General features: G+C 40.3%; 7 protein-coding genes and 1 long non-coding RNA gene across 22 annotated transcripts in view; 4 read left to right on the top strand and 4 right to left on the bottom strand.

Annotated features, from left to right (window-relative positions):
* Nucleotides 1–61618, bottom strand: part of camk1da (calcium/calmodulin-dependent protein kinase 1Da) — a 63226-nt gene extending 1608 nt beyond the window's left edge. The window contains exons 1-13 of one of the 5 annotated variants that reach the window (XM_042403179.1): nt 61308–61383; nt 36309–36380; nt 32925–33016; nt 31397–31528; nt 27466–27540; nt 15946–16084; nt 15377–15503; nt 9447–9522; nt 5788–5900; nt 5065–5143; nt 4858–4945; nt 3822–4071; nt 1–3019 (exon numbers count right to left, since the gene is read on the bottom strand). The exon at nt 1–3019 is cut by the window's left edge and continues 1608 nt beyond it. In XM_042403179.1, the coding sequence (XP_042259113.1) occupies nt 2895–3019; nt 3822–4071; nt 4858–4945; nt 5065–5143; nt 5788–5900; nt 9447–9522; nt 15377–15503; nt 15946–16084; nt 27466–27540; nt 31397–31479 (1155 nt within the window). In that variant the 5' untranslated portion in view covers nt 31480–31528; nt 32925–33016; nt 36309–36380; nt 61308–61383 and the 3' untranslated portion in view covers nt 1–2894. Of the gene's footprint in view, nt 3020–3821; nt 4072–4857; nt 4946–5064; nt 5144–5787; nt 5901–9446; nt 9523–15376; nt 15504–15945; nt 16085–27465; nt 27541–31396; nt 31529–32924; nt 33017–36308; nt 36381–36444; nt 36541–61307 lie in introns of those variants that run through there. The other 4 variants (XM_042403178.1, XM_042403180.1, XR_006093881.1 and 1 more) reach the window with 4 other exon arrangements.
* Nucleotides 61619–67201: 5583 nt separating this feature from the next.
* On the bottom strand, nt 67202–73665 carry cdc123 (cell division cycle 123 homolog (S. cerevisiae)). The gene is made up of 13 exons (XM_042403722.1): nt 73388–73665; nt 73051–73122; nt 72479–72542; nt 71747–71779; nt 71523–71618; nt 71160–71266; nt 70693–70744; nt 70503–70578; nt 69895–70017; nt 69679–69707; nt 69486–69590; nt 69175–69312; nt 67202–68046 (listed from the first exon to the last, which is right to left on the bottom strand). Exons 1-13 carry the CDS (start codon nt 73459–73461, stop codon nt 67987–67989), a joined length of 1029 nt encoding a protein of 342 aa, XP_042259656.1. The 5' UTR covers nt 73462–73665; the 3' UTR covers nt 67202–67986.
* A 394-nt stretch (nt 73666–74059) lies between these two features.
* Nucleotides 74060–77745, top strand: nudt5 (nudix (nucleoside diphosphate linked moiety X)-type motif 5). 2 transcript variants are annotated; one of them, XM_042403724.1, is made up of 10 exons: nt 74060–74159; nt 74493–74558; nt 74799–74866; nt 74956–75008; nt 75087–75194; nt 75393–75488; nt 75630–75731; nt 76481–76489; nt 76578–76631; nt 76721–77745. In XM_042403724.1, the coding sequence occupies exons 2-10, from the start codon at nt 74502–74504 to the stop codon at nt 76828–76830; spliced, it is 657 nt and encodes a 218-aa protein (XP_042259658.1). In that variant the 5' UTR covers nt 74060–74159; nt 74493–74501; the 3' UTR covers nt 76831–77745. The 2 variants fall into 2 exon arrangements, with proteins under 2 accessions (XP_042259658.1, XP_042259657.1); XM_042403723.1 differs by lacking the exon at nt 74060–74159 and adding an exon at nt 74181–74383.
* A 3467-nt stretch (nt 77746–81212) lies between these two features.
* fbxo18 (F-box DNA helicase 1) lies at nt 81213–96628 on the top strand. Of its 2 annotated transcripts, none has more exons than XM_042403261.1 (21): nt 81213–81408; nt 81676–81836; nt 83851–84372; nt 84519–84655; nt 84948–85095; nt 85291–85472; nt 85562–85633; nt 85873–85964; nt 86489–86657; nt 86966–87158; nt 87462–87549; nt 87645–87734; nt 87821–87957; nt 88443–88539; nt 88671–88837; nt 89318–89393; nt 89490–89684; nt 90235–90360; nt 90564–90670; nt 95694–95828; nt 96001–96628. In XM_042403261.1, the coding sequence occupies exons 1-21, from the start codon at nt 81270–81272 to the stop codon at nt 96184–96186; spliced, it is 3219 nt and encodes a 1072-aa protein (XP_042259195.1). In that variant the 5' UTR covers nt 81213–81269; the 3' UTR covers nt 96187–96628. The 2 variants fall into 2 exon arrangements, with proteins under 2 accessions (XP_042259195.1, XP_042259193.1); XM_042403259.1 differs by lacking the exons at nt 81213–81408; nt 81676–81836 and adding exons at nt 82142–82578; nt 83278–83445 and having other exon boundaries at nt 83720–84372; nt 96001–96626.
* A 4219-nt stretch (nt 96629–100847) lies between these two features.
* On the bottom strand, nt 100848–110767 carry il15ra (interleukin 15 receptor subunit alpha). 5 transcript variants are annotated; one of them, XM_042402498.1, is made up of 9 exons: nt 110578–110767; nt 109518–109715; nt 108385–108432; nt 108181–108249; nt 105495–105644; nt 104352–104456; nt 103363–103444; nt 102171–102301; nt 100857–102083 (listed from the first exon to the last, which is right to left on the bottom strand). In XM_042402498.1, the coding sequence occupies exons 1-8, from the start codon at nt 110654–110656 to the stop codon at nt 102172–102174; spliced, it is 861 nt and encodes a 286-aa protein (XP_042258432.1). In that variant the 5' UTR covers nt 110657–110767; the 3' UTR covers nt 100857–102083; nt 102171. The 5 variants fall into 5 exon arrangements, with proteins under 5 accessions (XP_042258436.1, XP_042258432.1, XP_042258431.1 ...); XM_042402497.1 differs by having other exon boundaries at nt 100857–102301; XM_042402499.1 differs by having other exon boundaries at nt 100857–102301; nt 108181–108231.
* Nucleotides 110768–111828: 1061 nt separating this feature from the next.
* On the top strand, nt 111829–123001 carry rbm17 (RNA binding motif protein 17). 2 transcript variants are annotated; one of them, XM_042403895.1, is made up of 13 exons: nt 111829–111963; nt 112871–113018; nt 114188–114304; nt 114537–114703; nt 115800–115912; nt 116332–116382; nt 117039–117177; nt 117325–117476; nt 117907–117957; nt 120126–120202; nt 120714–120812; nt 120902–120974; nt 122714–123001. In XM_042403895.1, exons 2-13 carry the CDS (start codon nt 112896–112898, stop codon nt 122815–122817), a joined length of 1266 nt encoding a protein of 421 aa, XP_042259829.1. In that variant the 5' UTR covers nt 111829–111963; nt 112871–112895; the 3' UTR covers nt 122818–123001. The 2 variants fall into 2 exon arrangements, with proteins under 2 accessions (XP_042259829.1, XP_042259830.1); XM_042403896.1 differs by lacking the exon at nt 117907–117957.
* A 3517-nt stretch (nt 123002–126518) lies between these two features.
* Nucleotides 126519–135683, top strand: pfkfb3 (6-phosphofructo-2-kinase/fructose-2,6-biphosphatase 3). Of its 4 annotated transcripts, none has more exons than XR_006094011.1 (15): nt 126519–127152; nt 129215–129343; nt 129548–129644; nt 129764–129830; nt 129946–130020; nt 130102–130158; nt 130284–130408; nt 130497–130704; nt 130792–130938; nt 131031–131135; nt 131245–131374; nt 131470–131597; nt 131835–132023; nt 132387–133040; nt 134090–135683. XR_006094011.1 is itself a non-coding variant. In XM_042403719.1 (15 exons), the coding sequence occupies exons 1-15, from the start codon at nt 127074–127076 to the stop codon at nt 134094–134096; spliced, it is 1566 nt and encodes a 521-aa protein (XP_042259653.1). In that variant the 5' UTR covers nt 126519–127073; the 3' UTR covers nt 134097–135683. The 4 variants fall into 4 exon arrangements, 3 of the variants coding, with proteins under 3 accessions (XP_042259653.1, XP_042259654.1, XP_042259652.1); XM_042403719.1 differs by having other exon boundaries at nt 132387–132409; XM_042403720.1 differs by lacking the exon at nt 134090–135683 and having other exon boundaries at nt 132387–132409; nt 132990–133044.
* On the bottom strand, nt 131921–133908 carry LOC121891014. The gene is made up of 3 exons (XR_006094012.1): nt 133463–133908; nt 132334–132527; nt 131921–132011 (listed from the first exon to the last, which is right to left on the bottom strand). It is a non-coding gene; the product is annotated as an uncharacterized LOC121891014 (long non-coding RNA).
* Nucleotides 135684–144179: the final 8496 nt, after the last annotated feature.

Genomic DNA, 144179 nt, shown 5'->3' with positions numbered 1-144179 from the left:
TAGAGAGACAGATTCACAAATGTCATCGTGGGTTGTTTAGTCAACTTTAGTCCCACATAGTTGGATCTTAATACATAGAGCAATGCGGTGAATTCTAATCTGACTTTTATCCAGATGTGGGCTCATAGCCACCTAGCATGCCATCAACACGCACTATGAAAAATTTGCAGATATTCTTCAGCAGCACTCTGGGAAGAAGAGATGAAAATATATATTTAAAAAAAAAGGCAGGTGGCAACTTACTAGGAAGGGATTGAAGATGAATAACTTTCTCTCCAGATGAATCTGCAGCTTGAGTTCAGCCCTTAGCTTTAGTTCACTTGTGTCTTGAACAGCTTCATAATTGACTAGTTCAGTTGTGACTAATTCACCGAGTTTTACCAAATGTTCTTCGTACCTAGCACTAGTCTTTGGCTACAATTCACAATAAAGGGATAGGTAAAATTGCATCTAATAAAGACATGACAATCTGATATGTGTGAGTGAGCACCCAACGTTGTACAGATCTGCTTTCTGATTTACTATAAAAGGCCTTTACAACCTAAGCTACTGTAGTCCTGTCTGAGACACTAGAAGGTCACATTGGAGTTAAGTCTGAGTTCCATCAAGAACAAATTAAACTTAGTGTATCAGTTGAAAAGGAGACTCCAAGCTGTGGACAGTCATTCCACTTGTTTTCATATGACAACCTCGGAAGCCCAGAAATTGACCGAAAGTGAACTTGTTTTTCCAAAGTTGGTTCAACTTATTCTCTCCCAAACTGGGGGCTTTGCCACTCATGATCACATAAATACTGTGGCCATTCACTATTATTGAACAATTTCATTATTCGTTAGAACCAAACTACGCAAACCTAGCCTTGCATTTTGGTCATGATAACTGTCAGCATTGGGGTTATAAAGGCAGGGTACAGCATGGACTAGGCGATCTGTGGTTCCATCCAATTTGGTCAAGCAACGAGCTCAGCTGCGCTGTTCCAGGGAGGGAGGGTGTCAACAGAAACTGTTGGCCAAATAATGTAACTAGTTGGGCATGTGACGCAGGATGATCGAGACCAAAACTCGGAGTGATGGTGGGATAATCTGAGCCCAAGTCTGAGTCTTCTATATTCAAGTCACTACAATACTGAAATAAGGACACAACATCTTCAGCCCTCAGTCATTAACTGTGATGCCATGACGCCTGGAACGGCGACACTGACAGAAAATCCTAAACCAGGAAAGTGGTATTCGCCAGCAAACAGTGCAGCTGCAGTTTTCCCTGAGCACTACTGAACTGGGTGCAGCTTGATGATGCAAGGTGAGATCATGGCTTCATTAGAGGGGGAAGGAACGGCAGCAGGCAACAGCTTTTCCATCTTGGATTTTGACTCAACAAAGGCCAAATGATCTGAAGAAAACCATGTGGCACATGGTTATATATCTCAAAGATGGTTTCTAACCAATACATTTCAGCCACTTAAAAGTTCATTGCGCTGCTTGCAGCTCCTTAGTTTAGGAAGTCAAATGGCAAGCTATTGTGTAATCACAAACATTCTCAACTGGAGGCAGTTTTCCATTAAACATGTACCTCTAACCTCCTATCCTATCCTAACCCAAACCTGCTGCATGTCCATAGTAACCTGTATGTGTCCCTTAAAGGGTGATTGTTATAAAAGTCTTATAAAGTAAGAAAATAATAAACTCAGACTCTTTCAGACAATAAAGAAGTTGTACAATGCTCTGACATCCACTCTTTATAAAGGTTTACAATCTCTACTCTCTGTCTGATAAATATAGGTGGATGGCGGTTAAATCTGTGTCTGAGAACATATCTGACCCTCTCTGTGCAAAATAGATAAAGCGCTAACTCATGTTTCCACATCTCAACAGTCGTATGGTACTTTTAAAGCACTTCTTAAAGCACAAACAAACAGAAAAACAAGCCCATATAAAAGGTCTTAAAGGTGCTATGGGTAGCTTTTTAACATGAATAAATCATTGTCACATTAGTTTGCAACATTGGTAAAATGAGTGTAAACAAATGAGTTCATCATGCCTCTTTGCATTTTACACAGCCACCAGGTCAGATTTGGAGGTAATTGTGATTGCTTTACAGCACATAACAGGAAGGGGGCGCTTTTCTTCCATACCAAACAGAGCTAAAGCAACAACAGGGTTATGGGAAATGGGGTCCCAGTTAAGAGAAATGCTTGCACAATCAATAGCTGTTAATTGGCATGAGGTAGAGGCGACCAATCGTCTTGACTATGGTCTAATTTATTTACAGTAATCATACCAATGTAGCACTATTAATTTGACAATGAGATGTTTTCTTTTTAAAAGTTATGCATATCACCTTTAAAATTAACAGTAACAATAAAAAATAAAACAATCCAGTTGCCAGTAGTCAAACCTAAGTTGGAAAAAAGCTAAATAAAGTGTTGCAGGAAAGACCAGATTCAAGAGGGAAGTTGATGTTGACTGACATTGAATAACATGATACAGTGCGACCGGCCCCACCATGAACCACTAATTACTGCTCAAAATTGGAGCAGCGAACGCCCATTTATCACTACAGTTAGTTGTAACCAATTACAGCTGGCTTCACAAACATCCTCAGTGAGAGTCAGGATTAGGAGTTAGGAATCCTACTCAGCGTCCTGGTGGGTGCGTGGTGGGTGTACAGTATGGCGCTGTGTGGCTTGAATCGGTGGGATAAAGGTTAAGTCCTCTGCTCTCTCGTGAGCAGGGCAGGGAACTGGCTGGAGGGCGCATCCAAGAAGAAGTGCAGTGAGGAGAGGGAAGGACGAAGAAGAGGGTGATCCTCTTCCTCTCCTGTCGTCCTCCATCTCTTTCCGTCTCTCTGCCTCACAGAGCTGTGGCCTCCCAGCTGGTTCCCCGCGGGACCTGGCGTCACTTGGTCTCCGTGAGCATCGGGGCGGGGACCGCTGAGGGATGTGGCCGGCTCAGCTCTGCCCCCGCAGCAGGAGAAGAGGCTGCAGATGCCAGGCTGCAGGGCGTAGCCGGCGTGGTTACACCTGAGAGGGAGGAGTCAGCAGCGGTTGGATTATCAGCGAGGCAGATTTTTTATTGTCCTGTAATTGACAGTTAGCTAAACCACAGCCCCCTTAGCTAAAGCTGCCACTCTTGTCAAGCTTTCAGATGTAGTTTATAGTGATGACAGTTGACAAATTCACCACCCGAAAAAAATCTTAAGTCATTTTTGAAATAATGGGTTCTTGTTTTCAGAGGAGGACAAAAGCAGTTTGTTATTTCTAGCTGGAAAAAGTTGCTTTTGGCAGCTTAAATGATAGCTTTTGCTAGCAGATTGTTGCTAGCTAATGAAGCTAACGTTAGCGTTGATTGAAAAGGCCTTCTTCAAAAATACTGGGAAAAATGCAATTACTATAATCACCTTGACTTGTAGTTATTTTTCTTTTTTATGTCTGAACCCTTTTAAATGCATTATGAACTGTGCCTGTGCTTTTTTATTTTATTGTGCTGTTTTGTCCCAGACCCCATCTGTTCTGTGGTAAGCTAGTTAGGTAGACATGCTAACATTTGCAACTTATGTTAAAACAGAAAAACAAAGTTTAATCCCTTTCTTACACATTTGCTCTTGTATTTTTGGTTTTGGAGAGGGTAAAAGAGACCAGAAACTACCTTCTAAACTCTATTAATGGATAATCACTCTTGAAAGGCTAATTACAGTTGCTAAGCTTTTTGGAAAACCATTGTTCGGGGAAGTGGTTTAGTGAACACTCAATTCTTTAACTTTTTGTAATGCACATATGTTCTCTTGTTTTTGTGGTGCCACTGACACCATTGACTCATACTCACATTCCTTGCGTGGAGCTGCTATGTTGTTGTCTATGGAAGAGGTTTTGCTGGCAGCTGAGTTGGTGCTTTGCGCTGCCTGGCCGGTGCTTTGGCTCTGAGCTGGCTGGTTCTGGCCTGGCTGGCTCTGGCCAGGCTTCTGCGCCTGGCTTGGCCTGGTCAGTGGGTTGGAGGAGTCCATACTGCTCCCCATGCTGCTGCCAAGCTGCAGCCGCCTCATGTGCCGAACCACAGCGGTGGCATTGAACGCTTGCTGGAGAGAGGAAGAGGAAGGAAAAAGACATCATGGAAGAGTGAGAGGAATATGAAACAGTGAGCTCTCAATTTGCCTTGATTTCTGAGTTCCTTAAATGCATTTAGAGAACCAGTGAAAAAGCACTTTATGGGCATCTTGTATCTTTTATGATGCGTCTCCTGTTTAAGTGAGATGTTTTTGTGGGACAAAAGAGCAAGGAACCATCCAAAAGTGCAAAAGAAACAAGGAAGGGCCAGAATTGTTCAAAAAAATAAGTGATGGTTTTATTAATTGTGTTTTTTATTTGTACTTGCTGGTACAGAATGAGGTTACTGCACTGGAAGGAAGGAGTAGGAGTGGGAAAATATAGAGAATTTTTTATGTCTGTGAAAAGATTAGAAAAAAAGTGATTCTTCACTTCATAGCTGCTTTGAAGTTTCAAACCAGAATCTGCTTTCAATGAACTGGCACCAGTATAAAAGTACCATGATACGGCCTTCTCTTGCTCTTCATCTTCCATTAAAAACATCTGAGGTTCAAATATTACACAAGCTGGATGTTTTATTAACAACCTGAGCTAAGACTTTTTAAAGAAATTTATCTCAAGTCTGCAGATTACTCTCACTTGTCCTGAAAGCATCAGTGGATGACTCCCGACCGTATGGCGGGCCAGGTTTTTACTACCAAGTGATTCATCTTTCAAAAAACACAGACAATAGTTGAAGGAGTTGCACTGGAGCGTACCGCAGTCTGCTGCAATAGAGCCAAAACCACAGATAATAAACTACTGTAAACAAAATTTACCCTCCATTTGCTCTTGGCGAAGTTCTTTCTGATCTGCCGACTGACGGACTCGTGGATGTTCTTGCAGAGAGCTGTATCCCCGGCGATCCTGACACACACAAACACACACACAAATTCTCTGTAACACTTATGACTGTACATGAAAATCTATATTGATTTTATGCCTTTTTGTCAGCCTTTGTTTTTAAATGTGTGTGTCTTTCTCACCAGGGGTGTCTGAGTGCCTGTTCACAGGTGAAACGCTTGGATGGATCTTTTTCCATCAGACTGCTGATGAAATCCTTGGCTGGAAGAAACATAAACAGATACCTTTAGACAAACAAACATCAACTTAAAACAGCATTCTACCCAATCTACTCACAAAAGAAAATAAGGACACAAATACACGGGTTATCTTTAAAATTTCAGTCAGGTTAGGATGTTTGTCTGCCTCACCACAGACCTCCATCTTCTGTTGAGGTGACAAAGAAAAAAAATAAATAATTGGAGTTATGAAGTTCTTACAAAACACCAGCAATCTGCAAACTTAGAATACTTTGGCTGTTGTTTGGTAAAACCCTTGTAACTCTGGTTTGGGTGATTTCCATTAGTTCTGAGCACCATCTGCTTTGTTTGCTTTAAGAGGAAGCCAGACTCTTCACCTGACAGCACACAAAGTGACATTTCATCCACACATGCCCATAAACTCACAAGGCTGGAGTCTCTAATTGGTTTGTCAGACAGGCTTTGCAAATGGCTGTGTTGGTGACTGATGACCCCACACATACATTTTCCCACATACATTCATTCCAAACAGATGACGTCAGAGGCCGTGATGGAGAGGTGGTATGTGGTCCATATGTGCCACGTGGTGGACGGAGGGGTAGGTAAGGAAGGGTGAGCGGCCAAGGAAGGTGAGGGAGAAGATAAAGGAGGATGAGGAAGGCTCACCTGAGTCTGATATGTCATCCCAATACGGCGCGTCAAACTCGTAGTCGGCTTTCAGGATCTGTTCGAACAGCTTGGAGTCGTTTTCATCGTAGAACGGAGGATAACCACACAGCCTGCAGACGAGAGGTTCACTCAGTCAAGTGAATAGGAAGGTGTAGCCAAACTTTTGACTGGTGTTGTATATTTATTCATTTACTAATTTATCCAATAACTTTCCTGTAGACTGTTTTGTCTACTTCAGTTTTTTTTTAATGTTATTTAGCATGTATCTGCCATTATGTGATACATATCAATATTAGAAAAATATGTGAATACTTTAATCCATATTGCCCAGCCTTACCCCGGATGTAAGGTGTTATATCCGTAGCTTGATGTCACCTCATGTAAACTGTTATGCCCTTATTCGTGACAGGTGACAAAGTGATTTTTGGTCACTGCAGTGGTTAATGTGACGGTCCCTTTACTTGCTGGAGCTGGCTGTATCACGTTTAATATGACATTACTGTGCTGGTGAACACAAATTAACTGAAGCTCCAGTCAGATTCTCCATAATGAGCCAACTGAACCAACAGCAGAGCTGCTGCTCAACCAAAAACATCATCTGTACCTCATTACTGGAGTCCTGGATGCACCAAGAGATTTTCATAAAAACTCATTAAAATGCCGTTCTCCATCGATACACACCAAAAAGACGAGAAAAACGCACCGGGAAGAGTGAAAAGAAGGTTGTGCCTGCTGTGAAGAAATAAAGGCTTTTCCATTTGTTTTTATTTATTTATTTTCTTTGCTTTCTCATTTGGTTTAAGACTCACCTGTCATTCAGCTCACCCTCCACTCTACTGAACACACCCACAACACACACACACACATACACACACATTCAAGCACACACACCAGGAAAAAAAGGAGGGTTCTGCCTGGTGTGAAGAGATACTTTTCTTTTGTTTTTTGGCTTTCACGTTTGGTTGGAGGCTCAGCCGTCACTCACCATCCATCCCAATGAACACACACACATATATACACACGCACACACACGCACACACTCTCAGAATCCCGAGTGATTATAATGGCTGATTACCTGATGTGATCTTTCCACCTGAGCAGCAGCTAAAAGCTAACAAGGTCTGAATCCCATCGCTAATTGGCCTAATTGCCAGCAGGAAGCTGCTCTTTCTCTCTCCGTACGTGTGTGCACACACACATACACACACACACTTGTTTCTCCACCAAGTTTGCGGTTGTACCAAAATCTTTTATGACTCACATTTACAAAAAAAGCTAAATTTCAAATGTGGTTTACCGGACCAAGGACACACACACACACACACTGTGACACACACAAACACACAGATGTATATGATAGTGCCATTTCCTCTGCCAGCTCACACGCTCTGCATCCCATTAACCTGCTGCTGACCTCTGACCCCTGATCAGACCTCACACTCAAGATAATAATGTCTCTGTCAGTTGGAGCACACACACAAAACTGGACACAGAGATGTAGACACACACACACTTTAAATGAATTAGTGTGTTTTGGCTTTGGGCGCCAACAGCATTGTACAGTACGCTAACACACACACACACACACACACACTGTCAAACACACAAACACAAAGATATATATGATAGTGCCATTTCCTCTGCATGCTCACACGCTCTGCATCCCATTAACCTGCTGCTGACCTCTGACCCCTGATCAGACCTCGCACTCAAGATAATAATGTCTGTCAGGTGGATCACACGCACAAAAATGGACACACACACCTTAAAGTGGTGTGTTTTGGCTTTGAGCGTCAACAGCATTGTACAGTACATTAACACACACACTCACACACACACACACACACACGAGCACAAGCAGACTCAAAAATGTACACACACACACACACGCAAAATGAAGCATAGCACACACACTCTAAATCTACCTCAGGCACATCACAATGAAAGAACATATTGTAGTTTTTACTGTTACATACACACAAGTGGATGTGTGTGTATGTGTGTTTTGGGGGTTTAAGGGGGGTGGGGGGTGGTAAGAGGTGGGGGTGACACAGCAGAAGAAAATAAAAAGCAGAGAAAAAGAAGTCTAGCCTGCAGCTCCATGTCCATACAAGGCCATTCAGCAGAGCTCCATCTGGCCCCGATGACGGCACACAGCAACATCACCATCATCATCATTGCACACACACACACACACACTGACACAGACAAACACTGGCAGGGTAAAATCAACAAATACACACATGCCCCCCCCCCCCCCCCCCCCCCCCCCCCCCCCCCCCCCACACACACACACACACACACACATACACACACACGTGACGAGGGTTTAAGTACAGCTACAGTGCAGGGTAGCAGTCTATGACCTTTAAGGGCATTAGACACCATGCACTCATTAGCATACACTAGCAGGGCTGCTGGTGTACTTTTTTAAAACTGTCCTTCGCAAGACCAACAATGTTACAGGAGTGCAATGCTAAACTGGTGGAACACTTTTTCAATGGAAAGAATGGAAACACTCTTTAATTTAATGTTGGGTGTTTTTGAGTGTATAATACATCACACCTCAGCTGGTGTTTAGATGGAGGTGAATCACACTGTCTCATACAGAATGTGTGTCTGACTCTTCTACTGAGGAGCTGTGGTGCACTTTCTAATTCCTACATGGAGAAGAAGAAGGGAGGTGTTTTTTATTTGTTATGTGGAGGACCATGTACTGTCTGTAAGTCTCAAATCTGTCACGGCAAGTCACAACACAAGTATGAATACACCAAAGGCCTTTTTCCACAGAAGACATTTTGACATTTCAGAGTAGCAAAAGCACAGGTATAAATAGTTAAATTAATGATGGCTGAAGTCTATTTATCTGCTTCAGTTTCAGGGTTCCGGTATGGTGCTGTATGGTTCACTGTCACACTGTTATGGCTTACTGGAACACTCAAAGAGAACGGAGCCATGGTTAATGTTATTAGTAATACCTGTGCTTTGTGACAAGACAAAAATTCTGCTCTGAAAAAGGCTTACTGTCACAGAGACTGATATTTCATCCTGTGCAGCATTCAGGTACTATGGAGGAGAAAGTCACAACTAGTCTGTTTTAGGACAGAGTAATGTATGCTAACATGTGCAAACTAACTAACTTTACCTCACACACAAATATGGCCATAAATGATGAAAAGTGTCTGGAAAACTTTCATCCTGATGGAAAGACTCAACACCTAAATATTGCAAGTTTCTGTTGCATTCAGCCAAGTGGTGCTGGCAGCAATTCCCACCTCACTTAAATGCAGCATCAAATCACACTTGTTCCCTTGTCTAATTCAAGTAATAAAACACTACTGCGCCAAACTGAATGTGCATGATAGTGTCATAAATGTAAAGGGATGTGTCACAGGAAATCTGCTCCTGGTGTAAATTTGACTCTGGCTTTTCTAACATTAGCCTCCAACTGTTCCACCGTGACAACAGTCCATATGAAGTGACATCAAAATGCTTGAAAAGGTAAAAATGTATTTATATGCACATCCAAAATACTGAATAATAATTGATCAAGATTGCTAGGGTGCCACACGTGCGCCCTCTATTAGTGATACCAGTTAGAAACCACTTGCTGTATAGTGAGATTTAATGCAGTGCAGATGAGATATGATACTCACAGGATATAGGCGATCACTCCAATGGACCAGCAGTCCACTGCCTTACTGTACGGCTTCTGGGCAAGAACCTCTGGAGCTGAGAGAGAAAGAGAGAGGGAGAGATTTGGTTAGCTTTGGTTAGTGATGCTTTTCATACTTCCGTCTTGCAGTGGCCTTGTGGTTATTTAACAAAACTTAAAATTTAGGTTGTGTTTTCAGTAGCGTTTGACTTTATTGTCAGCTTGAGGCCCAGTTAAAGCTGCAGTGGGATTTTTATGTGAAAATATAGCTGTTTTATAAGCCTGCAAACTGAGGAAAAGCTGCAGACTCTCCACGTCTGCTCAAATTAAAATCACATGTCCGTTTGGTTAATGGTGGGAAATTTTCTGCGGGAGGTACAGGTTCTCACAGCTCCGAAACCTGTGACTATCTAACCTAAAGTCGACATGTTCCGATCAGCGTTACAACCAACAGATCTGAAGGGAAAGGGACCTGCTAAATGTCTTGATTCAATGAACGTTTTCCTCTCTTTCAGTTTTGCTGTGCTTCACTCTGGCCTGACCTTCCTCTGCAGCTCATTATCCGGCCCCGGACAGAGCAAATTACCGATGACAGTAAGCTCACCAAAACATCACCTCACACATACACACACAAGGCCGGCTCGAAATAGATTTGGCAAACGCACATACACATAACCAGATATGAAGAAATACCAGTCATATCTTGGGCAAAATATAAACGTTGCACACATGCACTGAATCAGTACTTAGGTTTGTTTATAGGTCTACCCTGACTCATTGTGATGGTGTGTGTGTGTGTGTGTGTGAGTGTGTGTGTTCTTGTTTTGCTGGATTCAGAATGAGGACATTGTTAAACACTGAGGTCATTGTGTCTGGTTCTCAGTACTTCAAAAAGTTTGTTTAGGGTCAAAGATGTTACTTAGATTTAGAGCTGGTATAATACTGCTAAATCTGGTATCTGGTGAAGCACACTCATTTGAAATATGTTGTTTTCATTTCATTTTTGATTACAGTAACTACATTTCTGCTGATAAATGCTTATTTCTTCGGCGTTCCTGCACTGCACATCCTACAAATCACCTGTCAAACTCTGGATGAGACTTTATCTTTGGATTTTTTTTGTTGATGAAACTTGAGTTTTTGTTTTGGTTCGTTCTCGTTTCCAAACAAACTGTTGTTTCCTCCGATTGTGCCAAAATTTGCGCTTCGTTAAAATATGATTTCAGATGTTTGTCCAGCACTCTTGTGGAAGTAAAACAGCAAAATCATGCCAACTGTAGGTCTATCAATTGCCTTTTAAGCAGTCAAAATGGTTTTGACCATTAATTACAGAGAATAGAACGAGTAAATAAACAGCTCTTTGTTTTACCAGACTTCGCTAGAGCTGCACTGATGAAGTCCATTCACACTGTGCACTGTGGCAAATTTATATTGTGTGTGTTGTGCAGCTGCTTCACAGTTAAAGCCATCAAGCCAACAGGAATCTGAGAACAGACAACGGCAAGCTGACTACCATATGTTTTATGTATCTTTATTTATTATGTTGTATATATGAACTTCATAAGACATTCTCTTTTAGTGTCACTTTCTAACAATCGTGGCCTTCATCTTCTTCACCGTCATCAAACAACACAGTACAAAGAATATTTAAGTGAGTGTGACAGAAGGTATATACAAATGCAAACATACAAAATGTTTAAATGTTTTATAAAGTGTTTATAATGAGTTTTTGACCTCTTCTGACTATTTTCTGTCTCAGGAAGAAGTTGAAGTTGTGCCAGAAAATCCCCACTCACTTTTTAGGGGACATTTACTGTTCTGTTTTTCTCTGCCGATCAACAAGCACTGTCCCTGTCAAATAAACTAATAAAATAAAACAAAATAAAGGGGGTGTCACTGGAGATTTATACCTTGAAGCAGCTACAGGCGGCTTTGTAAACAGTTTCAGCCCCTATTCAACAGATACCACGGCAGGGCGCACACTTTAACATCCCGTTAAACTGCAGAACATCCTTAAAAAGGCACAAGTGTTAAAAAATGTGTGATGACTTCATTGATTGGAATGTAACACCTGATAGTGCAGCATGAGGTCACCACTGAAGATGCATTGTTTCCAGGAATTAATAGACCGAGTGCCTATTTGATGGGATCGTTAAATCTTTGTTTTATTGCATCTCATTTCATCATATCATCCAACTGCATACTTTCTCTTTCTCGTCTGGACCAACAGCTCACACTGTCGGTGTGTTATTGTGACGTGAAGGTCACCTTTGATTTAGCGTCATGCATAACGGTGAGCTGGTATCAGTTAAATTATAGCACATGTACGGGCATTTGCTTCAACAGATTCGACACACATTTGTGAACATGCTGAATTAGATATATTTTAAAGGACACTACGAGGCTGATGGAACTTTATCAATGGATGTTTTTTCAGTACAGTGAAACTAAATGCAAACTGTGTGTTTTTGCGCACTCGATCGCCCTTATCGTTCAGATCAGGTTTTCATTTGATGCGTTCCAGTGTTATTTGTGTTTGAGTTATATTTAGACACACTTTGTCTGGAGTGGAAATGCCCTGTAGACAAGCAAACCTCTGCAGGAGGGCGAGGAGGGTGGATATGAAGCACCGAATGAGATGGATGGGACAGACGGAGAGAAGGGGGAAAAGAGAGAGATTGACCATTTAAAGTGAAATCCTGGCTGGTGTGATTTTTTTTCCAACGTGTGTGAGTGCATGTCTGTATGTTTACGCATGAGCATATTTGAGTCACTAGTGTATGCCGTTTTATAAAAATTTCATAAGCTTTAAATCAAAATACAGATAAACATGTTTGAGAGTAGATAAAACATCCACTCATCTGGATTAAGTTGGTCTAAAGGGGATGCTATCATTTCAATTTCAAGAGGTCATCAACATTAAAGATGAAAACCGTGAATTATCAGTTTGTATTTGTATGACAGATTTGTTTATGTGGGGGGTTTGTACACTTTGTCAGAAACATGAGCAGAACAACCGGTCCGGTTATGTTCCAACATCCACTTGTGTGTGTGCTGTCAACACCGAACATCTGTCTCTTATAACAACACACATAGACAAGGACACATACGCACAGAAACGGGCACACACACACACAAGCAGCTGAACTCACATGCAAACAACGATTCACAGGCAAACATACACAAAAAAACAAAAATAAGTACATGTATACATACACATTTATGCTAACACACACACACACACACATACACCAGTGCTTTTCTGCTCCATGTTGACTCTGCAGGGGGAGGGTCGTCTGTGAGGGAGTGATAAGCACGACTGGCAAATGTGTGTGTGTGTGTGTGTGTGGTGCACACAGATTGAGGATCTGAACCACACACACACACACACACACACACACACACACAGCTCCAGATCACACAGAATGAACAAATGATGATGCAGGAAACACAAACGGACAGTGTCAGATGGAAACAACATGCGCTCATTGAATTTTTCATGTGTTTTGTTGGATTGATACTGAAATCTAAGTGAAGACAGCTCAGTCCATATTTACACTAACTTTAAGTGACAAAATGAGAAATACACAAGTATATAAACCGGGGCTGTCAAGCGATTCAAAATTGAATCGTGATTAATCGCATGACTTTGTGTGGTTAATTGCTTTTAATCACAAATGAATTGCACATTTTTTTATCTCTTCAAAATTTACCGTAAAGGGACATTTTTCAAGTGTTAATACTCTTATCAACATGGGAGTGGACAAGATATGCTTGCTTTATGCAAATGTCTGCATTTATTGTTAGAAGTCAATTAACAACACAAAACAATGACAAAGACATTTGTCAGAAACCCAGTACAGCATTTAGCTTTTTAACAATACGCTCAAATCATAATTTATGGCAAACTCAAGCCCTACAGGCAACAGATGGGCACATTGGCCAGCTAAATTTTCCATTACTTCAGTACTGATTAAAGATCACTTCCTGGATCCCTCACTTCAAAAGCAAATCACACAATGTAATTGTGTCCTCACATGGGAAAAATAAAGGCTCACAAAAAAATCCCTTTGTGCTATGAGACAAAAACAAGATAATAGAAAAGTGAGCAGGAAACAGTGGAAAGGGAGTGTTAGAAAGAAGATGACTTCAGCTCTTTGGTCATCATACAGATTGTGTATCTTCGATAAGTGCAGTTGTTGGACGCAATCCGAATTATTTTACACAGACCCTCGTCCTCCACAACTGGCCTGCAAGCTGTTGCCACACATTTAGCTATTGCTGTTGAAAGCTTGCTGCTCGTAGGTTTGTCCATGAGTTTCCCTCGCACATTATCAAGCGTGGTTTGCTGCAAGCGGGATGGTTCCGGGCTAACGAGGCTAACTGCCTTAGCATTAGCTGTGTTGTTTGCTAGCAAATGGTATTTAAGACTAGATGTACTCCAGTTGTAACTCAGTTTATATTGACAGTAACTGAAAAATAACTTTGGTCCTGTCAAAAGTCCCATCTGACAAGTCCCATCTGGCTTTGAAGCAGAACTTGCAATTCAAAATACTTTTTTCTTTATCCATTGTTCCTTGCTAGTTGCCATCCCACTTAATGCTAGAGGGTTAAACTACAGGTGAGGTAAGGGGGTGTTATTTTTTTGCCACCCACTTTCCACAAAGACCTGCCCTACTCTGCTGAAGGTTCAGTTTTTAGCCTTTCCAAAACCAAAAATACAAGAGCTCAAGTGTAAGGAATCATCCAGATAACTAGCTTACAACCTACAGTAGTAATCTAGTGTTACTTCCAAGGACAGTGGCATTTCATACTAAATTGTTTTGTGGGTTTACAGGTTACAAAAGTTCACAATAGCACATCCACTGTGTAGTATATCCCAGCTGCTGTAATCCTCATCCTAAAAGCCTTTTCTCTTGTAATGTTCAAAGCGAAAACTTACACTTTGAAAATATGAACAATAAAGCAAAAAATCGAACCTCTGTCTTAACTAGCTCAACACTGCAATAGAAGAATAATGCTGTAACTTTATGGCTGGAATTTGCAGCTTTAGTCTCAGTATTTTATATGATATTCATGTAGCCCTTTTACAGGGTTGTGGTTTTAAATGGAGTCAGCATGAAACATTAAAGAGGTGGTTTTCAACCAACCAACTCCTGGTGGTAATGTTAGCTGCATTAGCTAGCTAGCTACGGCTGATAAAATCTGCCAGTGACAGTTGTTCAGCCAACAAAATCCACGGTCACTGGCAATAAATTGGAATCAAGGACCCATCATTTCAAAAATTATTATGAATATTGGGTGGTAAATCTGTCACTGATATCACTGTAATTGTGTAAATGGCAAACAGTGAACCGTCAATTATCTCTTCAGAAAATTTTGTTTTCCTCTTTTCCAGGAAACCATGGTTCTTTTCTTCTTTGTTTCTATTTTATGGCGGGTGGCAACCAGCATTAAGGTGCATTATCACCACCTACATTGTTGGAGTGTGAACCAGAGTTATCTATCCCCTTAAACAAATCAACACAAGCAAATTAAAAATAAATAAACAAAACAAAAAAAATCTATATTTCACTGAACACTGAATTCTTTTGATCAGTCCAGTTTCTCTCAAATAACAGAACGACTCACTAATCCGATGGCAAATACATTTTTTAGACTCAGTTCTTCCACTTCAAGCTTCCTGATTTCCCTCTTTAACGATTCTCGTTCTCGAGAGTATTTTTGGCAGTGACAAACTATATGCTCCGCTGATTCCGCTATCTGACAGCGCTCACATAATCCTGAGGGATGTTTGTCTATTAAGTGCAGTGTTTTATTTAGTCTCGTGTGTCCTACCCTCACCCTTCGTAAGATGTTGGGAGTGAGAAATTTAAAGAAAAAGGAGAAGAAAGATTACTGTCGGTTGTGATGGAAGACTGACTAACTCACCAACATATCCCGGCGTGCCGCAGGCGGTGGACATGACGTCGCCACTGCCCTCCATCTTAGAAAGACCGAAGTCGCTGATCATGATCTTTGACTCGTCTTGAGGATTAAAATACAGCAGGTTCTCCGGCTGGAGGGAGGGGAAAGAAAGAAAGAAAGAAAGAAAGAAAGAAAAACAGAGAGAATTAAGTGTTTTCTTTTCATTATGGTTTTCACAGGTTTTGAGGTCATTTTAGCTTTTTTTTTTTGTCGTTTGTAATAGAAACGTCCAACTTTGAGTGAGACATATGAATGTAGCTCTAAAGTTTTTTTAAACTGTGCAAGTTTTCAGAGGTTGCTCTGACCAATCCCCTCTCTTCCAACAGCCGGCACGCGCCTAGATGACCCACAAAGCACTGCATGTGTCAAGCCACAAGCAGTCCTTATTGCTGCTGTAAATCATTGACTGTCAACCGCTCGTGTGGACTTGAAACGTGGGAGGAGAGGATGAGTGTGAACACGTATATGTAGTAAGGCCTAAGGAGAAGAAGTACAAGAGTGAATGTGTGTGTGTGTGTGTGTGTGTGTTTTACCTTCAGGTCTCGGTGTACGATGCCCATCCTGTGCAGATAGTTAACAGCATCCAGGACTTGCCGGATCAGCGTGCTGGCATCTTTCTCCGTATAGAAACCTTTTTCCACGATTCGGTCAAACAGCTCTCCGCCTGACACCCTTTAGAACAGGATGGAGTGTGTGTGTCAGTGCATGTGTGTTAAACACATCAGCATGCGTACACACACTCGCACAAACTCTGTCACACACATACACACATGGCAGTAACTGGTAACAGGCTAGGGGGGTGGTTTGCTTGGTCGTGATTTCTGGTAATTTATGAGCTGTAGACGCTTCCAGCCAAGAGTGAATGGAAGCTGTGAGCCATGTGCTACCTCACACAGACACACACACACACACACGCACACACACACACACACAACATACATATATATACCCTACAGCGGTTACCATACCTTGCAACATATTTGTGTAATTTTTGAGAGTGTGATAAAAGTTGGAAAACACTTTCTCCTGTGTTCCTTGAATGTAAATCCTTTACTGCAATCCTTCATACTGATTTCACAACAGGATTATCAGATTTGCTAAATTCTTCCTGCTTGGAATACAGCTCTCAAAATCCCTGGAATATTCCAGGAATATTTCTTAATATGAAATCAAATGTTTGGTTTTTGATTCAAGATATCTTCCAGAGCGGCAGCAGAAAAAGCTTTAGTTAAAGGATTGCAGTCTGCGTGTGAGAGCCGTAAAATTTAGATTATTTCAAGTTGTCAGTGCAGTTACAGATGATTCAAGATCCCCCAAGACATGAGTCCAGATCTTGCAAGCGACACTTCCTTTGTGTCTTGATCTTAAAACATGTTGATTGGAATGATTTATAAATAAATTACATTCCCTTATAATCAGAGCAGCACAATGTTGAAGACATTGTATGATGTAGATTGAAAGAAAACTTCTTTGCCAGTGGTTTTCCATCAAATCAAATTCAGTCTGTTTATTAACAGTGCAGCTCTGTGCAAGCAGACGGAATGAAACCAATGACTGATAGAAACTCATATGTGAACAAAGAAAAACACTGCAATGTCTCCCCTCAGGCAGATTCTTTTGATAGTTAGTTCAGTTAGTTAGTTTTATGACTCCAGACCACATGAAACGACTTGTTCAAGTATACAGTAAACAGAGCGTGTACAGATGAGAACTGGCTCACCATCTGCTGCACAGGTACATAGCTCCACCTGCTGGAGGATAAGTCCACAAAATAACATCTCATCTAACCTCTCTGTATTCTCTGACTTATTTTCCAAACGCAGAGCTGGTAGCAGTACAAGTTGTGGTAGAAGTATGTAGTATAAGTAGCTGTAGCAACACTGGTAGCAGTACAGTAGTGGTACTAGTAGTGATAATACAAGTAATAGTAATAGTAGTAAAAGTAATAGTAACCAAGCAACCTTGTAGGATTAAGCATTTTGAATGATACACACACAAGCACAAATCCAACACCACAGATACACAAGAATGCACAAGGGCAAACATGAACACACACACACACACACACACACTCAATTACGCTGTGTATCTGTGGGGCGTCGTCACAGCGACAGATCAGATTAGAGCTTGTGGAAGTTAAACTCTAATGAAGTTTCGGAAAAAAAAGAGATCAGAATTAATTGCTAATCCTCTCTCTCTCTGTCTCGCTTCAAAGGGGGCAGCGACTCGTTGAGTTTCAGAGGCAGTCATGTCTGGGACTGACAAGAAAGGGCTAAACACACACATACACACACACACACACACACACACACACACACACACACAGCAAAAAGGGAGATCAACCACCAGGCTGTATGGTTGCGTAAGCGTTTTTATAAGGAGACCATGGCAATCAGACAGGAAAACCTACACAAGTGCACACACACACACACACATATATGCATTTAATTAAAAGAAATGACACACACAAATGCACAAAGACAAGCATGAAAAAAACAGACACACACAATGCCACACACACACACACACACACACACACACACACACACAGTAAAGCAAGGCTGCAGGATTGTCAAATTACCTCTGTTAAGCTTTTCACATTTAAAACATCCAACAGTGAGGAGGTTTTAAGGTCGCAGCACTTTGACGACGTCAATAATGTTGCAAGATTGTGTCCAAAATCACTCTCACATTTAACACATAGTGCACTACATTTAACCTCTGGCTTTTATTTGAGTGTGAAATGTTTGCACTATGTTGAATGAGTGAAGGTGTCAGTGATTTCTGACACGGCTCTACATACAATCAAGGATGCACGTGCAGCCAGGGAGCAGGAAAACACATTGCTGGTAATTAGGGCTGCAACTAACGATTATTTTCACTATCGATTAATATGATTATTTTCTCGATTAACAGTCCACAACCCAAAGATATTCAGTTCACTGTTATAGAGGACCAAAGAAAACAAAAAATATTCACATTCACATTCGTTTAGTCAGCTAATCGTTGCAGCTCTACTGGTAATGGTCTTCCTGGAAAAAAAATCAAATTAAGTTTTAACGGTAATTCATGTGGGAACTCCTCTGTTGCTGTGGCCGTTAAAGCTCTTACACACTCATGACCTTATTACTTATTATGGCTGATTAGTTCTCTTCAGAGGACTGTGTGGGTGGGTGCATGCTGGGTTTGACTGACATCTCCCTCACCCTCTTATATGTTTATATATCATTCTTATTGGTTCATGATGTTCGGTGACCTCATGTAATTCTCCACCAACTGAAACTGGAGCACAAGTCTAATTATCCAGAAGAAATGGAAACATCTGTGAGGTTGTGGAAGCCTTTTAAATGATCACATATCTCATGAGAAAAATACATTCGAGGAGACATACAGTAAAGTGAGGAAGAGAGACTTTTTTTTGTTTTGGTTCAAGATTTAATTCTGTTAAAGTCAAGTCATTTTACATGAATTTAAAGGTACCCTGTGGAGTTTTGTTCTACTGGTTCGCATGTGCACGGGGATGTACGTGCATGAGCATGCAACTGATGTGATACACGTTCCTGCCAATAGTTTCACACTATTCCAGGTGGTGGTAATGTGACAAGAAACACAGCAAAGTGCCAGCAATTGCAGGGAAGAGGAGGACTGCTAGAAAGAGCATCTGGATATAAACAACGCAGGTTTCCAATTTTTCAAAAACCAGGCTTTGCAAATATTTTCTGAGGAAGAAAATGCATGAAGAAGTTTGTTAGAGGATCTACAAGGATATACACGTATTTGGGTGACAAACTTTTGTTTACAAAAAAACTCTGCATGGCACCTTTAACTTTGACTTCAGTGCAGAACATCTGATAAAAGTGCTTGTGATTGATGGCATAAATACAAGCTAGAATCAACCTATTTTGTGTTTTTAAAGATAAAAAACATAAAAGCTCAGCATTTCTAAATCATCTTCACATTCTTGGTGACAAGATAGAAATCTTTCTGAGGGTACAGTCATGTCTGTTACCCCAGTATTGATGGATGAATTTCAGGTATCAAAATCTTTCCAGAATATACTGCAACGCCCCTTTATTACATTCCTCCCCTCTTCCCGTTTTACAGCCCCTCCATCTATCTCTCCTCTGTCAGCTGATCCATTTAGTGGCATGCAGTCGTATCGCTCTCACGAGGCGATGGTCGTGCATCACGGCTGACAGCGAGCCCTTTTTTCAAGCGTGTTCGCTGTGGCAGAGATGAAGAGCCACTGCAGCCTTGGGACCTGTATAACTAATCACAGCAGAGTCAGAGATCTGACCGGAGCTATTGAGCTGCTGTGGTGATTAGTTGGCATTAAGGGAGGAAAAATCCCAGTTTCTTTTCTTCTGGTGTCTCTGATCCTACCCTTGTTTGTTCACATGAACAGTTAAGGCAGATTACAACAATATTCAGACTGGGGAAACTGTCATGTAAACACTATAATAACTCTAATCGTATTAAACTCCTAATCTATGTAAGCATAACCTGATTAACACAGCTAGACAGCGATTAAGCTATAGCTCTGATGTCATTTATTTTGAATATGTGCAAGCACCAGGTTATGTTAATGTCTGACATTAAGAAATATTAGAAAATAGCAACTAAAAACTAGAAAAATGAATTAAATAACATTAAATGGATGAACAATAAATCTAATTACCTTACGAAACAGTTAGCATCACAGCTAATGGTAAAAGCGCAGGAATATGATAAAACAATATTAGGAAGGGCCAGTATGGCTGAAATCAGTATCACAAAATGAGTGAGAATATAATTCCGATATCCATATACATTATAATATGATAAATGTCAAAAATAATTTCGGATAAAGGAATCAAACTGATGTTCAATGCAAAAATAAACTGTATTCCACTGTTATAAGTTAACTGAGAAAAAAACTCCAAGTGTTTTCAGTGCCTTTGGCTGATTAGACCACTAGTCAGATGTAAGCTGGGTGGAGCTACGATGTCACAAACCTCTGAGTTAAACCTCTAAGTTAAGTTAAAGTGTGGTATATAAGGCAGCAGGTATGACGTTGAACCTCTATCAGCTGATAAACAGCAGCAGGTGGTAGGGATGCTGAGATAAACTTTCATTACATCTTTTCTCAGCATTCACCGCAAGTGTTTGCAGAGACAGTACAGTCCCTTCTCTATTTAGATTCAGACACCACAACCTGTGTGAAACATGTTTTTATTAATCTCTGTTGTTTACCATGCTGTTGGTGCTAAGTGGTATGTGCCTGTTTGGGTACCGGCTTTAAAAGGAATGGAGCCCATCTGGCTCAAACCAGCACTGGTCTGTTTTTGGCGCACACCCAGTGATAAAAGGTCATTTGTCCCGCCTTAGCAGGTGCAACAGAATTAACTGGAGAGCAAGGGAGATGTCAATCAAGTCCACATAGTCCATAGAGGAGGTCTAATTATGAAAAATAGGTGAAAACGCCTGCACGGGTGCACCATGGGGCTTTATTAGCTAATTTTGTTAGATTCTACTTCTTATTTACAGATTTTGTAAAATGACACAACAATATGATAATTCTACCAAAAGTCTCCTGTACAATCTAACTGAATCGAATAAATAAAGCACTGCAGAATTCAGATAAACTACTGTCGATGATCACACCCTTACTGTCAAAGCACAAACCAGAGTAAACAAAGGTTAACAACTATGAACACCAACAAAGAAGCTGGCAGACTGTCATTGTGTTCTGCTGCTTACAGGCTTCCTATGAATCCAAGCAAAACCGAATGTAAATTCCAAAACGTTACGGAAAACTATATTTTAAGAATTAAAAAGATTTGACACCTCATTTATGTGCCGAATATCCAGTATACAGTTTGGCGGCAGCATCATTATAGTCAGATGCTGCTTCTCTACTTGAAACACTTTCTACTGGATAAGTCAATTTGTCTCTACGCTGCATGTGTTTTTATCCTTTACTAATATGCAATTCACAACACAAACAGCATCAATATAAAGGCCACGTTGCACTGGGTTGCATCGATTTTCAAAGCAGCACGGACTGATTGCTTCCCTGCGGTCGAGGTTACGTAAGACAAGCAGTGATGAACGGGAACGAAGGAAACGCTGTCAGACGGCATTGATCTGCCAAGCCGCAATTACACAGAAAATATTCAAAAATCCTTGTTCCTAAATGAGATTCCTGTCGTTTAAGAGAAAGAACTGACATCTCAATAAATGCACATAATTATAACTAATGAGGTTACTTATTACAGTAGTGATCGGTAGAAATGCAGCTATTACACAAGCTTCACTTTCTACTACATGTTTGCAAAAGCACTGCTGAAGTTTGTGCTTAGATCAAACACAGTTTGCTGTCACTAGTTACAGGAAATGATGGACTTTATGTTACAGCAGATCGGTTGTGATGATGGTACCGTGTAGCGCTTCAAGAAAAACAGCCTGCAGCACTCGGGTCACATGAAAAGAGAGTCTGAACTACTCTCTCTTCTGATGCTTTTATACAAAGTCTTCCACTGTATATTTCAACATTTTTCTCCACAGTCTGTCTGTGATTCTCTGTCTGTACATATAATGTGCAGAAGCTTAAAACAGCACTGTGATTTCCCTAAAAATCAGAAAGCTAGTAGGGCCTGTCTAAATAAAAAATATCACATAAATAATGAGTTACTGCTTGATTAAAGCTGCATTAATTTATTTCTTTGGCCACTTGGGAGTAATAAAGCAAGCTAAAAACACAATGTTACCATACTGACCCCTCATAGGGTTGCTAGCAAACACCTATTTACACATCCAGCAGACATAGAAATATGATATGAAAAATGATATGAAAACATTGATTAATGCAGCTTTAAGTTCAGTCATGAAACACAAAAATTGCGTTTTGAATGAGAATGTTTGATGTTGATGTTAATTGATTAAAAATGGATGCAATTACATTATGTTCATAGTAACAACTTATGTATGGCTCACATGCAATAAAAGCTTCCACACTGGTGATGTGACTATATTTATTTATTTGTAATGGATCATGTACAATATTAAACATAAATGTTACCATTTGATGTATTGCACCAGAGTTAGCTTCAGGCTAATTTTCATCTTTCTTAAATGTGTTTTATCTTCAGACAGTGTGAAATATGCCATAACATTTACAAATGAAATAAAAATAAACTGCAACCTTTTCTAGTATGACTTATTGTTTAGTTGTTGACACATTTATTGGATTGAGCCCAGTTGACACAAATGTCCCCCCGTAATTCACGATTTATCTTTCTGACATTTCAAGACACAACAAATCTCCTGCTGCAATCCTCAAGGTCACCCTGAAATGTTATAACCCAGATGTTACCTTTGACCCTGTAACTATGGCAACTGACATATATTGCATGAACAGATGGAACTGAAAGCCCTAGTGAAAGAAAAAAAAAACAAAAAAACACTGATCTAGGAAAAATACAAGCGAGCAGGAGGGAGGCGAGAGGTGACGGTGATGGAAATCAGGTGTAAGGGGAGAAAAAAGTAGGAAAAGGAGAGGAGGGCAGATGGTGTGATAGAGGTGAGAGAAAGAGATGCACTGATAGATGTAGGTGTGGAGAAGGATGATGGAGTAGAGGTGAGGTCTTTCCCGTTACTGTCTCTGTATGACTTCGCCAGAACTAAGACAAGTAAATCCTCTCACTTCAATTCAATGGAGCACAACTTTCCCACATAAAAAATCCTGTCAAAGCAGTAAAATAAAACAGCAAGCTGTACAGTCAAAGCCTCTTGAGATGATAAATTACTGAAATTGAAAATCTGTGCTGTAAAGCATAGCTATAAGTACATAACTGCAGGATGTATAATAAAGTAAATCACTGTCCATGCACAGATTAATGCAGCAGACATTAGCAGGCAATACTTTAATGCTGAGATCGTATTTCTCACATCTGGATAAAGTGAAAATGTACTTGCATCTGCAATTTTGAAAGTAATCGCCCTTATGTGTCAGTCTTGATTCCAACTTTAACTGTAACTGTTGGATAATGTGGTGTTATCTCCCTTTAATTAAGTCAAAGGAAAGCATTTCAAGCTCCAATTGGTAAAGTGTAACTTACATAAGTATAACTTCCCAGAAAGTCATGTTATTTAACAGTAAAACAGTACTGAACAGGGATGATCATTTCCTTCTCACATGTTAAATGTAACAAACAGGTGGAACCAGGAAACAGAAATACTCTGTTAACTGGTTTATTCATGACAACAGGGAACTCCATTATAAGGTTACCATTGTAGGTAAACAGCTTAATCAGAGTAAGACCTTTGACTGGATTCTGGCCAACAGGGATTTCAGGTAATGTATAAAGACTTCTCAGCAGACATGTTGGAGGAACTTCAGCTCTGTGAAGTTCCTAAAATCTGAAGGTAGAAATAACACATTCTTCCTCTTACAATAGAACATTTGAATTAATGAGCCATAAACTGCCTTTTTGCTAAGTTCAACACACTCATTGGTTTTGCTGATACAGAGTTACTTGGTCTGGTATGGCCAGTACCTTATGGTGTTGAATGTAAGCTAATGTTAGCCAACTTCAGATATTGTTGTACACTGAGTCAGTTCACTGAATTTATGACTCATCTCCATTTGTACCACTGTTACAAAACATTATAGCATTTAGCATTGTCTTGTAATTACCACTTGTGGCCACAGTGGCCACTGTTCATCAGAAGTTACATATAGCAGTCTCACTTTAAAACATGATGGGTTTGACATGATTTCTGGGCTTTTGGTTGACGACAGCTCTTTCAAATATAAAAATGTTCTTGCCTGAGGTAAATATAACATTACAATACACCTTAATCATACATTAACAGGTATATAATGTCCCTAATAATGCCTTTAAAGGATAGGTTCACATTTTTTCAAAACAATATTCACATGGCCTTATATACATTGAAAGAGTCATTCACCTCTCCATACTGTGATCAGGGACAAAAGTCACATCATCACTCTGTGTAAAAATGCCGTCTTAAGTTCAGCTGAAGCTAATATGAGGCTCCAGAAAACTGACTTGATTCAAATCAAGTGGGTATTTTCCAAATTTACAGTCTTTTTGATACAGAATTCCCTCTTTGTTTAACTGTCTTCTACAGCTCAGCAAGGAAATGCTTTCCAGAGAAATACAAACAGGGAATTTTGTACTGAGGAGACCCACTTGATTAGACTATCTCACTGTGTGTCTGGATTTTGTCCCCCATCACTTACTTTGTAAATACATTAGGAAGGGCCAGTACAGAGGCCAGTACAGAGAGGATAAATGATTTCAGTGACAAAAAGCTGTTACAATATACATGTGAATTATATATAGACATGTGAATATTACTTTAAAATAGAGTTGAAAAAATGTGAACCTACCCTTTAAGTATCACATTTACAGTAGACACATTCCAGTTTTCCTTCACAACACAGCCGCACTGGCATTTTCCCTGAAATGTTACTAGGTCTTGAGGTGGGAAATTGGTAGTGCAGATTTCCCTGAAAATCTCTCACTGCTCCCATTCACACATGACCCCAAGCAGGAAATGTTCCTGAACATTTCAAGGAGAGACTGCATATATGAAAGGGGATAAATGCACATGGCCTGGATGTAAAAGGTCACAATGTAGCCACTCTGCATGCTGCTGAACATAAATATCATTAAATATCAGTGATGTCAGTTCAAACTTTCATTATTAGATGAGGTCTGACTTAACTATTTCATAGTAACCTACTTAGGAAACAAATAGATCCTATCAGACTGTTATTTTTACAGATTGTACAGCCACACCACAGCAAGCAGTTTCAGCTAAAGTGGCTTTCTGTTTCTAACCTGCTGATAATAACAAACAGTTTCCCAGTTTTTAGTGCTATTAGGTTTGTGATATAAGCCTCTGCAACCAATGTCTATTCCAGAGTTACTTTGAATTGTTTGCCTTTTATTATATGCCATGATCTGTTGCTGTAAAACTTTGACAAGCTTGGAGTTTATGATCCAACAGTTTAAAAAATTAAAACTGAATGCAAACTTCATACATGCAGAGCACATAAAAACATGTAAATTGACTCTGTGTTTAAAAATCTGCAGCTTCAAACCATCCAAGTTACATTGTTATCTATTTTGACATACAGCTCCTACATGAAATACAGAACTAGATCGCAGAATAATACAAGGATTGTAGCCAAAATGGGTAGAGCAGTGCCTGTCATAAGGAGGTGTGTTTATTTCCTGACTGATCACTCAATCAGACCGGTTATACAATCGCTGCTTTTGTCTCATCTTGACTGTTGTTTGGTAGTTTGGTCAAGTACAACTGAAAAAGATTTGCACAAGCTTCAACTTGTGCAGAGCAAAGCTGCACGTCTAGCTCTTCATCTGTTCATCCAGAGGGAGTGTAGAGGGCATGCATGAAGCTCTCTCCTGGCTAAAAGTTGTGTTTGATTTTGCTTTCTATCACTAACAATGATTCAGTCGACAACCAGGTCACCAAGGCTTTATGATGAGTCTTTGCTGTGAAGACTCCACCTGCACATTTTTTGTTTATTTGGAACTAATAAAAGAGTGCAAACAATTATACATACCTGTTATCTACATTGAGTGTGCATTGAGTGCAAAATGACCAACCAATAATGGCCTATTACCACAAAACCTTGTGGATTAGCTGTTTGTCATTCAAAAATATTAGCTTTTAGCCAAGAGTTCTTTTCCTGAATCAAAAGTAAGAAGTTTTGGTTTACAGTATCAGAGAAAACATCTAGTTTCCCGTATTTTGAACAGAGTCGGCATCAAAATTGAAGGACCGATACGTGTGTGGTAGGCGAGCAGATAATCCGCGGACATGAGGTTGTAAACATAACCACAGTTGTGTAATCCACATCCATGACTTCCACCTGAACTTGACTGAAATATTTCCAGTACGAGTGCCAAGCTTCCAGACCAACTTCTCCTCTTATGTAAGCAGTGGTAACCTTGCAGAGGAGGTTAGTGGAGCACCTATGGGTGAACCACAGGCGATCCTGCTTCCCTCTACTGTTGACCGTCAAAGCAGAGATGTTATTGATGTAATAGAAGCCTTGTGGGTGCTTGGTGTTTGTGTGTGGGAGGACGGGTGGGCTTTTTGTGTGTTTGTTGCCGCTCTTGTCGTCATCTCAAAGTTGTCATTGAACTGAAAAGTGTGTGTGTGTGTGTTAGTGTGTGTTTGTGGTGATGGGTGGGTGGGCAGAAGAATGAGATTAAAAGTGTGAGAAAGAGTGAGATGGGGTATTATGAATTTTTGGCACATATATATGTGTTTTATGAATAAGTAATATGAAAAAAACAACTCAAATTGCAACAAATCCCTCTGTCACCAACTATTTCTATCAGACTTAAAGAATAAAGATGTATTTTGAATTTATTTAGTGAGAAATCACTCTTATATTCTCATTTTTATTAAATATGACCAAAAACAAGCCTCACAATAAACAGAGTTTGTCTTTTTGTCTATTTTCAACATGAAAAAATAAAAATCTGACAGGATTTGAGATTTTTTTCCTTTGTCACCAATGATCCTTTACCTCAGAAGCAAACACTCAATATAATCTGTCTTTTAAAACTATAGTGACAGCCTCTCACTCGTGTCGTGTTTGCTTCATTTAGAACTGAACTTCCATAAAGTCTCACAGGAGCAGGAATTTTTTTTAAAAAGAATGGTCAAAATTGAAGCAGCAGATGCTGAGATATCCTGACTTTTAGCCGCCAGAACGGAGATCCAGCTGGATCCTACATTTCCCATAATGCAACTGGATAGCATCTTTTGATTAGATGCTCCCTGCCTCCTACATGCCCACTTCTCTTAGCCCACACCTCTAGTTTGTAACAAGTTTTGTTAAAAATTAGTGGTCATGTCAATCTGAGATAACCCTGGTGACATCACAATGACATCATCTGGTTTACAAACCTCCTACAGAGCCACAGAAGACACCAACAGTTTTCGCAGGCTGAGTAGTCCTCAAAAACAAGTAAACTGAACTTGTGTGTAAAACTTTGACTCACAGCTGCATAATCAGGTAGAGGTGGTCAGGACTCTCATAGATGTCTTCCAGCGCCACAATGTTTTCATGCTTGATCCTGCAAAGCAAAGACAAACCATGGGTTAAGCTTTATATTTAAAAGTTTCAGGTCACACACAATAACCCATTAACAAAACCAAATGCCTCAAATTTAATCCTGATGACTGCTGTTGAGCTGCAGAAATGTTGGTTTCCCATTAAGTTTCTGCCACATAAATAAAAATAACTGATAATCCAGAGTAATACTCTGACAGTCTGTTACCCAAACTGACCTCATAATCCAGATTTTAAAAAATTTTAACCTTTAGTTCGAGGAAAAGTTGACTGCTTTGCTTTCTTTACGTCACCGTGGTCTTTAATCTCTCACACCACAAATCTTACGCCGAAATGAACCTGAAACTTTCTAATCACAAGGGTCCATTTTCCCCAAACCCATTTTCATCCTCTCTGCTCATTCCTGTCGCTTCTCTCCTGATTTCTCCATGGTTACGGCGCTGTGATGAGGGTGTTTCATGCTGCTGTGTGTGTGTGTGTATGTCTGTGTATGTGTGTGTAGGTGTGCGTTCGTTATTCTAATACCTCATACCTTGTAGAAACACGATTGATTTTGTGTGTGGGTGTATGGGTTAATCATCTTTTGCATTGTGAACAGAGGTAATTCCCCCTGGTCTATCCTTCCCACACACACACACACACACACACACACACACACACACACACACACACACACAGACATACAAATACACAGCAGGTGCGCAGGTGAGCATCTAACACTTATTATGAGCGTATGATCTCTGTGGCGGCAGGCAGACGATGAACTGCAGAGATGAGATGTGACTCATACACACACACGCACGCACACAGGCGTACAGGTTGAAAAGGGATAATGTGTGTGTATTTAAGCCCTGCCTGGGATAATGATGGGCTGGCAGCAAACAGCCTGAGTTTAATGGCAGAGAACAGTCAGGGTGCATTCAGAAAAACCCTCTCAAACATTACAGTCAGTGGTTCTCATTCATGGATTTCTCTGGCATGTTTCCTCTTCTCTTGAACTATATATCTTTTAAAATGGACTTTATAAAAAATTAGCTCAGTCAATTTAGTCAATTGATTTTTGAACAGCACAACAATTTTGGCAATTATGAAGTAATTTCTCATGCAAAATTGCCAAAAATTCTCAGATTTCAGCCTCGCAGTTGTGAGAATTTGCTTCTTTTCTTTGTTTTATATTATTGTAAATTACAGTAAAAGCCTTTGAGTTTTTGACTGTTGGCTGCAAACTTGTGTGTTACTTTTAATGGCACCTGATAGGACAAACAATGCATTGATTACTCAAAAAATAATCCAAAGATTCATCAATAATAATCTTTTATAGCCCTAGCTCTGACCATACAGTTGCTGATTCTGGATGTGTTTCTCACCATCTTGTGTTACCATTTTTCTTATATATCACATGATTCTCCCAGATAACGTAACAGTCACTTAGGTTTATGTATGGCCACCAGTTTCATTATTTCAAGTCTTGAGAAATCATGTGTTTTTTGTTTGCAATGTCGGATGGCTCAAAAAACTTCAATACCCATGAGCCTCAGAAGCCAGTTAAACACTTCACAACGCTATTGCGATTGCTTGAGTGGTGATTTATATTGATTTATAATCTTATAATCTGCTTTGTTTACATTTAATTTACAAAATTCCTCATTAGACATTTTGTGTAATGAACGCGTGTGTTTTCATTTTGATTACTTTGTTCCTAATATGACATCTGATGGTTGGAGTAGGAGTTGGATGGTCTCTAACGTGTTCAAATAAATGTTGAAAATAATACCTTGGTAAAATTTCTCTAAATTACCCACAATTCTACCACCAAAGTCTCACAGATTTTGCTCTGTTTTGCTGATGAAGAACAGCTCCAGCTTCCTGTTTTTGTGTCATAAAGTAATCCTGCAGATTTCCCTCCAAAGCCGACCTGGTGTCTCGCAGTGTGGTAGAGATTGCCCGTCTGCTCAGTGATGCTCTCATTTGTTTACAGTAATGACACCCATTAGTCTAAATGAATGTCTGCATCTCTCCCGCAATTCTCATTTTCTCTAATGTTACACAGTGCAGCCAAATTAGCAAATTTATTGTCAATGGCCTCATACATCAGTATTGTCAGAGCATACACAAGTCCAGCAGTAACCATGTGATGCTTCTGTGTAATTGTTTGTGTGTGTGTGTGTGTGTGTGTGTGTGTGTGTGTGTGTGTGATAGGGAGACAAAAGGGGGTCCTTGTTAATTAGCCTTGAGGATTGCAGCTTAAACTGGGAGGAGGTGCTGCAGTAAAAACACTAAACACCAAATAAATGTAATTTGAATTTCAATTAAGATGTTTTGTGTTGTGATATTGTGGATTCCTCCTCCCACTTCACAATTTTCCTTCACTTACTTACTAATTATGCTAATCTTAACCAAAGGTCCACTTACTTACTAGCTTCTTTCAGAGCTTTCAGCCTGATCTTAGTGTTCATTCAGCAGGAGTTTGCTCATTTGTTGATGACTGTGAGATGCAGTTGAAGCTCCAATTAACGCTATTAAGACCTCATGTTTAGATTATTTTGTCAAACTGCCACCTCCAAGGTCAAGAAGGAACATTAAGACACATGCTTTAACGTTCCCCTCCACTCAAAAATATGTTTTCTTCTTGTTGCTTCATTTGGATGTTTGAGCTTCACGGTGCAGAATGATGTACGTGCAGAGTTTGTTTGCACATTGATCTGCTGAAAGTGGAAAGTTTCTCTGTGCTCATTGAAAATCTGATTTTAATGGGCGGGTCTATGAGCTTGATTTATGAAATGACAAATAGTTTGGAAGCTAATCCTGGTCCAATATTCAACACAACTTTCACTTATAAGAGTGATGTGTAAACTTGAAGCCTCCAGTGCACAAACACTGAATGCACTTTACAGTGAAGTAGGAGACATTGTGTGTCCCACAGTTAAACTTTTGAAATCAAATATTCAATATTTTATTTCAAAATAGAACAGAATATTTGCATATTCATCGAATCTTGAATTTTCAATGAGGGAGAGGGATTAGATGTCATTTTTTGGGATGTTTTTTCTTGATTTTAAAATGGAAATGTGCTTGTTGTATTTCTTATGAATGATTTCCTTCATGCTAACTAGTTGCTTGTGTTAATATATGTGGAATATATTTAAAGCACTACATCGCCTGATTGTATGCATTACATCGATTTGTTTGAATTGTTAAGACTCAAATTGTCATTTTTGAAAGTGTTCAATGCTAAGGTATGTTTCCTCATAGTAAAATCAACCGCCGGCTGTAAATCCTACAAATATCCACAATCTGGAAGTAAGAAGTAAGAAATAGTTATCATGCAGTGTCTGCAGCTGTACTGTATCTTTAACTAGCATCCATGCACCGACCAGGCAGAACTGAGACCACAAAAATATAAGTAATCATATCAAAGAGCTGTTTAGCTAATCAGTAGTTTTTAAAATAAGGTGTTCCAGCTTCTTCTCATGGAAACAGAAGCACTAGAGGACACATGTCAGCACTGTCTCTGCTCTTGGACTCTATCATAATGATCAGCAACAGAGAGCAACAAACTTACTAGAGTAGCACACATTCACACTTACTTTAAACTCCAGAGAGAATCCAAAGACATCCAACACCTTGATTCAGTCGTGATGTGTGTGTGTGTGTGTGTGTGTGTGTGTGTACCTATGTGTGGTAGGTGAGCTGTGGATCGTGACCTGGGGGCGGGGGTTTGGGGAGGGGGGCGAGGGGGGTGGGAGGAGGGTCGTGATGCATGGAAAAGAGAGGAGATGCACAGTTGCCCCGGTAACCAGGAATTAGGAGGCTTATGAGTGTGTATGTGTGTGCGCTTGTGTTTGTGTCACAGCACTCACTTCCTCAGCACGGCGATCTCGTTCTCGATGCTGCTCTCCTTCCCCTTCAGAGCCTTTTTCGGGATGCACTTCACCGCAAACATCCGACCTGTCAGCTTCTCCTGAGCCAGGACCACCTCAGAAAATGCTCCTCTGCAAACACATAAATAAAAAGGTCACATGAGTCACAAGCAGCGTGTTTATTGGATGATGTGAAACTTCTGGTTTTCACATTAGGCAAGTTTTTGGGATACAAAATGCATTTTATAAACTGTCAGGAGAGTAGGACCCTGCAGCAACTAGTCTATAAAAAATACAGAAAGATAGAGAAAATCATCCTTCAATCCAGCGATCACCAATTTCACCTTTGAAGGCTCTGAAAACCTATTTTCACAATTAGCTTCTTACTATGAGCAATGGGGTTTCATGTGAACAATAAAAAAACAGTTTTAGTCATTTCACAAGTGATAAGAAGTATATTTATGTTTTCATCTGTGCGCTCCTCACTGGTTTGATGTGGGCGGGGTCTCAGTTGGGAAAAGGTGATGTCATATATTTCTCTGCGCCAATCAGGATTTAGCAACATCTGAATCTACAGTATATTGTAACTAGTTAGTTTCCCACTAAACTCTGCATTTTGTCTACTCGCACTTGAACTTCAATTTAAAAAGTCGACTGCTGAGGAGAGTTGTTGATTGATTTACTTATGTTGCCATGGCGACTGTCAATCACATCTGATAAAACCACATCCATACAGTCCTGGTGAAGCAGATTAGCTGAGTTTTGAGTGTTAAACTCTTAGTTAATTATGTCTAAGCGTGTTTTAAACTTTTAAGCTTTATGTTATGGAGAAATTCTTAAGATTATTCCTGCAAAAAAGCAATGAAATAAATGATCAAATGGTAAAACAAATATGTTCAAGTCAGTAGTCCAGACTTTCTATACATGACGCTTAAACACTTTGTAATTTTTGGTTATTTTCTGTAGTTGGTTGGTTGCATTCTACCTCTAAAAAAACAAACTGTGGTTCTCTTTAAAGGAGAAAGCGAAAAATTCCTTTTATCTTCAATAAGAAAACTGTCAGTGTAACCAATTCAGTTATTTTCCATTCTCAGATCCCATTAACAACATGTAAAGTCTTTATCAGACAATATTAATATGCAGAAAATTTCACTGCAATAATAGTAATGTGATGGGATCTGCCAGGTGTAACATTAGAACATTAGCAATTTTTTGATTTATTCACTTAGAACGACCGCTACGGTAGAAAATCATTTCAAATTTTTGTTTCTCGCATCATAAAAAAACTTATCATCCTCAATAACTGTCACCACACAAATATAAAGTGAAATAACTGGAAATTTAAATTCAGCCTTGTCTTTCAGTTCTTGTATGTGTGTGTATGTTTGTGTGTGTGTGTGTGTGTGTGTGTGTGTGTGTAGGCGTCAAGGAGGACAAGCAGGGTGATGAATGAAGATGAGCCTATTGCGAGTTAATCTGCCTGAACCGAGTGTTGACTCCTGTGTCAACACATTGCCTTCAGCCTCACCAATGTAGCATTAGAGTAAACACGTCTCTCTCTCTTTCGTCTCATTGTTCTCTCTGCCAGCTCCTCCTGTCCAACATTCAGGCTACCTGCAGCTGACACAAATCAATGTTTATAACTTTCTAAGACCCATAAAACGCACACTTAAACTGAATTTAAGACGACAAGTAAGGTTTTTTCAGCAATGGCTCTAAGGTGGCAATGTCTTTGCTCCAGACAAAAATATCTCAGTATCTACTACATGGATTGGTACAAATTTTGAACAGACATTCGTGGTTCCCAGACAATGAATCCCAATGACTTTGGTGATCTGCTGACTTTACAGCGCCACCATGAGGTTGACATTTGTGGTTTTGAGTGAAATATCATGAAAACTATTGGATGGATTACCATGACATTTGTTACACATTTCAAGTTCCCCCCTAAAATAAATAGCAATTACTTTGGTGATCCCTTAACTTTTGATCTAGCACCATCATCAGGTCAAATTTTAATTTGTCCGATACTTTGGTTTATGACCGAATACCTGCTAAACTAATTCCATCACCCTCTGCTATACTACATGCATGTACATCCTTGATTTTGGCCCCACAGCAATGACACTATAATTTGCTTTAGTGTGTATGGTGAACATGTTAGTAAATAGTTATCTACCTATTTTGTCCACCTTGTGAATGTATGTCTAACATTCACTCTTCTTTAGCTCTGCTTTAGTCTCTACAAACTCCTGGGCTCATTAATGGGCTCATTAGCAGGTAAATGCTATTTTCACCAGCTAGTCGCTAACTTTGTTGTCTGATGTTTGGAATTAGGTAATGTACAGTAGGTTTTGAATGAAAACGGAGTAAGTGAAAGCAGTGAGTTTTGGCTGGAAAACTAAAACAAGAAGCTGACAGATGCTAAAATGCTTCTTAGAGCAGAAATAATATGTTGTTGATTTGTCCTTTCATATTACTCATGTTCATTTGATTAGAGCAGTTTTAATGTTTTTATTTTTATCTTTTTTATTCTGGTCCACTTAATCATTAGTTTTTCATTTGCCTTTATTTTTGTTGATTTTGAATCTGTGGCCTTGTGTGAAACACTTTGTAAACTAGTGTATAAAAGATGCTTCACAAAGAAAAATAGTAATTATGCTCTGCTACAACAAAGTCCGGTTTATAAGGAAGAATCAGAAACTAAATAACCAACGTGAGAGATAAAAAGAAAGAAATGAACAGTTAATGACTATTTTTGAAGATTACTCTACTGACCGTGTTCTGTTAATGAAATATTTCATATCAATATCTGTCAAGGCCTTCTAGTTACATCAGCCAAGACTCATTCAGAGGTTTCAAGGAACCGACAGATTGATTCATTTTCATCTTCTTACACCTGCCTCCTTGGAAAATGAATTTCACATCAGGTTACCTTCACGACTCTCTGCTTTGTCTATTTTCTGAGGTTTTTCATTCATCCATCGAGTTAATTAGTGTGTATTTTAGTGTGTCTATTGGTGCTGTCAGTGTGTTACATGCTGCTCATTCAAGGGGAAAGAGGCTGTTGTGAGTGAATGAGCTCTCTATGGCATCGATATGTGCATGTGTGTGTGTGCCGCCGTCCACAAAGCCCTCCAGCCATTTAGGGCGAAGCGAGGTCGACAAACACCAGCGTGCCATTGCAGCGGTACAAACACGGAGAAAACGGTTTTTAACGCTCCTCGCTCTTGGTGTTTTTTCTCACGCCTCTCGGTAAGAATCTCGTTTTCTTCTCACCTTCGCGTCCTCCCCCCTCCTCTGCCTCCCTCTGTCATCCTCTCTCTTTATCTCTCACCTCACGCTCCACACATCTTTTACAGTGACAAGTGATCCTTAATGCTGGTTGCCCCTGGTAATGAAAGTAGACTGTCCGGCAGCCAATCAGATCACTTGAGTTGCTACATACACACACATAACAAACACCTGCTTGCACTGATAATGATTGTTGAGGGTTTCGGTGACGTCAAAGCCAGACAAAACAAATGGGCTGTGTTGTCTGTACTGCTGCTTCATACATACACATACACACACACACACACACACACACACACACACACACACACACACACACACACACACACACACACACGTGTAAGGTGTTTGATTCATTACCCTCTGAGAGAGAGAGAGAGAGATTGGTACATACATGAATGAGCATCCGCTGAAAAAGCCACATGGGGATACATATACACACAAGCTCTTCTATCACACACACACACTCTAGGCCTGTGTAGCTGTGTGTGTGTGCATGTGTTAGAGCGTGCTCGTGTAGGACAGTGTCTTCTACCCATCTACCCATCAGAGAGTACAGTCACTCTTAATCTGCACTAAACTCCCATCTCACATAATCCCAATAATCCCTCTATTATAACAGCAGGGAACACACACACACGTGTAGCTTGTCTGTTAGTAGCACAACTATGGTGCATAACTTTCATGATGTGATTCTGCTTCACTATAAAATGATTTGACTGCTATGTGGGTATAATTGCTGTATTCCTGTTCCATTAGAGACAACTGGTTAACTCTAATTGTATCTTACAGCAGTGGTGTTGGTAGTTATAGCACAGGTGCTGCTTTATTAATCATCACAGGTGAGACTGGTTGCATCTGCAGTTGCTTTTGTGCTTCATATAGGGATATATCTTAGTAAATTCAGGATTTGAACAGGAGGTGTAAAAATACTTTTTGGCATAATACATAATTAACCAGCGCTCCTGTTAAATGTCACTGTTTTCTGTATTCGTGCTGCAGTCATAGCAAAATTATCCATGCATACGTTTCAAAATACAGAGGAAACATCTGAATAAATGAAAATGAGGAGCATAACGAACGCAGCTAATTCTAGGTCACAAGGGGTCACTGAATAATTTGATGCGTATGAGTCATGTGCTATTGCCATGGGGTTGAATACAGAGAATTGAGATTATGGGATTTCCAGGGAAATTCTCCACAAAATCTGGTCCCATTTCCAGGGAAACGTACCACTAGATCCTGGGATTTTTGGCGTGTGTGTGTCGGTTTTACGCTTGTGAAAAATGCTGTTTTGTACTGAAACGAGAAAACCTCCAAACCTCATTAACGCTTTCACATTACAGTGGTAGACATCGTCCCACCTTGAATTACCATTATTACAATAATATAACTGGACTGACTTCACCTGTCTTTTTTTAACGATACCTTTTCAAGCTGAAACTTCAGATATTAGTTCGGTTTTGTGGCAAAATATTTTTTCGATTCACTCAAAAATATGTTTTTGTTCCTTCACTTGTCTGTTTGAGCTTCACTGTGCAGAATGATGTATGTGCAGAATTTGACACTAGAAGGCTGTTTTCACATTCATCTGCTGAAGGAGGAAAGTTTTTCTAACCTGACACGCCAGATGGTTTGTTACACCGAACCATCTGAGAAGCAGTCCCTGGAAACTGGAAAAGGGCAGGCACTGTCAAAAAAAAAAACAAACTTGGCAGGTGATTGGATGAACCATCTGTCTATCACTGTCTTACCTTGCAAGGCAGCTGGATTCGCGAGATCATAAGAGAATCCTCATTGGACACTGAATGCTCTGAACCACCGGTGGTTTGGACACAAGCGCATAACTTGAAGCCTGACAAGACGGATTCTCGTGTGATCTTGTGATGTTGTGATCTTGTGAATCTGAGTTGAAGGTGTGTACCTATGAGCATGATTTGTGACTAGTTCAGAGCCAATCGTAGTATTTACACAAGTGTGATGTAGAAACCTGAAGCCTTCAGTGCACAAACACTGAGAATGGACCTGACAGGTTTTCAAAGCTCTTTATATATCTTAAAGCGAGTCTGGAGGGGATCTTTCCATGAACGCAACACAGTGCAACATCTGCAAATGGAAAACGATTCAAACAGATCAACAAGTGGCTTCATCAGTCATGCAGACCTTCATCAGGAATTAAAGCAGTAGGGCCAATTGAATTCCTCAAACCACAGAAACAACTTGCTGAAATAGTTGCATGTGATGGATATCCCTTTCTTGCCACAGCGGCAGTATTGACCTCAAGTCTGCTCTATTACAGTAAGATGCTCCCATAAAACCACTCACATGTATAACTGAGGGTTGAACCATTCTGTATGGTTGGTATTGTGATGTTCCCACCTCAAATTTAGTGTACTTTCAAGAGGAATTGTTGCTCTACTAAACGATATCACCACATAATCTAACAAATACAAAATATTAACATCAGAAAATTAGGATAAATGTAATTTTATGACTAATTATAAGCAATGTTTTTAAAATGTAACTTCATTTTAGGCAAGAAATTCCGGAAATCCTTGGAAAGGTCTGATATATTCCTGGGAAGACATCATTTAAAATCACCTCACATCATCCTCACAGCCACAAGGTCTGACTGGATCAACATGTTAGACGGAGCTCTCCACCGCCATCATCAAAATGCTCATCCCTGTGGTTATAGTGAAACAAATGTTGATGTACGGGGATGTGACAGTCAATAACATGAGGATAAGCTCTGATCTCCAGTTAGAAATGATGATAATGCAGCTAATGGCAACAAAAATCGATTACTACATCAGCAAAGACAAGATTTGTACATTATTTGCATGCAGACACACGTTCATTCAAGCTGAATATATAACGTCAAGCTGAACTGTACTGATAGAAGGAAAAAGATCAGAAGAGAGAGAGAGAGAGAGAGAGGGAGCTGTGAATGGCGCTACACACATACACCTCCACCACTACCACAACAGCAGGAGAACAGCATGGTCCACTTCACATTTTGTCAACCCTAAATTCATTTGCTTACCACACACACACACACACACACACACACACATACACACACGCACAGGGTGAAAAGGACCTGTTTGTATAACATCTGGAAGCTGAGCTCATACACTGGCCTGTGTGTGTGTGTGTGTGTGTATGTGTGTGTGTGTGTCGGGGGTTGACTAGCTGGCAGTCCCTGCTGCCGTTACCCGCGGCAACAATGATTGCATTTCCTCCTGTATGAACCTGTGTAATTGTGTCAGTCGAGCTCCACTGCCTCTGTCAGTGCGCTGAGCAAGAAAAGTATTGGCAGCAACGGTGTGTGTGTGTTTCTCCATCAAGAGCATATCCAGCAGGGAAACAGTCTGTCTCACACACTTACACTTACACACACACACACACACACAGTATAGGGAGGGAGAGACTTGACTGGGCTGACAAGGTGACAGTGACACATTTAACATGATGACTGACAGCAGCCATCGGTGTTTCTCAATGTCTGGACCTGAAATTACATTCATCCTAAAGAGTCATTTAGTCATCAGATTCCCCCAAAAATCCACCTGAAACAAGGTAACATGGCCACAAACACACCACAGATTTGATTTGGTGCTTTGATGCTAACATTAGGTTTTGATGTAAACCCATCTGAGTCAAAAGCTTCTCTCTGAGGGCCACCGTGTAACAATCACACACAGAGAACTCCCCAATAGAAGAAGCTTCAAGGCCATAGTGGGAAAACAGACCAGAGTGCAATGCAGTAGTAGTTGGGATGTGATTAAAACAAAGGTTGCTGAATGATCACATTACTGTATTTCCAATTGTACTCCTGTATTTCTACTTTTGCTTCAAGTGCCTGCCCCTAATTAGTTTACTAGCCGGACTAATTAGCTCACCAGCTAATTATCTACTGGCTATGATGAGACTTAAAGCGGATATATAATCAAACAAGACCAGGGCCATATTTACTGATATTTGTGGCCATCTTTTTGGTGTTTACCAGCCACATTGACTGAACGCTGCGATGGAGGAAGCTGCATCTGAAATGTTAACGTTGGGAAAATCAGATGTAAAATCTGCTGCACTGTTTACCGGAACCCCACAGAAGGAGAGAGATTATAGACAAGACAAAAGAGCAGCAGTCTGTTATTTTTCACAGGACTTTACCTTTCTGTTTCCCTCGGGCCCCTCCTGCCGTTTCTTCCTGACTTTTAACGCCTTCCTGCAGCTCTGGTCCAGTCTGATATTACTGAGGCAGCCAGTTATTTATTAAGTAGATAGTTCTTATTTACAAAAAAACTCTTGTCAAAAACTGATTTTTCACAACTCATTCAATCACTGATCTTTTTGTTGAGCTGACATCAGGATATTTAACTCACATTTCCTCACATACAGCTTTCATCATTTACATTTGTAGTCTTAGTGAATACCCTTCATTAAAAAAAAAACTTTGGTGACCAACTGACCAACTACTACACCACTTGTAAGCACTTTTGTCAGAGCGTCTTCCATCGAACACAAAATGAGAATCTAGAGAGGCCGGCTCTGTCCAAGAATTCTCTCTGGACTCCATAGAGGAAGAGGAGGAAAAACAAATGGTGGCCAAACTCCTGGCAAGAATCGGCAACACCTTCCATCTCCTAAATAAAACCCTTAAAAGTGCTCTGGGCAGCTCCTTCAGCGACATGCTGCTCCGTCTGCAGTGTGTGAAGGAGCACTATTAGGTCTTTTGTCCCCACTGCTGTCTGACTACTAAATCACCACTCTTCTCTGCAGACCAAACGACTACAGGACTACAAATGAACTAGATTATTATAGATGCTGCTGCGAGTGTAATAATTGGATCTTGTGATGCAAAAACTGCTATTTTCAGGCAATCTTGTTTAATTATTTGATCTATAAAGTATCAGAAAATAGTAAAAAATGCCGACAACAATTTCCTAAATCACCAGGATGATGTAATCAGATTGTGTGTCGTGTCAGATAAGGCTGCAACTAACCATTATTTGCATTATCAATTACTCTGTCGATTATCGATTAGTTGTGGGGTCGGAAAATGAAAAATGTCGATCACTGTTGTCAAGGTAACGTCCTAAAATGTTTTTCTGTTGTCCCGACCAACGTAAGATATTTAGAATTTGAACATTTATTTAAAAAAAATGACTCAAAACAATTATCACAATAGTTAACAAATAAAATGGCATGGGGTTAATATAGTGTACTATTTAGTAAATAGAGAGTGATTAGGGTCTGTGTGTGAGCGTGCATGCGTGCACACACACACACACACACACACACACACCTGCATGCAGAGAGGAGTAATGTCAGCTCTGTAGGTCTGCTCCTGCCCGATCAATAATTAGCTGTTTAATCAAAGCCGAAGCGGTTGCCTCTGAATGGCCTTGGCTCTCTCTCTCTCTCTCTCTCACACACACATACACACACACACACGCACGCGCACACACACACACACACATCCACATGGCAGAGGGCCTGATAATGACATGGACAAGGACAATTATACAGCGCCGGGCTAACATCATCACTGAGCAAGCCATATACGCACATGAACACACGCGTGCTAATGTTTTCATGTGCTTTGAATACAAAGTAATCACAATGGTTGAATTGCGTGTCTTGATATGAGTGAAAAGATAGGACAGTTCCTGAAACATATGCAAACACACAAAGAGGGAGTGGACAGGCTGTGTGAATGAGGCAGAATAATCAGGGATAACCCAAAGCAGAGCAGAGAGGAAATGGAGAGATAAGAAGAAAGAATAACAGTGAAATGATGTGAGGGGTTGCGTGCAGCGGGGAGGGAGAACGACAATGACCAACACAGAGAGAGAGAGAGAGAGAGAGAGATGAAATGTAGTTGGCAGGTAGGTAATGTGGTTCGGTGGCAAACTTCCACTCCTGTTTTGGGGGCTTGAGAACATTTGGCTATCGGACAGAAATGTTTCATCTGAAGCATCTTCCAGTCCACCAGACCAGGAGGAAGAGGAGGAGGAAGGTGTGGGGAGAGGGTGTGATCACATCTTTTATCTGACGCAGTGAGAAAGTTGACTTTGTTGCATTTATTGTATAGTATTAGGTTCATTTGGGCTCAAATTGCCTCATTATAAAGCAGCTTGAAGACTTAATGAGTTTTTGAAACCCTGTTGTTTCCTGTAGCTTCTTCTTCTTTCTTTTCAGGGGACTAAACTGAAATCCACAGTGTAGTTTTGATGGAACTAAGGGGATTGTTTAATAAAATATTTCATTAAACTTTGATTTGGGGTCTACCTTATGTTAAATGGGTCCTCCGGCTCCAACAGTAGGTTTCAAACAGGATTCTTCCAAATATAAATAGTTGAGATCCAACCTCTGGGGAAGTAAGGGCTCTGAATAATACATTTCTTAAATAACCTGCACTCCCTTTTCATTATTTAAAATATAACCTACAAGAACATTTGAGCTGAGATACAATATTGAACATTAAGAGTCACACAATGTCATTAAACTTGACATTTCTTCATGATTTGAGAGGCCAAGAGTAAAAATTAAAGACAAATCAGCAACAACTGATGTGACTTCAACCTTACTGAGTAGGTTTTGGTGGGTTTCCGACCCACAGGTGGAAAACTTATCTGAATCACTATGGCAACAGGAGGCACAGCGTGATGGGTAAGGATTTTATTACAGCTGCAGTGTAAACGCAATGGAGCGGAAAAACAGGACAGGTGAAACACAAACACTTCCGCACACAGGAGCAGGAGCGCACTAACACACAAACCTCACCATCATAACTAGTCTCCATCCGTGAAAAGACATAAACATTTGGTGTGAAATGAGGGAAAGAGAGCTAAGAGCCTCCTTCCTTACGTGGCTTCCTTCCTCTCTTTTGTGTGTGCGTGTGTGTGAGTGTGCGCGCTATATTCCTTTGTTGCAGAGTGCGTAGGCTTAAATAGCACTGTTGCCACGGCAGCAATTAAGTGCCAATTATAGTCTGTATTCTCACTGTGGCTCTGACAGCAGGAGATGAAGACGAGAGAGAGAGAGCGCTGAAAGAAAATGCCTATACAGTCTTCTATGCAATTAACACAAAAATCCAAGAAACAGACACATCAACCAGACTTTGGTCTAAAAGCTCAAGACAGTGTAATCCAAGCCATTGTCCATATAGGCGTGAAGAATGGGCTCCGCTCCACCGGCAATACCCCAACAGATGGGACATGCATGCAGAGCTCTGTACTGTAGGACAAAATTAAACATTAACAGAAAAACATGAACCAGTGCATCCAAACGGATGAATCAATGTCAGAGAGATGCTGAGATTAAAGGTGTGTGAACTGATATACAGAGTTGAGAGGAAACGACAGAGACAAAAACCTGGAGACAAAAAAAAACTGTTATGTGGCCCAAAATTGTGAGGAATCAGATTCTCTCGTGCCACTTTTCCACAGAAAAGATGTCATATGGTCTAATCCTTATGTTTACGTGGGATTAGCATGTTAGGCTTACAGTCCGTCAGCTGTGTGATTTATATCCGCGCCGTGACGTACAAACACTGTAAACACATCTGTCACCTGTTCAGCACGGTGCTGTTAAACCAGAAACACAGTAGCTACACCTTATTTTATAAAGTCTATGCAGTACACACAGCACGGCATGGCTATGCTAACGATGCTAGCTATGCTAACTAGCCGCTAGCCGCCACACAGGCTGGTAAAACAGATCCGTAGCGTCCCTTTGTATCCGCGGGTTGTTGCTCTGTCAGTGTCGGAGCCTCCATGTGGGCAATTGGGTTGTGTTTTTAAAACTTATTTCTGGACTGCTCTCACTCTGCACTCGCCTGAGGACGTAATTGAAACTGTTTGCGCCGATTCATTTTTAAAGAGCAAAAGCCAATGGAGAAACTCCAACACTGGGTCAGCCAATAATGGTGTAACTTCATCACTCAGTGAGTCAGTCAATGAGTCAGTCAGTAAGTGACAGACAGACATTCAGGGTTATAGGGCTGGTCTGTGGCCGATCCAGCCAAAAAACACTAGTTCTCAAAGTCAACTTGATGAAAGCTCCTAAACCTGCTTGACTCAAACCAAGGAAAAAGTCATAAGAAATGGACGAAGGTGCTGCAAAACAAAGATCATCAACAGGTTTGAGAAACTTCCATCAAACTGCAGCAGATGTGGAGACTACAACACAATATTTTAAAGGTGTGAGATTAACTGATCTGACACATGGGTACTACTAAATGCTCAAACATATACAGTGTGTGTGATTTTGGTCTGTCCTGGGCAAAAGTTGACAGTTGTGGCAGAAAAAATCTTTGTTGAGCAATCCAAACGGTGGTTCAACAGATGACTTAAGAATTTTGGCCAAAGAAAATGGAGGGGGGGGGGGGGGGGGGGGGGGGGGGGGGGGGGGGTTGGGCAGTGCCAGCTTGTTTTTTGTTTTGCTGCATTTTCTTCTGATGACATGACTATACCTGCACATTTTTTAATCATCTACATTTATACTGGGACATGCTTCAGATCTGATATTGTCTGCAGTTTATCTGTCTATCTCTCTCTACAGTTTGCCCCAGATTGCAACCAAGATTTTCTCATAGCGTGACATGAAGGTGACCTGCAAAATTGCTGTTATTGCAGTGTGCTGTGTAGAGGTCTCAAGTGACTACCATGATTAAAGAGGAGGAACAAGACAGCTGGCAACATGCAGTGTGCATTTTTTCACTATGATGATGTTGTATTATCTTATCTTAATATTGCTTACAATACCTTCTTTGGCAGTTTTCTTTTAACTTTTCCCCGATTCATTTACCAACTTACAGCTGATTCTTCTCAGACATTTCGTTGGAGAATTTGGTTTTTAAGCATTCATACTACTACAGCCTGATGAAATGAATTCCCCTGAGACAAGAAAAACAGAGAGAAAAAGAATTCAGGAGTGGCATAAGGTGCGTGTGTGTGTGTGTATGCGTGTGTGTGTGTGTAACTCAGTGGAAAAAGGGAGTGACTTCACTGGAAAGAGAGAAAGATGATGCTTCCTGTCTGCTTTATGTGCTCACATCACAGGGACACACATGCACAGGCACACACAAACGCAGCAGCCACTGAGGTATGGATTTGCCATGGCAACAGCCCTGACCACTACTGGGATGTCAGGAGGCTTCCCTTATGTTTACATTAATCACCATAGCAACAGCTTCGACCTGTTTGTGAAAGCGTGCTCTGCCACTAACGTTAGCACGCTAACAGTCGCTAACAGATGGCAGTTGTCACACCATCGAGGGTCGGATCAATTAACACTGGGTGTTATAGAAATATTTGAGCATTTTACACAAGTCGGAACTTTGATGTTATTGATATTTAGTGTCTGAATTGACATATCATTCAATAATGGACTGTAATCCACTATAACAGCAGTGGAGCCTTCCTTAAATAAACTGCCATAGAGAGAGAGAGCTGTTCTGATGAAAGAGCAGTAGGTGACTCAGCAGTTTGTCTCTTCTGACCTTGGTGATTCCCTTCACCGCTCACACACACACACACACACACATACACGGATGCAAAGGCTGGCCCACAATAGCATCAAATGTGGCGAAAAGGTACAAGGCTGACTGCAGTGACAGAAACACACACACACACACCGCCAGCACAGCACCGGAGACTCAGTCAGTATAAAAAGGACCATGCTGAGTGAAAGAGACATACAGAGAGAGGGGGGGAGGGGGCAGTGAAAGAATTGGAATTAGCCAGAGCGAGACAATATTTCCTCACTGGAGATTAAAAAGGCATGACCTGAAGGCCACGTTGGAGGTTGTAGTAGTGATTAGAATAGTAATCTGGATTTGTCAGGGGAGGAGAATGTTGTGTTGAGCTCACATGTAGAGCAGAAGTGTATGGAAATGGTCTGTTTAGCTCTGTTGGCTAATTAATGACTAGTGTGATGGATTACAATTTATAGATAAATGCAGTAATTACATTAGCGCTACTAATCTAAGACACGATACTAGTAACAGCTGAAGACTAATATTCATACCGTCATTCCCTATAAAAAGAGCATAAAAACTACTGAGCAAGTCTTTGTTAAGCAGGATCCTAAAGACCAATTATCCTAATTGGTATAATTCCCATTTATCCAAATTGACATTGAGGGCTCTCATAGTAATTTCAGGGCTAGGCTCATCTGGCGCACTTGGATATGCGGTGGAATCATTAAGAGTGCATTATCAAACATTATAGGTTGGCGTGTTAGAATTTGCTTCTTACATGCCTTTTAAAGGCAGGGCTTTCCCCGTCATGACGTATTACAGTTTGGGAATGATGTGGAGAGTTTCCCTCAGAGGAAACTTGTTGTGCACAGTTTCATAATGAATGCAGCAGCTCAAATGTACCACCAAGAGCAGATGATGCCTTTTTTTTAAAGTTAATTTCATGCTGATGATCCAGCAGTCATCATGTTTTCTGTGCATAGTTGTGTGCAACTTCACTTGGCATCACTATAATCCATCTGCAGTTAAATCTCACTGTAGAGCAACTCACTGTAGTTGCTACATAAACTGGCAGTTTCATTGTAATGACCCTGTCTATGATCCACAAATGAATTAGGATTTTTTTAACTAACAATTTTTTTCTTGGAACACCACTATAAAATTTTACCTGGATAAAAAAGTCAAAAACAGTCATATCATGTTGGTCATCACTGCCACACATCAACAGTACCTGTACTGTAACTAGAAGTGCGGAGCTCCATGCGACACTTTGGCCAGACTCATTAAAAAGAAGACGATGCATTCAGTTGTTGCCCCTGGTTACCTAGTGCTTTTTCTATGAGGAACTAGATGGTTTTGAGGAAGTTATTATCGCAGAGAGAAGTTTTAATTGACCTACTATTTTTCATGGAACTGTGTGAACTGTCTCCAATATTGATTTACACTTCATAGGAAACTGCACAGAATAATTCATCATAAGTAGAGGTTTCTGTGGCTATTTTGCATCAGTCCGGTGCTGTTTGCACAAAATATAACCAGCAGATCCGGTATGCGTGATCGTGACTTGACAGTGCACAAATCACTTCTTTTTGAGACTGCAGATTAGAGCGAACAGGGTAAAGGAAAGGCTTTGAGTAAAGGCTTTTAGCTGTTATGGATGACAGATGGTGGTTAAGAATCACTATTTAAAAGAATGAAAGTGGAACAGATGTGCAAAACACAAATAAAGGAGGTTAATGTGGGTTTTATTCAAATAATATGATGAATAATTATGAAAACAGGTGTAATGTGCGTGCTGATGGAAACAGCTAATGGAAACAATTAGTCACATAGCAGGGAAAAAACAGAAATTAGACAACTGATTAAAAGTAAATTTTATACTTACCTACAAATTCAAGTATATACACAGAATTAACTGCATCATAACATAACATACAATCTCCTGTTGTGTAGAAATAACCCAAATCTAATCAGTAAATAAACTCTTTAAGAGACCAGAACCCATGTAAGTAAACAGTCTTATGAAAAACCTCACAAGAGTAGAAGGAAAAACACAGTCTAGTGTATTGCTTCTCTTTATTGTCCATTGTGTTCTAGGGATTTTATCTACACATATCACACTTTATGAGTAAACATCACTATACTTGCCTTATGCTCCCATTTCCTTTATCTTAATAGAGTGGAGTCTGGTTCACAGGCATCGAGTAGGATGCCAACAAACCTGCTTACTCCTGAGTCCTCTGTTGGCCAATATAGAGATAAGCACCTGCTCTATTAAAAGTTTAATGTACCCCAAATAAAAAAGACTGCGCAAAATTTACAGTGCCAGCAAAAGGGAGCCAGAAATTCAGCTTTTTTGCTTAACTTTATTGTAATTAGTCGCATTCGGAAACAAAACCTTAGCAGACTGTTCAAAGAGAAGGTGAATGAGTCTCACCACAACAAGCTGTTATACTGTATGAAGCTCTCTGTTCCCACTCCTGTTGTTAGACATGGAAATTAGTCATTATTAAGCAAATCTATGTGTCTGCTATAGAGATTTGTGAGAGAACTGCCTCTATTGTATCGGTTGTATCTGTATAAACAAGCTTATTGCAAATAAGAACCACTACAAAACAGTAATGCTGTTTTGTAGTATCGGCAAACAATGTCCATTACTAATACATTCACACATGTTCATACTTGTTTTTGTCTCTGATGAAATCACTTTCCATGCAGTCATGCTAAATCTCTTTCACACACATGCAAACCTAACCTAATATACCGCTGTCACACCCAGACGCGGTCACACACACACACACACACACAAGAGAACAGGTGTTAACAGAGCTGTGTTACAGTTGTTCTGTTAGCTTTATCTTGGCTCTGGCAATAGATTCCGTATTCATTTAATCACCGCTAACACTGTGATAGCATGAGTTAAACACACACAAGCATAACACGAGAGGTGTGTAAACAGGAGCAGACGGTTGTTCAGGGTGCGGCTGGCCTTGCAGTTTCATAGAGGGAGTGTCCTGTACCCAGCGGCAGCCATCACTTATCAGCAGTGTGGATAGGAGAGTCAGCGACGTGCCTGAGAGGAGAATGTAACATTATCACTGAAGTGAGGCTGGACGATATTACCTAAAAAATGATGTCAGCCCTATGAGTCGATCAGGAGCCAGTATCTTCCCGCTAAACCAGTTTACTCACAGAAATCAGGTTTCAGATCGGATCAGATTTCTCCCCTTTTCTCCAACATTTTGTAAGCATTACCTACCAGTGTTGGGCAGTAACGTAGAACTTTGTAATGTGTTACAATTTGAAATTCAGTAATTATAATGAAGTTACTAATCCCAGTAACGCTCCGTAACTTTAGGGGGTCGACATGCTTGCTGACGCTGTCTTATCACAATGCTTTTTAATACCTTTAAAAAGGCCTTTTTTTTGTTGAGGTTACATTGTGTGAGTTTGTTTTTTAGTCAGACTTTGCATGTTATTATTTTGAATATGAGGATGTATTGCTACTTGGGGTGTAAAGGTTTGTGTCGTAGAACGTTTTGGCAATGCACAACTTAGCTGTAGCATACAGGTAGCATGCTCATGGATGTATGCTTGCTGGCTTAGCCAAGTTACCCTGGTTACCCTGGTTACCCACGCTTATGTAGTCTCGCTGCCATCATTATTATTAAAATATGCACTATTATCTCTGTATGTAAACAATATCGCGTCTCCCGTGACCCCAAAACCGAGGTACATACTGAACCGTGAATTTTGTGCACTGTTACCCCCTTAATCGCTACCTCTAATGATCTGTCCTTTCATCCTTTTTTTTTTTTTTGCCTTTATTGGATAGTTACACTTGAGAGAAACAGGAGAAGCAGGGAGGGAGCATGCAGCAAACATCTCAGCTGGAATCAAACCAGGGATGTTGCGCACATGTAAAAAGCTGAACAGAAACCTGGCGACACAAATGAGATGATGAACATGAGGTACGAAAGGTTTTCCTCGCAACAGACAAAATGCGGACGTAACGTCGATCGACTGTCGCTTCGCAATGATGTCATCACATCGACACACAATGGAATGATGAAACACACATCTGTTAAGGAGCTTTGCCTACATGTACTCTGTGTGTGTGTGTGTGTGTGTGTATGCGTGTGACTGCAAAGCTAAAGTGGCATTCATCCAAATGAATGAAAGCTAGACAGCACTGCTGGAACACAGTGCTGCTCTGACTAGACTGGTGACGCATGCAACATTTTCTCTCACAAACACACACACACACATATGTACAAATCAACAAAAACAACTGGGTGTTACCAAAGGGTAAAGCAGATTTTTACAGATGACACATCGACTGTAACATTACCTCTGTGTCTTCTTAAAGCTGTTTTCACCCTGAGACATTTTAAAACTTAAACACTTTGAGATTCATGTGTGTGTATGTATGTGTGTGTGTGTGTGTGTGTTTGTATGTGTAGCATTGCGGTTTACTCAAGGACGACTTAAGTGTAACTGGGCCAAGCTGAGCCAGATAAACACACACACACATACACACACACACACACACACACACACACACACACACACACACACACACACAATGATCTAAGTACAGTAGTGGGACTCGGTGAAAGTAGGTCTGCTATAATACAGAAAAAGCCTCCGAGGTGCAGATGAGTGTGTGTGTGTGTGTATGTGTGTGTCACTCTGTGAAGTGGAATGCTTACCAGAGCAGAAAGTGTGTGTGTCATTTTACAGTAGCATTATGTGTGTGCATTACTTATGGTATGTTTTAAACCAAAAAAATGGATGAACATAAATGTTTTGTGCTTCTGCATGTTTGCAGGTGTCTATGTGTGTGTGTGATTCTCTGACATTTATTGTCACTGTGTGTGTCCGTTGGTTATGTTTTTGTGACTTTCAACTGTGTGTGTGCGCGCGAGCCTGCCTCCTTCTGTGTCTCCTTATGTCTGTGCTTTTCTGTGTGTGTGTGTGTGTGTGTGTGTGTGTGTGTGTGTGTGTGTGTGTGTGTGTGCAGTCTGCCCTAAATTACCTGTCCAGAAGACAGAGTGTGTGCTGACCAGCAGTGGAGCTGCTGCAGCGCTGCTTCCATTAACGGCAGCGATCACTCACAATCTGATGGGCAACAGCTGGCTGTTACCATGGCAACTTGCTGCATACCCACCAAATATTATTTGGGTATGTGTTGTTACACGATAACTAATCTCAGCAATCTGATTGTTATAAGATAAGGCCTCCGAAAGGTTATTATAGTGACATAAATGCTGCATGATGACAAAGAACAGCTGAGTTATTAACAAATAAAACGCTTTTGAAAAAGGAGCTCTGTTCACGAACAATGAGGCTTCATATAAAGCTCCAATATATAAAGTCGATTGGTGAAATCGGTTTAACTTTTCAGAAATGTTGATATTTCCATCTGTCATCAAAATTTTGTAACATTCCCTCAATGTGTTTATGTGTTAATATACAGCAACTGGCAACCAATTATAAGATAATGCAAAAAAAACAACTGAGCATAATTTAGCTGAGCAACACTCCTAACTGTGAGGGCAGCTGTGCCATCTTTGATTGAACATGGGTTGCACTGACTTTAATAGAGATCAGCTCTTTCCCATCAGAGAAAATTGTGTTTTCTGTTACTTTAAACTCACCTGACTTTGTATTTTTCTCCTGCTCAGTCGCCAAAAAGAAATACCTTTCCCAAGATGGATTTATTTTTATATCAATCTTCCTCTGACACATTTTAAAAATACCTAAGTGACAGAAATGTGTTGTTGTTTGGTCCATCTGATAGCCATCCAAGACCACGGCACATATGTACCACATTTACACCTGGCATTAAGATCGGTATCTGGATATATTATCTGGATAAGGAGAATCGCATATTAATGCAGGTGTAAATGAACTCAGAAAGCGTTGTGATCGTAATACAGATGAATCAGACAACTCAGACTTGCACTACGATCAGATCTCAGCAGGTGTAAATGCGATCAGCACAGCGTGTCCACATTCATTAGAAAAAAAATCATCCCAGTAAGTTGAAAGGTTACCTAGCTCCGCCTCTTCCTGCCAATTAAAGCAAGCCTAGCAGTGGCTAGAAGTCTTCCCTCATAAAAAGTGATTTAGAAATGAATGACATCCATTGATGGCAGCAGTTTCCTTTACCTGGAACGCTACATGTTTGTTGGCAAGTCCGCCAGTTTCGCTTAGCTAATTTGTTTATTGAGATCCGATCACCAGGTGTGCACATGAAACAATAACGCATTTTAATACCAGGTGAAAATGCAAAGACCCATGGATCAGATGTCATTATGATAGATAATGTATCCAGATATAGATCACGTGTTAATACCAGGTGTAAATGGGGCCTTAGTGTGACCATCCTAGAACATACAGTATTAATGTTCTTTATTGATGCCAAGCTATGTGTGAAAGTCTAGCTACTGTTTTAAAGAATGGCGGGAAAGCTAAGCAAACACTAAACTGAAGCACACTGACCAGGTTGAGGTCAACCTACAGCCTGTTTACTGATAGCAGGCAAGCAGTTTGAATCTCATCTACCAGACGTTCTTAAAATCAAAGTGATACGTGCTTTCTGGAACGTTCTCTCTTAATATACCTGAAGATTTGCTTTATTGTGATCGCCAGAAGTCAGACGTAACCCACATTTTCATTCACCACTGCATCACTGGACCGAGCAGAATGCAAAGTTTCCTCGTCTCGGCTCTGAAAATCAATCACGGCCGTGCAACCTGTTCCCTCTCTCTCTCTGTCGTCTCAACAGGAGACGAGCAGAAAGAAAGAGAAGCTTAGATCTCGGTGTTCCTGCTGCGGATAAAGCCTTACAGAGAGAGCGAGGAGGAAAGACGGACAGACCCAGACAGAGAAAGTCTGACTGATGATTCATTCTGTATTCTTAACAGCGTCCCTCATCCTCTGTGAACCAGGCAGTCATTTCCCAGGTGACTTTAACATTGCTACAGTTTACCGTCAATTATTCCTGTTTTCAATGTGTTTCAGAGCAAACACATGCCTATATTTTTTTATTTATGACTCTGCTTAGGGTTGTCTGTTTAGGGTTGTGCCTGCAGTCATTTTCCCACTAATAAGTGATGACTAACAGCTTATTTTAATACTCATTTGGCTAATAATGACTCATATACAAATGTATGTTCTGTGTTGTACTTTGAGACTAGAGACTTATGTTATTGTTATCCACACACAGTGGCCTACTTTATTCATGGTTGACTGCTGTACTGCTGTTGTTGCCTTAGTCAAAAATATATTTTCCTTTCTACCTAACCGTTCTTCAAATGAGTCAAATCAAAACATTAAAAAGTCATTAGAGTCCAGTCATTAGTCATTAAAATGAGTTTTCAACCAATTCATTGAGCCAACATTAGCTCAAAGAAATTGGCTGCTTCATTCTACTAACAAATATTGTGCGTGTATCCAATATTTCTCATTCCTCTCTGACATAGACTTCTGTTATTGTCCAAAAACTATTAAAAGCAATGAGCCACACTGCTGCACTGAGTGACATGTTCCATTGTCCATGAAAATGGTGGTTAACTTGTTTAGAAATGGCCCCAAAGAGTAAAAATAGCGGTATGCTAGTAACCCTCCACCGTGCATGCTAGCTTGTTTTGCTACATAACACAACCTCTTGACTTTTCACTGGAGTTCTTATGTTATGTGTTATGTAGCACAACAAGCTAGTGAAGGAACCACATTTCACACATGTGTGGTGGCGTCTGCCGTACTAGGAACTATGACTGTGCAATATATTGATATTATATTGATATTGTGATACGAGACTAGATATCTTAGATTTTGGATATCATAATATCATAATATGGCATAAGTGTTGTCTTCTCCTGGTTTTAAAGGCTGCATTACAGTAAAGTGACGTCATTTTCTGAATTTACCAGACTGTTCTAGCTGTTCTATTATTTGTCTTTACCCACTTTTATCTTTTTTATTTATCAAAAATCTCAATATGTTAATATTTTGTGTAAGCACCAATAGTCATCCCTACAATACTGTCACAACATCGATACAGAGGTATTTGGTCAAAAACATTGTGATATTAGATTTTATCCATATCGTCCAGCCTTACTAGGAACCTAACTAACTTATCGAGGGACAGCTGATAATATCTGCTAGCCACAGTTCTTCCAAAGCAAAAACAGCTACAGTGTTCAGCGTCTCTGATAAGAGCAGATGGTGAACAGAGTGAAACGCTGTTTGAAAAAAGTCACTTCCAACATATTTATCCTTTAGCTGTGGAACAAGACACCTATAGAGGCTTATATGCGCTTCTATTCCCCACCTTCTTTGCCTTTCATTACAATTCCTCATTTCCACTCTGTTATCTCTCCTTCTTCCTCCTCCTCCTCCTCCTCCTCCTCCTCCTCCTCCTCCTCTCTGGTATTGGTGTTATATTTTGCACTGGCTATGTCAGAAGCAGCAGCAGCCTCAAGGGAAAATATGCTAAGCTGCTTTCTGACTTGCTTTTCTCTTCAGGTAGACACATGCCACTGCACAAAAGCTGATACCACAGCCATCGAGGTTTCCCATTGAAGTTTCCTTTACAGTAAAAATATTGACCAGACTCATTTTCATATGAATAAATGTCTTAATAGTGATTCAGTAACCAGAGCAAGAAAGCTTTTTTTTTAATTTGCTGCTCTGACCACCTTTTTGAGGTAGGAATATGTAAAGGAAGCTACAGGATCTCAGCCTTCATGTGTGTGAATCATGAGTGAATTAAGCATCTAACAGGAGCCCAGAGGTGTTATGTAGTGTGACACATAACTTAATCACTGTTATGGTTTGAAGACTGGAGGCGTTTGGCTGCTCTGTAGTAGCGGTTGCTGGCTGTGGTTTTACGGATTTAACAGGATATCAGTGTATGAAAGCCTGAGGTAAAACTATGAGCAATATAATTCCAACGCACAACGCAGTCTGAAAGCATTTTCCTGACGTAAACCATAACACCTGCTGACAAATATCTGATCATGATTTATCCAGGGAACAGGGTCTGTTCTATCTCTGCGACATTCTGCATCATAGTCACTGCACAGGCTGACTTATCATTGTTTCAGTGGTCAAAATACAACATGGTGGTCTGAGTAACCAGCAGTGAGCAAGGCTGTGGTCAGAATTGAAGAGATATGAGTCCAAATTCTCCCAGTGCGAACCCACTCCCTGAAGAGATGCTCAACTGGTCACAGACAGCACATTTTTAACAGTATTATAGATGTTCTGGAGCTTTCAATCATATCGCATGATCTTAATCAGCTGATTGAATTTGCCAGTTGTCATTGAATTGCTATGGAATTTTTCTTTTAAGGACTTCTTGACCTCAGAGACAGCAGTTGACAAAGTTAGATTGTTTCGTCATGACTGGCAATTTTCACCTGCTGATGAAGATCATGTGATGTGACCGAAATTTCCACGACAGCTACTAAATGGACCTCGGGGTGAGATTGTTTTGTCAAGGATGAACTTTGAAACACAGTTTCTGCATGTTGTATTTCTGAGTATAGAGTAAAATTTACATTTGACTCATTCATTTCACTGTTTATTTATATTTTCTGCAAATGTCATCTCCCCACACAAAGCCTTCTCCACTCCAACGTCCTTAAATAGTAGCTACACTATTACATGTGCATTCACGATTACGTAACTGTAGCAAGCACGCAAACCTGATACGAGCCACAACACGTCTGCCATCGCGTCTGCTGTGTAAAGCTGTGACGATTAGTCGATTAATTGATTAGTCGATTGACAGAAAATGAATCAGCAGCTATTATGATAATCGAATAATTGTTTCATTGTCATTTTTAAGCAAATATGACAAAAATATTTGCTACTTTTAGCTTCTCATGTGATGATTTAATGCTTTTCTTTGTCATACATGATAGTAAACTGAATATCTTTGGGTTTTGGACTGTTGTTCAGACAAAATAAGTCATTCAAAGACGTCACCTTTGACTCTGGGAAATTATAACGGGCATTTTCACTATTATCTGACATTTTTTAGAAGCGATTAATCAAGAAAATAATGAGCAGATTAATCAGTGATGAAAATAATCGTTAGTTGCAACCCTGCTACTGCGTATAGATCCTAAATCACATAATATTAACATTATGCTTTTTTGTCTTGAGAGTGTGCACACAGCCATAGAGGAGACGGCATGAGAACAGATGCAAAGACCATCCTCAACCCTCAAATTATAAGATTCCTTTGCAATTTTATTTCTCAATAGCAAAAACCAAGAAACTGTTTCCAAACCAGAATTAACAATGTTTACATTTTTCCCTCTCTTGCCAAGCATTTTGTCACAAACTGATACACAAGCATGTGGCTCCTTTCTTATCTAATTCAAAGATGTTAGATAACCAAAGCACTTCTCACAGTGTAGCCCATATACTATGTCCTCTGTTGACTTCTAATGATGTTTTGAGAGGCCATTAGCCTGCAGGCAGACAGTCCCCCAACTATGCTGACCACCAAGCACCCTGTCATCCTTAATCACCAAAATATGGTCACCCCACCAACTGCTAACTCCATCATAACAAGCAACATTAACGTCCCAGCAGGCTGTGGCCCTGATTCCCCCTCGAACAGCAGATGTTGTTGTCGAGACCCTTTAGGATTGCACAACAGCACTGAAACCAAATCCTTCAGTCAAGGGGAAACAAACTGAAGCATTACCATCAAGTGTCCCATTTCCTCAGCTGCCCCACAGCACAAGTATCCATTTTGTCTCTCTCATACTGCATGTACTGTACCTTATCTGTGTCTGACCATGCAGAGGAAAGGATGGGAAATGTCTTTTGCGTAACATCTCTGACTTCAATTGCGTTTCTTAGAAGGGGGCAACAAAAAGGTCGTGAGAAAACAGCATTTTGTCTTGCTTCCATAACTGACAAAGATGGAGTCACAGCGGGATATCAGGACAAGCAGCCCCAGATGAAAATGGAAAGTGTGAATTCGCTTTTGATGCGTAATGCCGAGCTTAAGAAATATCTGACTCTTTTTTTGTACAACAAAAGGTACAGCACGAGGTAAATGCTAACAAAGTGAAGAAGCGAAAGGATACAAGAAAAAAAAATGTCTTAAATGTCAAATTTTTTTTGCCAGTTAGTGATAAACATGTGTGTGTTATAACACGACTGAAATATAACAACTTAACTCAGACTTTCTCTCAGGACGTGAACTTTCTCCCTAGCCTCTTCTTAAAGACGGCCACCGTGTTTGCACAGGTGAAGGTAGGGACACCAACGTGCTCACAGCTGTCGGACAGAGTGTGTCACAACAGCACAGAGACAACAGGCTCTCAGCCCGGGGCCATTATAAGCTGGATGTGGTCGTCAAGAGGCTTAAAATAGAGCGCTGATCCGATAATGGACTAAAGTTTATGATCATTAATACTCAGAGGTCTGGACACACGTGTCAGTCTGCGCAGAGATGATGATGATGTTACCCCTCCCCCCTCCACACACACACACACACACACACACACACACTAATAAATTTACACAAAGTGCATTTAGTGATGAGGAAAGTCCTGACAGCTGGCAAAAGCAACAGTTTTATTTGCTGCACGTACAAAGAGGAAAAAGTGACTTTTTTTCCCTTCTGCTGCTTTTAAATGTCCAACTTGGCGTGGGAGTGAGGGTATGTGTGTGTCAGGGATGTCAACGGTTAACCATTAATCAGTTAACCGCTGAGAATATTTCTGACTGGTTATGTATGTTGTAGCACTATGCTGTACCACATTAAGAACAAGCATCCGGCTGCTATGTCCGAGGATGATTCGCAGTCGCAGCCAAAGATCACGTAGCGGTAAGCCAGGGGGGGAGAAAATGTGACGCATGCCAATCTGAGGCCATCATCCAGTTGGTGTGCCAAACGATCGAGACCGATATGTAGCCAATCAGTGCGGTAGAGGAGGACAGATTGAAAGAGCTAGTTCAGTGCCCTGAGCCTGAGCTATCGAGAGCTACCGTGACTAAACACTTTGAAAAACACCTTGAGGAGAAGAAGGATGAGCTAAAAGTCAAGCTAACCAGGGCAGACATTGCAACATTTAAGTCCGATAGGGAGAGAAACATGAGGGGTCAGCAAACATACAGCTTTTAAATAATAGCTAAACTTATTTGGAAAAGAAGGATTTGGACAATCTGGCTAAACTGTTAGCTTGTATGCACACTGGCTAGTAATAGCAACTCTGCTGGTGAGAATAATAAAAATAAGACCCAAGTTGAACATGAAATTCTATTATTGAACTTGGAAATAGTAAGTTGACAAAATAATCTTAATTCAAGTTCCACTTACTAGTTTTTTTTTTCTAGAGCCTTCAACCGCATCTCACGGTCCTCATCGATGGATGGGGTTTACTCAGTTGTCAACAAAAGTTCCATACGTCACGTGATTACAGGTGACCACTCTCCATGACAACTGAGTAAACTCCATCCGTTGATGAGGACCATAAGATGCAGCTGAAAGCTCAAGAAGAAAAACCTGTAAGTGAACCTTGAGTTAAGAATGTTTTGTTTAAAGAGACTCAAACTATAATAAATCAGATTTTACTTTGACAGTATCACAAATAGTATCAACAGTATAAACAACATAAACATCAACATAACAAATTTATTAACGACTATATTATACAGCATCAATGCCAATAACAACACCAACAACTGTTTCATTAAAACAACACATGGTAATCATCCACAGTAACAACAAACAACGGCAACCAATCACAGCTCAGCTCAGCAGGCAGAGAGGAAGAATTCAACAGAAGAAAAAAAAAAAGAGAAGACAGAACAGATGGATAGATGAAGAGAGGGCAAGCCTGTCGACATGCTGTAAGTATTCAGATTTCTCTCCAATGTGTGTTTGTTAATGCAGGAATTCAGGAACACACACGCACACACACACACACACAAACACACACACACACACACACACACACACACACGCACACTGCTAACGACGTGGGCTAGCAGTCCACTCACAGATGAAGTTGTTTTTGTCACACAACAAACTCCCTTTTGTTCTAATAATAGGCTGATATTTATAACACGGATACAAAAAAGAAACTTCAAAATCTGCATCATGTCTTCGCCAACAGGGAGGGAGACGTACGACAGACATGAAGAGGAAGATGTACGGTAGAGAGACGTCAAGAGAGGAGAGGACGGGGCTCTGCAGTCCCAGAAACAGTGACGAGAACAGTGCCAGCAGCAGGGAAGTAGAGCATCAATTAAGGGCAGCGTGCCCTAGATGTCACAACGACATTCCCACAATGCATCACCATCACCGCCACCACTTTACTTTCTGTCTCTATCTCACACGCACACTTTGTCTTTCTAGAGGCCTACTTGCGGAAGACCTTCCGTGAAGTACACTCAGTCCCTGACCTCTAATCTCAACCTAGAGTCCGAGATATGAAGCTAACGCAAACTTTCACTGCTAAAATTCTCGCACAAGGACACACGTATATGCACACACACTAATACACACCCTAACTGGCTCTTTCTAACCTTTCTAAGCTCTTCTGTTGTCTGTCTCTAGCACTTGTTCTTACTGTGATCCCTCCTGCTGACACACACAGGGAACACACTCCTGTTGGTAGTGAATTATTGAGAAGTGAGTGACAGGGACACACACAGCATACACACCAGGGGAGGGTAATAAGACACCGAGGACGCGCACACACATACCTAACAGCATGAGCTAATACTGGTTAGATTCATCCAGTGTTACGGGACAGAAGACATGCTGGCCACTGTGCGCGAGGATGAGCGAGCACGAGGAGACCGAACATGTCGAGTCAGTGTTAGATCTGTGATGTCACATCCTGTCGGTACAGATACAGCTCAGAAACGCTGATGCAGCACTGCAGTAACAGCCGGAAACATCAGTTTTCCCACATGTGCTGCTGCACCTGAACACACCAGTGCTGCTGGTGACAGTGACTTGCCCCGTAATTTCTCATTGGCTGCCGCATTTCGGACAACAGCTCGTTTACGATTGGTTCGACGCGCGCGCTTTCATCCCTCTGCTTCATCATCAAACTCTCATCTGCTCCTGATTCATCCGCCGCCGCTGCCACCGCCACCACCTCCCCTCTCCCTCTTCTTCCTCCTCCTCTCCTTCATCCCCCATCCCACACACACAGACGCACACACACACCAAACGCAGACACACACACACACACACACACTCTCCCCTCCTTTCTTTCCCTTTTCTGCTGAGGCATCAAGTTCAAAGATCCGTCAGCAGCTCTGGTTAATGTGTGGCTGCAACATGGCCGACTCGGATCACTGAGTCCTGTGCCAGTCTGCATCCTACGTACAGTGTGTGTGTGTGTGTGTGTGTGTGTGTGTGTGTGTGTGTGTTTCATGTCGGGTCCAAATTTCAGGTGTTTTAAAGAAAAGGAAGCTAACCATCCATCCTTGTTATTACACAACCAGACTGAACTTCCTTCTACTCAGGGGAAGTTTTCCTAATCCCCGCGCCGTTAATCCCAATCTGGATCCGCCCCACACGTCCCCCCTCGGGCTGCCGTCCAACCGGCTCACTCCTCACAGCAGGAAGAACAGAGCGGGCAGAGCTGACAGACGCTTACAGGGGCTGGCTGTCAGAGATTTAGGGTGAGGGTGTCGGCCTGTATTCTGCCGCTGCTTGAATGAGACAGAGAGATGGAAGAGACGGAGGGGAGAGGATGCGGGGAAAGCAGAGGGAAAGAAGGAGCAAGGTAGAAGAAGAAGAAGAGGAAGAGATTTCCTAACATGGTGCAGGAGAGTAACATCTCCTTTATGACTCGAGGGAAGGAGAAAGATTGTGATTCCAAGTGGAAAAGATTGTAAGTGTAAAAGGGAAACTGTTGCTGCTGCTGAGAGACTGAAATTCCTGCAGTCTGTTAAAACCCTCCAGGAATATTATAAAATGTGCCCAAAAAGATTAACCATTATAACCACAGTCATACGTCACCACTGCACACGTCTGCATATCATGTAGAACAGACTACAGGAATATCACAGAACACTGTAGGAGTATTAGTCATGCCATAAGAGATCAAAAGAAAGAGGGTCACGATGAACCTGCCAGATATTCATTATGGATTACTGAACACATATAGGACACATATTAACACCTGACTGGAATACTACTGCATGATGTTTGCATGAAAACTGAAGTCATTTTGGTCATGTTTTATGTTACAAGTTCCTTAAAGTATTTAACAGTTAATTTTTAGGACGTTTTACAGACAGGGTGGTGCAGTTTGGTACAAATTATTAAAAAAAAAAAAGTGTAGGAGAAACACTGTTTTCAATAATTTCCTAATATAAGCTGTTGTGTAATTGTTAATTCGTTGGACATTTCTTTGAAGGGGTTATGTAATATGGTAGTATATGGGAAATGTTCTCATTGTAGAGTTTATAAGAAACAACTTGATATGCTAACATGTAGTTTGACACATCAAACTGCACACTGAAAAAAGTATTTTCAGTTAAAGAACTGTTAAGAGTCTAATTTATTAACATTTTTTGCAAATTAACAACTACATATGAACCCAAATATGATGAATCCGCACTCACCAACTAAACCAACTTGGCACTTTTTTGTTTTTTCTTATAGTTTGTACCACATTGCAGCACCTCTCTGTAAAAGCAACTGCAAATTATTGAAGAAATCAAAATTGAAGAACCTGTAAAATAAAGTGTTACTGTAATTCTGTAGGAACATGATGGAAATGTTGAAAGGATATTATAGGAAAATTCATAATGTTGCTACAATTAAACTGTGTTTAAAACTCAACATAAGTCCTACTGGAAACAAATAAAAACTATAAGCTACCATAGGCTATAATAAACTCATTATAGGCATTATAAACAGAAATATTACATACCTAGTGTAAGAACATATTCATATAATTATATGTTTTGTTTACATAAAGGAAGATAACTTTCACCATGAACTAATACTGCTAATTGCCACAGATGCATTTATGTAAGTGGCTATTACAGGAATAACTAGAGAAACACTGCAGGAATAATTTAACTAATGTTGTTATGAAGTCATTGTTGATTGCTATGAAGAACCATTAGGGGACTGTAAAATCTCTCAACACAACACACACCGTGCAGAGTGTGTTATTACAGAAACATTACACAGTATTGTGCAAATGGGCAATTAAAGTGGTGCCATTGCAGAAAAGAAACATTAGCCAGTGATGTGATTAAAAATCCCCTGCTGAGCACCCACAGACAACCAGCAAGCCTCCGCAGGAAAACTACAGTGATACTACAGGAGATGACACATGTGTCAAACAGTCAAAGCGTGTAAGAGGCACTGCTGATAAGTACAATAATGTCACAGTAAACTCACTGCAGAGCCCCACATGTACACTGAATGCCAGAGAGAATATTACTGTAGTATCCAGGGATGGACTTTACCACTAGGGAAAGGTAGGCAACTGCCTGGGGCCCCCAACTAAAAGGGCCCCAAACAGCTATAGATTTATTGTGATGTTTAGATATGAAAAATATTGAATTATATTACTATTCTAACTCATTATACACTGAGATAACTTACAAGAGGACCCCAAAACACTTTAAAATATATATATGCAACTGTATATTTCTACTTCAGAGGAAAACATTGCACCACTATATTTACCTGACAGATAAATGTTACTGGTTATGCTGCAGATTCAGATTTTACTCACAAAATATAACAAATAAAATATGATGAATTATTTTTCATGAATCTAAAAGCTAAAAGCTCCACCTTAAATAGATGTTAAATAAATGCAAGTACATTGTGCTAATAATAACCTCTTTCACTCTTTTAAGTGAAAATTTGACAGTAGGACTTTTACATTATTTTTTACTGTGCGGTATTAATAATTTTACTTAAGGAAAACTTTTGAGTACTTTCTCTATCACTACCAATACCAGCATTCCCAGTTAGATAAAGGGTGAAAATAAAACAAGAAGGAGTTTGCCTGGGGCCCCCAAATCACTGAATCCGCCCCTGGTAATATCACTGAGGAGATATCCGCGGTGAAGTTAGTTAAAGCAGCGTGTACTCACGTGCCGAGGACTTCTTTAAAATGAAATATCTTCTTGATGTCGTCGACTTGTTTTTTCCACGTCTCTCCTCTGCCGGTGTCTCCGTTCTCCCGAGCCATGGCGCTGCTTCACCGGCCGAGGTCCGACCGACACTGGGCTGCGCGGGATGCAGGAGGGATGCGGAGAAGAAAATGAAATACAGTGAAAATGGACGAGTATGAAAATCAAGTAGAATGAAGCCGAGCTGTGTGTGAGAGAGATGTTCGCAGGGTCCCGGTGGTCTGAGCTCCGCTGCAGCAGGACCATGTGAGCCCTCCTGCAGGTCTCCTCTCTCTCCCTCCTCCCCCCTCCTCCCCCTCCTCCCAGCCTCCGGCCGTCTGGCCGTCAGCAGCTGTCAATGTTTCCGGGAGATAATAGCACTTCTCATGGGGGGCTTTCACAATATAAGCCTGTTTGTTTACATCATGTCAGGGTGGACATGTGAACATTTAACATGTTTTTTTTATGGTTTATTTAGATGTTTAAATAATTCAATTCAAACTTTATTTCGGACTCACAAGAAGGTCCATAGGGTATACACTGTAGGGGAGAACCAGGTTAAAAGTAACATGGCGATTTTCTCGAGCACCTACAAGCCTCATATCTCTCCCTGCGTCAGCACGTACAGTACGCAAAACCGCAAAAAATCACATAGATACGTCATATTTTCACAGAGTTTTACCCGAAAAGCTATTTTCAATGACGGTAAGTGTTAATGGGTTGATCTACAAAGGTCTGAAAAAAAAATTCAAATGTGCATCATCATTGATTGTTAGGCCCTATGTTCTAAAAATGAGATTTAATATTTTTTTTATAAAAATAAAGGACATAAGATGTTTGCAGTTACATTTTAACAAAGACAAGAATTATATAAACAATTCAAATTTATATCATTGCGTTACTTTTGACCCAACCGTGTGTTACTTTTGTCCTGACTGATGGGGACAAAAGTAACAATGCGCAACTTCTGTTCAAAGTCAAATTACACTGAAGTAATTCCGCATTTGTGCAAAATAGCACCTGGTATTGATAGAACACACATGTGAGTTATTGATCACAACGAAAATTAGTTTCTGTCTGTAACATTATCTTTTAAAATTATGTTTATTTGAAAAGTGTTACTTTTGACCCGGTTCTCCCCTATAAAAAAGAAAAATAAGACATAAAAGACAAAACCTCAGCAATTCATCATTCAATTTAAAGAAACAGTTCATACGTAGACTATCTCACCAGTGTTTTCTGAGCCTGGACAAGTACCAAGAGCAGCTCCTCCTAGGGCTGGTTAAAGCCTCTATGATGCTGTTCCCTGACTCATCCCAGCAAGACATAAAATTGTACATCAGATGTCTTAGAAGTGCCTCGCATGCAGGAACACCAGAGAACACAGACGGCTGACTGGCACTTTGCCATCTGGGAAACTGAACAGCAACCTCATAGCATCATTGTGAGCCACTACAAGTTTCAGCGTACTACTTTTTCCTGTAGCTACACCAAAGATGATATGTATACGGAGGTGTGCAGAAAGCTCTAAATAATGAACATTTGACATTGACAGAACACATACTAAACTAATGATAATGAATCATAATTATTATAATTATCCTCCCCTTTTTCTCTCTCAACCCAACCGGTTGAAGCAGATGGCCGCTCACCTAGAGCCGGGTTCTGCTTGAGGTTTCTTCCCATTAGAGGGGAGTTTTTCCTTACAGCTGTCGCCAAGTGTTTGCTCATGGGGGAATTGTTGAGTCTCTGTAAATTAAAGAGCCTTAAAGTGCCCTGAGATGACTTTTGTTGTGGTTTGGTGCTATATAAATAAAATTGAATTGAAATTGAATTGAATAATTATGATATGCAGTCTTTAACATTTTATATAATTTTATATCAAAGTAATAACATACAATCAACAGCAGTAGTTTGGTAGTATAGTCCAGTATAGTCAGTATTAATATGGTACAACCACTAAAACCCATCACCTCATTGCTAAGAGAGTCACTAACTACAAAATATAAACTGATTAGGATGGTCTGTGAGGTTTTTAATATTTTTATTTTTTATTTATCACTATTTCAGATGTTTTCTGAAAAGCAGGAAGGATTTCTTATAGTTTTTAGTGCCATTGCTTTCTTTTGTGATCAACCTTTTATTGATATATAGCCTGCGGTATATATATAGTACTAGTCAAACTTATGACTGTATATACAGGTACTGTATATATACTGTAGGCTATATTTCAATAAAAGGTCGCACTATACATACAGTGTAAAGGCTATCTATGGGGCTATACAGTATATGTGCAATAAAAACCTCAAAAACTCATGTAGGGAAACTAAAGACGATAGATAACATTTAAACATTAAAACACTTACACAGCAACATGAAATGAAAACTGTTTTGTTGTGTCATTGCTTTCAATGAGAATTTACTGACTGTTATAATAACATTCATAAATAAATTCAAAGTTGTTCTTTCACAAAACTGAACAATAACTCAAAACCTGCTTTATTTACTCAGATCCATGTAGAGAGAGGGTATTCCACTAAATTCAATTATTTCTCTTACACCTTTATCTTGAAGGCAAGGTCCCTGTACTTCCTGTGTTTGAGTGTTTGTACTTTCTAACTTGACAACAGACCTGCTGCCACCTGCAACAGTCTAAACGCTGTTAATTGCTGCGTTTTCAGGGTTTCCATGCCGTCACAAAACATTTTCTGCCTTCGTTTCTTTTCATCAACTTCCTCCAATAGGTGTATACACAGCATAATTACCTTCAAACCCAGATTTTACTGATGCAGCGCTTATTGTGATGACAGTAAATGCTACTCATGTATCCTGTCCGGGAGAGAAAGGGGTGCATATGTGTGTCTGGTCCGGACGTGGCAGCAGTAAATTCGCAATGCGCCAGTATGCTGACAACAACCATCATGCACGCATCGCCATTTGGGATCCCAAAAGGCGTTGGTATGGCTCTGCACAGCTGCCTGGGGATCAGCATTGACCCCGGCTGCAGCTGCAGCTTCACCTGGTTTTAACCAGCCCGCATAACACCTGGATTACAAAGTTTCAGTTTGCAGGAGAGCACTGATCCCTCGGACTGTGACAGCTGCAGGCGCTGAGGTCAGCTCAGGCCGGGTTACTGCTCAACACACACACACACACACACACACACACAAACACACACTAGTCCGGACTTCTGGCCTTATTAGGCTACTTGTGTGTGTGTGCAACACTGTAGGGAGACACAGACAGGGAGGAGGGGGGAGAGGGAGGACAATGTATTGCAGCCTCAGCTGCTCATGAGTATTCTGGCTGCAAACTACTGCAGCTCTTCCTCAGCAGCAACCAAGGAAAACTCCTTTGCCTCCTCCCCTCCCCGTCCTCCTCCTCTTCCTCCTCCTTTACTCTGAGTCAGCAAAATTGACCTCCCCCTGATGAAAGGTAATTACCCAGCAGCAAGGGAAGGAGGAGACAAGGAGAGGAGGTCATCAGAGACAGTTAAATAGAGGACGAAGGTCACAGAAGATGAGGGCGCAGACACCCTGCTTGTAGCTAAAACATAGCTACAAATCTTCATCCTGCACACACTGAAAAATAATTTCATTGGCTGCGTTCATGTTGAGCCAAAGAACCAATGAAGGACCAGGGATTTTTCTTAACTGGAACTGACATCTATATTTCTTTTTATACACAAAAATCCCAACCACATCAGCCTTTCTCAGACTGCAGTTTACATATTTATCCAATCCACTAATTTCACTGATACAGCTTTACAGAGTTGCTGACACAGCCTGCAGTCTTTGCTTTTGTTTGCAGAATGAAAAAACAAGATTTTGGGCTTTTCAGAAACAAGGATTGTCCTCTGCAATCCAATCAAAGAAATGACAGTCAGCCAGTCCATATACAAACTTTTATCATTAGTTGTTCTGGGAACTTCATCATCAGTTACTTCCGTGTGTGCAGACACTTGCTAAATTGTGATGTTATATGTCTAGAAGATTTTTGAGCAGGCTGTGCATCATTCACAACTAGTTTTTGATAGATTGGTTTGTGATGCATTGAAATCTGTTAACCCATGTCATCTAATGACTCAGGTATCCTTAAGTACATATGGTCAATCTGACAGATCAGGGAGGCACCTTCACATCTACTACAGAAAACAAAGAGTGTCATAGAGTGTAAGCTCATCAAGATGCAGCTCAAGTCAAAAGGCCCATTAGAAAACTTTCAACATTTCCCACACGAAGAAATAATCTCATCGGTTGAACTAAACCTCAATGGGAGCAGCTGAAGAAGCAATTTTTCTAAGATTTATCCAACAGAAGAGGGGTTTTTTTGTCAAAGGAGGGTTCGCTCAAGTGGCCTTCTATGTGCTGTTATCTGTTTCAGAGCTTTACTCGCACAGCCTTGAAGACTGTGTTCCTTTGTCTCCACCCACGGATTTTCCTCAACCAATGAGAAACATGTTTTTAGGCTGAGCTAAATATATCTTTGATCTATACTTAAGCAAGTTCTATCTTTAGACATGCATTAACAGATTTGTTGGCCACTCGAGGGCAGCGCAACAAGCCGTAAATCATGTTACAAAGTGGTTAGGAAAAAGTTGCTTTGTTATACATCCAGAAGATTCGACATTAGCATTAATTTTGAGTCATGTTTGTATCCACCAGGTGAATTTAAGTCCAATATTATCTCTCCTTTTAGCTCTGTTTCAGTCTCCACAATCTCCAGAGGGAAATCTTTAGCTATTTAACTGCTAAATGCTCCACTATGTTCACTATAGTCACTAACTTTGTCTGCCTTTTGGTGCTGGGCAGGAAGTGTACAGTCTGTTTACTGATGAGAGCAGTGACACTGAACTAAAACATTAAAGCTGCTGGCCACAAAACCAAAACAATGAGCTGAAAGACGCTAAAACGCTCCATAGAGCTATGGGGAACTGCAGAGTTGGGTAATAATTCAATGTGGTTTCATCACTTTGAGTGACTCCTTTTACAAATATGTGGTCATTTGATTGTTTAATATAAAAAATATTGATGATAGCGGCTTTAAGTCACATGAAAATACACCCCCTGCCAGTTTATTGGTGCACCTTGTTAAATATAAAACAGCCACCAACAGTCCTGAATAAATGAATTGTACTGTTATAGGGGGAGGTGTTTCATATTTTGTCCATTAAATATCAATATAACGCAATACAGCTCAACAGTAATGCAAATTACCAGTAAGTTGAACAGAGTTGAAACAAAGCTTAACACTATAACCTTCATAAAGGTAGCATTTATTGCAGGGCTGTTGCATTGTAGATTGCATCAGTTTTATCTTGGTGTACCAAATAAACCGGCAACTGCTTGTGCAACTTTTTTGTCAAGAAAATAAAATATGCTACATAATGTTATCTTTTTTTGTTTACATGAGTGTATTTCTCATACCGGAGGTCATCATTGGCTGGGCTTTCTATTTCTTATCTATTTACTGGTACAAGGAATGAAGCACAATGAAGAGCAGCTAGTAGTGAAGCCCATCTTCCATCGCAAGTCAAACCAGGACACCTCTGTGTCTGGATGTTTACAGCCAGATTTCATTTTCATAATGATGATTAATGTACAACATTCCCCACAATACACGTCTTGTAGACGTTTCCCATCCACAGCATTTCACCCAGGGAGCTGTAACTCTCATCATTGCACCAGCTCTTTCCATCTCGCTGTAATTGCTCTATTAATCCAGTGAAGGGAAAAAAAAAAACAACCCCGAAATGAACTGCCCTGCGCCGTGCATGCACAGCTCATTTAGCTCCCGGCGTAATGAGAGCTGTTGCGTAAAAGCACAATCAATTTCTAATGTGCTAGTTTACAGCACCCACCAGAATGACAGCAGAGTCAATACACGACAAGGAGTTTAATGGTGTTTTTTGGGAGCAACAGTCTACAGCGATGCATGATGGGAAAATGAACTTCAAAAAACAGGCGCCCGGAGCGGCTCAGAGCAATGAAGGTGTCAAAAGTGCTCAGAGGAAATTGGCAGGGAGAGATGGAGGAGCAGGGATGACGGGAAAGAAAAATGAATGGTGACTGGATGATGAACGGCTTTAATGTTAAATAAAGAGGTTGTCAGAGCCTCGTAACACACAGACCGACACACACACACACACACACACGTACAGTGAACTGTGTGTGTGGACTAGATCATTTTAAATCCAGAGACACCATTTAGGATGAAATTAAGATACATAGACTAATATACACACTTATTTTAAAGTATAAAAGCAGGCATTCTTTACAGTGTTACAGAATACTTGCAGGAATACAATTTCCTCCCCCCATAAAAAAACAAAACAAAAAACAAATCCTCTGAAATAACTAGTCGTCCTCCTTCTCCCTCTCACCGAACCATTACAATTAGTGTCGGAGGCAGAGAACAAGTCTACAGAAAATGTATCCTCAAAGAGCCTTTAACATGATTGGCTAATTTAACATGTTCCATTAAACTAACACGAGTGAGCTAATCGTGAAACCCTGGGTACACCACGTACCATTCCCAGGAGAGCGTGAGAGAAAAAAAGGCTCAAGCAGGACAGGGGGTAAAGAGTCACTTCATGCAGAAGACATTGTATGGAGGGGCTGATGACACCAGCGGCTATTCCTCAGCTTTCAGGGGAACCGAATCACTGCGGAGCGTTCTCCTCTTCCTCCTCGTCCTCAGACTCTTCCTGTTGGCTTTTGGTCTGTGGAGAGGAGAGAGAGAAAGGAGATCAAACTTCAACAACCTGTAACCCAAATTCACACTAGATTCTGACACTAAGCGTGCTTGAGTGGTTAAGAAATTCAAACTGAAAAAAGGTTTTTGAGGACGGCTTTCGTGGAAGCTATTCTCCTACGATGCAAACGCAAAATCTACTGGAAGGACGAGATACTGGAGGTTAGAAAAACTAACTCTGATGTGTCAAGAGGGAAAAGAAAAATCCTTCAAAAACATCTTTATTAAGTATTTGTGAAAGTTTTCACTTTGAAATAGGCTGTTCCAAAGTGAGTACATATTGTAAACTTTACAGTATTTTAATTTAATATGGAGTTGGAAACTATTTAGCTTGTTGTCACAGTAGTGAGATTTTGATGGTGCTCCCAGTGGTAGTATCAAAAAAGGCAATATAGCAGACAGCAAAAGTCATTTTTTTTATTTTAGAGTTGCTCTAAACTTGCATTTATTGATATCATGGCCACTTGTAGGCAGCACAACAAGCTGTAAACACAACATTGACATATTACCACCTTATAAAGTTGATAGGGTGAACTTGTTAGCAAACGGTTGCTTATTTACAGTGAGTTTATCAGAGATATTTCACTGAAAACAGCTGTCTGCTGCTTCTGAAGGCAACACTGATGAGAGCGGTGAGAGTGAACCAAAACAGTGACTTATTGGGCCTGAAAACCAAAACAATGAGCTGAGAGAAGCTAAAACGCTCCGTAGAGCTGAGGGGATGTGCAGTGGTGGGTGATTATTTTCGGTGGGTTTGTCACTATGAGCAACTGCTTTCACATTAGACTGAATTCACACAAAACCAGGCAGTCAGGAGAGAGAGCACAGCGTGGTAGAGAGAAAGCAGATGAGTGAGAAAAATAAAATGTTATTTTCTCAGTTTCACAGCGGTTACAAATAAACACACCACCACTGCAGCTAATTTGCATCTGTAGTCTGGATACAAACTGTCAAACAGGAGTTTATTTTCACTAGAGGCAGTTTGAAAAATGGTCCGCACAGAATATGCACACCTCAGATGATGACAATGTAGAGAAGAGAACGTGACTTGAAGAGTAGACGCTGATGGGTTAACACTCATCCAAAACCATCTTACCAGTTTAAGGAAGTCGATGAGTTTGTAAGCGTCTTCTCCGGTGGAGAGGTCAACAAAGTCGCGTGGGATTCTGTAGCTCAGGCAGGGACTGGGCTGCACCGTCACCTCGCTGTTGGTGTAGCGGAACGCCGGGCCTTCCTGCACACACGCACACACACACACACACACACACACACACACACACACACACACAATATAGTGATTATGAAACAGTTTAAAGTCTTGTTGGCACTTAAACCAGATTTATCCAGGTGCAAACTGACATTAAAACAAATACAGCTGTTGCAAGAGAACATGTCACGATGGCTGACCTGCTGCTGGGCGATTTCCCCGCCAGACGTCAGCTCCTCCCAGCTGAACAGCAGAGAGTCTGTCACTTCGCCGAACGGGTTCACGTCAATCAGCCACACCTTCCCCTGCAACGCACATACGATAAATGAGTACAGTTAAGTTAGGAAGGCTTTTTTTCAATGTTTCCATATCAAAACGTATCAGTGTGCTCACCTGACTGTCTCTGTAGACATCGAACACAACTGAAAAACAGAAAAAACAACAATATAAACATTTAATTCACTGTATCTGCTGCTTTCACATAAGGAAAAACTTTAAGAAATGTTTAAAGCTTTCAATAAAGTGAAAATTACTAAATATTATATGACTTTACAAGCTAAAAGCTGTTTTTACAGGAGGCAGAGTGCATAAAAGAGGAGTGGTACTCACAGTCTTCGTCCAGGAAGTTGTATTGGATGTGCTGGCTGAAGAACTCCTGCACAGCGTGACAGATCTGCTCCTCCTGTTTCAAGATGTGCTGGTAATACTGAGTGTAGTCTCTCTGGGAGATCGCTGGGAACAGACAGAAACACAATCAGAGGAGCTCAAATTGAATTTTATAATTGTTTCTAAATTAGCCGGCCAGCAAAATGTACTGCTTGAACATCACCGTATCACTGTTAAATTAAAAAAAGATTTGTCACAATTATTCCCATTTCCTATCAGGCCTTTAGCTTCCTGTCTAGAGCTCATTCCCTGAAGTGGATAGTGATTTTTTTTTTTTTTTTTTTTTTTTTAACATCAGTGTTTCACTCCTTCCGCCATCTGCAATCACCAGAAACTCTGGCAATTTCACCTAATCCAACGTGGTAGCTTGTGATATAAAGTGCAGCAGAGATATTTTGGTCTTTTCACTTAACATCAAGTACTGTAATCTTAAAATCAATGTGGTGATTTATCCAAACTCCGGGAGACAAAGCTTAAGCTGCAGCAGTTTTGGAAGCATGCAGTTGCATGTAATAAGATTGAGGATGTGAGAGTAAACGGGAAGGTTTTACCGATCAGTTTGTTTTCTTTGACGAAGCAGCGGAACTCTCCACCGGGAATCAGCTCACTCCACTTCCTCAGGACCAGCTGTGGATAGAAAACAACATCATATTAAAAAAAGAAATCTCATTAGACACCTTTGGAAACTCATGTCATGTGCCTTGATTGTCTTTTCTTTTAACCGTTAAGGATAAAAAATACCTCATAGTTTATGACTGGATCTGGGGAATCTTGGTCACTACATTGGAGGAATCTGCACAAAGAAATGAATTACAACCATGAAACAAAAGAAAAACTACATGTTCCGTCCTATTTTTTGTTTTTAATATAACCAGACAGCCAGGATAGCTTCGCTCCTGTGCTGCTCTGACAAAAAGTCTGCGAGAGAAGTTTTGAAAGAGCCCGACGAGTAAACATCACATTACTCTCTAACACAAACAGCTTTGCAGAGGCAGTAAATTGTTCGCTGAATCAAATGTTTGTCATGCGGAGCGGAGAAGTGCGAGGCATTAATCTACATCGCAGAGATTACTACAGGCGCAGCTTGTGTTTTACTGCAGATTCAAATCAGCCTGTGTACATCCAACCTGCTTGTTTTTGATACTGGTTGTCATCTAAATGCAAAATATGTGTTTGTGTTTATGTTGTCGTCGGATAGCGAGGCTTACGGCTGTGTGAGGTCGTGGGTGATAAAGTCTGAACTTTTGAAGAGCAGAAATATTTCACTGAGACTGCAACACTGCAGGGAGCTGTTCAGCGCAATCCAGTTGGCATCCTGAAAGGCACACACACACACACGCGCACACACACACACACACTTGTTATGTTATGCTGGCAGGGATACAACAAGCAATTCATATTGTTCAGCTTACTGCAATGTGCAGGGCTTCTAGCCAACAAATAATTTGTTTATGCTACAAATAAAAAAAATCAGTCACACACAAACACTTGTCTACTAACTTAAACACCTAAAGTGAAGCAGGAGAACAGTTTGATCAGTTTTCATAAAGCAGCTGAGTGCAGGGTTTTACCCGCGGAGCGCTCCAGTTGAGTTTGGGAAAGACTCGTCCACCTAGAGCGTTTATAGCCTCCAGTACTTTAGAGGTGAATTCTGGGAACTCGGGAGCCTGGCAGAGACAAACATGGATCATAAGGGTGATGTGGTGCATCATTTCTCTATACTGAAGAAAGCAGCAATGCACCATAGAAGTGAAGAGGTTCAGAGACTTCAATGATACAGACTACATGTACTTACTGTGACAGTGGTGGTTGTTTCATCATCTGACCACTAGAGGGGTGTAGAGAGTGAGAAACAGGATTAGAGGATTAAAAAAATAAAAAATAAAAAATCAAGATTGAATACAGTTCTAATTGCTGACTTTACTGTTCAACTGTTGTTGTGTTGCTGCTGTGAGGTTGTGTGTTATGTAATGAGACAGACAATTAATGAGGACAATATGATGGCATTGATTTTCATGCGTATCTATTCATTTAATTCACTAATGCTTCATTATAAATTCACTTTAAAAGTGTACTACATCTCAGAGTTTCCCTTCTGCCAAGTAGCTGTGGTGAGTCAGCATAAAACTAAAACTATTAGTGCACCATGATGGTCTGTGTGCCGTTTCATGAAGGAATCTACTTGTTCTCCCTTATTTTTAGAAACCAGAAATTGTTCAAAGATAATTAATGTCAGCAATAAACACTGACTGTCTCTTTCTTCGGTCTACAGTTGTGGTTTCAGCATCGGCCTTTTGACTAATTTAACATCAGTCACATTCAGTTAAGATATGTGAAGTGAACTAATAATTAGTTTATGTTAATAAGAGTGAAAAAGTGACTGCAGAGGTCTGACGCTTACATGACATATTTTGTGATTGTGAATTAGCAAAACAAGGACTAATTTCCTTTCAAACAAATTCAATGAAACAAGACAATAAATACTGAAAAGACTCTCCCAACGGACACACATCCTCTCGTTCCTCACCTGAATGTCTTCCTCTGCATCGGAGTCGCTGTTGTTAGTGTTTGTCTGCTGCGTGTTATGGTCACTGAAGGGAAAAGAAACCAAAAACGAATACTTGTCATTTTGGCAGCTACATTCCAAAATGGACAAAAATTTAACTCATTCACAGGACAAAAAGCAGCTTTGAGGATCTTGATGTACACATTTTAGATATATACAATTTAGATAAAACAGTTTGAAAGGGACTGGTGACCCTCATCAAACACAGTGGCAACCTGTAACATCACTTGTCCACTACAAACAACCCCCGAAGCATTTTTACATTGATGATTCTGAAACACAGCAAACTGCCTGAGGAGCAGCGCCCATAGCATGTATTATACTACATTAGTTTATCTAGGTTTACCTAATAAACTGGCAAGTGTGTGTTGGTTGGTTCAGTGCAGACATGTATGACATGACAAGACAGACTGCATAAGCTTTGCCATTTTTTTTCATATACACGCTAGTTAGTCATCTCTGGTCATTCTAACAAAGGCAACTTGACAACTGGATCATAATTTATGTGCGTGTGTGTCTGTGTGTGTTCATACCTCCCAGAGACTACCAGTGTCCCATCGTCCAGTAAATAGTCTATTACATTCTGAGGCAGTGGGAGAATTACACTGGAAAATAAGAAAAATAATAGAAGTACACGTAGAAAATAATTAGACAGAGGTGAATGAAGGAGGATATTGGAGGAAGCTGCTCTGAGCAGGATTTAAACACAATACTTAAGTGATAAATACGATAAAGACAAATATGAAGACAGAGGTAAGTTATCTGCTTCTGTCTGGCAGCTAACGTTAGCTGTCGGCTAACGGCGCTATGTTTTACAGCAGCAACAACAAAATATTTCCTGGACTTTCTGTACACACGGCAGCTGTTTACCTTTTTATCGTATGTTTCTTGAATATCGGGTACCAGACCGAAAACTGACAGTTGACAACTTGCTCCTTCTTCATGCTGCAATTTCCTGTAACGGAAGTGAGTCCATCAGTAAATATCTTCCGAGTCTTTGATGTTTTGGTAATGCGTCCTCATTCAACGCCTTGGAAATTTAAGGCGACATTGCTTCCACTGTTTTTGTAACTGCTTGAATTTCAATTAGCAAACAGTCAACAGTGGGATAAATTCGTTTTTTTTTTAGATGGGGAGGTCTTTTCGGGTGCACATGTAGGCGTGGTCGATGTAAAACCCGCTGACTTGCGACATAGATCGTTTATTAAGAAGAGCATCACTTGATACTATAAAAAATCTACAAGCGCAGCATTGTTTTTCATTCTCACAATCCACGAACCAAATATTTCCGACATGTCACATAATCTAACAAACACCAATCAACAAGCATACTTAATAAAACGAGAGATACTATCTCTGGATTTGTACATTTACCTTTTAACTGCCCATATTTATCTATTTATTGTAAATTATCACAAAAATAGTATGTCTTCAAAAATGGTTGTGTATAACATAAAAATAAAAATACACACGGAATTTCTGCTTTGAATATTTGGTAGAAATAACTGCAAGATTATTAAATAGTCAACATAATCACTGACCACTCTGATGACATTTGCGGGTACCCGGACGTAGCGGCAGAGTGACACCTTCCTGCGTCATCCCTATCTCTGGTACTGCTTACACACGGTTGGCATTTCACGTGAGTTAAGTTTAGAGTTTCTCATCATACATGACTACTGAAACTTTAAAATATACCGGCTCTTAACATTTACAGTAGTGTAAAGTGTGACGCAGCTCTCTGCCGTCAAATAACGAACATAACGAATGTAAAAGTTAGCGTTAAACGTGGAAATGTAACGGGGGGCGAGCTAATTGAGCAACTCATGATTAGACACGTCTATTAGTGTCGTCGTTATCTAAATGGTGGTTATAACTGTGTTTTGTTGAAGTCTTGAACTGTGTCTCTGGTGAATTGTGTTGTATTTCGCGTTAAAGCTCTCTGACTCGACTTTTCTTTCAATTTTGTGTTCAGATAAAAAAAATGAGCAATTTCGAGGAACCCAAAGCGACTACTTCTGCACACATAGTGAAAGAAGAGGTACGCCTGTTTTTAATCTTTGTACTTAACAAAACTCGATGTCCACTGCCTGAAAATGCTCCACATGAGCGAAGACTTACAGCTGTAATTTGCACTGACAGGTTTATTAGCTACACCTGTTTAACATGCAGAGTTGTTCTTTCTTCTTCACAGCTGTTAAGTTTACAGAACAACATGATGCGTTTGGGGCCATTCAGATAATCGTAGTCCAGAGTATCCATGCTACTCTTTGTGTTGCAGCTCTTGGCATCAGGAAAATGGGTGAAGCTGGAGAAGACGACATATGTGGACCCTGCTGGAAACACCAGGTACTGTCCCGTCTTTTAGTGACATGACATTAATATGAAGCAAGACCCCCTTCAAACTGTTTTCACCCCTCACTGTTTCCATCCTCCAGAGTCTGGGAGACTGTGAAGAGGACAACAAGGCAAACCAACACAGAAGCAGATGGTGAGCTTCCCTGGTCACTTGACCTTGCATTGACTGTTGGGAGAGAAGCAGAATTATTGTAACAGAGTTTCCCTACAGGTGTGGGAATCATCGCCCTGCTGAAACGGACGCTGCACAAAGACTGCGTAGTGATGGTGAAGCAGTTTCGTCCTCCTCTGGGATGCTGTTCTCTGGAGTTTCCTGCAGGTCAGAAAGACAGATTTCTTGAACACTCTCTGTAGACATTGTCGTACTTCAAAACATACAAATATTGGGTCCCAAATTTCATCAAAATGCTCTGTAGTTGTATTTCTTAGTCTCAGAAAAACCTTACATCTACACATTGGGGCTGTTGGGACCTCTACCATACCTTCAGGTATTGCTTTTTATCTCTGCTTCTCTCAGGATTGATTGACGAGGGGGAGAGCGCAGAGGCGGCTGCACTGAGGGAGCTGAAAGAAGAAACCGGCTACAAAGGGGAAGTAGTAGGAGTCACTCCAGGTATCATTGCACACACATGTACACTTGATTGCATTAGCTGCCTCTCCTGGCTGTATTTTTATCTCTCGTGTACGTGCTGGAGAGGTTCAAGGTGCAAAGTGAAAAGATGTTCCGTTCTCATTGTTATCTTGGTAAATGCAGTGACCTGTTTGGACCCTGGTTTATCTAACTGCACCACTCAGATTGTCATGGTCAACATCAATGGAGACGAAGTGGAGAATATCAACCCGACACAACAGCTGGGTGAGAAGACAGACAGTCACTCTTTCACTCATTGGGCCAAGAACATTTTCAAGCTCTTATGTTTAACCTCTAAACCCCTCTTGCTCACCACACCTTCTTAAATAAGGACGTGTCGCCTGAACAACATTGTATTGTGTCAGAAATAAATAAAGAGGGAATGGTATGAAATGCTGCTAGATGCTAAAAAAACATAAGCGGTCAAAGGGGACGTGACAGTCAAGTCTAGCATTTCTGTCTTAGTTCTGCTCTGCTCTGATGACACGTCGTTGGCAGCTGTATTAATATTTTGTATTTGTTTTGAGTCTTCTACTGACACTGATACAATTGTTTGCTGATTTCCAACAGCAGAACTTGAAGCTCCCTGGTGTGACATTCTTCTTTTTACTCTATAGTAACATTTTCGTGGAATGAAACATGCCCACAAACAGAGCAGAGCAGGATGCCTGAATCCAAGCGCAGACTACAAGACTTTTTAAACCCCAGTTATCATGTGACACATACATCACATGTTTCCCAAACACGTGATGTATGCATTGAACAAAACTGCAGGCATAAAAATAGCACAGATAAGATTAACACAAGCCACAAGGAAGGCTGTGGTTGAGAAAAGAAATGTGAACCATCATAGAAAAACCATAAGAATATGAAAGTGTTCATGCCAACTGTGCTGTATGTTGAGAATATATTTGCTTCACAAAAACAAATCAGTCCCATGTTACAAACTCATCTTGTCCTCTTGTCTTCCACAGGTGATGGAGGTGAGTTATGTTCTGCACTTAAAATCACTTAATCTTCCTCTCTCATAACGCAAACAATCACACACGGCTTTTTCTCCTCTTCTCCCAGAATTTGTGGAAGTCATCCTTTTACCTCTGGATGAATTCCAGTTGAAAATAGACGGTGAGACCTAACAGACACTGTTGACACGTACAGAAAAACGGGAGCATTCGGAGCCGTCTGACTCTTGCTTTGTTGTTTTGATCCCGCAGAGCTGCTGAAGAAAGAAAAAATCGTGGTGGACTCTAAAGTTTACATCTTCGCCATGGGGATGGTGCAGGCTTTCTTCAAGCCGAGGGAGCTCCCTGTGCTCAAGCAGTGAAGAGAAGGGTTCAGGCGGCTGTCTTTTCTGTTACATAGGGCTCCTGCACAGGACAGGAAAAATTGGAAATGTATGGAAAAGGAAATGGAGGATTGTTGTTGCATTGTGATTTTTAGACTCAATGTGACTCTGTATTTTTAATTTTTTTGCTGTTGAGTGTAATTGCCATTTATAAAATAATATGGCAGAAGGAGCAGGACAGCTGTGTGTGTGTAAGTGAAACTGAACAGCAACAATCAAGAAATCAAGGCAGTGGAAAAGCCTTGGATTTAGAAACCGAGCCTATGAAGGAGCCCTGTTTACACTACAAATACTGGACCAGTTTTTATTCTCAGTATGGAGGTACTGCTACACCCTCAAGGCTTGAAACATATTCTATGCAGGTATATAATCAGACACTTTGAGCTGATAACTACTTCCACACGTGTGTTACTCAGTTGTGTTTGCACTCTTGACACAGAATATGTTTCAGCCTTCGGTCTTATATGCCTTTAACAAGTGTCAAACGGTCGTTTCCAGGTTTTTATGAGATTACAAGTAGAATGAGTCGTTATTTGTTGTCATTTTTATTTAGTGATTGTAATACATTCCTTAACATGTGCTAACATACTGTTTTGCCAACTTAATGGAACAAAAGTCCACCTCTAAACACTGTTACTATTAAAATCTGGCTCTTAGTGAAGAAGTTTGTAAAGCTGGGCTCCATTTATCTGGTGTATTCTTGTTCTCTTTGATGAATGTGTTGGCAGCAGCTGCAGTTAAACCGTTAAATTAGTGTTTTTGTACTTAATTGATGAAGACAATAACTAATAGTAAATGATGCATGGTGCAATTAACTGGACATTGATGCTGTACCCATCCTAGCGACTAGAAATTACTGACCAATAAATAAACGTAATGTTACCCTTGTTCTTACCTGAATCTGTGCTTTTGTCCTAAAGTGTCTGAGGAAATTGAGGACATTTGTGATATAGTATCATGAGTGTCCACTGCCCTCCTGTGGTTGTAGTGAGGAACTATATTAAGACAACAAATTCAACAATAAATCAGTAAGTAAACACTTTTAAGTCGCACTTTGCCTGTTGCCTTGTATAGTTGAGGTGGCAAATAAATCATCAAATCAAATATAAGTGGACCATGTAACTTATGTCAAAAAGTGAGTATAGAAAGTGTCAAGATGTTTCAGGTACTTTATACCTTGAGAAAATCTTAGTTAGCATACCTGGCAAACTAAATCTAATGTCAGTTAAGATTTAAAATAGAACTTTGATGTGTGTAAACATACATATATATAAAAATAATGTACATACAACATATATACAGGATATAGGATATATTTGCCTCATTATTCATTTTCTATATGCACATTTTGCAGCCTCTTAATGATTATTGGCTGTGGTATAAGTATGTTATTTAGTTGACTAACTTAGTTTCATATTCATGCACTTCTTTATGTACACTCAGCGGCCACTTAATTAGGACCACCTGTGCAATCTAATGCAATCCAATCCAATACAACAGCTCTGCCATAAATTCTACATTTATGACGCTCATACATTTTCATCTTTGTTGACATTGTCAGAAAGGTGATAATTCTACTCTCTGTTTATTATTGAGATTGTAGTGGGTGGTGGTGGTGTACTGCAGTAATTTATATTGAAAAGTGTTCCTAATACTTAGCCCCTCTCATGTATGTTAATGGAGTGGACAAAATGGTGAATAATGGTGCTCATCTCTCCAGTAGAGTCCAGAGACTTGTAGAATCAATGCCAAGGCTGAGGAACACCATTCTTCAAGGAGATATTTCCTCATTTGGTGTTTTGATGATGGTGGTGGAGAGCGCTGTCAAACATGTCAGTCCAAAATCTCCCATAGGTGCTCAATTGGGTTGAGATCTGGTGACTGTGAAGGACATAGCATATGATTCACATCATTTTCATACTCATCAAACCATTCAGTGACCCCTCGTGTCCTGTGAATTTGGGCATTGTCATCCTGGAAGAGACCACTCCCATCAGGATAGAAATGTTTCATCATTGGATAAAGGTGATCACTCAGAACAACTTTGTATTGATTTGCAGTGACCCTTCCCTCTAAGGAGACAAGTGGACCCAAACCATGCCAGCAAAATGTCCCCCACGACATAACAGAGCCACCAGATCGCCTCACTGTAGGGGTCAAACATTCAGACCTGTACCAGTTTTCCTTTAATTTGTCACCCCTCTGTATACACAGTCTATGGTTTGGACTGGTCAGCCTTCCACCTCTCAACACTGTCGTCCAGTAGGTGGTGATACTGCACCTTAAAGCTGCTTTGCCAACTGCCAATAGAATTCAATTAAGAAGAAGCGCCATCCAATCATGTGGCTTCTTCACCAACACAAACTTTAAAGCCTTTACTTGTATTTACTTAAATCATGTCTCTCGCTACCTGAAAGCAAAGGTGCTCACTTCTCAAACCGATAAATACAATTAACCCTGTAAGGCCCACTGTTGTCATATTACAACAATCACTTTTAGCTCTCCTAAAAAAAATCTGTAAATGCTTTTTTTTAAAGGCCATATTTACATAGTCAATGGGTCCTATTGTTTATCCTTGCAATGCTATTGGATAGTAAATGTGTTTATAAGTCTGGCAATCTGGCCATAAACTCACACTACCTGCAAACTTTCCGTCACGCTCATCTTCCTGTTTTATTGGACCGGATTTGTAAGTAGTAAGTAGTAAGTAACATGCCTTGAATTTTTTTTTTTTTTGTGATGATTACAATGTCTAGAACATGTAGATACTTAATTATTGTGGAATACATTCATCAAACTTGATTTTGAGCTTGTTATGTCTATGTTGTAATTCTACAACGCTGGCTTAGAGTGGTAGTCAAAATAGCATGTGCACCTCACACATTACATGGGGACACCACTCCTCACATGTTCACATATGGAAAAAATACTAAAAGAAATATAATTTCTTTGATGATTCACTATAACTAGTTAATAGTTAATAAGTTCTAAATTTGTTTCCTCTGTTAAAATTTTGAGTTTAGACAAGAATTGAACAAATGCATAAACTGTTTCTGGTTGCAGTATTTGAAGCTCTATCTGTAGCAGAAACTGTATCTGTATCTTATCAGTTAAAAAACAGATTTAACTGATCCTCGGCTTTTTTCTGGGCTTTGTTTGTTTGCCCAAATAGTTGCCTCTTACGTTAGAAACAGGTTCTGACTGTTCTGAATGTTTTGGGGGGTGGTTGTTGCATTGTTCAGGGACAGGTGTGAATGGTCCTGGTTTAGGGATGTAAATGTTTTGGGGTAAGGCAAGTACTCCTTTAGGTATGATAAGTAGAGAGCAGAATAGGCTAGTCAGACAGTATTGTGTGAATTTAGTGGAATGTGTAAATGAATTAGGATTAATTTGCACTGATATTATTTAGCCTGGAAAATACTTGGCTCTCAATCCTGAACACTTGGTCCACCACCATATCTATTCCTTCAGGTTATCTCATACAGTATAATACTTATATGTATCATTAATACATATATTTATTATTTGATTTTACTTTTTCCATTTCTGAATGCAACCAGCAAAGATAGGTCTTCTATACAGTGTGCAGGATATGTTGCCATCCAAAATGGAGAGAGTGATTTTGAAATGGAATCAGACAACACTGATGCGAGTGATGAAGAGGCAGATGAAGATGCCAGTGAAGTGGACAAAAAAAACCAACAACCCACTGACTTCCCAGCCAGTGATTATATGGACATCAAGCCCCAAACAGACAAACAAACACACCATGTCCCGTGACAAGGTATCGCTTGCTGAAAAATCGCACATTTTCCAGTGAAGACGAAGAGGACGCTGCAGACACTGCAATAAAGGATAAACCAACACGCTATGCAGCAAGTGGGATGTTCATCTTTACTTTTCAGAAGAAAAGAAGTGTCTTTTGGATCATCATTGCAAATGAACATGGCTGAACACTGGGATGGAGATGAAATTCAGTTTTGTAAATACAATTTTACAATTTTATTCTGTTTTTTTCATTAATAAATGACTATTCATAAAAAATATGACTGTTTTGTGGTTATTATTCATGGTATATACTGTTATGGGGCTACATAAGAAGTCAACCCTGCAAATTAACCCTTATTTGTTCTGTATATTTGTTCAGAGAATGTGAGCATGAATACAGAAATTCTGCTCCCAGCTAAGCCCAATGTTGTAATATTACATTTCCCTAAAAACTTGTTTCTTGGACTGTAGTCAACCATAGAGATTTGATTGTTAAGAGGAATCCCAGCTGTGGTGAACAAAAAGAGGAATTAACATCTTAATGTAGGATATGGCTGTCTGCTAAGGACTGAATAGAGTACATTTTCTATTGTGCTTACATGACTAAATGTTGGGTGGGTTTCTAGGGAAGGCCAAGAGGAAGCACATGAATGCAGAAGATTGTGATGAGCTGGGACGATGTGCAGAAGGCACGTACGCCCTCACCCAGCCCCAAACCATCCACCAGGGGCAGGGCAATCGCAACCCAAACCAGGGGCTTTACCCCAGGACTCCCACCAAGCGACAGAAGTGAGGTAATCTGTAATAAACCCTCTGCTGTCACACCCTTTGACACATTTATGATAAGATGTATTTCTAAACAGTTCATACATACACATCACTTTTCTTTACACACTGTAACATGTAAACAGACAGAGCGACAATACGTGAATTTTTTTTTTTTTTTGTCCAGTAGAATAATGCCTGAACAGCCCTTTTTTTGTTTATCAGCCCTTGGCTTAAAACTGATGTCAGTCACTAAATCTTTCCTTTCTTTCTCACTCCTCTTACCACCAGCATCTGCCTCAGGAAGTCCCGCAAGGCAACAGAAGGGCATCAAAGACTTCTTTTCAGTGACTGGTGTCATTAGTTCCAGCCTGCACAAATCAGATCAGCCCTGCTCCTCCACCTGTACAAATGGACTCAATGAAGAGGTTTTTCCCAACCAAGAGCCAAAGGTTGTGGAAGAGGAGGAGCAGGACGAGGATGACAATGTCAGCCTGCTAGCACTTGTCTCTCTCTAAGGAGACAAGTGGACCCAAACCATGCCAGCAAAATGTCCCCCACGACATAACAGAGCCACCAGATCGCCTCACTGTAGGGGTCAAGCATTCAGAACTGTACCAGTTTTCCTTTAATTTGTCACCCTTCTGTATACACAGTCTATGGTTTGGACTGGTCAGCCTTCCACCTCTCAACACTGTCGTCCAGTAGATGGTGATACTGCGCCTTAAAGCTGCTTTGCCAACTGCCAATAGAATTCAAAGAAGAAGAAGCGCCATCCAATCATGTGGCTTCTTCACCAACACAAACTTTACAGCCTTTACTTGTATTTACTTAAATCATGTCTCTCGCTACCTGAAAGCAAAGCTGCTCACTTTTCAAACCGTTAAATACAATCAGTAAAGTAAGATAGTTGACGTTAGTTGACATTAAGTGAGGCGGCACATTTTTTGGACAGGTTGGTGTAGCATGAACATGAACAAGCTAGTAACAGTCGTTTTTTAACGTTACTAACTAACGTTGGCGCTGAAGGTTCGTTTGTTTTTGCACAAGCAAAGCTAATAAATAATATGAGGACGGCATTTCTGCTAAGTTTTTAACTTTTCCTCGGTAAACAAATTGTGAACTCTTAAGTTACGTGGCTTTGGCATTAAAACACGGATGCAGTGACAACGAAGATGGAGGTGGCTGCTAAAGGTAAACGAAAATAAAGTTATGGCCTCTAACGTTAGTCAAACATTAAAGTATGTGTGAGACAAATAGTTTTAAAATAGCTTACATACTACTCGCTGCGTTTTATGCAAACATACAAGTTAAAGTTGCTAATTTTCCTAGGTTCAAAACGACGATATTTACTTTCCTTTTACAAGTCTGTCCTGGTCAGGATTCAACAGCCTCTGAAACAACATTTGGGTCATAATGATACTCTAAACTCTACTGACATCCACACTGATAAACTTTATAGCCCTGTAGTTGACGTAGCCGCTTGCTACAAGCCAATAAAGTCATGTCAGTTTTGGCAGACAGTTCAAGATGCTTAACATCAGCATGAAAACAATTTACCAACAATGTAAAATCGTTTTAAAGCAAAGTTTAACAATACAGAAATACAACAACCTAAAATGAACACCAAGTTAAGCACACATACAAACAAACAAAAAAAAACATAAAAATTTAAGGTTGTCCAGCCTCACACACTCAAGAAAGAAACTGGTTAGTCATAAGCCTGAGAGAACAGAAAGGTTTTGAGTTTTCTTTTAAACATAGAAAAAGTAATGTCAGATGACCTGAGGGATCTGAGTCATATCTTAATGGAGGATATGGCTGTCTGCTAAGGACTGAATAGAGTACATTTTCTATTGTGCTTACATGACTAAATGTTGGGTGGGTTTCTAGGGAAGGCCAAGAGGAAGCACATGAATGCAGAAGATTGTGATGAGCTGGGACAATGTGCAGAAGGCACGTACGCCCTCACCCAGCCCCAAACCATCCACCAGGGGCAGGGCAATCGCAACCCAAACCAGGGGCTTTACCCCAGGACTCCCACCAAGCGACAGAAGTGGGGTAATTTGCAATAAATCCTCTGCTGTCACACCCTTTGACATATTTATGATAAGATGTATTTCTAAACTAACAGTTCATACATACACATCACTTTTCTTTACACAATGTAACATGTAACAGACAGAGCGACAATATGTGAATTCCTTCTTCTTTTTTTTTTTGTTCAGTAGAATAATGCCTGAACAGCCCTTTTCTTTTGTTCATCAGTCTTTGGCTTAAAACTGATGTCAGTCACTAAATCTTTTCCTTTCTTACTCACTCCTCTTACCACCAGCATCTGCCTCAGGAAGTCCCGCAAGGCAACGGAAGGGCGTCAAAGACTTCTTTTCAGTGACTGGTGTCATTAGTTCCAGCCCGCACAAATCTGCTCAGCCCTGCTCCTCCACCTGTACAAATGGACAAAAGGTTGTGGAAGAGGAGGAGCAGGATGAGGATGACGACGTCAGCCTGCTAGCCGCCATGATAGTGCCAGACCCTGAGGAGGAGGAGGAGGAGGAGGAGGAGGAGGAGGAGGAGGAGGATGACGATGTCAGCCTGCTAGCTGCCATGATGGTGCCAGACCCTGAGGAGGAGGAAGAGGTTGACGATTTCAGTCTCTTAGCTGCTGAGACAGTGCAAGAGCCTGAGGCAGAGGAGAAGGAGGTAGACTATTTGGAGGGAATAACAGCAGAGATGTTCGGGGATGATGCGGAATTTGATAAATGTGACGGTGGCATTCACAATGAGCAAGATGAGGTGGAGGCCCTCCCTGACGCCCACTATGGGCTCCTGGGCAGCAGCAGGGCCCTTCTGCGGCCGCAGGGCTGCGTGGATGACCTTCCAGAGGAGGTGCTGAGGCAGGTACTGTGGCTCCTCCCTGCCCAGGACCTCTACCGTAACGTCAGCCTCGTCTGCCATCGCTGGAGGAACATCGTCCAGGACACCAAGGTTAAACAGACCACAGAGTTATATCAAGTTATATGTTAGCAGCAAGGTGTGAGAGAGAAGTTAAATAACATTATCTTAGTAGAAAGGATGTAACAAAAGCAGGGCAGTTGTGCACTTTTGTTGATGTGTGTGTTCCCTTTTTGCAGTTCGTGCCCTTCAAGAAACAATACTACCGCTACATGATGAGGGAGAAGGACACAGTGGGGGAGGTCTTCTCCATCCTGAAAAGCAGCAGCATAACAGACCCAGCATCGTCACAGCACAGCATACGACACCTTGTTATGTATGTTCACATTTTCTCGTAGAGAAATGGAAATATTCTAGCTACCCTGCATTTACAAAGAAGAGTCTCATCACAATAAATATCTAACTTTTCACTTTCAAACAACAAAGACATAAAAACCTCTTAAGCAAAACTTCAGACGAAGCTGACCAATTGTAGAAAAGCAAAGCTGGTTACAACTGGGATCAAATGTAAAGTTGTGGATCATCAGCAAAAGTATGGAAAGGTTGTTGGGCACTTGTTGTTGAAATGTTCACTGTGGTAATTATCCTGTCTGTGTAATGTTGTTCAGTGTAATGGCCCAGCATAAGGTCGGTGAGCGTGTGAGACCTGACGACGTCCTGGAGTGTGTTAAGAAACATCGCCTTTTCCCTCAGGCTGAAGCCTCCATCAGATTACGAATTCCTAACGTTCCAAAGTGTATAAACCTTGACATTGAGGTTTGTCTCACACACACAGTCCCCCTCCACTCAAAAATATGTTTTTCTTTCTTCATGGTACCCTTCCAAATGTTTGTAGGATGCTGTCATCATTCTTTCAAGAGCGACCTGTGTATGAACTGAACAGGTTTACAGTTTGTACATGACGTCTACGGAAACTTTAAGGTTTTCACATAATTTGTGTCCGATTCCTAGGGTCCCAACCCGTACGCGGCCATGGCCGTCATACTCATCCTAAGCGAGAGCGTCGGCGACGTGCGGGCCTTGGTGTCGCTGCTCTCCGGCTGCATGTCGTACACCGCCATCACAGAGTACCTCAGCCACATGGCCATGATGTTGCTGGCGATAAAGAGGAGCAACATTCCGATCAGTAACAGGTGAGAGCTGAAAAGTGTCAGCTTCTTTATTTTCACTCATCACGCTCGTCAGCCTTCCCACAAGTTTTTGTCTTCTCTGCCTCCTCCAGGTTGCATTACAACATCTACTATGTGCTTCATCTGATGGAGAACGGGCCCTTCTCTATCGGCTCTCAGAGCGGGTGAGTTGCGAAATTCTTGAAGGGTGAAAGAGTTCAGCACTAAAGACGGTGTTTACGCAACTTTTTGCATACTGTTGTAGGGCTGCGACAAGTAGGACATTGTAACTCGTTGATAAAAATAGAATTTATCATCAACCATTAACCACAGGATTCTCTAAGCACTGATGTTTGTAGAACAGCCAACAGACCGAACAGTACATGTCTGTGTGTTTAGCGTTGTGTTTGTGTGTTTCTACTAGACGGCCTCAGATTCAGCTCACACGTGAGCAGCAGCAGATCCTCGGCCACGACATCCAGCCGGACCATGTGGTCAAGATCATGGCTTTTGCAGGTACAAAAGCAACCAACTCTGCTGATGGCACTTCAGCCGTCCACATAGTCATCATTTCTTACAACCAAGAGCTCACTTAATAATAATACAATGGAAATAAAAGACGATATCACTATTTGGCCCAGCTCAGACCCAAAGTATTTACATCTGAACAAAAAAACATTAATAATTTTTAGATCTGTAGCCCTCCACCACATGCAAAGCACTTTATGTGTGTAATAGGAACACCAGTTTAAGTGTAGAATGGCTGAAACATCACCAGGGGGCATTCTTTCTGTAGATAATTCATTTCAAGACTTTTCGTTTAAAACCCAAATTCTGCATTCTTTCTACCATGTTAAACAGGTTTCGTCAGGGCTGTATGTCGGCTCTGAAGTTAATGAAGAATATGTTTAGCAGGTAGCGATGAATGTGTCCAAAAGCTGTAAATGTTCAGCATAACGTCTCTGTAAACGTTGAGGGCCAGTAGTGAATTTTGTCAGTGCAACTGTTCAGAGCTGAGAGGTCGGTGCTGTCTGCCGCAGGTACAGGGAAGACGACCACGTTGGTGAAGTACGCCGAGCAGCGACCACACCTCCGCTTCCTGTATGTGGCCTTCAACAAGTCAGTGGCCGTCGAGGCGGAGCGCCGCTTCCCTCGCAACGTGCACTGCAAGACTGTCCACTCCTTGGCCTTCAAGGACATCGGGAGGAGGTGAGAATCAAAGTTGCCCCTCGGACCCTCTCAGCGGCAGTCATGGATTTTGAGTTTTGGTGTACAAAGAGAGGTGGCTGTGTGTGGCATGTTTTTGCATTATTCAACATTTGCATATTAAATCTGTAATAAACAAAATAAGAAATACTCAACATGCTGTTCAGTATTCATTATAACCAGGCAGAATAACATTCACTTAGGCTTGTTTGCTTTAGTAACTCCTCTTTGTGTTTTTTTTAAGGTATATCAGGTGATTTCCATTTTTAAACCACATCATTTCTTACGCCTCTGTGATCTTCCCCGTGCAGGTACCATTTTATCAAGAAGCTGACCTCTAACCTGAAGCCATTCGCCATCAACTCTGTCCTACCTAAAGGCCGCGGCGGCTTTAGTAAATCCAAAGTCGTGACCACAACTCTCAACACCTTCATGGCTTCAGCGGACGAGACCATCACCACTAGTCATGTCCCGAGCAATGGTGTCGATCCTCTAGAAAAACAGGTACTGTATGAACATATTAATGTATGTAGTGACACACAGTCTCAGGACTTACTGCTCTGCTGGATGTCAAATAAAACATGCAGTTCAATTTTGACTCAAAAGACAGATCCCTGGCTTATAGACTAAATTATGGTGAATGAATGACAAACCTCACTAAAGATTAAATCTTGGCTTCTGTATTTATGGACTTTGTTTTACAAAGTTAACAAATGATATTACAACTCAGAACAAGGAGACACCGCAAAGTAATAATAAGTAAGTAATATTTAAACTGTCCTGTAAACTTCTATTTTTAAATCCCAGCTGTTTGTCCGCGACGCGCAGCACATCTGGAACAAAATGAAAGAACTCGTCAAGACAAACACCGACGCCTACTTCATGACCCACGACGGTACGCCAACTGAAAATAAATGAGATGAACGTCAATAATTCTGTTTATAATAGAAGGAACGCTGCAGGTGCTCAGCAGAACTTTTTCATTCCCAGGTTACCTTAAGTTGTGGCAGCTCCAAAATCCCTCCCTGTCTCACCAATACGACGTCCTTTTCATCGATGAGGCCCAGGACTGCACTCCAGGTGTGTTATGCAGTCCTGCGTGATTTGGGGGGAAAACATAATGATTGTGATTATTATGTTAAACTTTTCTCTCCCTCTCCTCCCAGCCATCATGGACGTGCTGCTGTCTCAGCGCTGTGGGAAAATCCTGGTCGGAGATCCTCACCAGCAGATCTACACCTTCAAAGGAGCCGTCAACGCCTTGCACATTGTCGACCACACGCACATCTTCTACCTCACACAGGTACACACACATAGAAGCAATTAAGGTCATTGAATTTCTTATACAGAGGAACCAGGGATACTCTAAACTACTCTTTTAAAAAAAGCCCCCTTAAAATTCAAGATCTTGCTTATTGATGTAGCCCACGGCTTCCTCACTCTTTTCATGTTTACGTCACCTGAGGCATAATGGAAACTGTAGAGCCAGAGCTCAAAACATTCATTGCAAATGTGAAGAACAACATGTGATGGAGCAAAGGTATCATGAAAACAACATTATATGGCAGGCCTCCCTGAATCATATAGCAATTGTCTGAAAAACTATCAATAAAGGGAGTGAAAACTGAGTTTAAACAGCTTTGGGTTCAGACAGCTTGAGATGTTGCTGTAATAGCCGTCACTTTTTTCATATAGTCTCAATTTAACCCATATCTTTGGGGCACGCTGTTCTTCATTCTGAATAAGTTTCTCGCAGTAACAGTGAAGGTTTCCCTTGTCTTTGTCCAGAGCTTCCGGTTCGGTGCTGAGATCGCCTATGTCGGTGCCACCATCCTCAAAGTGTGCAAGAAAGTCCAGAAGATTCTAGTAGGAGGAAAGCAGAAAGGTGAATACCGCAATATTTTACCATAAGCTTCCTTAAAAACAGACATGATTTCCTTCCTTGGAAAGATTAAAAATATTCCATTTCCCTTTTTTTTTTTTTTTCTTTTGTTGACATGTCTGTGTGTGCAACAGGCGGCGTGTGCGGCGAGGCCGCAGACAAGGTCGCAGCGGCTTTGAGGATGGGTGTGAGTCCTTGCCGGGGGAAGACGGCCATCCTGTCCAGATGTAATTCCAGCGTGTTCACCCAAGCAGTGCAGCTGACCGATGCCAACCCCCACTGCCGCCTCCACTACATAGGAGTGAGTGTACACACACACATATATGGAAAGAAGTAGTAGCAAGCATATTTTACATTATGAAGATATGTCAAATTAAAGGAAAAGTACAGAGTGACAGAAAATAGTTAGGATGGGTATGTAGTATAACAATATAATAGGATGCAGAGTATAAATTCCTGCAAAATAAAGAGGTTCTAATTCTAACAGGATGATGAATTGCTTTCTGTCAAGTGTCAAAAAGCACTAAACAGCCTGTCTGACTATACACGTTCTCTGTCAGGTTGGTAAATGTGCCCACTGCAGGGCTGCGTAGAAAAGAAATGAAAGCATTTTTAAATGATGAAGTTATGATGAAGGGTTCAGTCTTATTACAGCTAACTTTTCTTCATCTCTCTCTTCATTTAAAGGCAGTAGAAGGCATTTAAAGCTTGTAAGAAGCGATTAATTTTTGTAAAAGTTGGCTTATTGATCAGGCACTTACAGGTCTAGCTCTTCCTACAGGGTGTCACAAGTATCGGCCTAAACAGGATCCTGGACATCTGGCAGCTGATGCAAGGAGCAGACCAACAACGAAGACGTGAGTTTCCTACCAACGCACACCTCTAGCCTGTGATGTATTTGTTTTAAATAAACCGACCTTTTTGACGGTGATGTTGAATTTGCTCCGCCGCAGCCATCAAGGATCCTCTCATCCGCTCCTTTGCGAGAAAAAGTCGGAACGCCTTCTGGGCCCTGAAGAAGTACGCCGAGCAGACAGAGGATCACGAGCTGGAGGGCAAACTCAACACCGTAGAAAAATACGGAAGTCGCATCCCCAAACTGGTGACATGCCTGGACAAATGCTTTGAAAGTGACATGTACAAAGCAGGTATGCACAAAAAGGCTGAAAAAAATGAATGATGTAAATGAAGGCCTCATCAAAGTATCGGTTGTACGTGACAAAGTGACAAACATCAAAAATATAACGTAAAGTACGATAAAATTAAATTAAAATGAGAACAAACAGTTAGTGTAGTGTTTCTGTCTCAGTAGTAGTGACTGAGCGTGACTCATTGTGTTGTAATAATGACCACTCTCATGTTTGCCAGTATTTGGTTCCTTTTATTTCATATTTAAACATGAGTCATGTACTAACAGAAGAATAGAATAAATAATGTGGTTTTCCTGTTTCTGCCCTTTCATAATTTCAGTTTTTTTTTATAGTTTAACATCTGCATGAATACTAAATTCACTAAAATTTAGTGTAATTGCGTTCCAGTTTGGAAATTACTGGAAAAAAAGGAAGGTTTTTTTTTGGAAATCTGTTGCATATTTGTAAAGCTTTACTTATTTTGCATCAATATGTGAAGTTTTTCAGTTGTTGTATGCAGTTTTATGCTGCACTCTCACTCTTGCCAACGTTTGCTGCTTTGTTCCAGACTTTATACTCGGAACAGTCCACAAGGCTAAAGGTCTGGAGTTCGACACCGTGATGGTCACCGATGACTTTGCCAAGGTGCCGTCCGCCAGGCACGAGCTACACCACTATCCCGCCTTCTCATTTTGTGGGTGTTTATTTGGATAAACCTTTCTTTTATTTTTTTACATATATTTTACATTATAGGTTTTTGTATATAGCTATGCTTTCCTGTTTGTCCATTGATTAGTAGTTAACTTTGAACGCAGATATTACAATATTTTTGACTGTAGATAGCTCTTCTGGGAAGCAAACCTTTAGCTCTTATATTTATTTCTCTTTCCTGCTCAGCTAAATTCCCAGACGATGAGTGGAACCTGCTGTATGTGGCGGTGACTCGTGCTAAGACCTCGCTGATCATCACTAAGAACATCCGCCACATCCTCACAGTGGCTGGGGTAGGACATAACCAAGCAATGCATCTTACTTCTGTGCATTGCCACTACATATTAAGTCATATCTTGTCATATCTTGTCCTCCTGATATCATCGACCACTTCCGTCACTTGGTTTTCCTCAGAACTCTTATCACACATATGGGCAGACAACATAAGTTTAGAACATCCTCTGCTCAGAATCAATGACGTTTTTGAGCAGTTTCACTTCCTGCATTCTCTAAACTTCTTTAAAATTGGTGTCAAGACTATGTAGGTGGCTGTTGTTGTCCAATTTCAAATGTATAGGTGGTGTCAAGTGTTTTAAGTGCTTGTAATGGAATTTCTTTGAAGTCGGTAATAGGTCAGTTCTTTCGGAAATGGTAGGAAATTTTACAGTTGGGCCATTTTGCGGTATTACATCATTACTGGGAAAAATATCTTTATAAGCCAGGAAAGAACAAAATAAACAAAAAGAACAAAACCCCGCCACCCCAACTATGACCTGTTTCAACCTATCGCAGCCTCAAGGCCTGGACCAGAAGTCTCCAGGACAGCTTTTTCCACCAGGCCACCGGGCTTGTGAACAGCGGATACAGACGGCCTGCAGCCTGCCTGATGTCACAAACACATACATAAGCACATATATTTGTCCATACACATATAGATATTTATTTATATATTTTAAGTAGGGCACATGCACTTTACACACACTCATGTTTTATACTCTTGTTCTTAGTTTCCTTACTGCATTGTTTGAGGAGCTGAAACCTAAGATTTGTACTCTCTCGTACTTGTGTATGAGATGTGGCAATAAGGAACTTGAAAATGTTTAGCTTAATGGAATTCTTTTATTTCAGGAAATGCTTGGGGGAAAACGTAATGTTGTCAGAGATCAAAATTCCAGTGTATCCGCAGTAGAAGCAGAAGTCAAACATAATTTGCTGTGTAGGCTTTTAGGATTTCTAAATGGAGATGTATTATGTGCTTTTAGAAGGAGCTGAATTGTTGGCAGTCTAAATCACAAGGTCGCTTCCAGTTCCTTCCAAGCTGCTTATAATGTTATCAGTGACCTATATAAATACGACCCAGCTGGTGTCCTACAGCTAACTGATGTATGACATCCAAAAAGCAAATGTGTTTAATCACTCAATCATTGGTATTTTTGCACCTTGACAGTGCCGGAAAAGACAAGACTCTCCTCAAGACTCTCTCCTAACATGCTTACCTTCTTAGTTTAGCATTTACTAATTGGCACTAAATTCCAAGTACAGCTGTACAAGTTTTCAGGGCACTCCATCCAACATTTCATTCAAAACTACACATTTTAAGGTCATTGTGGCGCCAGAGGGACCAGAAATGTTTGTACAACATTCTATGACGAGGGACTAACAGACAGGCTTTTCCATCTCTCCCACTGCTGTAGGAGCCACAGTTTAGCTGCTGCTGCAGTGCTTCTTTCAAGGCGTAATCCTCCATCAAACACATCTGGCAATGTTTGCTTTTTGCAGTTTTTCCCATGAGAACTTTTGTTGTTTGAAACTCTGAATAATCCTAGTGTTGCAAATTTCCAAACTTCTCCTCTATTTGTAAATTCCTCACAGATGTGAAGTGGAAGGGGATTGCTAGTGCCCATTAAATATATACGGTATGTTTATGATGAAAATGAGCCACACAGAATGAATTCCTGTCTGGACAACAAGCTGACGTGTTGGTGAGCGATCCGTTAGTTAACTTTAATCCAGGTTAATCACTCTGGTACTATGTTAGAATTCTTTGTTTTATCGGAGATGCAGTTTTTCCTCACAAAGTACTACAGTATATTCAGTCATCCATCTCACATTGCTGTTAATGAATTTCATCATCTTGTGCTTTCTGTTGGATCAAATGGAAACATCTTTTGGGTATCCTGATGGAGAGGAACCCATTTGGACCAACACACACAGTCCTAATGGACCTTTTTCAATGAAGACATGTCACAATAAGGAAAGCACAGCTGTAATAAAATGAACGATGGGTTAATTCCATTTAGTTGCTTCAGTGTCAGGCACCCGTTATTGACTTTATTCAGACTTCACATATAATTAGCCAATCTGGTGTGTATCTGTATAGGCTAGGAGGCTAGTCAATGCATTCTCTATTGTGACCCATGTGCTGCAATTTTGTGTTAGTTAACAAGGATTTTTTTCCCTTGTTAGTTCACAAGAATGTTATAACAAATTATTTTTCATGTTATTATGACCTATTTTATCCTTATCACTACTGTAGACAAATATGATTTGTCATGGCGGCAGCAGCTCTGTCTACCTAAGCTGTCAGCATTTGTGTATTTTGGCCCGTGTCTTATCGTGGAAATATTTGCACGGCTCCAGCAACATTGTTAACATTGTTACTTGTTGAAGCAATTATTGTCACTGTACAGTCTATCACACAATAACGTTATATATAATAAGTGAGAACAACCCCCCGCCCCCCAGGACTTCCTCTCACAGTCCATGTGGAGTGAACATTAAGGCGGGCATGAGGACCTCCTCCTGTAACTCAGCCTGACAGTTCTTTCTCACACCCACCATACTCTGCCACTGGGAAACATCTGGGGTATGATTCAGTTCTGAGAAAGTGTGTTCTTAAACCACACCCTTCAACGGGACTAGCTGGGGCCCACCATCTCAGACTGTTGCCCTCAAAAACTTCCTCGCAAAGACAGAAAACCATTTCTCATACGAAATAAATACCTGAAATATGTTCTGCATGTTCGCATTAACTAGGATTTTATTTTGAAAAGAGATTGGCTGTGTTCTTCCAGTATATGTTGCTCTAACATTGAACACTTTTGTTAATATAAAACATAACCTTGTGTGGGCACCACTTCCCTTTTTGGTTAGAATATGTTAGTCTCAGGAGGAAGCACTAACCCTTATTCAATTTAATCAACGAATCAGTCTCATAACCATAAGTTCTTGTCCCAAACAGTGACCTCTATTTACTGTGCTCAAAGAAAACAACAATACCTTCTTATGATAAATGCAGACATTTATTAATAGCTAAACATCTTGAGGATACATGATAAAGCACAAGATAATAAATAAGAAGAATAATAAGGCCTATACATGATAATAAAAATAAAATAATAAAGAAAATGGTTCGAAGTGTGTGACTCGAGGCTAACGTATTGCAACATGGAACGCTAATTCAACTTCTCTAAAGAATTTATCTTTTAATTTTAACATTATTCGACATCAACCCTTGATCACAAAGACACGCTAGGCATTACTGTTGACGAGTTTCGTTACTGCACAGATGTCACATCTGCAGGTCTGGGTTTGTGCTGGTTCAGCTGTAGTTAGCTGTAAGTTACAACTCAGTGCGTTCTGGCCTGGTTTGGGTCTTTGCGGTGCAGCGGTGGTGAACCGCCAGCGGAGAGGAGTCAAGACGTTTCAGGCTGCTCTGAAAGAGTCTTTGCGGTTCAACTCCTGGTGTGACTGACTGCTGTCAGCAAGCCTGCCGAGTTCCAGTTTCATGTGTCGCTTCCAGAGTGAAGTTTCAGTCTGAGTAGGGGATTCAGGCTTTGGTTGGCTTCTTGTTATCAAGTTTAATCTGACTACACTCAAATCTTCAGTGGCGTAAACTTGTTTCAATAAAACATGCATATACTTGGTTGAAAAACAACTAAAAGAGACGTCTTAATAAGAATTGTTTTGGAAAAATCCCTCTGAGGCTTATTTTATAAATTTGAAAAAGATAGGCTGAGTCTTGGGTGTGTTTTAAATGTTTCCATGCCAAATTGTCGATGAATATTTAATTCCTTTGTTCTGGACTTTTAAGGTGTGGTGTTCTTTTTAACCCAGCCTTTCTATAGCATGATTTTTGCACCATTTCTCTTGCACCAAATCCCACCATCTTTAAGACACTTTATTGCATTTTTATTCTTTTTCATGATTGATTATGTCTGTTACTTAAGAATTTTAGCTGTGTTTCCTTTTCAAGCTGTTCTTGTCCTCTCTTTTAATGCAATGCACTATTTTCCATTTTTCTTGTTTGCCTTCTTTTATTCTATGCATGTATTCCTGTTTCATGTTCTTAATGTCTCTCTTTTGTTTTTTTACCTCTTTAATGTGAAGCAACACAAAGCATGCAAATAAAGTTATTATTATTATTACTATTACTTCAACTTGAGGTGGTGAATAACTTTCTTACACTGGGGAATTAGGTTCTGAGTTTTAAACACAAATTCACACTTCAGTCACTATCTCTGAATATTTCATGTACCATATATTGCAAAACCATTCAGAAAAACAGTTCAACATTAAACATTCATTTTGTAATAAGTCCATTCTTCTATCAACATATCAAACATTAACCTTCATATTACCACTTCTCATGATGTCTAGACATCCGACGTTCATTGATTCAACTTTCTCAAACCATCTACACTGAGATAATAATAATAATAATAATAATAATAATAATAATAATAATAATAATCTCTACAAAAAGTTGGTTCCTTGCGCTTGGGCCCTAATTAATATCTCCCCAACAGATAATCACACAACTGTTACAGTTATACCATTCTTCATGTATTTACATGATGAATAACATCACATAACTTGGCTATTTGCAGGGAGACTCTATGTCCATGTATTCCAGGAATGTGGGTTAGAGTTTATGGCCCTGGCCCAGAAGATGGGAATTTTCTGTCCATGTGTATTGAGTCGATGATACTTTCTCATGGTTCAAAAGACCCCAAAGGTCAATTATGCTTTAATTAATTTTTGGTCGGAATTGGTCTCTCAGGAGGTCTGTTCAGTTTCCATTCTGTCAGTGTTTGATTTTTGGGTAGTATCCTGATAACAAACACCCACTGGGCAAAGAGGTCAGTTCGGGGTCCAGGGGAGAGGCACTCTCCATATCTCTTTCACTCACTCTCGTTCACTCACCCTTCTTAATTTGAGATGAAAGAAATGCTATTTTATCCATGGAATTTAAGAAAAGGCTGTAGTGTCCTACAACATTGTAATGGAGAAACTACAACCTCCTGTCATCTCCAGGAATACTTCCTGAAGTCAGAGATGCCCAGCTCCCTGGTGAAGGTGGGAGAGCCTCTCCCATGCTCCATTGGAAACTGTCCCAACTGCATCACTCCCGGCTCATCTTTCATCATGTGCAGAAAACGGATGAAATGTGTAAGAACAAGAATGCTTCACCTATTGTCATTTGTTTAGTCTCTCAGTAGTGAATACTGTAGTACGGATTTTGTCATTGACATAGAAGATTATGATGGACAAAAAATAAATCTAAAAATCAAACAGAATTTTCACAGAAGTTTTAAAGTGTCTCTCTTTCATCTGTGTTCAGACCGATGGTGTGTCTGAAGGCGGCCCGCTGTGCGAGAGGTGTGTGTGGACACGAATCGGGCCAACTGCCTTCCTCATGACAGACGACGTGCTCTCAATGGCTGAAATACCAGAAAGGCTTGGCTGGCCAGACCGGCGAGCCTGGCCAAACTTGCCGCGCTGCGTAATTCCCCCGGTACCCCTCTGACACTGCTTAAATCCAAGGTTCTAAAATAAATCCACCTCGGTTTTTCCCCGGAGAAGGAGTTGACTTGGACATGAGCATTAAGAAAAAATGTTTGGTCATCCAGAGACACTGAAAACGGACTGAAAACAATTTTTGAAAAGATGTTTTTAGTTTTCTTTGTAACAGATGAGTGCTCAGTGATTACCGACTGTGTTTTGTATTTTAATTTATTTGTAATTTTCCCTGTATGCACCTTGTTGTAATATTGAAGTGAGATGCCCTTAAGAAAAGCAATTAACAGCCATCTGCTCCTAGCGGCCATCAGCAGAGGACTGAGGCTTAACTGGAGAGCTCAGTGTGAAGCAGTATTTTTGCCTCATACAAGAGGCCTGGCTGTAAAAGGCTCAAACACTAATAAATTTTAAAAAAAAAGGAAAAAAAAGCAGATTTGTTTACTTTAACTGAAAACAAAACATTTTGTGAGCGTCTTTCTTTTTTTATACAGATGTGATAGAAGTCAGGATTTTAATGACAGTAGAATACTTACATATGTTTTTCGGTGGTATGTTGTTAAACGTGTATGATAACAGAAAACTAGCTAACAAGACAAAAGTTCACTTTATTTCACCATGATTACATAAAACTATTACTGATAAGCAATTCCCTTCTGGTAATGGAAGGACTGCACAAGTTTGGAGTAGTTTAGCATTCACAATATTCAACTTTGTAAGGCACACAATCAACAAATGACTGCACTGTTTATTTCCTTGCTGCCAAATTGCCGCTATCAGTAAACCATCTTGAAAACACTGCAATGTCTGAAATAACATTTCAACTAACCCCATGGTTAGACAACAAATGTAGCATGATCAGCAGAGCAGCAGCAGCAGCGAGCGCGTCGTCTGTGTGTCTACACTGGAGGTGGTCAGATGCAATGTCGAGCATAGGTCACCCACATAGTGGAAATGCTCAGAGCACAATACACACGACTATAGTGATGCACATAAAATGGAGGAAAATAGACTTGAAGCATTTAATGAACGCTTCAGGTTGCAGTTATGCCCGTGAGATGTGAGCCTGTGCAGAAAGGTGCATAAATTGAAATGAGAGAGTATCTGTTGCGCATGAAAAACGAGTCTGACACGTTTGATGTCTAGACATGGGGTTAAGCTAAAATGCCACAAAAGCCTTTTAGCACATTTGACAAAAATGAAAATGAATTATTAAATATTGGGAGCAACAGAAAGTATGGGAAACAATTACAGGATATTAATCAGGGATGAGGTATAATTTGCATTGCCTAAAAGAACTGTTAACCCATGACATATTTCATGAGTGAGGTCTATAAATATATTACGATAAAAGATTAAATTGTTATAAATACCTTATTTAGGTGGAAAGAATCCATTAACATAATAATCTTGTGGAAAGATGTATTTTGAGTTATCTATAATTGAACTACAGATGTCTCCACATATGTTTGGGATATTGTCTATGTAGATTTTGTAATGATGAAGAGGAATCAGTTCCCTTTCAGTCGACTCACTCTGTACAACACATATAGTATGGGATATCACACCCCCCCGTGTACCTGACTGCAGTAACCTCTACTCACGCCTAAGATGATTGGTAGTGACGTACGTACGTGAGGCTCCACCTGCACATATGTAAATCTGTCGCTACAGTTATCCTTCAGTTCTTAAGTTCTTCACCTCGCTAAAAACACCTCTACTGGGTAAGACTAGCTAGCTACAGCTAATTAGTTCTGTTTCTTTAATAGGCAACTGCAAGCATGAAGTTAGCTTAGCAGCACCTGTTGGTGTTAGCCTCCGCCTACCAGCGGAGCACTAATTTCAGGTGCGTTTCATCCATGGTATGGTCATCAAGTCTTCTGTCTGCCCCTGTCCTCAGGGGTGTGGCTTCTTTTTACACGAAAAAGACCAGCATGAGGCATGTACCGTCTGTCTAGGGATTGTCCACACCAGGAGAGTGATGACAGCTTGAGTCCTGTGCGTCTTGTCGCCAGCTCCAGTGCTTAAACCTGGAGAGGTGGGTTTTTCCCAGCAATTTCTGCTCAAATTGCTGGGAAAAACAACCGCCCTCCTCTCTGAGTCAAGAAACCCAGGTTTGTCTAAGTCCAATGGGGAGGAGTTTTTGGTCGAAGTACCCACAATTGGGCTGACCACATGGAATATGCTGAGGGGTTAGCTGAGTATGAGCTGGAGCCCTCAAATAGTGCTAGCCAGCTGACAGTGCGCTGGTACCTCTTCTCAACAAGGTCAGAGTTGCCATGAATTACGTCCTTTACATGTCCTGCTGTGCATGGCATCTACAGTGATGGCACAAAGGCATCTGTGGCTGGCTGACTCCAATGTTCCACACTCCTAGCTCTGGGACAGAGTGGAGAGGAGTTCCAGCAGCAGGGAGACACTGCTGCCCCTCATCTGTTGCTGCCCAAGAGGCAGCTTCCATGTTCTGTTCAGGGGTCCAGTACCAAAAGGCATTTCACTCCCCTAACACTGTCTCCCAAGCACACAAATGTTGCCTCAGGTTGTAGCCCCCAGTTTGGGTGTTAAATGTTTCTCAGGTAAGGTGACCACAGCAACTGTTCCCAATGTTTTTTGTTTTTGTAGTCAAGACACTGCAAATCAAATGGACCAAGGTAGACTGGTGATGTCATTCCCTTCCAGCACGCCAGAGAGAGACAGCCCCTCCCCTACAGTGCTGCACATCAGTCAGCTAGCAGTTCACCTCCCTCAATGGCGGAGAGAAGTGGCAGCAGGGGTACTGAGGGAGGAAATTCACACTCTAAATGAAAACCTTATGAGTTGCTCCCACTGCGGAGAACAAAGGTTTGTATAACCATTATTTTGTTCCAAAGAAAGGGGCAGGGCTTTGTCCTATTCCAGACCTGCAGTTGTTAAACAAATAACTATGAACTTACAGATTCAAAATGCTAATACTTAGACCAGAAGATTGGTTTGCAACAATCAATCTCACAGACGCTTACTTTCATGTAGAGACATACCCCGACCACAGGCAGTTTCTAAGGTTTGCATTCAAGGGCATGGTCTAAGAATACCTGGTGCTGCTGTTCGGCTTGCCACTTGCCCCCTGTACCTTCACCAAATGTTTCAGGGCAGCATTAACTCCCCTCTGGGAGAGAGGCATTTGCACATTAGCTTATTTGGATGATTGGGCTCTGATAGCGAGTACCAACGAGCAGGCACTGGCACAGCTGTTGCTAGTTCTGTTGCATATTCAACCACTGGGCTTTTCAATGAATTTACAGAGACGTTTGCTAACCCTGAGTCAGCAGTTTTCATTCCTCGGTTTGGAAACATATTCTGTTTCCAGTGGAGCACATCTGTCAGAGCACAGAGTGGTTGTGTTTCACCGCTGCCTTTCTAAATTTCAGTTTCCGGATGATTTTACAGCCAATAGGCATGATGGCATCTATAATCCCTGTGACTTGATCTTACCAGCTGTGTGCACTGTGTCTCCTCCAGAGAAGGCTAATCATAATTCCTTCTTGCATTTTGGCTCTTCTTCCTTGGAAGGAACCCAGTTTACCAGTCTTTTCACAGGGTGGTGTTCAAACATGCCTCTCCTTCATAAATGAGCAGGGAGGGACCCATTCACTTCCCCTGATAAAACTATCTTGCACTCTATTGCTGTGGTGCAGTGTTGATATTCGGATGCGTTAGTGCACCTGTGGCCTAACATGCTCCTGTATGCATTTCCCCCAGTGGAAATGATATTGCATGTTCTGGAGAGGATGCAATGATCACATAAATAAAACTTAAATGATACCATTTTGGTAGTGAAAGGACAGTACACATTTGCAATAGTTTTGATTTGCATTTACAATACTCCACTTTTTTAGGCAGACCATCCACTAATGGCTGCAATGATGTTTACTGAATTCAACTACTTGCTGCCAAACAGCTGCTACCAATCAGCCCTAGCCTCTTGGGAACACTCTGAACTGCTTTTCTAATGGTGGTCAAAAGCCACAGAAACAGCACATTTGACAAAAGTGAGAATGAATGATTAAATATTAAAATATCAAGTCACGCTCATCCATGGCAAACTATTTGATGCTGGCAACTAACTATCTCTAATACAACTGAAACAGAAAAAAAATGAAAGAGTTATGAGGAAAAGAATAACAGGAAATCTGTTGTCCAGAGTTGTTGAATTTTGTTGATGTTTGGAACTGTAGAAGTCAAAGAATTTCATTCCAAGTGTTATCTAGGAGATAGCCAACATCTGGAGATGGTAAAAAAAAAAAAAACTTACTCCTTTATAAAGTGCTTACACAGTTTTGGCATGACTGCTGATTCATTGGAGTCATTGACTGTGTGAAGTCCTTCATTTGCAGTGTTTTATAAATATTTATCAATTAAATAATTGTATTGTTTAAATATTTATACAGATTTTTTACTTTTTAGACTGCGGAGAGCGACAGGAAACAAAGTCAGGACAAGTGAGAAACCACAACATGGGTGGATTTTAACACAGAATGATGTAATGCCACTGAATGACATAAGTCAGCCTTCAGGGGAAATGGTGGGTTTTTTACACTGACAAAAATAAAACTCTGACGAAAAGGTTATTGCTATTTGCAAATGAAAACAGCAGTTCATAAGACACCACACAGGAAACATGAATGAAAACTAAAGCTGTAAAATTTTAATAATACCTTGAAACATTCAGCTGTCTATAAATATCAAATGTGCTCGTACATATTTCAATAATAGTCATACAGTGATTAAAAACACCTCATATATAAAAAGGTTTACAGGTGTCATGAGATATACTCTATACAGCGAAATTTTTGCTTCAAAAGAAAGAATTGCTACAAGTATACATTGGAGAAAGTAGTTCATTAAGAGGAAGTTTCAGTATCTTTAGAAGGTCTCAGCAGAAAGTGACCAATTTAGATTTTATCTGAGGAAGTGCAGGCAGTGTGGAGAGGGGTGTAGATATTATCTTCCTTCTGCGGTCATTAGGCTCTTCACAGCCACTTTCTGAGTTATGCATGTGTTTCCATCAGTCAATATGAACTAACCGCTGTTTGTTTGCGTGCTTGTTAGATTCAAGAAGCTCACGGGTTGGGCCAGTTGTCCATTACTCAGAGGATTGGTGGCTTGATTCCTCAGCTTATCCTTGCGCAAGACACTGAACTCACAGTGACCCCAAATAGCTCATGATGTGTCAGTCAAAAAGTCACTTCAGACAGAAGTGTCTGACAAATGCACGTAACGACTTTCACACTTTCTTAAGAATAGTCCGCATGAAAACTATTCATGGTGACAAATGTGGACTACCCTGGTTATCCAAGATGCTGCTTTAAAGACACCTTGCTTGTTGACTCCTTCAAATGTAATTTCCATTATAATAAAATGGCAGCATTTCAGAGCTGCATATCCCATAACTTGTTACATCTGGCTTGTATTTGCATTTATACACATTACTTGAGCTAAGACTCAGTAGCAAAGCAAACAAATTAGGGCTCAGATTCAATAATGTAAAGCTCAGTCAAAAGAGATAATAATATGAAGGATAGCACTCTACTATATACTGAAGCAATACAGACTAGCCAGAGTAAGTCATGTTTGCTAATTAGCCTAGCTAGCTTTTAGCTCATTAGGTAGGCCATGGTGAATAATGACTTAAAGAAGCTTTGATTAATTTTCAAGTTTGCGTCAGACAAACTGGGTAATTTGCTTGTATCTGTGCCTGCTCAGTTCACCATGGGGAGAGGTCACAGTCTTAAAATGAACAGGTTTTAAATATTTGGTTACAACAGGTGTCTTGAGATCTGTGCAGAGAAAGGTTGGTATGTTCAGTGAAACCAATGTGAGTCATCTTCTTGGGAATGTGCAAACAGGTACATTCCCATCAGGTAGAATCTAGAAGAAGAAGCAAGAATCAAACGGGCTGTCAGGAGGAGTTAATTACACATTCTCCACCCCTGTATGGAGGGTGATAACCCATACTTCACAAGATGGAGATCTCTTGAGCTCCAGGGAGGCTTTGTCCCTGTTTGACATCACACACCGCCGCCAGTTCAGGATTCATGGGTATCTCTTCTTCTGTTATCTGCGGTGGCATGTTGTTTACTGACCTCCTGAGGTAAAAAGGAAACAGTAAGTAATGAGATGAGACCAGTAAAAACATAATTGCACCAAAGTTCTAAAGGTTTTCAGCACAGAACTGTTAAACTAAAATGGACATCACAACAAACTGTTTCACCTCAATTTGACTTATTTCAAGTGAAAGTGTGGTGTGACATAATTCTACATATTCCATGTCCTATGTAGTTTTTTTTAAAAGATAGTGAATATTTTGAAAAAAGGAAGATTAAATCGGTTTTCCTGATCAAGCTGATTTAATGCCTAAAAAGACACTTTATTTATAGTCCCCTCCATTCAAAAATATATTTTTCTTCTTGTTCCTACAGGTTGGAACAGAAGGCTGTTTTCACATTCATCTGCTGAAGGTGGAAAGTTTCTCTGTGATCACTGAAAATCCAGTTTTAGGAGGTGGGCCTACGAGCATCTTTGTGACAAAGTTGCTTGGAGCCAATCGTGGTCCAGTGTGCAACCGACACAAGTGTGATATGGAAACTTGAAGCCTCCAGTGTCACACCCTGCCTGGACTTTGTGTGTTTTTTGGTCTCTTTGTGTTTCTTCTTGTGTTCATTGTGGTGTCCTCAACTTTGAATTCCGGTCTCTGCATGTGGGCCCATCCCTGCTACTCCACACGTCGATCAAAGGAAACCCCAAAGAACACAGAAACACAGAGTCCAGAAAACACACAAAGTTCAGGCAGGATGTGACATCCAGTGCACAAACACTGAGAACAGACTTTACACTGAAGTAGGAGACATCTTGTGTCCAGAAGTTCAACTTTTGAGATGAAATATATTTGCATATTCATAGATTCTGGAATTTTAAATGAGGAAGGGAGAAGTAGGCGTCATTTTAATGATTTTAACATGGTCATTATACATTTTTTGTGGAACAAACATTTGTTCTAAGCAGAGCATTTTTATGTCTTATTACATTTCTGGAGGGGATCTTTAAGGGAATTCAGCATGAAGATTTGATGGACATAATACCTTTGCACCTGTAATAATCAAATAATGTGCTCAAAACTCAATTAAACCTTCTGTTTTCTCTTGCTTACCGTCGATAATATAATATGCCAATCATAGCAAAGATGATGAACAGTGATACACAGGAGATCACAGCTGCTCTTGTGCGGTTTCCTGCCAATAAGAGAGAATACTCAGTATGAAATGTTCCTCAGTATCCACAAAGAAAAAAAAGGTGGCGCACATTAGAGCCAGCACAATGAGCTCATGTCTTCCATGGAAATCTTATGAATATTTTTTACGGGAAGATGACAAAAAGAGGAAAAAGAAAGGACAAAATAGAAAGATAAATATGTGTGCAGTTCTGATTAGAATGAAACCCAGATGGTTTAAATACTGTCTGTGTAAACTGTGTTCTTGCGTCAAAAATATTATTGCCTTGTTATTTGTGTGTGTAAAAATAATTATTTAATGTGCTACAATTGCTACATCATTGGTGTGAAATTAAAGGAGTGGTTTGACATTTTGGGAAATATGTGTCATGTCATGTCCTTATGCTGAATATGAAGCTACAGCCAGCAGAAGGTTATCTTATCTTAGCACAAAGACCGGAAGCGGTGTCACAAGTTATTTCTTGGCTCGGCACGTGGCAGAAAGTTAGCACACATCAGGCTAGGAAATAGTCTGGCACATTGCTCGCGGTAACAAAGCAACATGTTGATTTTACACTTTGGTTTTGGTACAGATTAAACAAACAAGATATAACATGTTAATTAGTGAGCTTTAGAGGTGCAGAGAGGGAGGGGCTAGCTGTTTCCCCCTTTTTCTACACATTGTGCTAAGCTAAGCTGAGCAGTTGCGGGATGTAGCTTCAAATTTAGTGCACAGATACGAGGATGGTATCAAGCTTCTCACGAGTGAATCAGTGTACTTCCCAAAATGTTGACCTATTCCTTAAAACTTTGAGGGATAATCAGTCCTCTTTAAGATTAGCCAAAGCAGTGCCTCTATTATCCATTCATTTACAAATACATCTGAAGACATGTTTCTATTGTAGGAGAATAACAGTGTTGAAGCTCACCAATGCTGTACTCATAACTTAACGTGATGTTGCTCTTAACAGTGCTCAGTGATAATGTGGAGGTTGACACTGTCCGGGCCGTTGCACTGGTCACCGTCACCGACTCTACATTTCGACAGAGGAAAGATTTTTGGAGGTCAATAATTCATTACCACTTGCGGATTGGCAGATAAAGGCAGTGAGAGCTGTATGTAAATGTATGTATGAATTCGTCCATTCATTCATTCAACAACCAGATTTGAAAACATTTGGTTCCATTTATGTGCTGTTTTGACTTGCACATTTCCACAGAATTGTACAGATTTGTCAAGAGTGACAATGGAAGTAGCAGATTAAATATGGATCACAAAATGTCATTGATTGGTAGGAAGCTGATACAGCTTTGGTGTGAGCAACAATAGGTACTAGGGATGTGCAGAGAGCCTAGTATTTGTATTTTTAAATGTATTTGTTGAGGCAGCAAAATTATTTGTATTCGTATTTGTATTTGAATAAAAGTGGAACGAGGCTTAAAAATCCTGTTTTTGTTTTTACTACGCTTTTCATTTTAGAGAATTAAAGTGTTACAATAAGTGTTCATGAATAAACTACCTTACGAAGGAGGTCCCCACACCAGGTCTCCAACTGGAGTCTCCCAGATCATAGATGACTGCACTGACTACTGAGCTAAAACAGACCTCTACTTATTTATACTCCCATAACACAGAGACAGCACACCCTGTAATGTAGGGAGGAACTTCAAAGGTGATTATTGTTTTGCACTTTTCATTTATTGCCTATTTTTTACAACCCAACTTTGTGGAAAGAAGTGGAACAACAGGTTATGGAGAGTCCTTTGTCCCCACTTCACATGTGTCAGTAACTCAGCTTTATCTCTGGCAAACAAACCCAACAGCAGGTGGATGTGACTCCCCTTATTGAGACCTGCTGATAGACGTAACATTGGAGCAAGGGACAGAGATTGAGATAGTGATGTAACCGATGATGTAACTGGCCTGTGTGCTGGTATTTGACATGTTTCTTTTTCCTTCCTGAAACACATATTTGTAAAAACCCACCATTTGCGCTTTGCCAAATAACATATTTGTATTCGGGCATACCCCTAATATATACTAAGGGAGTTGATTGGGAAAATCAACATACCATGTGTGACTTGAGGCTTTTCATCTTGTGTGTCATCTGACAGGCTCCACTGAACAGGTCCAGATGAGGTTGGCTCAGTGCTTCCTGTTTTTGAAGTCATTGAAGTAGAGATGCTTGCACTCTGGGTTGTCTGTTGGCTGGTGGAAGGTGCTGTTGGCAAAAGAAAACATATTACTTCAACTAATACTGCTAAAAGCATGACATTGTCTACTACAGTTAATACTACTTTTACTACAAATAATACCTCTGTTACGAGACTGTTGCTTCTACTCCCATCAAATCAATTAAAACAAATGCTGAAGAAGACAAACTCATGCTTCCGTTTGGAGCGTGCAGGTGTAAGGCTGTCTTTACTCATGCATGAACAGTTCACAAGTGACTGTGCAGTACAGAAATGCTGTAAGTTAGCAATTTTCCATAAGTGCAGTACACACATCTGATATCAGTTTATGATATATCATGCCACATAACTAATAACAAAAGATTTAAAAAAAAATTAAAAACATGCAAAGCTTTGTGTGACTTTTTTAGACTGTTAAATATTTTTACTACTGTTACAACACTAGCTGCTTCTTCTAGAGCTAGCACTACTCCTGCTACCTACTACAAGTAGTGTGACTAATTACTTTAATGATGGCTCTTTTCCATGTAGGTATTCCAGTGAGTTATACCAGCAACTAGAACATATAACAAGCAGTAAACACAGCATTTACATATTATCACCTCATAAAGTTTATATGGCAAAAGTGTTCATAAACAGTTGCTTAATTACACATCCAGCAATCACAGAGCAACATTAGCATTAATTTGGAGTTGTATTTCTGACCATCCGACAAATGTAACTCCAATATTCACTCTCCAGAACTCTTTTTTGGTGTTCTAACCCTCCTGAGGGAAATATCTAGCTCTTTATATTCATTGGGGCAGCTTTAAAGTACTTTAAAAAGTCATTTTACTTTTACTTAATTATTCCTTATTTTTAGTAGCATCTATTACATAGTAAAAAAAAATAGGTACCTCTATATGAGCAGCTGACAGAGATCAAGCTGCTGACTGTAGTCTTAGTAATAAATTCAATACTTGTATGACTTAAAGAACACACTTGAAACTAATAGAGTTCAATGTGAATAGGTTTACTGTGCATCAAGTGTAATACAAAGCAAACCAAGGCGCTGATCCCAGGATATAAACCTGAAACTGAATGAGTTTCAGGTTTATAGTTTAAACTGAACATCATCTTATATATTGTTTTACAACTCTTCCTCTCCTCTTCTCCCTATATTGTGGGGCCTATATGGGGCTCCACCTAACTTTTTACTAATTTCACCTGGCTTGGAAACAATGATATCACAACTCCCCCAAAATCCAAAAATAAAAACGGGCCAGCTGGCCTTTAATCACACAACATAAGCAAATAACCAAACTGTCATATTACCGATTAACCATTTAATTACTTCTCCTGTTCACTGTCTTTTGTGCTGTTACTGGCATGACTGTTTATTCAAGGGAAATTTGTCTCCACAGGAATGCTCTCTAGCACCAATTGCTTTTTTTGTTTTTTTAATGTGGGTGTGAAAATCAAGGTATGTTAGTCTTGTTGTACCAGATGAACACGGAAACGCTTTAAATCATGTGGCAGGAAACAATATTGGCCCACAGCCAAGTCGACTTGACCTGGAATTTATGAATGGGGTCTGGCTGGACGCGCCTTTAGATTTTATGATTGGAGCGTGCTCAGCTGCATAGTGACCCAGGAGAGTTTAAAAATATAACTAAGACCAGACCGAGGGAGACGCTGAACATTCAATACACACTATTGAAGTGTAAAACAAGAAGGGCCTAGCCTCATGAAAAAAAACAGACAGAGCCATTGTTATAATTATTAGTTACACAGGTATTTTCCTGCCATGTCAAAATGTCACAACATGTTAATAATGATGACAGGTATCAGCTGCCTAAATGTGTACTATATTTGCCAAGGTGTATTGAGAGATTATAAATTCATCTGAATCACCATCAAATTCATCTGAGTGTACCTTAGAAAAACTTCTGACACATCTGGCGAATCATTTGAATGCCTGAACTAAAATAACAGTTATATTTCTAACCAAAGGCACAGGATTATCCCTCTTGGATAGCCTTAGGATACACTTCACTCTGACTCACATCATAAATAAAGTCATGCACTGGCATGTTCCCATGTATCCCACAGCTATGTTAAGAATGTAAAAGTAACTTTTACTCATGGTACGTTTGAATGAGCTATGCTTTCCTTTTAAGTGAATTCTACACAAGTGATGTTACTTTTACATACACTTTCACTTTACAAGTGAAATGTATTTAAAGTAACACTTATGAGTAAAATATTTTAGTACTCTATTCATTCCTGACTCTAATAGTAGTACTACAACCCCACTAATGGTGCACTTGTGCATTAAAGCTATTGGTACAACTACTATTGCCACAGCTACTATTGACATGAATACTGCTACTTTTACAAGTACTACCACTGCTGCCTCTAATCAATACAACTAGTACGACTGATACCGCCACTACTACAACCACTACTAAGAAAAATGATCTAGAGAGATAGAGTTAGCACTGTAGTTTCATATTATTATTATTAGTTTATTAGTATTTTAGTATTTTTTTCTGTCTCTAAAAATCATGCAAATACCGAACTTACTGACTGTGATAGTGATGATGGAGTCATGGGGAGTATCAGTGTATGCAGTCTCTGCAAGATCAGACCATCCTTGATAATTATGTGAAAAAAAAAAAAAATCTTCGTCTCATATTAAGTATTTGTTGTATTTATTTTATACTGAACTGCAATATTATAGCTAACACTATTCCCCTATTTGGAGACATACAGACAGGATACACTCACTTGTTGCTGTAGTCTTTGGTGGTTTTGTCGTGGTTATCGTTGGGTCACCTGAAACACAATAAAAGAGAAGTTGAACAGAGCTAGAAATAAACTTTGCCTCAATAATGAAGAAAAGGAAGACTTATGAGGCCTAATATGGGAAGGGAAGGCAACAAAGTAAAAAGTTCCCACTAGAGTGCCCCCACGTGTGAGAAAACATGATGTCATGATGAGAGCCATATAGGGTGAACTGTATGGGAGGAAGAACATCCTGTCCTCATTTGAAGCACAATTTGCATTTCCTGAGTGTGCTTATTAGTCTAATTATGGCAGTGTGCTGAATGCCTCACAGAGCAAACCAACTTCTTTCAGAAAAGTATGATTAGAAATAAATAAATTGCAGTCATAAGAAGTATAATTCCCCCAATTTTTTTTTTTTTTACAAGATATACAAGTATGTTGTATCACCTCCTTCAGACCACTCAGCGTAAAGTTTGACACAGCACAGCAGAACAGCAGCAAAAATTGCTCAATTACATGTAATGTAAATCTGCCGAGTGACACCCGAGAAATTGTTTGTGATGCTCAGATATGTCGATATACAGGGACTGATCCATTCATAAACAGACCACATGTGGGGGGTTGTGCACTGTATAAACACACCACTGACAAGTGTGGGTGTACATAAGGTGTTTGTGTGAAATGACAGCTTTTGTCACAGAGGTGTTTTTACAGGAAGGCTGGTCTCACCCAGGCATGTGTGGCCAGGTTTAAGGGCTCAGGGAGGAAGGCCCAGTTTAAACCCCTGGAAGTGACGACTTCCTTTCTGACTTAACTTTAGTTTACAATTCAATTTGAAGATTACAACATATGCTTCCATTTGGGATCCAGATTAAATAAGAATAAGAAGCACATTTTTGTTTTGAGTACACACCGGTTTTACTAGTATAAATGGAGCACTCAAAAATCTGTATTCTGAGTTTACAGTGTTGGATGATAACATTGCTCTGTGTCTTAAAGGGTCCTCCTACTTACACGGTGGACAGATATATTGCTGTATTTCCACAAGCACGGGCTTTTCACTCCAAGTTTAGGAGTGAGCTCCTGTAAAGTGTAAAGTGTAAGTGTAAAGACAAAAAATAAACAAGTCTTACGTATACATTCAAGTTTGTACTTGCTCCATGTTGGACCAGCACTTCCTTGTTCGCATCGGATGAGATTTGAGGATCCTGCCTTCCTCACGTAACCGTCAATACATTTGTAGCGGAAAGGGCTGTTAATTTGTCTGCACTCCGATTCTGGACGTTGAGTCAAAGGGCGTGTAGGAATTTCTGGGCATGGACACTTGATGTCTGGATGAAAATGAATCATGTGACAAAATTACAGAGATGGCAACAAGAGAAAACTAAAATGGTTATTACTATTATTATTATTATTATTATTATTATTATTATTAGTATTATTGTTAAGGAAAAGTAGAAGGCCTTAGCAAAGCTTAATAAGGAAGCTTTATACATGATACTGTGACTCCATTATCTGTTTTGTAAAACATGCCTAATTAATCAGTAACTAAGTAGCTCTCACTTCAAACTGTCTTACCAAGTGAGTACTGAGTGATAACTGGGTTCTTATTCATAAAAGGAAATTTTAACAAAGTTACACATTTGAGTGTCTCTAGATCTAGATTTCATACTGAAAATTCACGGTGTAAAACTGAATCTTGAAATGGAAGTGTCTGCTTATACAGCATGAGACATTTCCTGTCAAAATGAAAAGAGACTTGGCTGACCTTGTTATCCCTCATTGCCCCTCACCTGTCTACCCAGGTAACTGGTCATAATTATTTCCATTTTGTGAGCTGTTCACATGTGCAGAGTTAGCTGTGTGTGTTGCTAGAGTTTGTATTGACTGAATTGTGTTTATTTTATGTGGGGGTGTGAATAAATGACTAAATCATATTCAAATTGTATCAAATTATTATTATATTATTACGGTTTGTTTAATCACAGTTGAATACACAGATAATCTCACACGGGAGAGGCTGAAAAAAGGTTAGTAAAAGATCATTAATAACAGAACATTCTTTACTGTGCTCTCGTTTGGACCAAATCAGGTGCATACATTACAGAAACAAAACTGATTTTTTTTTTAAACGGAGTTCTTACTGTAACCCGTCACACATAACGTGTCGGGATGAGATCATTTTGCACTTACCGCCGTTGGAGCAATGCCCAGCTCCGGGCAGACAGATCATGATGACGCAGACAGAGAATGATAGTGAACCTAGCTCCATCTGACAGCTCTGTGGAAAATTATAACATGATCGCCGATATCACCCTGAAGTAATGCGACCATCCTCACTGCGGTTGCAGCGCTGCTATCACTTAGTTTCACTTTTGCTCAACTCAGCTCTGCTTCTTATCATATGCAATACGAAGCAGTAGATCACGTGGTCAGCAATAACGCACTAGTAGACGCCATGTTTGTAGTTCCATAACAAAACTACGCTCACACTTTATTTTATTATTATTTTTTAAAAGCTTTATAAAAACAAGTATATAACATGTTATGGGGAAGTATGCTGAAAGTGGGAAGTTTCTGAAAATCCAATTTTATGACGTGGGCTTATGACAAATGGCTGACATGACAAATAGTTTTGGAAGCCAATCCTGGTCCAATATGCAATTTACATAAGTGTGATGTGGAGACTTGAAGCCTCCAGTGCACAAACACTGAGAATGGGCATAACAGTGAAGTGGGAGCCATCTGGTGCCCAACAGGAAAACTTTTGAAATGAACAATATTTGCAGATTTGTAGTTTCTGGAATGTTTAATGAGGGAGAAGGAGGAGATGTTATTTTAAGGATTTAAACAATATAACTGTACTTTTTTGTAGAAAAACCATATCAGACACATATTATTAGTGAACGTATTTTATATACTTAAAGGATCTTTAAGGAAATATCTTGCTTACAGTGCTTACAGCTTGTGGTGGTTATACGTCTTAACAGCTTTTTTGTGAGTACATTCAGATACTGGAGAAAAGGTACAACAATGTCTTTCTTGAGTTCCTGCAAATAATGACTAGTTGGATAAAACTTGTGAATTTCAAGGGTATCAAAAACAAAACAAAACAAACTTACTAACAAATATCTCCAACAAATATGGACCAATATGAGCCGACAGAGGGTGTACTTATGATGTCTTGTTGAAAAAAGTTGACAGATTGCCTTATTTTTATACTTAATTATTATTCATGCATGTGTCGCAGCACAACAAAAGTATTTATCGCGTATTTTTACGATGTACCAAGGAGACGAGTACATATCATGGATGTATTGTAAGAGCTCTTCTTAAACATCCATAGTACATATTCTACGCTGTAGCAACCAAGATGAAGTCAGCCGGCCGCTAGGTGGCGTAAGAGCGCAAAATGTCGTTAAGTGTCGTTGACTGTCGCTCTAGGTCGGGTTAGATAGTTTTGTTGTTGTGCCGCTGCTTTCCGCCACCGACAGCAAGGAGCCGCATCAAATGTGCTGTTAAACCTTTTTATATGATAGACTCTTGTATTTAGTTAATGTCCAGATATCTGTAACACTGGTAAGTTAGGTTGAAAACAGGCTAAAATGCTCTAATGTTTATTACTAACATAATTCGTTCAGGAGCATTCAGTTAAGTAGCTATGTTAGCATTAGCTAATGTCAGCTAGTAGCCGGTGTTTGGGTTTAACGAGTTACCGTGTTAACTGGTGACTTAACTGGCGACTGTGGCTGTTGAAAACACGAACAGAACACGTACATGTCCTCTTAAAAGCCTGTAATTATTTTACTTTCATCAAATTTACATACTCGTCTGTATTTAATATCTACGCTAAACATTTACGTAAGTTAAAGCAAGACGCGACTTCTCGTAACGTTTCTTATAATGTGTGAAATAAACCGTAGCCTGTAAGTTGGCAGTGCAGCTATAGCCTATCTTGAGACATTATGCAGTCATCTTCAATCGGCAAGTGGCCCATATTCAACCAATTAACATGTATAATTGCAAGTTCCTCAGTATTCGCTAGCTGCTCTGCTAGTCTATATTTTCTCCACATTAAAAGTAACTTCAATAAATGTTAATGCTTCTTGTTGGCGACACCGTTTGATGTACATATTGTAGGAAAAAAAGGACTAGACATATCTATATATATACTGCGTTGAACATTCAATTTAAGATAATTTCAGGCTTCCAGGCTTTGCGACAGCTGCACGGCAACCACGGTCTCGTTCGGCTGAAAGTCACCAGTTAACACGGTCACTCGTTAAACCGAAACACCAGTTTCTCCTGGCCTGCTTGGTATTAAGTTACTTACTTACATACAGGTATATAAGTAACAAATGATTTGGGCATGTCGTTGCATTTAATGAATAAACCCTAAAAAAATGAGGTAAACTAGCCTTTGCAATTCGGTTCCCACCTCGTAGTATTGCAGAACTGAAATTAAAGGAAACTTGTCTGGTTGCAGGTAACAGAGGCTCTGACAGGCAGCTATGTCGCTGTATGATGACCTCGGCGTGGCTGCCAGTGACACTAAGACGGAAGGCTGGTCCAAGAACTTCAAGCTGCTGCAGTCCCAGCTGAAGGTGAAGAAGGCGGCTCTGACCCAGGCCAAGGTAGGCACATGAAACAAGTGTTACAGCATGCACTAGATTGGGTAAATATGTGAATGCATGACCAGAGTAGAGAAGGGGTGGGAATCACAGATGAACTCACAATACGATACTATCACAATATTTTTCCCACGTCAACAATATATCACAATAAAGGACATTCTGTGATACATGATATATTACTAAGAAAAGAAAGAATCTACGATACATTTCATGGTATCTGTGACTGAAGAAGAAAGAAAGAAATATTTAAAAGAGGAGGAAATAGTCAGATAATATACAATGTTTATTAACAGTACATTAGTTTCACAGAAAAGAAATGCCACCAAGTATAAATATCACAACACTGCTTACTGTAGCCTCAGGTTGTGCCTCTCATAGATCTGCTGGCAGCGTTAGTAAGAAGGCTTGGATGGTATCTATTTTTTCATACCTTCATATCTTGACATTTCACCTGTGTATACAGTATATGACGGTTTTTGTGTAAAAAAAACCCAAAAAAAACCCATAAAAGCTGAGCTACTGGTGATAGAAGTCATTGTGGCATGTATGACATTGTCTAGCCTACAATGCTGTTTATCTAATATGCGCATACAGACACATCGGTGAGCTGAACAGAGATGATGTGCGGGGTGGTGGTGGCAGACCGGCAGTTGAATAAAATCATGTGGCTAAGAAACTGCTTTTGGCTTCTCATCGGGACTAAACCCAAAATACTCCCAAACTGGTGAAGAGGCATTTGTCTTTATTACTAGTCCTGCAGCGTTATCCCCACCACTCACAGTTACCATCTTTCTCAGCTCAGCTGCTTGTTCCACCAGTAAAGACTGACCTCTGGTGGTGCGTGCTGTGCACTATAATACATCACCTCAATACAGCATCTCCATTTAATAGAAAGAGGAGCATCTGTATTTTTGATGGTATTGACAATCATACCTTCAGGATTTCTAAATACCCTGGTATACCTTGATACTGCCCAAGCCTATAAATAAGACTGAGACAACAGAGAGGCGACGTTGTGCTAATAACCCAAAGATTTATTCCTTTTCCAGGGCAGTAAACGCAACACATGACCCGACGATAACTACCTGTGCTATATTCAGAGCTTTACAAGATATTTAATGCTGATGAGTGATGACGGTAACATTGACTGTCTCTGTGTGTGTGTATAGACTCAGCGGATGAAGCAGACCACTGTCTTGGCTCCTGTCATTGATCTAAAGAGAGGAGGCTCCAGTGATGAGAGACAGATCACAGACACTCCTCCACATGCTGCTGCTGGACTCAAGGTCTGTCTTATTCAGTGAACCTGGTCATCAGAGTTAATGAAATCGAGGTGTTTTAAGTTTATTAAATGCTTAGATTGTTTCAAGTGGCCTGTTTTTTTTTTTTGTTGTTGTTGTTTTTGACTTGATTCAACTGGATCTTGGCTAACATATTGTTCATAATATGATACAGAGCAGTGCGTGAGGTTGTGGACTCTCATATTTTGGACTTCCTGTGTGTCTGTGGTTCCTTCAGGACGCGGTGCCCAGTGGTTTCTCATCTGGAGATGTGCTAATCCCGCTAGCAGACGAGTATGACCCGATGTTCCCCAACGACTATGAGAAGGTGGTGAAACGACACAGAGAGGAGCGACAGCGGCAGAGGGAGCAGGAGCGGCAGAAGGAGATCGAGGAGAGAGAAAAGTACAGCCGTACTCGTTTACTCTGCTCACAAAGCAAATGAAAAAACAGCAAGAGAGAATTTATAAGTTTAAAGGCCTAAACGCACTGGAAGCGTCTGACGCGCATGTTTTGAATTACACCCATTGCGTTCAATGGACGAACACGCACTAGAAGCGTTACGACGCACGTCAAACTGCCTTGACGCGCCTACTCCGACCTTGTTTCGAATTTCGGAGCGCCAAATGAGGACCCAGCGCCCAAAGCTGTTTTCTCTGCAGCCGAAAAAGAGAGAGAGGAAGTGCAAGTCAGCTGAGAGAGACAAAGAGACAGAGAGAGAGACAGAGAGAGACAGAGAGAGACAGAGAGAGACAGAGAGAGAGAGAGAGAGAGAGAGAGAGAGAGAGAGAGGCGGTGGTCGAGCAAGCAGAGCGAGCGGTAGTGAGAACAAAACCTCTGAATGACAGAAATAAAAAGTTATATTCTGATTATTTCAGTCACGTTTTAACGCTCAAGTAAATAACCATCAAACAGTCAACAAATGATTTACTGTGGACACAGATGCTCTTAGTTTCAGTTTCAGTTTCCTCCTCTGCATTTCTCCTTTTCATTCATTCATTAAATCCAACTAGCGGTTAATACAAGGACAAAATTTGTGTTGATTCTGCGGTGTTGGAATTTCAAATCTGACGCTTGCAGTGCGCCATAGAGCATCAATTGACGCGCGTCAGTTATGGCTCCCAGTGCGTTTAGGCCTTCATAGAAAAATAGCAAATAGGAATAGCACTAATAACTATAAATTAGGAGAACGAAATAATTGCAACATGTCAGGGTTTTTCTTCTAATATTTGTATGCAGCAGAATGATACGGAGCGTTATTTGATGCAGTTCCGTCAGTTATTGGTTCATCTTTGGTGCAGGGTGGTCTTATTCTGTTGTGATATCAAGACATGACGCAAGTTTGCAGCCGCAATGTGGGTCCAAACCAAGAAAAGTTCTCAAGGATTAGTTACTTGTCACGTGACAGTAAACTGTAGGAAAGTAGAGAGAGAGTGCATCGTACTGAATTTTTGGTGAAACACAGGACTCCTGTTTAAATCTCGGTCTCTGTTTGTTGCAGGAAAAGGAAAGACAGGCACGACGGCGGAGCTCCAAGCGGTTTCTCTCGGTTCCCGGCAGCAGAGGGCGACTCAGATGAGGATGAGGAGTACGAGAAAGAGCGGAGGAAACGAAGTGAGTGTTTGACATGGCTTGGGTTAAAGTTATGCCATTATTACATGTGGAGTGCCTGTAACTGGAATGTTTTGATACTGATTAACAAATGAAATTAATCTCAAAGTCAAAACAGATCATTAAAAAATGTATCTCAGTCAAATAATAGAAACTCATGTTACAGTCTGAAGGCTAGTGTTTATCATCATCTAATTTTAAAACCAAGATGTCCTCAAATGACCGATCATGAAACACTTTTAGGAAGCGAAACCATTTTTTTTGAGAATGTTCAACTGCAAGAGTCTCATATTGACTGTGACTTAAAGGAAAACAGAAACTATATTAATACTTAAGAGTCACTGAATTGTATGACTGTGTGGAATTTTGCTTTTATCACATGGTGGCTTTTGTTTGTGTGTTTCTGTTTCTCTCTTTCTCAGGTATGGGCGGAGCAGCCATCGCTCCTCCTTCATCACTTGTGGACAGAGACGGTAAGTGAGACGGTCTCTCAGGTGAAACAGTATTCTATTGAGTTTATACATCAATGGAATAAATACACAGTAATATCAGAAAAAAGCTCGTTTAAGGCCAAAAACAGACTTCACGGTAATCCTGTGTGAAATGACAGGAAGGCACATTGTTATGTTAGATGGTAATAAAGGCTTGTAACATGTATTACATTGTGCATCTTCTGAATGAGTGAAAAAAGGGAGATATATTAACACCAGTCTCTGTGGAGTGATTTTAATCATTTGATTAATTAGCAGTGAGTTTGTCCAGTAGAGGGCGACATTGTTTACATAAACGCTGTGTGAACTTCAGTGCAGAGTCCCGAGGATGGAAAAAATGAAGGCAGTCTTCTTCAGTCAAAACCTTCTTCAGGCATTTTCTTCATTTTTGTATTTTAATTGAGGAAGTTAAGTTTTCCAAAGCTGCTGTGATGTTACAGTAGCAGAAATGAAAGAACAACCATGTCAGCTTAAATTCTTGCTACTATGCCTAAAATCATTCTCAGACTATGAAATTGGACAAATAAAATCACCTACAAAATATTCTAATTATTATTAACATGAATAATTATTCTAAAATATTTCCAATCCTCGGTGCAGCACTACACTTCACTAGTGGTTGTGTGTTTCTGCAACAGGCTCCGTTTCATACCCCTACGAGGATGAAGGTCGCCCTGCCAGAGGCTCAAAGGCTGCCATCCCTCCGCCTATGTATGAAGACTCAGACCGGCCACGCTCACCGCCCGGACCAACCAGCTCCTTCCTGGCCAACATGGGGTGAGTGCGACGCACATAACGCACTGCGTAATAGTGTCGCGACGAAAGGAAATATCGAAACACAGAAATCTGATGTGAAGTAAATTACAGTGCGGACAAACTTTAAATCCAAAACCTTCTTTCTCCCTTTCTCCCGTTCCCCCGCAGAGGAACAGTGGCCCATAAAATCATGCAGAAGTACGGCTTTAAAGAAGGCCAGGGCCTGGGGAAGCACGAGCAAGGCCTCAGCACGGCGCTGTCAGTGGAGAAGACCAGCAAGAGAGGCGGAAAGATCATCATAGGCGACGCCGCAGAAAAACGTAAGTACACCCTTTGTGTGCCTTTTTCTTTTTTCTTTTTTTTTTTTTTGTTACAGTTTTCTTCTCACGATCACCGCTTGATATGCTGCACTCTGTATTTCTTCACCCATTTTTTTCGCCTTTTCACTCTGCTTGATCTGATGTCATTTCTCTGTCAGCTGCATGGCAACGGACCTTAGCTCGTATCGTCTCCGGCGCTTATGACGTCACCTCGTTGCAACAGAAGTGTCGATCTTTTCACGTGTTATTTGCACTCTACGCCTGTCACTGACATCCCAACAGTGTCATTTTAGCATCTGTGAGGTGTTTTTTTATGTGACTTTGTGTGCACATCTTTGTATTTTTTCATTTTGTTTATGTGTGTGTGTGTGTGTGTGTGTGTGTGTGTGTGTGCGGCTGTGTTTGTGTTTGTGTGTGTGTGACTGAGCAGCAGGGTCCAGCCAGTCAGGTGCTGCTGAGACTTCAGGCGGAGGCTCTGCAGGTTGGCCTCCACTCCCATTTTCTTTCTCCCATACACATATTGTGCTGTCATACATATCAATTACTGTGTGTGTGTGTGTGTGTTTGTTTGCATGTGTTTTATCTCTGAATAGTGGGGTCCATAAGTCTGAGATCAAGATACTTCTATTTTGCATTTGTTTTGAATGTAACACTGTTTTTTTCATTACAAATGATAATATCTTAGTATCTTAGTACCCCTCTGTGCCCATCCATAAATGTTCAGGGAGGTTGAGGTCAGGTGACTGTGGAGGAAAGATCGTGACAGTCGGGACTCTTTGGTCTTCAAGTAGTTCTTGCAGAGCTTTGAGGTGTATTTGGTGTCATTGTCCTGCTGCAGTATGAATCTTTCTTCACAAATATGCAAACCAGAGGCTCCAGCATGTCTCTGAAGAATGGGGAAGTACTTCTCTTCTTGCTCAGGGTGGAGTCACTTTGGTGTAGATATCCAACTCCAGAGTAAGCAAAACAGCCCCAGAGTTTCCCATAATCACAATGCTACTTAGTAAACTTGAGGCACGGCCATATTTATAAATATGAACTGGCTGCAAGTTGAGTTTGGTGAAAGAGCCTCTGATGAGTAGATCAAATCCACCTGAGTGTCATCTGAACACATCTGACCTTTTCTATAAAGGAGTTAAGTTGGTCAGCGCCACAAATAGAAATAGAAATAGCGCAGAATGTCATAACTCATTGTGTTTTTACATGTTTCTGAATCCTCAAACTTTCTGATTATTCCAGGTTTAATATAAGATTTTCAATGTGGTCTCAGACTTTTGGACCCCACTGTATGTTTTTATCTATTGCCATACCCATTTACCATATTGAGAGCAGCAATGCATTATGTCTGTTTGAAAATGAGATGCTTCCACCCAAACCTTCATTTGTGAGGAGAGTTTTTCTGCTTGATGTGTATTAGTAACGGCCACACCTAACTTGTTTTCTATGCAACATCTCTGCCAGTGCTGCAACCTGCGCTCATTTTTGAAATGTTCTGTCTACAGTTTCCGCAGGAAGTGGTTTTTAGATCTAAGGCAAGCTGTTTGCTCTCAGCCCAAACTTACTTTAACTCTCTAACAGCTCTGCTTCTGATTCAGACTTGCCTGCATCTACTGAAAGTTTTACTTCTGCATTTAGCCTTTTTTTCCCCCGATTCTTTTAACCTATCGGTGTCATCAGTCACATGAGAAAAGGCTGTTTACGAGCTGCAATCACTGTGAGCACAGAGGTGAAATGTCTAAGTGCACATAAACTAGAGATGAAGTGGCTTAACAAGATGTGTTTATTTGCTAAATGACATAAATATCTTTGTTTAGGATGGAGTGATTTTAACCTGAAAACAGTGAGTCAACTTGTTTTTCAGTTGCTTTTGGCCACTAGATGTCACGGCTGAACACCAGTTCCATCGCTGCTTCGGTTTAGTTGTTGAGTTGATTTTTTTTGAAAGGCTTTACAACCAATCAGCAGGAAGCCTTGTTATCAGCTCTGCACAGTACAGGATGAGAGTTTAGATGAGAATACAGTCACTTTATACCTTCTCACAGTGTTCTGTAATTGGAGTGGACACTTTATGTTCGCTGATCCCCAGTTTAGGGACCAGTGTCTTAGTGTCTGAGTGACTGGAGGGACGAGCTGATAAGTTAAGATGTAATATGCACTGCGTGTGTACATGTGTCTCTCATATATATATATATATATATATATATATATATATATATATATATATATATTTACACACATACAGTATGTCTCTAGTGTTCACTTCAGTGAGGCATTTATCCCTCTGCTGCTCAGTTTTTCAGGAATACTAATAATTGTATTTCACCCAGGTGACCCACTTAGAGTTTCTGACCTTAAGATATGAAAATAAAAGCCAGCCAGACGTGACAGAAAAAGTAGATATCACTCAGCTCTCATAGCATTTTTCTACAGCTTTTGAACAAAAGATGGGCTGAATAGTTTGAGTTATCGTGTGTATTGAATCCAGCTCTTTGCCTTGAGCAATACAACATGATATGATAAAACTTATTGTTAAACCTGCTCCAGTTACTTCATCCAGCTCAACAGCAGCTAGTAAATATACTTTTTAGAGGAAAAAAAAAACAAAAAAAACCCCACACATAACCTTTAACTCTGTTTCCGTCCAACCAGCGGACTCTTCCAAAAAGTCAGAGGCGAACCCGCTCACAGAGATCCTCAAAAACCCAACCAAAGTGGTCCTGCTGAGGGTATGTCTGGACAATTCTGAACTTCTGTGAAATAAACAAATAAACAAATGCAAAATAGTTTAGGCTGTTATGCTAACCACATCTGCAAAACAGTTTTCTGGAGGGAAAAATTGAAATGCAGCTTTCTTGATCGGATCAGTATCACTGAATAACATGAAATATTAGTCCTCTTGATGTCCGTTTTCTAATTATTCAACAAAAGTGACCACACAGTTCACATTTAATGTTTCAACACAGGAAAAATGGTGAAAAACTTATCACGTAGTGTGATCTGATACCAGAAATGATAATAACCTAGCGTGAGTTGAGCTAATCTCAAATGAGTTCTTTCTGTTGGTTTTTGATCATTTATGTCTTCTAGTCAGAAAACAGAAACAATACAAGAACTTGTGAAGGAGAGTCAAGGCATTTTCAGTGCATTAGACCCGTACATAATGAACTGATCAAATTAACGCTGTCATATAACAGTATCAGTGTGAAAGAAGGCCTCACACGTGCGTTTGTTTGGTAGAACATGGTGGGCCGAGGAGAAGTGGACGAAGACCTGGAGGGAGAGACGAAAGAAGAGTGCGAGAAATACGGCAAAGTGGTTAAATGTGTCATTTTTGAGGTGAGAGGAGCGTATGACGAGGTTTGATCAGATGAAGTCATTTATGAATCAAACAGAAACAAATCACACAAACACACTTTGCTTCTCAGATTGCAGACGTGCTGGACGACGAAGCTGTCAGGATATTTCTGGAGTTCGAGAGGGTGGAGTCAGCCATCAAAGGTCAGTGTTTACTTGTTGTCTCATGTCCACAACCCCGAATGAGGCTTATAGATGAACTCATTTGATAGTTTTTAAAGCCTAAACACATCAGAAGAAACAAGCGACACAGTCATTTGACACATAGAACTTTTAAGAACACCCGCATCAAGTCAAGTCGTCTCAAAAAATGTTAGTCTTGGCTCTGCGTCTGCATATGTAAGCAGCTGTTGATGGGAGGTCAACTTCATGTAATTGCATCACTTTCTCCCTACCATTGTATAACTGCTCTATTAATGTGGGTGAAAGTGTGTCCCATTCTAATTGCGTCGGCCCAGATCAGAAACAAGGTGAGACTGGACTCCCTGCGGTGTTACATCACACGCGGCCCAGCAACCCAACCGTCTCCCTGCGGCCCCCCGTCAGAACCGCGCTTACATCACAGCTCTCAGAAAGCAGGACAGACGCTCAAAGAACGATACGGAATTAGATTATAATTATCACACCACATCATCTTTTTCTATAGATGATGATGCCGAAACATGTTATCACTGCCAGGAAGGAAAGTGTTTTGTTTTGTGCTGTTCCTAAAACTCTGAAAAGTTTTTAAAAATGTATCGTACTGTCTCCATAATCAATACAGTACAATAACACATGTTGGAAATCTGATGAGTTTTACAGCTAAATGGTATCACAGTGTCACGTTAGGCTCACACAGTCTAATCACTACAATGTAAAGTACACACACACGTTGTGTTTTGTACGTCCAGTGTCGGCACACTGTGGAGTTTTTGAATAAAAAGTACTGTGACGAGGCAGGAAACGTGCTGACTGCAGCGATCAAGTGTCCTTCGTGGAAAAAGGATGGGACCCGTTACTGGATCGGGGCGTACACACACAAACATCGCAGTGTTCATTGATAAGGTCAGAACAGAATTAGCACTGTGTATCTCCTTTTTAAAGGGACGTTACCTCGGTGTGTGTGTGAGGAGTCGGATTTCAAGACAGCATCTATATTTTGCCTCAGAAGGTGTAAACAGTTGTGAAGGTGTAAACAGCTCTGAAGGTCCAAGCGAGAGAGCCAAAGCAATGTTGTTTTTCTTTCAGTTTGGAACAGTTTGTTCCACACAAATCAAAGCATTTCTTTGCACAACGTGAGACATGTCCTCACTGCTTCAGAGGGGAAAATATCAACAGCAAAACAATCAACTGTCATAAACAGCATTTTAGTGCTGTGTTAAAGAATGACATTGAAAGAACAGTAAAGAGTTAGCCTATGAATCAACTGTCAGTGTTTCTGACGTCAACTAACCAAAGAGAGGAAGTGTCTTTGTGGAGCTGTTGTTTTGTGCCCCTTTTATTTATCATACAAATCATTAAGAACTGTATTGTTGAAGAGTCATATAGAAACCAGTCTCTACACCCACAGTAACAGGAAATGCATAGTAGATACAGACAGGTTAGATTCTCAGCTCCAGTGATAGACACAACATCGTTCAAAAAATATAGCGACCTTTTCTCAGTTTACTTACACCCTCCTGTGAACATGCATGTGAAAGCCCCTTCACAGGAGCTTGTTAAAAGGCATTCTGGGGAAACTGAAGAAACCACCAGCTGATCACAGAGATTGTCTGGTTGCAGTCACAGACCTTTATCACAAATATCTCTTTGCATGCTGCAAACACAAGCCAGAGTATGTGAAAGAAGGCTTTATGGGGTTTAATTGCGTACAGTCTGACCATAACCTCCTCTCTCCTCTGCAGCTGTGGTGGATCTGAACGGACGTTATTTCGGCGGGCGAGTTGTCAAAGCCTGTTTCTACAATCTAGACAAATTTCGGGTTTTGGACCTTGGCGAGCAGGTCTGATGTGCAGCACCAACTGACACTATGAACACAGATGATCTCTCCACTTGTACATAAACCTTTTTTTATATTTCCTGAACAGCAGTGAAGTGTGAATGTAGTAAGTCCACCTTGTCGGTTATGTTTTTTTTCTTCCTGTGATGAAAAATACCTTTGTGTCAAGAAAAAATAAAGGGTATAAACTATGTCTAGTCGACTGTTGTATTCATACATGTATCATTTTGCCATGCAAATATAAGTTATTTGTTTGTTATCTGAGTTGAACATTAAGTCCGTATAGCAAATGATTCTTTGAAATCCATTTTTAGAAATCAGCCTAGTCATGCTGACTAGGCTGCGGTTGTTTTCAGTTTCAAAGTGATGTATATTCCATCCTGGTATAAACACATTCTCGCAAAACAATAAATTAAACTCCATACTTCAGCACATCCTGTTATAGAGCAGCTTGCACTATCCAAGAAGCCTAGTTTCCCTCTGAATTTCGTCTGACATAACGCCAGTTCCACAGTAGTGTTAACTGGTCTCCAGGGCCTGAGAGTCTTAACTTAGCCCTGATGGATTATGGGAAGGGGACTGGGACAGTGAAAGCAGCCCCAGCCTCATTCAGAACTTATGTAAGTGCGCCTCAGGGCCCCCAGAGGTTCCAGTGAAAAACGTCAGGAGGGATCCCACCGGAGCAGGCTTAATTCTGATCGAGAAACAGGTTGGGTGGAGAAATGGAAAACAGTAGAGAGACCCATTTGTGTGATTTCATTCCATCATTCATGCTGCAGGTTTACTAGGGTCAAAGGTCAAGGAAATATGAGCCAATGGGCAGAAGCTGGTAAAAACAGACGTCTGACCAGCTCAGAAGAGTATTTAATCTAGTACTAGTCTGACAGGATAAGAGCACAAATAAAAATACATTTAATTTGAAGATATGAGAGTAACAAACTAAAACGTACAGACAGATTTATCCTCTTTGCTGCCTGGATGTTCACTGCAAGGGTTTCAGTAAGAGCAGGCTCCATTCAGGCCTGTAGCAACAGTGTATGTTTACATATGTGGGGAACCAGGCAGGAGACCGATGGTGAAAGCATGTTCTGAACGTGCACAGCACACCAGAGCAATGTGATTGGCTGTTGGCAGCCTATTTAACCCTGACCCACATACCAGCCGGTTTGACGAGGTCGAGAGGTCACGATACGTGTGGTTTAAAGTGTCTGTGAGGGTCACCGTATGTTCATAGAGGTGTGTAGGTTGACCTGGATATGTTGTCCAGTTTCTCCTGAGGTCTTACACGTTTTGAAAAAAGCTGCAGCATGCAACACAGATAACAATGAATAAATGAATTCAATGATTCATTTTGAATTGATGCAACACCCTGAAATCTCTCTGGTTACTGTGCAGTCCATGTTTGGAAGGAAGACAAACCTTTCTCCGTCGTTTATTGTTTTAAATCATCCTAGACACACTGTTGTAAACTAAATTGAAGGCATTTTAAACAACCAGTAGGTTGACATAAAAAAAGAATGAAACATTATATTATTATATTATATTTGACCCTGGTCCATCACAGTCTCTCCCTCCTGCCTGTTCTCACGAAGAAAATTGAAAATGAAAGAAGACAAAGTATATATTCTCTCTAATTTCCCCCGTGAATCTCCTTTCATGGTGAAAATTTGTACAATTACACCAAAGTACAAAGGAGATCTGGGTGAATATTTGAAGATGACGTGTTGGAAACAATCCGTGCAATTTGTTTTGTTTAAAAGTCACAGCAGATTTGTTCCATTTAATGACATTTACTGGATGTTCCAGAGACCACAGAGTAAATCTTGCAATCCTGTATCGCTGTATTGTGTTGTCCATTGTGCAAGTATGTACTGGTATAATAATAGTCCATAATTTTTACAATAGTCTGATCCCCTTGGATTCTACTCTAAACCTCACTTACAAACCAGAAGCCCTAGTAAGTGTCCAGAAAGATGTCAATCAAAGTAAATGTCATTACAGACTCAAGGCTTAATCAAGTGTTGTCCTCACAAATATTATTTTAATTACCTTAAACTCAACCAGCACAGCTCCGTTTAGATTAACATCTATTTTTAGGGAAACATGGCAATGACAGACAAGCAGTTTATCCTCCTGAGACAAAATATTATCCACAGTAAATCACTGTCCAAGTCTCAGCATTTGTTAGACAGAATAAAAATCAGAAAACAATAAGACGTTATAACAGAATTTTAAAAATCTTAGTTGAATTTGCACTTTAAGTTGAAGGAATGTGATAATTGCATCCTCTAAAGACCCAGAAACTGCATGTGGGTTTCAATCAGCTTTATCTAAGGTAAAGTTTAAAAGTGTTTTACTATCAGGGCAAACAACACATACAGGCCACGTCTGGTTTCACAACTTCAGTTTCTCAGCTCAGAATTCGGACTGTGACACGTCTGAATCCTTCAGGTGGAAAGATCATAACCTGACCTTGATTGTACAAGTTCAAGTTTCTTTTCACTCCAGTTAAAACTTTGAACTATCTTCAGGTGGTCGACAAGAGGGAGGTTTTTACTCTGAATGACAAACTCTATGAGGTAGTAACAGGAAATCAGTTTGAATTTCATAAAGGTTTTTCGTAAAGGTTGGAGAGAGTTCAGGGAGTATGCAAGTAAGTCCGAACTGAGGCAAGGGAGGAATTTCAGTGCACTGTAAAAAGTTGAGGAAGCTAAAGTATTAAATATTTTTTATAGTAAAGCCAAACTTAAAGGCCTTTCACTGTGGGAAATATATGACTCCTGTAAACATAAAAGCATGGAAGTCCCTTATTGTTTAATGAATAAATCTTTTCACATACAGCACTTTTTGATTCATAGAACAAAAATTAAAAGGACAAACTTTGAATGAGGTCATGATAAAGTCAGTAATGAGCATCATAGATAAACTTTAAGTCACCAGCAAATAACAAATTTCTTCCGTTAGGATTCTGTGACCTTCATACAGCTTTTTAATGTTTGATATTTTAGATTGTGTTTGAAAAATATCGAAGAGTAATGGATCAGATGGTCTGTTTATGCATCTTAACTCTTCATGAGGCTCAGGCTGAAATTGCAAACCAGCAGAAACACAGTGAGCTGTTATATTTAGTCTCTGTCCAGATGCTTTTCATTTTACAGACAGTACTAACACCAAACACTGGACTATATAGGCCATTTATTATCTTCTGCTGAGCCTCTTTTAATATATTCATCATGGAGAGGTTCTGCCTCAACATTTCCCTTTAAGAGTCTTCAGTACACTTAAATGAGAACATGTCTAGTCTATGCGGTGGTCTTGTAAGTTTATACAAAATCGGCTTATGTTTAAATATGACTCAATGGGACAATCCAAGATGAGGAAGCAGAGTGAGGTGGTGTGAAGTTCTGCATTTTTCCTCCAGGTTTCATCTCACACTCACAACTGTATGTTGAGCAATGTGTTGAAATTAGAATAAAATGTAACTACATCATATAAAAAAAACAGCTCTGGTTTGAAGCAATAATTTATCTTTTCATGTCATAAAAATAATGATTACTATTATTCTAAAATAGTATTTATTAATATTAATAAACACAACCACCATTTCTCTTCAACTGCTAATATCTTTAATGGAAACATTTTCAATGTAGAAAACACATTAAATACAACAATAACATGACTATTGCTACCACTGCCAGCCTTAAAACAATAAAAACAAACAACACATGGCCACGAAATGTTTGAAAATGAACCAATTTTAAATATTTTAAATATAGACGAAATAGCCTATAAATTACTGCTACTAATCATACAGATTTGATAAACACAATGAGGTGATTCATTTGAAAAAGTAAATGACCTATAGGCACTAAATACTAATATATAGCCTAATCATAGAAATTAAAATTATCATCCTAACAATAAATACCACAGAGAGGCGCTGTGGCTGCCTATGTGTGTGTGTGTGTAAGTGTGTGTGTGTGTGTGTGTGTGTGTGTGTGTATGTATGTGTGTCGTCACCACAGTCACGTTGTTTCCCGGTCGGGTGGGGTTAAATAGCTGGTGTGCGCAGCAGACCGGCAGATAAACCCGGCTCAGCGCGCTCTGTCCACAATTGTGAGTAGCCTGGTTCACTCCGCCTGAACGGACGAGGCTCCTGCTCGAACAGCCACCGGCTCTTTTTTTGACGTGGTGTTTTTTTTCACCTCCCCGGGATCTAAGCGACTCGGTTCCCGTGTCCTGTACGGTTCTTTAGTCTTTAAGGAATGCCCAGAGAGCTGACCCAGAACAGGATCCAAAAGATCTGGGTTCCCACTAAGGATGACAAGCCGGCCCCCCGGAGAGGTAAATACTAATAATATTTTTATATATTTCTATGTGGAATAGATAATATAATTTAATCTAATACTAGTTTTCCTGAAGTATACGTTTGTATGTGACAGACTATTTCTACATAATTAATAATTTTAATAACAATAAATTTAATTTGTACCCAACTTTTCATTCATAGTGAATCTGAAAGTGCTACAACATTAAAACATGCAACACACAACATGAAGAAAATGTTTATTGTAGTCTGATACAACCACGTGGAGACTTATTAGTGTTTCTGTGGAGTTCAAAGGCGCTTTTTAATCTTTTCACTTCATTTTTTTTTTTAAATAAAAAATCCCCGGAGAGCTACGCATAGTCTACTTTCACATCCTCACTTATCGATAGATCAGTGGTCTTCATCAGCACGCACCGCACGTAACGACCCTCCAACTGGGGCATGACGAAGCTCTGGTCTCCATGGTTACCACAGTGCCCCGCAACCTGTGCGTGATGCAGCTGAAAGCGCACCGTTTTCTGATTGGTCAGCCGGCAGCGCCTGTGCATGGTGCGACCCTGCTGCTGCTGCTGCTGAGGCCTCGTTTCTGGCTTTATACCAAATAAAAGACTGGGAAGAGATTATTGATGAGGAAAAACAAGTATTTAACAGCTTTTGAAGCAACTCATCATCACATTTTATTCCTAAACTGTGACTGAGCTCCATTCTCTTCTATTTCTGCTTTATTGGATAGTTTTTATAAACGCAGATCAAATCTCTGCAAATTTAAACCCATGCTGCTGCTTCTTTTAGCCCCATTCCTGAGAGAAATAATACATTTAATTTGTACTGCACTTTTCATTCATAGTGAAACTCAAAGTGTACAGTGTTAATTATTAAATAATGATAATAAGATTTAAGATTAAAAGCCTTCTTGAATAAAAAGGTTTTTAGGCGTTTTATAAAAGAGACCAGGGGTCTGTTCTGCCTTTAGATGATCAGGAAGGCATTAATTTATTTTTCATGACTGATGAGATTTCTGTTGACCTGGATTCACTGTGGTCACGTCTGCTGCTGCTCATTGATTATTGATGGGTGACTTTGGTTTACTGATCAATGAGGAAAGAAGAAAGCTGCTTCTCCCTCATGAAGCGGCTTTTGTGAAGACAAGGCAGATTCTGAACCCAGTGATGGTTTCAGGTCTGATTCAAAATTCAGAGTTTGACTGTATAATTTGTGTTTTTCATGAGGAGGAAAGCTAAAGAATTTAGCGAATTATGGCCTGAGGGATGTGGTAGATGAGATGAAGGGGATGGAGGAGAGGAGAGAGGTACCAGATGTCTGAATGTCCACGTAAGAGCTTGATCCATTTTTCCGTTGAAGCATCGTGGCTCCTGTGTTGTGGAAACAAGATTAGTGCGTGATCACCGCTGATGCTTGCAACTGCAGTGATGGAGAGGAACGAGGAGTCTGCCCACCTGGCCCAAAAGTTTGGAGAAATTTGACGTTAAAAGTGAAAAATTGAGCCAAAAAAAAAGTCAAATTTATGTTTCAGTATGCAGCAATTTAGTCACCATTACACTTCCCTGCAGAGCATATTTTTCATGTAGAGTCAAATCCTCCCACCCACTCACTGTGGGATTCCAGGGCAACACGGAGCAGCCTGCAGTGACATATCTATGATATCAAATCTCCCATGGGCCTCGGGTCAGGTTATAGTATATCTGAGCAAGTGAAAACAACTCATCCTAGCTGGTGGAAGCCCCGTCATATTGAAGCTTGCAAAAGTGAGTCAGATGTGCAGCGAGGTGGAAATAAAGGCCGTGTCACGAGCCACGTGCTCGCTGGGAGTGAGTCAGCGTGGGGAGAAATGAGATTATATGTGCAGAGATGATTTTAATAAATAAATTCAGTCAGGTTGCAGCTCTTGGTGACCAGTTGTTATCGGTGCCAGCGCTCTGGCTGCTGGTTGTAGTGGACTCAGGTTGCAGGCAGCGCACAAGATGTTCATTCTGGCCTCTGATCCTCTCAGTGTGTTTTTTTGTAAACAGGCCTGTTGTCATGACAATTCCCTTCCCTTGCCATCCCTCTCCGCAGCGGCTGGCGCCCCACACTTCGCCAACCCCCCCACGGTCATTGTGATGGTTGGCCTGCCGGCTCGGGGCAAGACGTACATGTCCAGGAAACTTACACGCTACCTCAACTGGATTGGCATGCCCACCAAAGGTACACACCACTCACACACACACACACACACACACACACACATATTTAAACACTTGCTCAGTTTGTTCTGCAGCTTATCAATTACACAATGACACTCCTTGTTCTTTCATGGTGTTTTGCCAGGCAACATAAACTCGTGTTTTCACCTTCAGGATATCATGTTCATGCTTGTTGCCTCTTCCTGTGTGTGCGTTTCTTTTGCAGTCTTCAATGTGGGAGAGTACCGCAGGGAGGCGGTTAAGAATTACAGCTCCTATGACTTCTTCAAGCCTGATAATGAGTGTGCCGTGAAAATCAGGCAGTAAGTCCCGCACGCACACACACACACACGCACAATGAGAGTAATCTACTGTATTTGTGTTGGGTTTTTTTTTTACCATAAAAAGCAAAATTAACATCTCCACTATCTTTGTTCTTCAGGCAATGTGCCTTAGCAGCTTTGAGGGATGTCAAGTCCTATTTAAAGGATGAGGGAGGCCAAGTAGCGGTGAGTTTCTTGTCGTGCATCACCCGTTTTCTAACATTCTGCCCTCAAGCGTGATGTGTAAATCAATATTCTTTGCATCCCGTCGTCTTACAAAGCCACTTCATCTTTTTTTCAGGTCTTCGATGCCACAAACACGACGAGGGAAAGGCGAGAGATGATCCTCAAGTTTGGCAGCGAGAACGCCTTCAAGGTCAGTGTTACTATGGTGACCTGAGGTATGACATTACCGCCAGTGCAGAAGCTTTCAACAACGTCTCCTTTCTCTGCCCAGGTCTTCTTCATCGAGTCTGTCTGTGATGATCCCAGTGTCATCGCATCAAACATCATGGTAAGTCACAATGATGATGTCACAGATGATGCGTCCCGGTGCTGTGCAAAAAAACATGAAATGTATTAAAACTCTCTGGCTTCAGGCGTGTTATTTGCCGTCTGACAATCTTCCTCCTTGTGCAGGAAGTGAAGGTGTCCTGTCCAGACTACCGGGACTGCAACAAGACTGATGCCATGTTGGATTTCCAGAGGAGAATTGAATGTTACAAAGCCAGCTACCAACCTCTGGACCCTGACCAGCATGACAGGTAAATCATCGGCACTGATTCTGCCATGTCCAGTACAAACTAATACAAAATAGTGGCTCATCCCGTCCTGTTCGCTCTCTTTCTCCAGGGATCTGTCCTTCATCAAAGTGATAGACGTTGGTCGCCGCTTCCTCGTCAACCGGATCCAAGATCACATCCAGAGTAAGATTGTCTACTACCTGATGAACATCCACGTCCAGCCCCGAACCATCTACCTGTGTCGGCACGGAGAGAGCACGGACAACCTGGAGGGACGGCTGGGCGGTGACGCCGGCCTCTCGCCGCACGGCAAACAGGTAGGAACAGTAGCAGAGAGGAGAGTAGATGAGAGTAGATGATGAATTGATAAACGTCAGGTTTTGAATACTGTTCCCTCTCTGTAGTTTTCAGCTGCCTTGGCACGGTTTGTAGAGGAGCAGCAGCTGAAGGATCTGAAGGTTTGGACTAGCCAGCTGTGTCGCAGCATCCAGACCGCCGAGCATCTGGGAGTCCCTTACGAACAGTGGAAGGCTCTCAACGAGATAGACGCAGTGAGTGTCACTCTAACATAAACTCTTACACCATATAACTCTTTTTGTTTTTGCCGAACTGAAATATTATACACTTGGTGTGTTGTTTTTAGGGAATGTGTGAGGAGATGACGTACGACGAGGTGAAGGAGAAATTCCCAGAGGAGTTTGCACTGAGAGATGAAGATAAATACTACTACCGCTACCCTGCTGGAGAGGTATACAGCCATTGAACACCTTCACAATCCCAAAATACAGAGGAGTAGGATTCCTGATGTGGTTTCAAACCAACTTACTAATAAAAAAATCACACCTTCCTGGTTGCAGTCCTACCAGGACCTGGTCCAGCGATTGGAGTCAGTCATCATGGAGCTGGAGAGGCAGGAGAATGTCTTGGTTATCTGCCACCAGGCCGTCATGCGCTGCCTGCTGGCCTACTTCCTGGATAAGAGCGCAGGTGAGTACTACAACTCCCATTAAGCCCTCTGATTTAGACAGTCATTCTCTGTTTGGTGGCATCCAACATGTTTTTGTGTGATTTGCTTTTTGCAGATGAGATGCCCTATCTGAAGTGTCCGCTCCATACAGTGTTGAAGCTCACCCCTGTGGCCTATGGGTGCAAAGTGGAGTCCATCTCTCTGAATGTGGAAGCTGTGAACACCCACAGAGACAGACCAGAGGTAATACATGATTCACTGAATACTGGGAACTACGGAAGTGAAGTCACATCCTGTATAACATTCAGATCCTAGTGTTTATTAACAGTAAAGGAACTGGATATCCTGATACATTTCTCACACTGCACATTTAATCTGTTCTTACAAAAAAACAGTCCCCATAATGCTCCCCTGCAGTGCTTGATTTCTGAGTTTTAAGTCTAGTATGATGATAAAGTGTTATCTTTGTCACCCCTGCAGGAGGTGAAGAGGGGTCCTGGCACCTTGATCAGGAGGAACAGCGTGACTCCTCTGACCAGCCCCGAGTCAAACATCAAGAAACCTCGCATCGATGACCTGGACGAGGCTCCGATTCAAGAGCTGCCCCCTTCTGTTGCTTCCCTGGCCCTGTGCAGCCCCTCACACCTCCCTCTCGCCCTGGCCGGACAGGTGGGTTCATCATAAACATGCACAAAAACATACTTTTTTACATTTTCAAGCACTGCGTTACTAGGATACAGTGGGTTTTTTAAGGCCAGTACCCAAAAATTTAGACTTCACATTACAAGAGGCTGATATTTCATGCCAAATTGGTATATTTTCAGGGAAGATTTGATAAGAAGCTATTGTTTCTGTACAGAACTATCTTGAGCAACATTTATGACATCATGGGACAAAATAAAACAAACAGGCTAAAACATTTCCTCCATCTGTTTCCTTTTTGACGGCTTCTTTAGAGTCTGCACGTATGTTCACTCACTTGTTTCCCATCTTCTTTTTCTCTGCTGCCTTCTCCTGCTCTGCACCTTACAGCACTGGCTGGGCAAAGTTTGCCTGTAAGTATTCACTCTGTTCAGTATCTGTGGCTGTGTCACTCTTTTTTTTTATCTCATCCTCTTCCTGTTGCTGCATCTTCATTTGCATGGTGTTCACTGCTGATGTTTCTTTCCCCCACTAATATGTAAGTGAGAAAAGCAAAAAAGTTTATACAAATATTGGCAAATTTACATATTTTACCTTTAGTAGGTACATTTATGTACCTTGTATTAGCTCTATTCATCACATTTATCAGTATTTATCATGATAAATGCAACATATTTCAGTAAACTAAAACATTTTGTGACAGTATGTTCTTATTAGGACACTGTTTTACAGTGAATGTGTTCTAGACTTAACTAATAGGAAATGATGTCTCATACTGAAGAGTAGCAGCACTGTTTCCTGGCAGTGAGGGAAAAAAAGACAGGCATTCATATTTGCTCCTGGGAAGCTCTTCTCTTCCCAGTTTACATTCCTGTGATTCCTGTCTGCTGTTGTCACTACAATGCTACTACTATTGTACGCTGATTCATGCTGACTGTCCTGTTCTTGTCTTTGTGTTTGGTTTATTTTTGGCCTGTCTTGTCCTGCTTAAAGACGAACCAGCCTCCACTATCTGAAAGTGGTTTCTCTCTTAGTCTTTCAAAGGTAAACACACTGTAGAGGCTTTGCTGTTGCTTTGTAGCTCTCCCAACATTTGATTCAAATATATTCTAAATATCTGCCAACCAGACTAAACCAAGTTGCTGTGGCACAAATAACTCTTAAGAAGTTTGTACTCCCAAATAATGTGAGTTATTGAGGAACTTAGGGCGATTCACTAACATGCAAACAGGCTCATTTAGCAAAGACACAAATGTAGCATGCTAATGCTAGCTTCCACTAGTTGCATTAGTTTTGTGCTAGGTGTGTTAGCTTGTTTTCTTGCTAACAAGCTAACACAGCTTTTAGCACAGCTAACAAATTGATTCACACACTATATTAAAAACAGTTATATCATTATTTATCTGTCCAAAAGAGACAGGCATGTTTAAATTTAAAGTTTTCGAAGAGCTGCTAGCTGTTATTACCCAGGGACGTCCAACATGGCAGCGCATTGGATCCACAATGAAAGCCATTTGTAGATCAGAAATGACTTGTCATTGTTAATTTGGTTGTGTTTATTGCCAGTTTAATATTGTCCGTTTAAGTAAAGCTGGGTGTCCTCCAGATATAACCATAGAAAATCAAATAGTGCTTAAGTGTGTACGATAAATGAACCTACAAAGTCATGAAACTCCATTGACTGTGTGAGGGGAAGCGACATGTCGGCGCTAGTTTTGCTGGCGCAGTGGAAAAGTGTGGATAACGCCACTGGATGTGTGAGAATCTTGTCAGCTTCATTCATAATCACTTGAGGATTAACTGGGTGGCGGCTCATTCAGCTGCAGCAACCTGTTCACACACTCCTGAACTCAGCGCTAGTTTTCACGCCCTCTAAAAATATCAAAGCAAACCAGGGCCCAAGGAAACACAGGTGATGTAACTTGTGGTTTAGGGATTACACTAAATGAGAAAGTATCATTTGGCCAGGGGACGTTTATGCAAGAGTCAGTTGTGTTGTTGCTGACGTCCTGGCAGCCATATGTGACGTGTTTTATAGTTTAATACAGAATTAAGTGTTAACATTTTTGGTGCATGTCTTTGTGTGTTTGCAGAACCTGAAGAGGAACTCATCTGGCCGCCATGACGTCCTGCAGTCCTGCCAATGAAATTGCACCGTTTGGTCATGTGACTCAAGAGGCCAGAAAGTGGATCACTGACAAAGATTCGCTGAAAAAAACTTCAAACAACAAGGAAACGCAAAATTGAGAATTTTTTTTTTCAATATTTCTCGGCCTGTAAAATCTAATGGAATGAATCTTGTATCATTTTGTCCGCTACGGATGCAAGTTACTGTACCTTTAATCCTTCAAAACAGGCCATGGTTATGTAATTGCTGTCCTATCAGCTATTTTGTGAGATATTTATGTTCAAGGTCGATTTCATTTCAAAGCCAAACTCGTAAATTCCCCCTCCCATTGTCCCTCTGAGACTGATGAATCTGTGTTTTCAAGGAAACTTTAGAAAACCTCTTGTGTTTAATTCGTTCTTTCATTCAGATTCAGAGGAAAACTGTGACTCTTTCGAATCTAAAGTCATTCCTGTTATATTTCACAGCTCAGTCAGTTCTCTGGATTACCAGTTTCTTCTGGTTAAGCTTTTTTTTTTTTGGAGAGACCACACCCAAATAGAACTTTTAGCTCTTCCTTTTTCAACCATGTAATTATGGTTGCTTTAACGAGATGATGGGATGGTATTTAGTTTACATTGTAAACTCTTTGGCACTTCTTTGGAAGCACTGGCGTTTTTCACGTGCACTTTTTTCTAAAATGTGTGTGAAGGCAGAACGTTGTAATTTAATTGACTCTTTTGTATGCGGATGCAACAAAATAAGAGATTATTTTGCACAGTGGGGATACATTTTTATTATTATTTTTTTTGGTTTATGTGTCACTTTAACTTTTTAATTTTCATGACTTCACTGTAACGGAGGTGATTTTTGCCGTAGAGTGCCTGTAGTGCTTGTTTTGCAAGCCCAACGCCGCTTCTCTTGCTATTTCTGTGGACTTAATCGCTGGAGGAGAGGCACCACATTTCACCTAATTACTTCACATATCATTTCAATATTTTACTTTTCATGTAATATTTATTTTTCATTGTGTTTAGTTTCAATGCTACAGAACATGCAGATCATTTAAACAGAGTTCTGTTCACTGATGGGAAAGTTTATTTTCTTTTTATTTCCTTTTGCTGTCATTGTCTGCTGCGCACAAATGTAAGCACCTATATTTTTCTTACAACAAAGCGTGCTGTTAATAATATCTTTGTAAATGTTAGTGTACATACAGTATAACTGGAGATGGATGGGAGATGACTTGGAACTCTCTTGGGAGTCTTTTAATGAACGTGTGTGTAATAAGTGTTTTTGTACTAATGTGTCGGGACTGAATGGAAAGCATAATCTTTTGAGAAAGAAGCTGCTGCTCCTGTCTCTCAGTAAATCTTTTAACATGTTTGCTTGAGATACTTGAAATTTGTTTTTTGTAAAAACTGTTTTATTATATTCTTTATTTATTTTTATGTAGTTTTTGGATGACTGCTTGGAGCGAGAGGCACCTTCTTAAAACCTGAGGACTATGCATGAGAGGACAGTATGTTGTATAGTTGATTTTGCATCTGCTGGACCAATAAATTCACTACAAATATACATTTTACCTTCTGTTTTCATTGGACCAAATCCAACATTACTATTCCGCCAACAGGCTTTCCTTGTGTCCTTTTATGGAGCCGATCTGAAGCACACATAACGTGTGATGCCCATTCACAGGATTCATGAGTCACACAGTCGCATGTTGCTCATCAGGATAATTGTGACTGGGTGCATTCAACATGTTGCTGTGAAATGACATCAGAGTGGATAACAAAACATCCCTCTCTCCAACAAAATTGAGCACACAAGGAGGTTATTGTACTCAGAAGTATAATAGTGATAAATTAATGCTCCATGGCAGATTTTTAAAAAGAGCACTGGTAGAATATTAACTGTTGATAACTCGGTCTGTCAGTCGCTTCACCATTTTGGTCCAGACGGGAAAATCTCAACTGCTGGGTGGACTTCTGTGAAATTCATTGTCCTCAGAGGATGAAGTCCACTGACTTTTCCTTTATCGCCACCATAAGGTTGACATTTTTGTTTTTTAGTGAAATTCCTCGACATTTGGTAAAGATATACAGTATATGGCCCATTTGATAAATTAAGATAGGCTACCTATGGGTTCCCCTGACTTTTCACTTATCCAGCAAAATATCTTTACATCTCCTTGATGGATTGGCACAAAATATTGTACATATGAATCCTAATGACTCTGGTGATTCCATGACTTTTTTCTCTGGTGCCAACATGAGGTTGACATTTGTGGTTTTAAATGAAATGTCTGGACAACTGTTGGTTTACCATGAAATTTCAGTCTCATAGGGCTGCTAGCATTGTTGTAGACAGTTAGACTTATTACTTTGACAAATGTTTTGACATTTTGTGCACAGTGAAGTACAAATTCTTGAACTTGGCTGTATGATTGCATAGCCTTTTACAAACCATGTCACACAAAATTTGCCTTAATTGATTTTCAACAAAACTCCAGAATGGCTGTCTGAATCTTTTAGTTAACATTACAGGTGCTAGAGGGGAAAATGTTCAGTCTATCCAGATACACGTCTGTACCAGGTTTCACATGACAGGTAACACAGCATTAGTGACTCTGTTGTTGTGGCAACCAAACCACATGAATGAATGAATGAACAAGTTCTGGTTTTGCATTGAGTTTTCAGGGTGAAAATAAAAAAAAGTTTGAGTACTATTAAAGTATTAAAAGCCAATGTTTGTATGCATTTCTGTTTTATCGTTTGTGCAACATAGCTTGTGTGTTTATGAGGCACACCGGCCTCCTTTACAGCTCATTTGTATATAAAGATGAAGCAGATTAATTCAATTTAACCTTGATATTCAAATATGAAGATGTTTTTCAAAATTTCCCTCACTCCCCTCAAGTAAATGACCTGATACTTTTATTGCTTCCTGCTTTGGAAATATTTTTCCAAAGTGGTGAACATTTTTGGCTCAACAGCTCCTGAGCTTGCTCCAGAAAAAATCAGCAAAAAATCATCTAATGTAGTGAGTTTGCAAAACTTTTAATAGTATATTAGTATATTTGCAAATTCCCTGGTGATTCATAGCCCTCAAAAGATGATAACTATGATTTTGGTGACCAACTGAAATTTCATATGGTATCAATCGGCCAAAATTAGAAAAGCATTTTAGTAGTTTTTTGATGTTTTCAGTGGCTTTCCAAAGTTGCTGTTACACTGATAATTGTTATCTGTTTTTGTACATTAACTACCAAAACAGTGCACTGTCAACATACTTACATACCGGTACATACCTTTTGAAACTACTAAAAAGTGTCACAAGAATATAGTTTATAGACCTAGTATACAGCTGGCAATTAAGTTAATGTCGACGCTTATTCATTATTGACATAAATTGGCCTTCAGATAAGTTGAACATTAACCATTTTAGATCCTGTATACAGTTGTATATCATTTTCTATCCTTTCTATGTCTCTCTCTCATTCATACACTCATTCACATACACACACACAGAAACACACACACTCTGCATTTGCCAGTTGAATGTGGTATTTCCTCCAGTCTGAATCATGGGCAGACTGCGTATCTTGGCTCAGACTGTTCATCCTGTGGGCAGAGTGGCTATGTGACTGCTGTCAGGTTCACCACTCATTGCTCCGCCTCACTGATACTCACTCACACAAACACACACTGATATACACTTGTGTATGTGACTTCTGGCAGGTTTACCCTTTTCTCCAGCGCTCACAACGTCACTGAAACACTGAAACCTACTTTGCATTTTAACTTAATGATAATGCACAATGTTGTTGCTCACATTGGGCCTCTTTACCTATGTAAATGTGTTACTGTGAATATGCAGCATTTTTGCATTACACGCCCTGTCATCCAGTATTTTGTAGGATGTTTTTTTATTCTACTTGCTTTTATCTTCCCCTAGTTTCACCACGAAACGGGAACTTAATTAAAACTGAGCCATGACTCTAACTACTGGTGACTCAGCTGTCTAAATATGTGTTGCGCTGGTGACGACAGCCTAAAATACAGTACATTGGCCAGTGCATGTGGCCTGGCATTGGTACTGCTGGATATACTTGTGCATGTGTGTGTGTGTTTAATCTCTGTGGGAGAGAGGAGCTGCTGTGTCAGGCATATGAATGGTACGTGGGATTGGTGTAAACAGGCAGCGCTAAGCCACCAGCTCCACAAATAGCTTCCTAATGCTGCGCTGACGAAGGATTGTCTGCGTTCTCAATCACTCAGGTTAAAAGTATACAAAGAGTGATGGAGACTGGCCCAGTTGGTCAGTGAAGTCTACAAAAACTCAGTGTTTTGCAATTAGCAAAAAAGATTGGGTGACATTTGCCAACATCTACACACACTGTTTTATTGACTGAGTCATCGTCAGCAGGTGACCGGGCATCATGTCTTGTTCTGTTTTATCATGACTCAGCAGCTCGTCCTTGTCCACCTGATTAGCTCTTCCTTATTAGCCTGTCATGTGTCCATGTCCCATTTGGGCTCAAAGTAATCCTGTCTTCTTGTACTGTTAACATACAGAGTATATACACACATGCATGTACAACCATACACACACACACACCCACATATTAACTCTTTGACCCATATAGATAGAAAAATACACACATTTACCAGAGCCTACATAGATACTTGTGTAACTGCGTTGCAGCACTGTCCGTAAATAGACATTTATGATTTTATGACTGTTGCACATCAGTAGTCATGTGTTCACAGAGTCTTTATCAAACACGTCTGTTTACCTGTAAGGACACAGCAACATCACACACTCTTGTCAGGTGAGCGGAAGTTCACTGGTTCAAACCACTGGAAAAATTATTTATAAGAGACCCTGCTCCCCTTTGCCTCCAAATGAGCCAAATCAGTTTGAAACAATAGACACTACAGTTTGTAAAAACTTGCATTTATACTTTAAAGTGACAGGGCTGCTGAGTTATTTTAATGCTTTTATTTTTACAGTTTTTTACATTTGTAATAGGCCCTTTGACGTACATTTGGGATTCAGTCATAGTCATACTTGTTTTGGTGTTTTTGGAGATGTAGTTTGGCCCTGTCTGAGTCAAAGGAACACACTTGTAACTATAGACGAGAGCAAAATAAAGAGGGAAATCCCAAAAAGCACAACCCCTGCCCTGTCCTACATTCCTTTGTGTCCATACTGGGCAGCTTGGCTGAGCTGTGAAAGTCAATTAAGTGTATGAGTATGAAGCATTTTGTTACTGCAAAAAAGTATACGCGCATACTCAAGTTGACCTTGTGTTTTTTCTTTCTGCTTTATAAAGAACCCTTTACCTCCACTATTCGTACAGCGGAGTGAAAACTCATCCCTCTCCCTTTGATGGGGAGATTTTGTGCTGAATGGAGAGGATAAGTCATTCAGCGGGCCTTCAATGGAGCAGAGCAGATTAAATAGACCGTGTGTTATCCCTGATTACACTGGCGCTGTAATAAAAGCTCGTTTACGTGACCTTCGGCATAGTTCTATCACCGGCATAAAAGATTTCCTTACTGTAGTGAGTCATCTTGATTTTTTGTTTGGGTCACATTGCATTAGTGCATTATAAATTTCACTAACTGCATTTCTTTTTTAAGGGTTTTACAATAAACCAAATAATGGGGTGTAGAAAAAGGAAAAAAAAACTGCAGGTCTAATATCTACTAAATATAGTAAAACCAATAATTCCAACTGTTTTAAATAGAAATCAATAAATGACAGTATGTTAGAAAAACTATTATTAAAATGTAAATTGATAAACAGTAAAATTACAGTTTGAAAATATACAAAAAATACTGTGCAGTATCTTACTGTGTGAATGAACGTTCACTTTTGAGTGTTATTAGAGAGACGACAGTGACAGTGGAGGGTTTTGTTTTGACTGGGCAACAGTGTGACCAGCTTTAAGTTTTGTTTTATGTCACAATGAAACTTTGTTTCACATAAACTTGAAGTAACTCTTGCCACATCCCCTACTCACTCTCATATGTTCAGAAAACAATTCCATCAACTCTACCTCACTTTTTGAGGCCTCATTTTAACTTTATTTTGGTTATAAAAAATGCTATCTGTAAAAATACTATTGTTGCACTTGAAAAACTTGCATCATGAGTGAAAAGAGTTGCTTCACATGGGCAGTCCTTGTTTAGGCCTGAAGGAATGCTGAGACTTTTGTAGGTGAAAATAGTTTTCTGTGGGTATGTTGAATTGTTGCGGCTTTAAATGCAACTACGAAACAGGAAATTACAAGAACATTTAGAAGCAAATAAGCCGTAGACAACATCATGTTGTTTTGAAGATGTGACATAGTGAAGGAGATTAAGGGGTTGATATATCAGCCAGAACCAGTGGTGGAAAATAACTAAGCACATTCACTCAAGTACTGTACTCAATTTTTTATTCTACTTAAAAAGTACAATTTTTGAGGTACTTGTACTTTACTTGAGTATTTCCATTTGATACTACTTTATACTTCCACTCTACTACATTTCAGAGGGAAATGTTGTACTCTCTACGCCATTTCATTTATTCGACAGCTTTAGTTACTTTTCAGATGAAGATTTGACACAATGGATAATATAACAAGCTTTTAAAATACAGCATATTGTTAAAGATGAAACCAGTGGTTTCCAACCTTTTTGGCTTTTGACGTCTTACAAAAAGCAGTGTGTAGTCAGGGTCATATTTCAGATGTCTATGAGTTGTTAACAGCTCCACCAAATAGTGATTTTCCCCTCTAAACTTCTCACATGGTTTAATTTCAATAAATGTTCAAATGATCCAATATTTCACCAAAAATCAAAGATTAGAGAAAAAAAATCAAAAAACTGAAAACAGATTTGTGTATCAGAACTTTGTTTTTTCTTCTTTCCTCTCCCATTAATCATCTCATGACCCCTCAGATTTATCTGGTGACCCTTCGGAGGGACCCTACCCCTAAGTTAGGAACCACTGGACTAAACTAACTAACAGTATATAAAGTAGTTCGAACTAGCTCCACCTCCAGCAGCTACAACAGTAACATGCTGCTCTAACACTGATGCTTCAGTATTAATAATCTAATGATGACATATATAATAATTTATCAGTCAGAGGGACCAAACCGCTACTTTTACTACAATACATCAAAGCTGGAGTGCAGGACTTATGTCTCCCCCTTCTGGCAGTGAGAGCAATTATAAAAACACTGTTAACATGTGCTTACGTCATATGTTCCGCTGTAGCCTACTCCGTTGCTACTGTTGCGGCTGTAAAACAGTTGATAAATTGTTTTGAGCGTCATACAACCCCTGTGAAATGACTTATTTCACTATCAGAATTTCCAGAAATTCCTTTCAGTCCGATAACATTTGGAAAGTCAAGAAGAGCCACACGATTCAATTATTTTATCCCCATTCAAGTTAGCAGTGGGCTAACTGGAAGTTAGCCGACTCAGGCTTAATCAGTAAACTTGTTTGGCAAGGGCTTGAATGTAATGGATGTTCATTTATATGTAAAAGTTTCACACTGCAGGTTTAACTACATTTTGCTGCTAATACTTATGTATTTTTTACTTAAGTAGGATTTCTCATGTTGGCTTTTACTTGTAATGGAATATTTTTACATTGCTATATTGGTACTTTTACCTTAGTAAAGGATCTTGAAAATATACAAAAATAATTAGAGTGATAACAGTGGAGAATTTTGTTTTGACAGAACATTGTGACCAGTTTTAAGTTTTGTTTTGTTAGAATAAAACTTTGTTTGACATAAACTTGAAGTAGCTCTCATTACTCACTCAATCTAATCTCATATGTTCAGAAAACAATTCCCTCAACTGAACTGTATCTGTTAAAATACTATTGTTGCACTTGAAAATACCAGTAAGTGAATAGAATAGTTTCACATGAGCGGTCTCTATGTTTAGACCTGAAGGAATGCTGAGACTTTTATAGGTATAAACAACTTCTGTGGGTATGTTGCAAACAAGAATTCACAACAACATTTAGAAACAATTGAACAGAAGACAACATCATGGTGTTTTGAAGATGTGCCATAGTGAGAGAAATTAAAGGGCTGATATATCAGCCAGAACTAGCAATTGACCACAATTTCCTGTTATGTCGTCTAACTTCCAGTTACTATCAATGCAAGTCAAAAGTCATGGTGCTGGTCGGTTCACACAGCCTGCTAAAAAAATTCTCAAAGTTGGGAACACATGTCCACATATTTGAGGAGGTCATATGTGCTAACACCACCACAGATGTTAGATAAAAAAGACCATCTACCATCATACACTCAACGGTGACTTGCTCAATTAGTTTACTTTGTATTGTATCAGTAGCTCGATGTTTCTATGGTGAAACATTGCAAGAGCTTTGATGCCTGACTTGGAAGGAAGTTAAAAAACAAAACAATATAGTCGGAGTACTTCCTTGTTGTTGAAACACTCAAGGTCAACACTGTTAAGTAGCTGGAGATACCAAGATAACAATTAAGCTCTTAAGATTAGAGTTATGGCGTCCCGCAAGGAACTGTACTCAGACCATTAGTCATCATTTCTATTTGCATATTCCCTCTGGGTAACCTTATTTGTTGCATTTAGCATCAAACTCCACTCTTATGTGGATGGCACTCATCTCTATGTTGCAGGTAATCCCTCTCTTTTTCTCCTTTTTAACAGCTAAAAACCTAGTCATAACATCTGATGCAGACCTACCATTTACTGAACATATCATCATGCAAAAGTAGGATTAGGAGAACCCCAGAGGAGGAGGACGTCTCCTTCTCTGCAGAGACAGTGGGAGAAGACAGGCATATTTTTGTTGTTGTTGGCATTGTTACCTTTATTGGGAAATGTACGGTGGAGATCAACAGTGAATATAGTGAGTGGGAGGGGGATGAGAGGCGACAACACATCCCAGGCTGGGTTTGAATCCGGGATGTTGTGGTTAGCCCACATGGAATGTGCTCTGCACTGCAGGGAGCCCAAGACGCCCCCGCTGGAAAGAATTAAAGATAGATTTAGTAATATGATACTTCTTCTGAGTAATTATCCCATTAGTGGTGTTGGGTTGTGAACCTGAACTTCATGGCAAGACTTTCAGTACACTGTCATATTCTAACTTTAAAACACTGCTGCTGATGTTTCTTAATCCAAACTTAGTGGAGAGAACAAAGGGACTTCTATGATTGCCATAAGACCTATCTGAACTAGACAAGCAGCTATGTCAGATTTAGGTGCCAACCACCTTGGCAGTCGACACGTTAACATCATCCCCTCTGGGCTCAAACAGACAGCAGCTTAGTTGCACGACTGAAAAAGAGCGACATCTCAAAAGGAGAAGAGTTGCCAAGGTGGCTACAGTGCCTCAGAGTGCTTGTGATGTTATTAGACAACAGGGGCTTATTTCCTGTTATATCGGTGTCCTGACTCCGTGTAAAGCCTCGGCAAGTTAATAGGTTAGAGATAGCTGACTAATAGGATCGTCCCAGGCTATAGGCATGCTAATATTAAGGCAGCGATGAAAGGAGGAGGAGGAGGAGGAGAAGACATGGAGAGAGGATACGGAAGGAAAAGAGACAGGGGGTGAATAAAAGAAAACTGTAGGACAGATGAGGAAAAGTGGGACGAGGAAGGTTTCGGGAAAGCAGAGAGGAAGATGGGAGGTAAAATGGAATAAGGGGCGAGAGGAGGAGAGGAAAAGGTAATGTGGGGAGAGGGGCTGGCGATGAATACCAAATGTTCAGCATGCGCAAAGTCACGTCCACCTGAAAACTCTCATCCCTCCTCCCTCTACCCCTCTCTTCATCTTTTCTCCTCGTCCTTTTTTTTCCTTCCCCCCTCTACATGTATAATTGATCCCAGAGAGTGATGTGAGGAGGCTCACGTAGTCTCGGCATGACAGAGAAAAAAAAAACCCCTCCAAGGCGGAGTAATACCACTGGTAGGGTGGGAACTAAAAGAAGCAGTGGATGAAATAGTGAGACACCTACATGTTGATATACACACATCTATTTCCTCCTCTGTGAAATCGGGGACAGTG

The sequence above is a fragment of the Thunnus maccoyii genome, chromosome 23, assembly GCF_910596095.1.
Source record: "Thunnus maccoyii chromosome 23, fThuMac1.1, whole genome shotgun sequence".
Taxonomy (NCBI): domain Eukaryota; kingdom Metazoa; phylum Chordata; class Actinopteri; order Scombriformes; family Scombridae; genus Thunnus; species Thunnus maccoyii.
This window is presented reverse-complemented; position numbering and strand designations above follow the sequence as displayed.

Excerpts from the sequence above, each read along its gene's own strand:
- cdc123 (XM_042403722.1), bottom strand. The coding sequence starts at position 73,461 with ATGAAGAAGGAGCAAGTTGTCAACTGTCAGTTTTCGGTCTGGTACCCG. Across the intron at positions 73,123-73,387 it reads AAGAAACATACGATAAAAAG|TGTAATTCTCCCACTGCCTC; the intron begins GTAAACAGCTGC and ends CTTATTTTCCAG. Across the intron at positions 69,708-69,894 it reads CAACTTCCTGGACGAAGACT|TTGTGTTCGATGTCTACAGA; the intron begins GTGAGTACCACT and ends TCTGTTTTTCAG.
- nudt5 (XM_042403723.1), top strand. Across the intron at positions 75,009-75,086 it reads AACCAACACAGAAGCAGATG|GTGTGGGAATCATCGCCCTG; the intron begins GTGAGCTTCCCT and ends GTTTCCCTACAG. Across the intron at positions 76,632-76,720 it reads ATTCCAGTTGAAAATAGACG|AGCTGCTGAAGAAAGAAAAA; the intron begins GTGAGACCTAAC and ends TTGATCCCGCAG.
- fbxo18 (XM_042403259.1), top strand. Across the intron at positions 85,096-85,290 it reads GTATAAACCTTGACATTGAG|GGTCCCAACCCGTACGCGGC; the intron begins GTTTGTCTCACA and ends TCCGATTCCTAG. Across the intron at positions 89,394-89,489 it reads AGCAGACCAACAACGAAGAC|CCATCAAGGATCCTCTCATC; the intron begins GTGAGTTTCCTA and ends GCTCCGCCGCAG.
- il15ra (XM_042402497.1), bottom strand. The coding sequence starts at position 110,656 with ATGGAGCTAGGTTCACTATCATTCTCTGTCTGCGTCATCATGATCTGT. Across the intron at positions 108,433-109,517 it reads GTACAAACTTGAATGTATAC|GTGACCCAACGATAACCACG; the intron begins GTAAGACTTGTT and ends ATTGTGTTTCAG. Across the intron at positions 104,457-105,494 it reads AAAGCCTCAAGTCACACATG|AGTCGGTGACGGTGACCAGT; the intron begins GTATGTTGATTT and ends GTCGAAATGTAG.
- rbm17 (XM_042403895.1), top strand. The coding sequence starts at position 112,896 with ATGTCGCTGTATGATGACCTCGGCGTGGCTGCCAGTGACACTAAGACG. Across the intron at positions 114,305-114,536 it reads ATGCTGCTGCTGGACTCAAG|GACGCGGTGCCCAGTGGTTT; the intron begins GTCTGTCTTATT and ends TGGTTCCTTCAG. Across the intron at positions 114,704-115,799 it reads GAGATCGAGGAGAGAGAAAA|GAAAAGGAAAGACAGGCACG; the intron begins GTACAGCCGTAC and ends TGTTTGTTGCAG.
- pfkfb3 (XM_042403720.1), top strand. The coding sequence starts at position 127,074 with ATGCCCAGAGAGCTGACCCAGAACAGGATCCAAAAGATCTGGGTTCCC. Across the intron at positions 129,645-129,763 it reads TGTGCCGTGAAAATCAGGCA|GCAATGTGCCTTAGCAGCTT; the intron begins GTAAGTCCCGCA and ends TTTGTTCTTCAG. Across the intron at positions 130,409-130,496 it reads GACCCTGACCAGCATGACAG|GGATCTGTCCTTCATCAAAG; the intron begins GTAAATCATCGG and ends CTCTTTCTCCAG.